General features: G+C 42.5%; 1 protein-coding gene and 2 long non-coding RNA genes across 7 annotated transcripts; 2 read left to right on the top strand and 1 right to left on the bottom strand.

Annotated features, from left to right (window-relative positions):
* Positions 1-16,071: 16,071 nt before the first annotated feature.
* Positions 16,072-33,303, top strand: MINAR1 (membrane integral NOTCH2 associated receptor 1). 4 transcript variants are annotated; one of them, XR_002523142.2, is made up of 4 exons: positions 16,072-19,149; positions 23,990-24,244; positions 24,617-24,682; positions 29,213-29,289. XR_002523142.2 is itself a non-coding variant. In XM_021940810.2 (3 exons), exons 1-3 carry the CDS (start codon positions 16,852-16,854, stop codon positions 29,408-29,410), a joined length of 2,751 nt encoding a protein of 916 aa, XP_021796502.1. In that variant the 5' UTR covers positions 16,072-16,851; the 3' UTR covers positions 29,411-33,303. The 4 variants fall into 4 exon arrangements, 2 of the variants coding, with proteins under 2 accessions (XP_021796502.1, XP_021796503.1); XR_002523141.2 differs by lacking the exon at positions 29,213-29,289 and adding an exon at positions 26,310-28,007; XM_021940810.2 differs by lacking the exon at positions 24,617-24,682 and having other exon boundaries at positions 29,213-33,303.
* LOC103885968 lies at positions 24,384-38,809 on the bottom strand. Of its 2 annotated transcripts, XR_004185084.1 has the most exons (4): positions 36,080-38,809; positions 35,423-35,543; positions 28,003-28,100; positions 24,384-25,162 (listed from the first exon to the last, which is right to left on the bottom strand). It is a non-coding gene; the product is annotated as an uncharacterized LOC103885968 (long non-coding RNA). The 2 variants fall into 2 exon arrangements; XR_002523143.2 differs by having other exon boundaries at positions 35,423-38,809.
* Positions 38,810-49,902: 11,093 nt separating this feature from the next.
* LOC103885969 lies at positions 49,903-81,311 on the top strand. The gene is made up of 3 exons (XR_001904497.3): positions 49,903-49,978; positions 80,572-80,645; positions 81,225-81,311. It is a non-coding gene; the product is annotated as an uncharacterized LOC103885969 (long non-coding RNA).
* The last annotated feature ends 24,574 nt before the right edge of the window (positions 81,312-105,885 follow it).

Below are 105,885 nucleotides of genomic sequence, written 5' to 3'. Positions count from 1 at the left end.
GTGAGTATGTGTGGATAGTGATTAGATGTGGGTGGAGTAGGCCATGACTATGTTGGATATGGTGGCAGTCAGTGAGGGAATGTTCTCTGTGTTGTGTGGGACTGAGACGTGGGTAGGTAGTGTTGGATGTGGATTAAGGTAGGTAGTCTGTGGGCTGGGTGGTTGGCTGTCGGCTCTCGCTGTTTGTGCCAATGCCCTGGGAACGCTGCCTGCCCTGTGCTATGACAGATGGTTTACTGGTGCTCCCCTTCCTCTAGCCTGTTGCCCTTGCAGGTATGGCCAGGGTCTCATTTATAGTTTTGTCCTGGTGAGGAGCACAGTGTCTGGCTCAGATTGGGTGTTCCCTAGAGCTACTGGGTGAAAGAAGGAAAGAACAAGGTGATTCCGAAGATGCTCAGCAGGGATGGGAGAGGCCTGACTCTGTAGTCACAGCAGGAAGGAGAAAGTATTCGATTATTTAGTCTTCCATAACCTCAGCCTGAGTCAACAGTATAGTATGGCCATCAAAAAGATCCTTAGCTGAAATAATGGTGTCTAGAATGAGGAATGGGACTCCTGTACTTTTCTGCACTTTAAGAGAAGGAGACACAATGTGAGAAGTGCATGAGCCAATTGGAAATTATTTAAAGAACCATGGATCATTAGCCCCAAGGTGTGTCTAGTCCAGAATTTCCCAGCAGCCATCAGTGCATCCACTATACCAGAACCTCTGGGCGGGGGGGACCTTATAAATGCGTATTTCCAGGCCTCATCTGCTGAGTCAGAATCTCTGGGGTGAGGCCAGAGACTTGGTTTATCCCCCACATTTTACAAGGCTGTTGGGAGTTTCCCGCATAAGGAGAAGATCTGGGGTTTGACTTGATTTTCTGAGTCAGAGACTGCACCTGGTAGCCTCCTCTCCATCAACCCAAAAGATGCAGGGAGCTGCAGCCAGGTCCTGAAGCAAATGGGAGAAATGGGATGTAAGACCCATCCTTAAATACTTGAAAAACTGCCCTTCGAAAGGAGATTTGGCTTCTGCATGTCCTTGGGGCAGGGTGAGGACCAGTGGGAGCAACTGTGGAAGAGGCTGCCTTGGGAAATTGTGTGTGTTCCCTGTCTTAGTAGCCATCATGCCCAGACAGGCAAGAGCAAAGGCCCTGGGCTGGAAGCAGGACTGGCATGTTTGGTTGGCCATAAAAGTACTTTATAAAATCTGCTCTTGCTGTTCCCTCAGCCTGGGCTTTGCCTCCCCCTTACCCCGCTCCTCCCCACCACCCAGGCAGGCACATGGTTTGCTCCATTGCCTCCTTCAGGACCTCATTCAAAGGCATCTTTCCCCCAAGCCTCCTCTGACCATCTTGTTTACATTTGTAATACCTCCCCTTGTTCTCCCCTTTTCTGCTTTTCTCCATAGCACTTCCTACCATCTAATACACTATACATTTTACTTTTCTGTTTTGCTTATTGTCTGTCTCCCCCACTAGATTATAAGCTCATGAGGGCAGGGTTTTTTTTTTTTATTGTCTGCTTATACCCTGCTGTATTGCCACCAGCTAAGACAGTGCCTGACACGTGCCAGTTACAAAAGAAACATTTCTGAATGAATAATATGGATGCCTCATTTGACCTTGTTAGTAATCCCAGGAGGAGGAATTGATATCTTCCTTTTATAGATAAGAAAACCAAAGATTAGAGATGATAATTTACTTCCTCAAATTCCCCTTGCCAGGATTTGCTTGCAAATCCTTTCTTCTTTATTTCTTATTATAAAATCACATATTTAGAACATTTAAGTAAAAGTAAAACAGCCCTGAAATGAAAGGAAGAGAAAACCACGCAGAGACAATTATGATTAACATTTTAGTATTAATATATACAAAGGGTGAGTGTATGTAGAAAATGTTGTCATAATACAAGCCACCATTTAGTGGTATACTCTTTCACTTAAGAATACATCATTAAAAATTAAACATGCCAATAAATGTATTTCTGCACCGTGACTTACTAATGGCTACATGGTATTCTATCATACAGATGCACTGCAATTTATAGAACCCATTGTTGGCTACAAAGATTATTGCTAATTTTTTCTTATTTTAAGCAACATTAAAGAGAATATATTCATCAACTTTGTTTACATATATCTGATTATTTTCTTTAGATAAATACTTAGAAGTGTGGAGTTGCTTCATTTAAAGGGTATGCGTATTTTTCAAGTTTTATTGTTGATTACTTCCTATAAGTCATATAGTTCTCCAGCAATACATGGGAGTGCCTATTTTCCCGCATTCTCCCCAACAGTGGTATACTGATTATAGATACCATAACAAATATATTATACACTGGTTATAAATAATATCAAAAACCCTTAATAATAGTCAAAACCCTTAGTCTTTAGTACTTTTCCACTTAGAAGGAAAACATTTTTATTTTCTTTAGATTTATAAATAATTAAGTGGTCAAATTGCTGTTTTACTTTGCTTTATTTATTATGATGTTGCACATTTTTTCTTTGCCTTCCTTTCTTTGTAAATTAACCGTTTTTTTCTTTGAGTTGTTCATTATTTCTTATTCATTTTTAAGAGCTTTCAATGAGATGCAAGAATTTTCTGCATTCTGTTTTTTCAAGTTTTTTTAACTTTTTTTTTTTACTGTTTATGTTTTTTATGTTTACTGACATGGTAAGCAATTTTTATCCATCCAAACCTATCACTCTTCATCTTAATTATTTCAACTTTTGGGATCTTGTGTGGAAAACCCTTTCACAAATTATCTAAATCTTGACTCAGATTTTCTACTTTATATTTAATCTGTAATTTACTTTTGTAAATGGCAAGAAGTGGGGCTAACTTTTTACCAGTTGATTAACCAATCATTCCAGTAGTATTTAACTAATAAAGTAACACATTTATGTTTATTGAATAAACCATTATTTTCTCATGGAGTTGAAAGGCCACCTCTATAATATATTGACTGTTTATCTATATTTGGGTCTGCTTCTTGTCTTTCTATTCCGTTCCATTGATTTATCTGTCAAACTATGATAATAGGAGCTTTGTAGTAAGTTTTCATATTTGGCTATCCAAATAGATTTTTATTTTGACCAGAATTCTTAGATAATTAACTTAAAGCAAATAATTACGTAGTGTTACCTTTAACATGCATGGCCTTGTCCCATAAAAATGAAAAAAAAAAATTCCAACAAAACATAAACAATAGCAAAAAACTGCCTTGTGAATTTTCTTTGTGGTTACTGCCCATTTAGAGCCTTACTTATATAAATTTTCTTTTAGCTCTCTTTTTGGCAGGTCTCGGTAAAAGCAGATAAGTTGGAACTTGTTTATCTGGTGTTTTTACTTTATTTTAAAATTAGTACTTATTTTAAAAAATTAAGAAAAGTACATAAAATAACGCAGTAGACATTCCATATACCAATGAAATTAAATGAATGTTAATGTTTTGTTATTTTTGCTTCAGTGTTTGTTTTTTGTCTTTAAAGAAAAGAATATGATATAGTCCAAGTCCCAGCTGCCACTCCCCGCAGCTTTTGTTTTAATCACCTGCTACTTCCCGCATTGGTGAGAGAGGATTTCTACTCTAAGGTTTCTACTCTAAGGAGATTTCTACCGAACACTTGACACTAACACTGAGCAGATGAGATGAACAGTGATTTATTAATTGCCTGTACTCACAGGAGGGCAGGGGGAGGACACCACAGGCCACACAGGGCCACACAGGGGGCTGCACTTAGGAACAGAGGGAACAAGCAGGAGCTGTGGGAGGCAGCCTTTGCTTTATCAAAATGGTGAGGTGACCCCTGATTCCCACAAGAGGATGTGATTGATTTGTTTGAATATTTCTGAGGGCTAGCGGGGAAGCAGAAGCTGCCACTTAGGGTAGGTAGAATCTGTGCCTGGTCCCTTGATAAGAAGAGTGGTTTGGCTAGGGTACCGTATCTGCAGGAGTAGAGAAACTTGCAGTTTGGCCATTCAAGGTCCTCCTGGTTTCACCAGGTGACAGGGCAGCACATCATATTGGGCCTTAAATATAGGCCCTACACCACATCTTTCCTGCCCCTCCCAGAAACCACTATCCCAAACCTGGTATATTTCATTTCCATATAGATTTTTGCATTCTCCTTTTTATGTATACATCCCTAAACAATCTATTTGAGGGTTTTTTTTCCAATTACATCAATGATATGATAGATCCATTCGTGACTTTTTCCATGCGTTCTTAAGTTTTTGAGGTTTATCTTCAAATTTATTGTAAGTAAATTCATTAATATTAGCTGTTGTATAATATAAACTATGTGGATAAACTAATTTATTCCCCCACATTATTTTACTATTCAAAAGTGTTTGATAACAGTTTTGCCTCCTTGTGAACCTATGTGCATGTTTATCTAGGGTAAATACCTCAAGGTGGATTTGGGGGCAATAGTTTTTGATTATCTTGAGCTTCATCTATATTGCCAAATTGCCCTCTAAAGTGGTTCTCCCATTATTCATCCCCACCAGTAGCATATGAAAACTGTTTGCCTGCATATTCAGCAATCCTTGGTGTTATATTAAATAAAACTTCCAAAAAATTGTCTATTGAATTTGTGGCTTTATCCCTGTTTTCACCCCTAATTTTGTGAAGTACTGTATAATGTGATGTGTAACGTGAGCTCTAGACTTAGGGTGTATAGTTCAGGCCCTGGTTCACACATGTCTTAGGCTGTGTGGCCTTTGACAAGCTACTGACCTGCTCTATGATGGAGAAAATTCAGCCATAAAATTAGGATCATATTAGTTCCGATTTTGTAAGGTGATTTTGAGGATTAAATAAGTTAATCATTATAAAGTGTTTAGAAACTTTCTGGCACATAGTAAAGTTCTCCATAAATGTTACCTATAATAATGTTGTTCCATTATTTATTCATGTCTCTTTTCTTTATTTCTTTATCATTCTTGCCAGGGATTTCCAATTTTATTTATTTATTTCCAATTTGTAAAGAGATTATAATTTTATTTATTTCCAGTAATTTCAAAGAAATCATTTAGGTTTTGTTGATGGTAACGTTTATTTGTTTTCTACTTCACTAATTTTTCTCATAACATTAGTTGCTTCTTCTGTTTTCCTTTGTATTTACTATACTGATTTTTTTTCCTGCTTCTAGAGCAGGATGCTTAGCTCATTGATTTTCAACCTTTTATTCCAATATTTGTATTTATGACTGTAAACTTTCCTCTAATGATAGCTTTAGCTATAGTTTACAGTTTTGATATGTCATATTTTCATTACATTTCATTACAACCATATTCTAATTTTTACTCTGATTAATTTTTTGACCTATGGATTATTGAGACCTGTATGTTTAAATTTCCATGTGTTTAGGTGATATCTTTGGGTATACATTGGTTAATTTTATTACTTTATAGTAAAAAAAATTCACTGCAGGATATAAATTCATTTTTTAAAAATTTGCATCATAATATGTGGCCAGCATTACTTGAAAAGAATGTGTATTCTTGGGTCCAGGTTCTCTATCTGTATAGATCAAGTTTGTTAATTGTGTTGTTTTAGTATTTTTCTATCAAACGTATTATTTTCTTTGATCACTCAGTTTCTTGAGAGATATGTTAAAATCTCTGTACATTATTGTGAGTTTCATATGTTTCCTAGAAATTTTGTTAATTTTTGCTTCATGTATTTTTAAGGATATGTTTATTGGGTGTCCATATGTTCAGGATTATTTTCCTGGTGAATTGTCTTTATTTATCATTTTTATAATAATTATTTGTTTCCCTTATAATGTTTTTTAACCTTAATATCTTTCTTATTTATGTTAATATAATAATAATAATGTTATAGCTTACACTTACAGAGTGCTTATTGTATGTAAGGGACTATTACATAAAACAAATCATGTAAAGCAGATACTATTATCATCCCCATTTTGCAGATAAGGAAACTAAAGTACAGAGAGACCTATAATGTGCCCCAGGGTAAAAAGTGCTCCAACTAATAACTAATAAATCACATAGCTTATAAATAGAAGAACTTGTATTTAAATTTGGGCAATTTGGCTCCAGAGTTTAGAATCTTTAACTGTGATGCCATTCTGCCTGTAACAAACACTACTAACAATATTCTGATTTAGTTTTGATTGATAAATCTTATTTCATCGTTATACTTTCAATCTTTCTGTGACAATAATTTTTTTTTTTTTTTTTTTTTTTTTAAGACAGAGTTTTGCTCTTGTTGCCCAGGCTGGAGTGCAATGGCATGATCTCGGCTCACTGCAACCTCTGCCTCCCAGGTTCAAGCAGTTCTCCTGCCTCAGCCTCCTAAGTAGCTGGGATTACAGGCATGCGCCACCATCCCTAGCTAATTTTGTATTTTTTGCTAGAGACGGGGTTTCTCCATGTTGGTCAGGCTGGTCTCGAAATCCCAACCTCAGGTGATCCACCCACCTCGGCCTCCCAAAGTGCTGGGATTACAGGCGTGAGCCACTGCACCTGGCCTGTGACAGTATTTTTAGGTATATCTCCTATAGGTAGTCTTTGACTGCATTTTACTTTAATGTTTAAAAATCCAGCTTGAGAGTCATAGTCTTTTAACTGGTAAGTTTAAGCTATTTACATTTATTATAATATGATGTATTTTGAAATATTTCTGTCATTTTATTTGTGATATTAATTAGTTATACTTTGCTTCTTTCTTTATCTTATTTCCTACCTTATCTTAATTGACTGGGTTTTATTTGTTCCCTTGTTTTTTCTACACTGGTTTAAAAGTCCTGCATTAATTTGTACAAATCCTTCCTGCTCTTTTAATAATTACTCATAATTTTTTTCTAACATGCATATTTGACTTAACATTTAAATTTATTTAATATCTCTTTCCTCTTCCAGATAATATAATACTTTAAAAGTTTTAATCCTGATCACTCCCTCTCCCATTAAATTATTAACATAGTTTTATAGAGTTGATACATGATTAGAATTAACTATATGTTTATCATCTTATTTCCTCTGGATTCACTTTCTTTCCCTCTGAAGGAGCTTCTTTATAGTTTTTACAATAAGGAATATGAGTTATAAACTCTGAAACTATTTCTTTACTTCTGAATAATAGTTTACATGGTGATAAAATTATGATCTGTATATTATTTTTCTTTGGTATTTTAATGATTTTATTTCTATTTTTTAGTCTACAATTGTATTCTTAAAAATCTGCTTTTAAGTTTATTCTTTTTTAGGTAATTCAATTCTTTAGGCAAGTGTTTCTTTTCATTTCTGGTATTCTTTAGTTTCAATATGATGTGTTTAGGTATCTAAGGGTGAATTCATTACTTATATGTCATATTTAGTATTTATATCACTCCTTGAATTAGAAGATTCATGCTTCTAATTCTGGATCATTCTTATATATTATCACTTTTATCATCTTTCTGCCATTCTCTTTTCTCTCTCCTAGAATTCCAAATGGATATTTGCTGAAACTTATCCTTCTATGCTCATTTCTCTTAAGCTTGATTTAATGGTTTTTGTTGTTGTTGTCATTGTTGCTATTTTGGTTTTTGAGACAGTCTCACTCTGTCACTCAGGCTAGAGTGTGGTGATGCAATCTCAGCTCACTACAACCTCTGTCTCCTGGGTTCAAGAGATTCTCATGCTTCAGCCTCCCGAGTAGCTGGGATTACAGGTGCATGCCACCATGCCCAGCTAACTTTTTGTATTTTTAGTAGAGACAGGGTTTCACCATGTTGGCCAGGCTGGTCTTGAACTACTGACCTCAAAGGATCCACCTACCTCTGCCTCCCAAAGCTCTGGGATTACAGGTGTGAGCCACCAGGCCCGGCTGGTTTCATGTCTTTTATCTTTGTGTCTCTTTGTGCTGCATTCAGCTAAATTCCCTTAGACCTATCTTCCAGTTCATAGACTTTCTCTTCATTTAGATCTAATATGCTATTTAATGGCTATTTAATGCCATTATGTTTTGTACTTTAATGATTCTTTTTCTAGAAGTACGACTTAGTTTTTTTCCAGATCTGTATGTTCTTTTTTCATAGTGTCTTCTTTTATTTGGATTTTCTATTAATTTTAAGCCTTTACTTATTTTAAGTGTATTTCTATCTTCTTTAAGATTGTGGATTCATTTTATTAAGTTCTTGAAGTTCTAATCCTGCTGGTGATTTTGTGTCTGCTGATTCTTACTCATTGAGTAGTATTTTCTCTTGTGTGTTGTAATTTTTAAAAATATAATTCAACCTTAGTGTAGATTCCTTTTTTTGTGGTGCCCCTATGTACCTTTGATTGTCTTGAGTACTTTCACTCTTGTTTCTGCTTGCACCCGTGGACATTAGCAGCATGTAACTGATTTTTTACATTAATTTCTTAGCTCAAGAGTTCTTGCACACTGTGATAACATACATTTGGGCCCCCAAATATTTAAGACATTGGCCTTGTTTTCCATTTCAAAGGGTTAATTTTTTTCTTTATTTAATCCAGACCCCAGGCAGAGGCTGACAAGTGTCCTTGTTTACTGTGCACCAGATTTTTTTTCATCCTTTGACATAAAGCTAGAGAATAGTCCTTCAAGGGTCCCAGCTTTATGCAGACATCTGTGTTTCTACTCTCCATCTCATGGAAGGCCTATCCTACTCTAGCTTAGAAGGACATCCCCTTTACTCTTACGGCAGCCACAGTGCCAGCTCTCCTGTCTACCTCTGTGATTTTCAATCTCTTCTCTATTTCTGGAATCTGGGCATTTAGCTTGCTCTCGCAAGTTTAGTTATGCACGTTAAGAAAAAAAATTGCATTTTATCCAGCATTTCGAGGTGTTCATAATGGGAGTTTTTCATATTCTCTAAGCTTACTTTCTTGCCAGATCTGGAAATTGCTTCATAATCACTTGACTTCTTAATCAAGGGCTTTGCACTAGGGTTGAGCTCTGCAGGTATACGTCTTGAGAAACAGAAGTATAACCCCTTCCCAACTCCTTGCTGCCCTCTTTAGCAATTTTTTTGTGGAAGACGGCTATCTCTGGGAGAGAAAGTGTTCCCCCTTAAGTTTGAAATTTTATTAGAGGCGACACAAACAATGTAGAAATTCTTAAACACAAATTTTAGATTCCTAAATTGATACCTTCTTTTGATAGCTTCACCAAATCACAGTAGCAACCACCATCCTAAAATAAAAACAAGACAAAATTCAAAACAAGCAGGCCAACACCACCAAGGCAGGAATTACATGAATACTGCAGATGAATTCTCTTGCAGTGGGCTTTTCGTGAGCGTGAAATGAGAACATTGTGGCTATTATATCTCTGTCATTTTTTTCAGTTTTTGAAAGATCAATGTATTTTGGTGTACTGGAAAGGTTTAATAAGAATACTTTATAACTAGGTTTTGCTAATCCAGTTCAAGGTATATGTCATTCATTTGGGGGTTGTTGGTAGCAGAAGGGAAGATTAAATTTCTAAGGGAGTTGGCGGAAATGAAATTCAGAGAGCTTGTCTTTTGTCCAAAGATTCAAGCAGCAATACTACAAACTATATCCCTAAATCATCTCTCTCTCTTTTTGCTCTGCTTTGATTAACATTAGATGCCAAGAGTGTGAGCAGTTGAATATGCGTAAGATTGTGAAAGGGTGGGTATTCATTTTAGCTCGGTAGACTGGACAGCAATAACATTTATCATGTCCGGAATGTGGCATGAGAAATGAACAAGGCGCCATAGGGTAATGGGAAGAAAAATCAGGCATCTGGTTCTGGCCTTTCCCAAAGCTACAGACTATTGTAGCTTTCTATTTCTAGTGGAAATACCCATGGGTTAGGAATTAGAGGAGCTTGGAGTTCTTCCCCTCGCTGTGTATGGGTAGGAGGTTTTGAAAGGGGCTAAGACAATGCGGATCCCCATCAGTGTATTCTGTAGGTTGCAGTGCTCATCTTAACCGCAGGCTTGCTCTGCTCTAACACCCACTTTGTCAGTTCCCAGCTCTTATTTACTACAGAATTGAGTTCAGACTCCCAGCCCAGAGTTTAGTGTACTGCCCTATCTTAGTATGTTTGTGCTGCTATAACAGAATACATGAGACTAGGTAATTTATAAGGAACATAAATTTAATTCTCATGGTTCTGGAGGCTGGGAAGTCCAAGATCTAGGTGCCAGTTTCTGATGTATCTGGTGAGGGCATTTTTGCTGCATCTTCACATAGCAAAAGGGCAAGTTAGCAGAGTGCTGCACAAAGCCTCATTTTATAAGGGCATGAATCCCATTCACGAGGGAGGAGTCCTTATGACCTAATCACAATCACCTGGGATGGTTTTAAAACATATTGAGACCTGGCCTCCCCCACCTTAGACCAATTAAATCAGAATTCCTGGGAGGGGGTCTTAAAGCTCCCACTTCTTGAAACTATCACATTGGCAACACCTGAATCTTAAAGGGACACAATCAAACCATAGCACTCCCTATCTAAACTCTGTTTGTCCAGCTCCACCTCCTTCTCTCCATCCCTACCAGACACACAGACTCTTCCCTGCTGCCCTGTACCTTCATGCCTTCTGCCCTCTGCCTGGAGTACCTAATCTGTCCCTTTCCTCCAGACCATCAAACACTCTCCTCCTCTTTAGTCTTTGTGGCCATTGCCGATGGCACCTTCCCTGTGAAGCCAGCTTTACCTTTTCCCCATGGCTGGGATTCATCTCCCCCTTAATCGGGTTCCCAGCTCCATGTTTATGCTCCTCTGGCACTTGACAGTCAGAACTGGCATTTTTGCAGACATTTATGAAAACAGTCTAGATGTCAGGAACCCTGGGTGCTGGGGACAGTTCTGCCACTAGCTCTACATGTGCCTTTGAAAAGTCATGTTACTCTCTGGACCCCAGTTTTCTTGACCATAAAATGAAGGGTTAGGCTGTAGTTCACTGTGGTCCCATCCAGCCCTCTCTAAAGAGTGTTTTCTTCCCAGGGACTGTGGGCTCTATTGGGGCAGCACCTTTACCTTTCCTGGCTGTGCCTAGCCCAGTCTCATGCACATACTAGGTGCTCAGAAACAAGTTTTAGCGGGGCTAGACACCTACAGAATCTTCAAGGACACATGAGGCAGATGCACAAAGTGACAGCCACATAGTGAGGAGGGTGTGCCATGGTTTGGATTGGCGGGTGACGAGAGCACCCCCATTTATTCTGAGTGAGCAATTTCAACCTCTGGCTTTCAGAACTTTTTCGTGGAATCAGTTTATGAACTGTCTTCCTATTTTTAAAAAAAAGCTGAATAATGAACCCCACAGCCAATTTGTTATTCCCCTCTGAGGTTGTGTGCAGCCTAGACAGAGGCAGTAAATCGTCGGTCTACTGAAGGTCCATGGGAACGTGTGGTTGAGGATGAAGCTTTCTATAACGAGAAACTAAAAGTCTTTAAGTAAGTTGAAAATGTAAAACTTGAGAGGCCAGAATCCTGCTTTAGGCAGGCGTCTCTTGCTCTTTGTACAGAATGGAGTCATTTTTCAAAAATACTCCTTTTTTATAACCTGCGGAGGGTGCTGTGAGGCATAAAGCCACTGAGACTGCTAGTATTCCCATCACTACACTGTTCCATGAGTGACAGCTGTTATTTGTTGAATGGCTATCACATGGGAGGCTCTTTATTATTAAGTGCTTTACATATGCTTGTTAATTAAAACCATTGTTACAGATGAAAAAAGTGAGGTAGCGTGTGGGAGCTGTAAGTAACCTATCCAACGTCACATAGTGGGCAGGACTGGAGTCTGAGCCCAGGTCTGTGGGCCCCTGTCACTCCTCTCTACCATTAGGCTTCAATGCCTTTCACAAAGCTCATCCCTCCGACTTACTAAATAAATGGGTCTTCTCGGTCCCAAAATCTGGAGGCCCATGGTTCAGAAATTTGGGGTGGCTTTTAAAACTCCTAAAGACCTGGACCCCTCCCAGGAATTCTGATTTAACTGGTCTAGGGTAGGGGAGTTCGGGTCTCAATATGTTTCAAAACCATCCCAGGTGAATCTTACCTGGTTGAAAACTCCTGGGTGATAAGCGCTTTAGCCAAGGCACAGGCGGAAGGCTGTGGAGCACCACGGAGGGAACAGCTAGAGGAGACTCTGGGACCTGGCGAGGGACTGGGGCAGAAGGGCTGTCACAGGAGCCGGCGTGGGTGAGCAGGACTGCGGGGAGATGTGGGCAGCCCAGGCAGCAGGCCTCCAAGTAGACGGGTCTGCGTGAGACACAGGGGAGGGGAGGCCTGGACTGCGGTGTTGGCTTGGGCAGTCAGTTGGACCCGATGGGGGCCTGATGTGCTGCAGGCAATCCCCAGTCTGGTCTCATGATTTTCGATCTCTGCTGCTCACCGGCTCCTCCTGCCAGCTTCCCTGCCGCGCTGGGCGTGGCTGTTCCTGGTCAAGGAGCTCTGAAGCCAGGTGGCGGAGCTCTTCCCCCGGGGATGGGGTGACAGGGTGCTGCAGTGGCTGTGTTTGCAGATCTTGTCGGCAGACAACGTGCGGCATCATGGGGGTCAGCTTCCCAAACGCCAGAGAGGGTGGATTTGTTCACTGCTTAACCCCCAAAATATGCATGTGGAGATGTGCTGGGATCTTAAGAAAGTTTAAACCCTGAGGACAGAGCTAAGAGACACCTAGGAGAGAAAAGGTGTGGGGATTGTGAGTGAGCCTGTGTGTGGGTGTATACGTGTTTGAGAATGTGTGTGTGCAGAGGTGTGAATGTGGATGTGGAGCTTGAGTACTTAGGAATTATGTATACACGGGGAGTAGTGGACACAGTGTGGTGGAATGGAAGGGAGTTATTCCCCGTGAGCGTGAAGCCAGTGATGGGAAGCCAGGCGTCCGACGTGAGTGTACGACCGGCCGTGATGAGCGTCTGGCATGTATTGTCCCGAGTCCGGTAATGACTTCAGCAAGCGTGAGCCATGTGGAGGTGAGCGTGGTGTCCAGGAGTGTGTGGCGTGAGTCCGGCGGAATTACATGCGTGGGCGAGTCCACGTGGCAGTGGCGGTCCGGCGGAGTCCATGAGCGTGGCGGAAACTGATGCATCCGGCGTGATGGAACCAGGATGCGTTACTTTGCGAGTCTCAACGTGGCGGAGTCCGGTGGAGGCATGTGGCGATCCAGATGCGGGCGTGATCCAGGCGGCATCCGCGTGATGGGGCGAGTCCAGGAGCGCGTAATGGCGATCCTCAGATGCGGCATGGCGCGCTGATCAGTCCGCGAGCGTGAACGCATGTGGCGTGGCGGAGTCCGATGGTATGCGGAGTGGCGTCCGATGCGTGAACCGCGATGCAGGCGGTCCGGGCGGAGTCCGGTGCGTGGGCGTGGTCCGGCGATCCGCGTGGCGTACGTGGCGGGCGAGTCTCAAGGAGCGTGGCGATGCGTGGGCGATCCGATGCGGAGCGCGTGGCGAGTCCGGTGCATCGCGCGGGCGATGCGGTCCAGGGCGATCCGGATAGTCCAGATGCGAATGAACGTGGTCCGCACGCGGAGCGGCATGGCGAAATCCAGATGCGAAATTACGCGGAGGCCGCGCAGAGAAGGTCCATGAACTGATGAAATTACGCGAACGCGGTCCCCACGGCGATGTATGATCCGTGTAAGTGTGAAGCTGTGTGTGTGTGGGGGTGCATGCACATATGTCCCAAGGCAGTTTTGCTCAGCCCCCAGAGATTCCGGGCGGCTATTTCTGCCTTGCTCTTTGACCAGATCCGGCTTCAGACTGTGATGCGTCATGCTCTCAGTGGAGTTTCTCTAGCCTCCTTTTCCTCATTTCTCTTGAATAACTGGGGAATGTCCGTGCCCCCCTCTCTGAGCTGTTGCTTAAAATCATGTAAGGCCTCAGCACATAGTAGGTGGTCAGTCCACGGTGGCTCCTCCACCCCTCATTCACCTCTGTCAGTAGGCGGTGGATGTTTGTCCTCCTGGCATGCGATTGAGCCTAGTGCCCCTTCAATAGCGTCAGAAGACCTGGGTTGGAGTCCACTTGGGCCCCTAACCCAATACTGAACCCCCAGCAACTCTCATCACCTCTCTGGATTATACAGTTACTTCCTCTCTGAGTTCTTCAGTTTCCTTATCTGTAACATGCGGGTGCTCTTCCTGCCCTACACAGTTGTTTGTGTGGTCAAATAAGGCAGATTGCTCAGGGCTTCATGCTGGAGGTTGGATCCTGTTCCACTGCTAAGAGCCTGGAAACCGATTTTTCAATCCATCTCTCCTCCTGCTCTTCTTCTTCTCTGGTTCTCCTTGGTGCATTGTAGGAAATCTGGGTGCAGTTTCTCTATGATAACTGATCATCACATGCACCTGTGCTGCACGCATGTCCATGCACCTGTTTCCATCCACAGACCTCCTAATTTCAGTTTTGATAAAATATAACTCAGGCTTACCATATTTGTACTTCTTTTATTCACTTCAGGAGACACTGGGCCTTGGTTTTCCAAATAGGGTTTTTGACCTGGGATTAAGACTTCCTTTGCCATGCAAAGTAGGATAGAAAGTTGAGAAATCTTCCCAGAGAAGCAAAGTGTTGGGTTTTCCTGGGAGGTGCATGGTAGGACACACATGGGATTAGCTTAGAAGTCCTGAAAGTGCTTCGTGTCACCCAAGCTATAAAATATATGCATGAGTTGTAGTTGCTGTTCCCAAAATTACATTCACTGATCCTGTGCTCTGATATCTATACCCATTCATTTACTTGAGACCCCATGTGACAGGTTGTCCACCGCTTTAACAAGCCAGAACATTTGGACACAGAATGCTTCCATCAGATGGATTGGAAGGCTGGGGCGGGATGGAAAAAAATGGTTTTCCCAGTGACTTGTTCTGGGCAGGAACAGAACCTGTCAAGGGTTTGTTTCCTTTTCCTTGCAAGAAAATGCGAACCACTGGTCTCTGCATATCCCTCCAGACATTCATGGGAGAAACCAGGTTAATGTTTATAGAAGCCCACTGGGAGTGGCTGCCTTCAGGATGGAGAGAAAGCTCATTACCTCGAGCTGCTAAAATGTAATCCAAAGAAAATATACCATTCCCCTAGAAAATGGGTTGGATACATGTGGACTGTGTTAGCTTTAAAATCAATAAATCAGTTATCAAAATACTAATTTTCTAAGCAGTATGCGACCAGGGAAATGAACACAATGTGTAATTTGATGTGTCTCTGCAAGTCTTAGAACCTGCATCTATGTTTATCAACCAAGGGTGAAGACCTTCTCTAATGAAATTTTGTTAAATGTTTGGTTTGGTATTTTTAATTTGCCCATCCAAGATCTGTTAATGTACTGTTTTCGTTCAATTTCAAAGTAAAGTTTATTATTGTTTGGTGCTTACAAAATAACAAATGCTCATTGTAAAGAATTTTAGAAAAGATGGGAAATGATTTTTTAAAAAACCTATAAAAATAACAGTGGTTGAACAGAAAAGGGTGTGAGGGAACTTTCTGGGGCAATGGGAACATTTTAGTTCTTTACAGGGGCTTCAGTTTCTACGCAGGCATACATAATTGTTGAAACTTCAGCCAATGCACCCTTAAGATTTGTACACTTCATTGTATGTACATTTTACATTAAAAGATAATCTGTGAACAATTATTGAACTTGGGTTAATGATATATATGATGAAGTATTTGGAAGAAGTGTACAGATGTCTGCAATTTACTCTGAAGTGAATTAAGAAAAAAGAAAGTTTGATGTTGAAAATATGGATAGATATGTAATAAAGCAAGTAAAGTAAAATATTAATGGAGAATCCAGATGTTGGGTATATTAGTGTTCACTATAAAATTCTTTCAACTTTGCTGTATATTTGATAACTTACATAATAAAGTATTAGGGAAGAGAGGTTACTAATTCAGAAAAAAAATCCATATTTACAATCCAAACTTAACTACTATTAGCATCTTAGTGCACATTATTTTTTCATTTTTGTTTTCAAGAATACATAATTTTATACAATTATGATCTTATACTGATTTATTTTCATATTTTTTCACTCCATATTATATCATAGTTATCGTGCCACTGCACTCCAGCCTGGGGCACAGAGCGAGACTCTGTCTCAAAAAAAAAAAAAAAAAAAAGTCTTCATTATGTAATTTCTAAGTTGAGTTATTATTTATGTACAGTAAAACTTACACGTTCTAGTTTAGAGTCCTGTGAGTTTTGACAAATGCCTACAGTCATGTAACCACCACCACAACCAGGATGTAGAACAATTATATCATTTAGGAAAACTTCTCTGTGCCCCTTTGAGGTCCACCCCCCTCCTCACATCCAGCTCTCGGCAACTACTGATCTGTCTTCCAGAATGTCATTAAGATGGAATCATGCAATGGAGGATGTACCTTCTGACTCTGGCTTCTTCTACCCACACACAATACATTCGAGATTCATCCATGTCCTTGCATATACTAGTGGTTTATTCTTTTTTGCTGATGAGTAGTATTCCATTGTAAGAATGTACATTAATGTAGTTTAATGTTTGTGGAAATTCATGGTATATCATAACATGTTTATGTATTCACCTATTTGGATATTTAAGATGTTTTGCTTTCTCATTATTATAAGTGCCATCATAGTGAACACCTTTAAGCATAATTGTTATCATTAATCATTAAGGTAGGTTCCCAGGAAGGAAATTACTAAATCGAATGTTATGAATATTTTTACTGTCCTTACTACATTTTTAATCATTAAAATGTTTTTCTTTGTATTTCTCTATACGGTTTATAAGAAGCTTGACTTCAAACTCCACTGGTGTTTATAATCCTCTTTTCCTCCTCTCTTTCTCAATATTGCCACCACAGAACTGACCTGAAGTTTCAGTGTAGTCAGCGAGCTTTTCAAGTAATAAATCATGGAGACCAGTCAGGAAACTTCCCTCTTCTTGGTGAAGATCTTGGAGGAACTGGACAGCAAGCAAAATACCGTTTCTTATCAGGACCTGTGCAAATCTCTCTGTGCCCGGTTCGATCTGTCGCAGCTTGCCAAACTGAGAAGCGTGCTCTTCTACACGGCTTGTCTCGATCCCAGTTTTCCAGCCACTCTATTCAAAGACAAGATGAAATGCACTGTGAATAACCAGCAATCAAAGAAAATTATGGTGGCAGCAGATATTGTGACGATATTTAATCTGATCCAAATGAATGGTGGGGCAGCCAAGGAGAAGCTGCCTACGGGTCGCCAGAAGGTGCGCAAGAAGGAGGCGTCCTTTGAATCATGCAGGTCGGATACAGAGATCTGCAATGCAGCCGAGTGTGAGCCCCTGAACTGTGAGCTGAGTGAGAGGTCTTTCAGCCGGGGCTACCCCACCAGGCAGTCGTCCAAGTGCCGGAAGATGGACTGCAAGGACTGCCCGCAGTTTGTCCCTGCCTCTGAGCCTAATTTCCTGTTGGGAGTTAGCAAAGAGGTGAAAAACCGTGCTGCTTCCCTGGACAGGCTGCAGGCCCTGGCCCCGTACTCTGTGACCAGCCCTCAGCCCTGTGAGATGCAGAGGACCTACTTCCCCATGAACATAGAAAATGAGTCCATTTCAGACCAGGACTCGCTGCCCATCAACCAGAGCATCAAGGAGACCTTCATTTCCAATGACGAGCCATTTGTGGTTCAGTCCTGTGTCCAGAAAAGGAATATCTTTAAAGAGGATTTTCACAATTTGATGGCGGTGTCCCCCAGTTTGGTTGGCCCCGTCAGCAAAGCAGAGAATGAGCACGGGGAGCCCCAGAGCCGAAAGGAGCCCCACAAGCCACCCTTCTTCAACCACAGCTTTGAAATGCCCTATAACAGCCAGTACCTGAATCCGGTGTATTCCCCGGTTCCTGACAAAAGGCGAGCAAAGCATGAAAGCTTAGATGACCTTCAAGCCTCTACGTATTTTGGGCCCACTCCAGTGATGGGAACCCAAGAAGCCAGGCGCTGTCCAGGGAGGCCCAACAAGCAGACTCCCTGGCCAGCCAAAAGCTGGAGCCTAAACACGGAGGAAGTTCCTGACTTTGAACGGTCCTTTTTCAATAGAAATCCCTCCGAGGAGAGGCTACGCTATCCAAATGCCAGTAGCCAGACTCCCAATTTCGCAGCCCCAGACAGGCGCCCGACTTACCTCCCACCAAAGGATCAACAGCCAATTCTCCCCATTGCTTATGCGGCAAAACCAAACGGGCTCAAATCTAAAGAGATCTCCTCCCCTGTTGACTTGGAGAAGCATGAACCAGTCAAAAAGTTTAAAGACAAGAGCATTAACTGCTCCAGTGGGCAGCTCAGCTCAGATACCAGTAGCGTGGGCACCCAGACTGAGCACGTGCTGGAGCCCAAGAAATGCAGAGACCTGTGCACCTCCAGTCAGGGCAAATACAGTGACAGGCACACCATGAAGCACTCAGACGATGACTCAGAAATTGTCAGCGACGACATCAGTGACATTTTCCGATTTCTTGATGACATGAGCATCAGTGGCTCCACAGGAGTGATACAGTCGTCCTGCTACAACAGCACAGGGTCCTTGTCTCAGCTCCATAAGTCAGACTGCGATAGTTCCCCCGAGCACAACTTAACCAAAATTGCCAATGGGGTCCCCAGCAGCAAGGGAGACAAGGGCAACCGGCCTGAAAACACCCACCATTCGGAAGAAGAACTGAAGACCAGTGTGTGCAAACTGGTGCTCAGGATCGGCGAAATTGAACGGAAGCTGGAATCCCTGTCGGGTGTCCGTGAGGAAATCTCCCAGGTCTTGGGCAAACTAAATAAATTGGACCAGAAAATGCAACAGCCTGAGAAGGTGAGTGTGCAGATAGATCTGAACTCCTTGACGAGCGAGGTTCCGTCTGATGACAGTGCCTCTCCCCGGATGTTCCGTGCACACAGTGGCTCCCATGGACCAAAACTGGAGAACAACCCCGACTGGTGCTGCTCTGATGCTAGTGGGAGCAACAGCGAGAGCCTGCGGGTCAAGGCCTTAAAAAAAAGCCTCTTCACCAGGCCATCCTCTAGATCCCTAACAGAGGAGAACAGTGCCACGGAGTCCAAAATCGCCAGCATCTCCAACTCGCCCAGAGACTGGCGCACCATCACTTACACCAACCGTGTGGGCCTCAATGAGGAGGAGATAAAAGACACAGGCCCAGGAGATAATAAAGACTGGCATCGGAAATCTAAAGAGGTAATTTAAATTTAAGTTCACAAAGTCAGGCACCAGCTTCATCATAGCCCTGGCACATTTCAAAGCCTTGAACATGGCATTAAACAGGCAAGAGGCCTGTCCTCTGTGTGCCAATTATCCTTCCAGGTTTGGCAGGCTTTTCACATTGGAATAGAGAGGACAACATAGGCAGGTTGTGTGTTCCGCCAAGTTGTCCGTCAGCTAGGAGGAGCACATGCTGTGATGGTGCCAACAGCAGAACGTAGGGTTGGGATTCATGGGACAGGTGGTGTGAGAACAGATTTTCATAGAATGGGGAATGTGTCAGCCCAGGCAAGCATCACCAAGGGTATCTTCCTGTCATTTCTGAAATAGCAGGATGCAGGTCAGGTACATGAGGGAAAATGCTGAAAAGGGTGCTAGCTGATACCTCCCTTTCATGGACTTCATTGCATGTGTGATGTTCCTTTTTAAGCATGAGGGTTTTTTTCATTATAAAATAAATTGATGGTTAGGAAGTAAAATGATAACTAGGATCATGAGGTCAGGAGTTCGAGACCACCCTGGCCAATATGTTGAAACCCCATCTCTACTAAAAATGTAAAAAGTTAGCTGGGTGTGGTGACACGAGCCTGTAGTCCCAGCTACTCAGGAGGCCAAGGCAGGAGAATTGCTTGAACCCAGGAGGCGGAGGTTGCAGTGAGCCGAGATCACGCACTGCACTCCAGCCTGGGCAACGGAGCGAGACTCTGTCTCAAAAAAAGACAGCAATGCTTAATCTGGTGTCTTCCTTTCCTTTTTAGTTTTTTTTCTCTACACTGTTGCTTGTTGGAGGCTGTTTCACATAAGTTCAGTTCTTTTGCATGTTTATAGCAGACTTCACTTCCTCAGTCCTAGAATCATTGTGTACACATATACTTGAATCCTTTCTTTCTCTCACCCCCTGCAGTAAGGATGATTTGTTTCTGTGGGACCTGTGGCCGATCCTGTTCATTCTAACTGGGTTATAGTGACCCCTTTCTGGCCAAGGTGGTACAACTTCAGTGTGTTGATTGTCTCCATTCTATGTCCTGCTTCTAGAAGGTCAGTGGACAGACAAGTCCCTGCTCCTGAGGTCTCCAAGGTCTGTGTTGTCAGAGAGTGACAGTGGTGTGGGCTACAGACATTCAAAGCCAGGGAGGAGGCTGAGCTCCTTAAATGGTGCTGAGAAGGAAAAGCTTGGAAAACTGGGTTTTAAGGAAATTTTCAGGGTCCAAAGAGGGGAGGGAGTAGAAGAAGTCTTTTTTTTTTTTCTGATTTTAAAGACACCTCTGGTGTCTGCTGATTACCACTCTGCCCTTATGGAGCGGCTTACCACGTTTGGTGCTGGAGAGGATCCAGAATTTGGTTTGTGCTGCCATGCTGGGCACAAGACACCCAGATCCAGTCCTCTGCTCGGGTTCTATTGTCACTGTCTCTTAGCTGCCAGGGTCTGGCCAGGTTTCTGGTGCTTTGGGTTTCAGATATCATTGAACGGTGGCCATTTAGAGAACTCAAATGGTTAGGTGCTTCTGTAGAAATATCAGGTTAAACTGAACTAGCCATGCCTCCCACCTATCAAATGTCAAAGCTTCACAAAGCCAGCAGGAATGAGCAGTCACAAGCTTGAGTCAGATCCGCTCGATAGGCCTAACACAAAGTTGCTAATGCTGGGGATGCATTCTCTTTATTTTGTCCCCTTCTGCAACCTCATTTCTCCTTCCTGTCTTGTGGCTCTCACCAACTTTGAGGTGGTGATTCCCATGGTAGTGACCAGACCCAGCCCGCCTTTGGAGCTTTGGTTGCATATGTCAAACTGCTAAAGGCCAGTTTCCCTAAATATCTTGTCTACATGTCAAAATCTACAGTTCCCAAAGCAGGCTTTTCTGTTCCTTTAAAACCAGTGTTCCCTCTCACTATTTCTATTCTGGGAGAGGTGAGGATGGGGTCAGCATTGTAGCAATCCTCCAAACTGAAGAAGCCCCTTTGGTCCCTCTTCTTGGGCTCACTGTGTCCAGCATAGCTACCAGACCCTATGGATTTGTGTTCTGTCATGTCTCCTGCAACTCTGCCTTCTTTTCCATTTACACTTCTACCTTGAGTCAAGGCTCTTCCCCTACTGGGGATGCTTGGGCACATTCTCCACCTTCCATCTCATCTCATGGGCCACTGCTGCATTCACTTTCCTAAAATGCCACTCTCTGTGGTTGCGCAGGGTCCCCTATTCCCCACTCTTCTCTGACTCTCCTTTGCCTCCGCAAAGAGTTGCAAACTTCTTAGTCAGGCCTTCACAACCCTGTGAATTTCATGTACCTTTCCTCAACCAGAAGGCTCTGTTATACCTTGACTGGACCCTGCTCTACCTTGATGAGTTTTCCTGTTTTTCCTCAAAATAACCATGCTCATTCATTTGGTCACCGATTCAGTAAACACTAATTGAGCACCTATGATGGCCAGGTCCTATTTCACTGTCAAATTTTTCTTCACATGAATCCTCCACCAAGACTCTCTGGTCCACCTCCCCCGTACTGATCTAAGTCCTATGTTCCCCTCAAGGCCCCTTACTTCATAAGTCTCTGTAAGCTTTCCTAGGGCTTATTGCTGGTCTCCAGCCCTTACTCCTGTTTGTTCAGACATAGTGGATGCAAACTTTTTTTTGAAAATATGTATTATGTGTATGTATTGACTGCCCAGTAAGAACACAAACTCAGTGATACAAACAGGCATGGGCAGCAATGAAACTTTCCATCTTAGAAGTGAAAACAGTTTCAAATCCTGGCTCTGCCTCTTACCAGCTGTCTGACGTTGGGTCAGTCTCTTAACCTTTCTGACCTGAGTTTCCACATCCATACTAGGGACAATAATATTTACAACCTCAGAATTTTAATGAGAAGATGAAATGAAGACAATGCATGTTTAGCCCTGAGCAGAGTGGTGGACACATAGCCCTTGGTTAGTGTCAATTATGCCTGCAGTGGCTGCCATTGTAGTTATATTATCACCATCTACCCTTCCTCCCAGCTTGGTGCAGACTCTGCATGTAATAGGAGCTCTCTGAGTGTTGGGTGGTGGTGATGAGCAAAAACTGGTGAAGTCTCTTAGAAGATACTTGGCTTTGATGAGTTAGAAAATAAGAAGGAACCTCATTTTCTTGTGTGGGTTTATCCTGTGTTCTCTGTGTCAGTGTCAGCAGTCTTGATGGTCTGGAATAGCCAAATGTTATGCTCTATTTGGGTAAAAGTCAATGGGTTGGGTTTGCTGGTAGGTGGAGATGTGTTTCCAGTCCCCATGCAGGTGTAGGATGCACACACTCACACACGTACACATATACACCACGTGTGCTTCCAACCCCTATGCAAATGTATGACCCACACACTCACACACATACACACATACACCACGTGTGCTTCCCGCCCCTATGCAAGCATATGATCCACACGCTCACACACATACACACATACACCACGTGTGCTTCCAGCCCCTATGCAAGCGTATGATCCACACGCTCACAAACATACACACATACACCATGTGTGCTTCCAGCCCCTATGCAAGCGTATGATCCACACGCTCACACACATACACACATACACACGTGTGCTTCTAGCCCCTATGTAATCATATGATCCACACACTCATACACATACACACATACACCACATGTGCTTCCAGCCCCTATGCAAGTGTATAAGCCACACATTCACACACATACACCACATGTGCCCACCACATTCTTGCACATCAACTCTCATCGCATGACACCTAAACATTCTCCTTCTCTTCCTTCTGTACACACACCTTGACTCACATTCTTCTTTTTTCCTTTTTCTCTTGCTATTACTGAGATACACAACTTCTTTGCTCTCTGTTCTGTATACATGACTACATATAATTGGCTTCTAACCCTTTGATGAATATTCATGGAGTGTCTTCTACTTGGTGGTATCATCTTGCTGGAGAAAGGGATTAAAAGGTGAACAAAATGATCCCTTGCCTTCAAGGAACTCATAGTTTAGCAGAGGAGCCAGATGGGCAAACAGGTGGTTATAGTTCAAAGGCACAAATGCTGGCCAAGGGTCTGGACATAGTCCTAAGAGGTCACAGAAATGAGCACTGACCCAGTCTTAGGACAGCTATACTGAGAGCAGAAACCTTTGGGTTGCATTCAATGACTCAGAATATAAACTATTGCCACCTGTTTTAGGCACCTTCCTACCTCCACACTGCTGCCCAGACTGCTCTCTTATTCTGAAGGGCCTATTCCTTCTGACAGGGGCCCATCTGCTGCCTGGGAAAATCAGTAGAAGCTCTCAACACGTGCTTTCTGACTCAGTTTCTTCCTTCCAAAGAAGCAGTGTAGCATCAGGGTTTTCAGCGAGTTCCTTGAGGAAAGGACTTTTACTCATCTGTACCCCATGCAAAACGGTAAAAGAAAGAGGGGGCATTAATATCAGTAGTTAAAGACTCTCTAAAGCCAGATGATCAGGTTTAAATCCTAGCTCCACCCCTTACTAGCTGTGTGCCTGGGGCAAGTTACTGAGTCTGGGCTCCGTTTTCCTACCTGTACAATGGGGATTCACAATGGTAGTGATGGCATAAAGATTCCATTAAATAACCTTTTTCTGGCACAGAAATGTTAGTTTATATTAGTAACATTATGATCATAAGCTTTTCCTAGAGAATTTCCCCCAACATGGCTATGTTTTCACACTTTCGATTTGCTTGGAAGTAACTGCACTTTGCTACCTGGATGTCTACAGGAAAGCTGCTGGCTGCTCAATTGCACTGTGAAATCCCAGGGCATCTTTGCCACTTGTCTGGACTTCTTTGTGCCCCTCTGCAGGCAGACAGGCAGTACGACATTCCCCCACAGCACCGACTGCCCAAGCAGCCCAAAGACGGCTTCCTGGTGGAGCAGGTGTTCAGCCCTCACCCCTACCCTGCCTCCCTCAAGGCCCACATGAAGAGCAACCCACTGTACACAGACATGCGGCTGACTGAGTTGGCCGAGGTGAAGAGGGGCCAACCTTCTTGGACCATTGAGGAGTATGCACGGAATGCGAGTGACAAGGGCAAGCTGACAGCCCTGGACCTGCAGGTGAGCCTCTCACTGTCCCTGGGTTGGGGGAAGCCCAGCTGTGCCCGGGCAAATGCAGGAATGGATCACGGACGGCTTAGACCAACCAGCCCACTTCCACACCCTCCAACTCCCTGGGACCCCAACATGGAATTCAGAACTTTAATAAATCATAGAGCAGAAGAGACTTTTAACAAGGGGATCATTGTTTTGCTTATTTGTAAACATTTAGCGGTAGGAATGCTTGATTTATTTATGTATTTTTTATCGGCCATCTGATTTGCTAACGATGCATTTACAACTCTGTACCAAGTGCAGATTCTAATATTTGCTCACAAGACCTGAGCCAAACTGTTTAATGAAATACAAGCTGATTTCTCCTTCCATATGTAGCACGTGGGATAAGCATATTTGTGGGAGCCAAGCTATGGATTATGTTTCCATACGGAGCAGCCCCAGGTAAGAGCCATCCCCGGAAGCTCTATGAATGCAGTTGTGGCTGGAGGGCATGTTTTTTGTTCACCCACAGGCAGGGCTGGGTTTTGGCCACACTTTTATTTTGGTGGGCAACTCTGCCTGGTTCCATTCACACTGGGTTGATCTGTGTCTCCAGATCACCACAGGAGCAAAGGAAGCACCCTGTCCCCACCTGTGCACTTAGCTTTGTAGGCAGCCAGGCCATAGCACCAGGGGTGCCCGTTCCGCCCAGGCCCCGGAATGACCATGCACGTGAAGCACAGTTGGTGAGAGCTGCCTGTGGAGATCAGTATGGCAAGGCTTCCCTGAAGTGGCCTTGCTCTAGAACAAAGAGGGCTGTGGGAGGTGCAGTGTGGTGGAGAGAAAAGACCACATTCTGGCAGCACTGGGTTTTCATCCCGGACTCCTTCGCTGTGTGGCCGGAAGCATTCACTCCATCTGACTGAGGTTCAGCCCCTCCACCTGTTAAATGGACATAATAATATCAAGCTTGTGAGTCACTGTAAGAATTTAAAATAATATATTTAAAGTACCTGGCATCAAGTAGGCACTGAAAAAGAAGGCCCTTGGGGGCTGGTCAATGACGCTGAAATCAATCAACTTTGCATAGTGCTTTCTACAGTCTCTCAGTCCCAGGCACAGTGGCCTGTGAGGCAGGAATTGTTATGACCATCTTCAGTTTACAGATGAGGAAATCGAGGACCCGGGAAGCTCAATAATTTGCCCCAGGTCAGACCAGTCTAAATTCATACTGGACCATCTGGCAATAAGTCTCATGTTCTTTCTCTTCTACAACTTCCTTGCCATTTCATTTTGCTATTGTTAAGAGTTTAGTGGAGTTTTATGTTGTTTAAAAAAAAAATGATTGCAATGACATTTGTTTGTCTTGGGCCCTAAATGACAGCAATTATGGGAAGGGGCAACTCTGGCCAGACCCTGACAGTGAGTGTTGTGGGGGCATCAGGAGCAACCCTGAGCCCGTCCTCACGCCTCTTACCTCATGCATTTTACATTCCCACTTGTACTGCACACCCCTTGACCCTTCAGGTCAATCCCTCTTCTGTCAACTTCCTGTGGGCAAGGAGGCTAGAGAGGGATTTGATTCTCCCTCCAGTGGGTCCCTGTGCAGCTCTGCTATGGGCGTCATACCTCGATCTGTGGGAATTAGAATACCAAGAGCAGCTGGGGGTCAGAAAGGACCTGGAGGTGTGAATGGCTCAAGCAACAGAATAATCAATATTTCACCAGTATCACTGGATGACCTTGAAAGAGTTCGATTAATTAGATGAGTCGTAGACTGAGAAACATCTTTGCAAAGCTTGCAGGGAGGGAGCTGGAAGATTTCCCCCCTACAGATATGTGAGCTTTTAGTGCACCAATGTTTATAAGCATGAAGATAAAATTATAAAAATTAAAAACAGATATTTGGGTTATAGAGCTTTAGGTGACATTACTTAAAAGTGCAAAGGAGAGAGTATCCAGTTGCATAAAATATAAGGAAGTAGGGAGTTCAATAGCTGTATGAGGGTATTTACAGCAAAAAAGAGCCAACCTTGAGAGCTTGGTGAAGGCAGCAAGTACCACCTTTTTTCTTTTCATCTCTTTGCAGAGACTCGGGTACAGTCTTAGGGCAGTGTTGGTGTCTGGACAATCTTCCCGGAGTTCCTTTGTGTTGAGATGTACATTCGCCATCAGTGGTTCCCACTTGAGGGCATAGGCAAAGGTGCAAACCTTTTTCTTCTTTCCAGTGTTTGCCAGGGTTAATTAATAACTGCCTGTGTCCCTTGAAACCTCAGTATTACCTCTCTTCTACTTGATGCGATTACAGCTTACAGTTATTGAAAAAACTAATTAAAAATAGTTTATTCCACACACTGAATCCCAGCCCATAATAGTGTATATAGCTATGAAAGGAAACCAATTTCCTTCTGTCTGAGCCGGAGGGACTAAAGCACAAAATCTGATGTGTTATTTACACACTGTTTGGCTCCTGGGCCAGCCCTAGGATGACTGAGAAGAAGAGCAGGTTGTTTTACCCATAGTGCGCTGAGCCTGACTTCCAGGTGCCAGGGTATAGAGGGCTGCTGGTCTGACCCTCCACCAGCTCCCAGCCTTTAGGGGCACATTACCCACTTCTGCAGACCAGTCTTCCAGCAAAATATGCCCATCTTGGGTCCATCTCTCCTTTCTTTGGTGTCTATTAAATTGCTGAAGGGCTTTCATGTTTTCATGCCAAGGAGAACAGACTGGTCCCAAGGGCCTGTGGCAGGCAGAGCTTTGGCGGCTCAAGCAGGAGGAGGAGGCGGTGCAACAGTCGGGGCTTGGCAGCAGTGGAACTGCTCCGGGAAGCTCAGGGAAGAGGCTCCTGGGGTTCTAGCAGAGGACGCTGTAGCAGGAGTTTCTTGCAAAGGCTGAAGAGTTGGACAGAGCACCCTGTACAATAAGGACTTTTCCCACATTGAGAGTGTCTTGGTTTCTATTTTGGGTGCCCTGAGTGTCCAGGACCACCTTCCAGCCTTCCACGTAACTTGAGAGATTAAATAGCAGTCTCTCAACATTATGCCTTGGTGAGGGAAGGGACCAGGAAGATTTTCTGTGATGCCTAGATCCCCTTCTCTTTCCATTGTACAGTGTCGTATAGCATGTCTTAGAAAGGAGCTGGCAAACTTTCTCTGTAAAGGACAGATAGTAAACCCTTTAGGCCTTGTGGGCCTTATAATCTCTCACAACTGCTCAACTCGGCCATTGTAGCACGAAAACAGCTATAGACAATTTGGAAACAAATAGGAGTGGTTGTGTTTCCATAAATCTTTATTTTTGGACACTGAGATTTGCATTTCATGTAATTTTCACATGTCATAAAATATTATTCTTTTGATTTTTTTTCAACCATTTAAAAATGGAAAAAAATCACTCTTAGTTCAAGGGTTGTAAAAAGACAGGTGGCAGGTGAGATATGGCCTGCAGGCCACAGTGTGCCTAGCTGTGTGCTAGATGACTGTGAGCAACAGGTAGATAATCAAGCCTGGGGGGCAGGGCCTGCGGGTTGTCAGTGTCCTGGCAGCAGGCAGGTGGCGTGCTCAAAGGGGTAGTTAAGGAGGGGACTCTTTACAATAGCTGGTGAAGCACCCAGAGACCAGCACCAGTAGGAAGCTGTTGCCATCCTTGGATCTGAAGGGCCAAGGGAAAGGGGCTGTTTCTGAAACTCACTGAGACCCACAGCTCTGATAGCAGGTGTCCAATAGGAGCTGGGCCACTGACAAACTGCAGCCCAGCCAGGAGGGAGCTGGGGGAATAAATACCTCAATCTTCTTTCTTCTTGTCTTCATTGGTTGGTTGAAACCCCATGGGAGCTTGAAGGCAGGGGAGTCCCCATGATGTGTCCATGTAGTTTATATTCCTAGGGGCACAGAGCAAGATGGAAAAAAAACAGAATGAATCTAGAAGGTCAGGCAGAGAATTACTAGCATGCATTAGAATCATCACTGTTCCATCAACAAATGGTACAACTGAGTTTTTTAAAACTTTGAAAGGTTTGGTTTTTGGGCCTGTGTTTGTATACGTGTATGAATAATTTTTAATGTGCCCATGTTTATGAGCATACAGCAATCTAAGAAAATCTTCAAAATAGATATTTTGTTTGCATTTCAAAGACTTAAATGGCCTCACTTGGAATTGCAATGTGTTGTTGCTTTTATGTGACACTCATATTATTAAATGCTTGCCATAAAATGAGAACACTGCCTTTCTTCATGGAAATAGATTTTAACTGTCAACGTGGAATAGGATTCACAGGCAATACAGGTTAAATATGGTATTTCTCCTGATGACAGTTGATTAATCTTGGGGAGATCAGCGGACAGATGTCAGTGGGGGCTCTCTCTTTGGGGAAGCTGCACCAAGTCTGGATCCATTGCCACGGCAGGTCTAGGGTGGGAACAGTCTGCTATGGGGTCAGTAGGCCTTGACTTTGAGCAGTGGCATGACCTGCTCAGATAAATGGTTGAAGTTGAAATATTTTATATTTTGTTTGAACTGCTCATCTTGGAGATTCCTTTGATTTTTCAGTAGAAGCTTTTCAGAATGCTATGATGGCCTTGTTTCAAGCAGATCTGTTCATAGAGCCTGTTGGAAGAAAGCATTTTTCAGTGACTTTCCTTGTTTCCCTTGCAGAGGGGCCCGCCTGTTCTTGGTTGCATGCCCTTGAAGTTTAGAGTCTTGCTCATCTCAGCCCCATTTTGCTTGCTTACAGATGAAAGACCCTTGGGTTTCTCTGTGTCAAAACCAACACGACATTTTTAGTGAGGGAGGGGCCCATGCAATCTGTGATATGTGGGATGAGCCTGTGGTAGCCTGCCTCAGGCAAGGGGCTGGTGGGGCAATGTTATGCAACACAGTCTCTAACTCCCGGCTGCAGACAACTTAAGTGCTTCAGGAGTGATGACTGTCAGGATGTCTTTGACCTGATTTCAAGTATTCACCGTATTTCTAACATCTTCTCTTCGCTTTTAGACACAAGAATCTTTAAACCCAAACAATTTAGAGTACTGGATGGAAGACATTTATACTCCAGGATACGATTCATTACTAAAACGTAAAGAAGCTGAATTCAGACGAGCCAAGGTCTGCAAGATAGCTGCTCTGATCGCTGCTGCGGCATGCACCGTCATCCTCGTGATTGTCGTGCCCATCTGCACAATGAAATCATGAGCTAAGAATGCAACCTTACGTACAGCTTATGACTATCGATGTTGTCGTCTGTATTTTAGAATCTTGCAGCAGTGAGACAACAATTTATTGAAACAGAGATGAAATCATGGAGGCATTTCTACAAATATTGAATGAAGGTGGTTTTCAGAAACTATACTAATTCTAGTGAGAAATCTACCTACCTGTTAGCTTTGACTCAATTACACTCTGATGCATTTTTAGAAGTGCGATATCTTTTCCTACCAAAAGAACATAATTGACTATCAATAAATACAAATTGAATATTCCAACCAAAAAAAAAAAGGAAGATTAATTGGGTTCTTTCCATTTTGATGATGTTTCATGGTAGGGAATAAGTTATACAGAAGATATTTAATACATGCCTCTTTAGAAGAAACTAAGGGAAGTAGCAACATAAGAAGAAAAGAGGGTGGGTTCTCTTTTCCATAAAGTTCTTAGACCATTGCTGGTGAAGTAATAGGGTGTGCATCCCTAAAGGGTATTACTTCTCTGTCGACTTTTATCAAGGGCTACTGACGTTTCATTCTTGCCCTTTTGTCATCAACAAGAGAGAATGTCTGCATCACTGCAGATCTTCATGGAAACATTCTGAACCTTCTTCCTTGCACTTGGAGTAAGAAGGAGCTGGACTACCAAGTCAGGCGTGGAATGAAGTATGCTCAGACTGCATGATGGGCCAAGGTATTCAGGCCAGGAGACCTTCCCATCCTCAATCCAAAGTGTAGGGGAGCTGCTTGCTAATGATGTAAGGTCAGTATTTGAAAATCATGGCCATTCCAAAGGATCCCCTGTTCTTGCTTTGGTGTGTGGCTGTATTCCTTGATTTTCTATCTCCTGGTGGTACCAGATGCTCTGCCTCTCATACATGAGTTGAAGAGTTTGGAACTTGTCCTTGTGCCTTGAAGAGTAGAGACAATGGCTAAACATTGACATTCTATCTGTAAACAATGGTTTTCATGCACTACTAATATCTGCCATTTTCAATGGCTTTAAAAAGATTTTGAAAGCTTGTTCAATAATAATAATAAAGGCACCGAGGTCTTCTCAGTTACCCCAACACCTACTCCAGAGTTTTGAATACTTGTCAGCAGTGCAAAAAATATTATCTATTTAACCACTTATCTATATGTCTATCTAAATACCTGATTTTCATTTATTGTCTTCTCTGTTAAATAACCTGAGAGCGAGGTTTCTTTAGTGTAAAAGAAGCTGTTGTAATTTCATCCAAATTTGATCTGTCTCCACCTGCTGAATGGTGCTTTGCCAATAATGGAACAGAAAGAATCCCTATCAGCATCTGATTCCAGTGTGTTGTTACAGGTTAAAGAAAAAAAGGATTGACAGAAACTAGCTACCTTATATATATTTTTTTGATAACAAGGTGGGATATAAATAGATTTTGGTAGCAAGTGTAATCACTCTGTACGATATAATAAATTTCTAAAAGAGAGATTTGAAGCATCTCAAGTTTTAAAGCAATAGGAGTCTAGCATCCATTCTGAAAAATCCCAAATAATGCTTAGCTTGCTGTGTCTAATTCTGTTGTTCACCATTAAGGGGTAGACAGTTAATTTTATTATGTTAACAACTGAGGGATGAATTTTTTCATCTGTAGTAAACCTTTATTTTTAGAAATCTTCATGTTATCTATTTGTATTATCATGTTTATGTATGGATTTTCAATTTCAGTGACTGAAAACTTAAGCCTTAGTATGAAAAACTGAGGATTTATAATTGAAAATAAAAAAATATGTATATGTTACTATCTGTCATCAGAATTATACTCTTTGGTGCTCTGTGTTCAATGGGGCATATTACATAAGGTTGTTTCTTTCACCCCAAAGAGACTACTAGGTTACCACTCTGGGCATTGCCTTTCCACCTAACCCCTCAACCAGTAAGACTCTGTACCACATTCTAGCCCCACTATTCTCCTCTTTATCGCAGATTAAGTGTCAGAGCATCAGAGATAGTAGCTCCCAACCTCTTGCTCTGGATTTGCAGAAGAATGGAGATGTACTTACCCAGAATAAGAAAAATCTAGTCAAATCCACCCCAAATCTTCCATTTGACAGGTAGGACCATAGAGGCTGGACCAAACCACTTTTTCCACTGCCCTTGGCTGAATCTATTCCTAGTGGACCCCATCTGGGCATATCCCTAGCTACCTTGGGAGGGCATGACTGTAAGTCACACTTCAGGCTTGAAAATGAAAGGATTCTGTAGAATATTCTTCTATACTTTCCATAGCTGGAGAGGTAGTCAGAGAAATTCAGTCTTGCTCTGAGTCCAGAGTAGCTTTAAGGAGCTTTAAAATTCAACTCAACATTGTTGTTGAATAATGGCAACATCTAGACCTGGTAATAATTCAGGAAATTGGACAATGGAGGCCAAAAGTAAGGTGGGTTTCTCTGGAAAGGGGTCATCCTCAGCCTGATAATACCGAATCTGATGTTGAGGTTATGAATCATTACCATGGCTTGGAGCTACTGGATGCTTGGGGTCTTGGGATAGATAGAAGGTAAAGTTCACAGTTGGAGCCTTTCTTGCCATTGACCCCAAGCTCACCCCAGCCTTCCTTCCCTGACCCTGAGACTCACCCTATCTCCTCTATTCCCTCAGTTTGCAGACTGAGCAAGACAGAGTTTGGCTAGGAGGGAAACATCTATCCATCCCTCTGATCTTTGCCCATCACCTCCTGTTGCAATGAGCTCCCCAGAGGTGACATACAGATGGGCCTCTCTACTGTACTGGGTGCCATCTCCCACCATACTCTGGCATTTTTATATAAAGGGCAATTTCTTGTACCTGAGTCTAAAATTACATTATCAAAATTCACTTCGTTTTTCCTGCATTTTAAAAGTAATCAAATGTTATTATTTAAGAGATTAGTTTGAAATTAAATATCCTTAACCAATGATTAAATTCATAATCATTTCATCTTCTAATCTGAATTTGTTTTGAACACAGCCTTGCAGAAAAGCAAAAAATATTTTCCCGCTCATATTTTTCAGAAATTTTATACCAGTATCCCCTTCATTAAACTGCAAATACAGTAAGGTAAATCATACTTACATCATCCATTACTAGCTGATCATAAATTGTTAGTATTTTAAGGCATGCAACTATGTGATTGATATCTGCAAGGCTAGTTTAATAGACGTGCTAAATATCACTGTTCTGAATATCTATGCCATAGTTCTGATACTCTTATTGGAATCAAGGCAGTGCTGTTTTTGTTTACAAGTTATCAAGATAAGAGCAGTGGCGTCACATTTGTTGGTTCTTTTTCTTAATAGAAAAAACAAAACAGAAGAAGCTCTGCCAACAGTAAAAGATTCTGTTAAGTGGTATAAAAGTTTGTGAATGTTGAAATTCAACATGCTTCATATTATAACCAACCTGCAAGAATATTGTGGTCAATTGTGTGAATACCAAATCAATATATACTGTATATTGTACTATGAAAATTTGTATTTAAAGGTAAAGATACGAATAATTGTTCGTATAATTGGGGAAAAGGGTATTCAATATTTATTAAGTAACAATGAGAAATGCAACGAACTTCCTTATTTATGCCTTATGAATAAAAGAGTGTGGAATGTAAGGTGAAATTTTATGTGCAAGATCCTGAAGGAATGGGTATTCTTGAAGGCAGGGACTGTGTCTTTTCTATGTTTGTTCTGTACAGCTCTCAGCACACTCTTGGTGCTTGAAAAATGTTATATAATACCAATAACTAAGCACATTTTTAGATCTTTTTTCAAATGGCTTGTGTAAAATTTGGTTAATGTACAATGGTTGGTTTGAAGCTATCATGTAAAATTGGCCTCTCCATATATAATCAAAAATAAACTGAAGAAAATATAAAATGTCTTGCTGTGAGATTTTATTTTATGCATAAATTATAAGTGTTCAGTTTTATGTAAGGATCATGTGTCCAGCTTGATGACTTCTCACAAATTGAACAGTTTCACAAATTGAACATGTAATCAGCAGAGCAAAAATGTCTCAGGACATTTAAACATCCCAGAAGCCTCCCTCATGCCCCTTCCAGTTAAAATCCTGAAAAGACAAACCACCATCCTGACTTCTGAGGCTCCAGATTAGTTGTGCCTGTTTTTGAGCTTTATGTAAAAGTAATTGTGCAGTATCTACTCTTTTGTGTCTGTCTGCACTGTTTCAGCAGGATGTTTGTGAGAGATGTTCATTTTGTTCTGTGTGGTTGCAGTTTTCTCATTCTTATTTCACTAACTCATTATGAATATACCACAGTTTATTTTTCCTTTCTACCATTGAATGGGCATTCAGGTAGCTTCCAATTTGGGCTATGACTATTCTTGTATATATCTTTTTTTTAAATTTGAGATGGAGTCTCACTCGGTCACCAGGCTAGAGTGCAGTGGCGTGATCTCAGATCACTGCAACCTCTGCCTCCTGGGTTCAAGTGATTCTCCTGCCTCGGCCTCCTGAGCAGCTGGGACTACAGATGCACGCCACCATGCCAAGCTAATTTTTGTATTTTTAGTAGAGACAGGGTTTCACCATGTTGGCCAGGATGATCTCGATCTCTTGACCTTGTGATCTGCCTGCCTCGGCCTCCCAAAGTGTTGGGATTACAGGCATGAGCCACCACACCCAGCCTCTTGTATATATCTTTTAGTGAACATATGCATGCATTTCCGTAATGCGGATCCCTAGGAGTAAAACTGCTGGGTCATGAGATATGCCTACACACTGCTTTAATAGATACTGCCAGCAACTTTTTAAACATGGTGCTACCAACATACATGTTCAATAGAAGCATTTATGGGGGTTCCAGCTTCTTTACATCCTACTCAACAATTGGCATCATCTGTCTTTCATTTTAGCCATTCCACTCACGGTGTGTATAGTGTTATCTCATTGTGTTTTTGATTTGTATTTCCCTGATGACTAATGAGATTTGCTATCTTTGAGTATGTTTATTGGCCATTTGGATATTCTATTTTGTGAAGTACTTGTTTATGTTTTTGCCCAGTTTCCGACTGGGTTTGTGTCTTTTTCTTACTGATTTGTGGACATCCTTTATTTATTATGGAAATGTGTTCTCTGTTAGATAAATGTTGGAAATATTACTTTCCATTCTGTGAACTGTAGTTTTTGCTTTCTTGATGTTGGTGTCTTTTTGATGAATGAAAGTTATTTATTTATTTATTTATTTATTTATTTATTTATTTAGTTTGTTTGTTTTTTGAGACAGGGTCTCACTTGGTCACTCAGGCTGGAGTGCGGTGGGTGTGATTCTTGGCCCACTGCAACTTCTGCCTCCCAGGCTCAACCCATACTCCCACCTCAGCCTCCTAAGTAGCTGGGATTACAGGTGTGTGTTACCATGTGTGGCTAATTTTTTTGTTCGTTTGTTTTGCATTTTTTGTAGAGACAAATTCTCACTATGTTGCCCAGACTGGTCTTGAATTCCTGAGCTCAAGGGATCCGCCCACCTTGACCTCTCAAAGTGCTGGGATTACAGCATTTTGGGAGGCTGCTGTGAGCCACTGCATTTGGCCAATGAATAAAGGTTCTTAATTTAATATAGAAATTTATTATTTTTCCCAATATGATTGGGAATTTGGGATCTATTTAAGAAATCTTTTCATACTACAAGGTCATGAAGATGGAAGATGCTCTATGTTTCTTCTAGAAACTTTAATAATTTTTCATAGTGAAACCTGTACTTCTAGAATTGATAGCTGTAACTTGTGTGAAGTAGGGGGTGAAGGTATGTTTATTTTCCCGTTTTGATATCCACTGATCAGCACCATTCATTACAAAGATCATTTTTTCCCCTTTGGCATAAAGCTGCTGAAAGTCTTTGTGGTTTCCTGGGCTTTTTATTCTTCTCCTTTGGTCTGTTCATTTTTTTTCTTGTATAACCATATCAACATAATTTTTCTATCCTAGTCATGTTAAGGCATTCTTCAACAATGAAATAAATGAATAATAGCTTACTTGGGCAGAAGCCTTGGCACATTTCTTGCTTATGAAATCATATCATGGCAGATGTTGAAGAAAGAATGTGTCCAGTTCCTTTTACCCCATCTACTATTCACAAATATCACTGGTTTCCCTGCTTGAGTCATTAAAGGAAAGTGATTAGGCATGAGTCACAGCACATTGTAAAAAGCAATTAGTATCTTGACACCTAAAAACAGCAAGAAGTCTCTGATAAAATTTTGAAGAATGTTAGAGTAACTCTACAATGGTGGATATAAGAATGCTTTTAAGTTTTGCAATAAAAAATCCAAAGTTTGCATTTAGCTGGACTAGGCCTAGATTGCATTTTGCCTGAAATTCAATTGAAAGTGCTCTGAAAAAGTGAATTAAGAAAATAATGTATAAGTAATTTCATAGGAAAAAATGTTTATCTTCTTTCTGAGGACAAATCAATATGTAATATGCGATTGTAAGGTATTTTCATATATCATTAATTTAGCTTCCTCCCCACCAAGTACTAGCAAAAGTCAATACTTGGTTGACTTACTTTATATTATTGAATGTACGTTTTTAAAAAACACATATACCATACCCTAGTGCTCTAGAATTCAGGCTTCGCAATGGCTCCCACTGGCTTTCTCCATAGCCTGAATTATTGAGATTTTTCTGTACCTGGATTTGGTTTATATCTTCAGTAGTTCTCGTGATAGAAAGGAGGGGGACAAGTTACATGTGACTTCACACAAAAGTGATACTGCATTACATGAAGAATATTCCAGTATCTGAAAACAAGAAGAGAACTTCAGAGTTTCTGGCCAGAACCAGGTATAGCATTTCAACCCTTGAAACACTGCTTCCTGCAAATACTGTCTCTTGACTTTGACTTGCAGCAGTTTATAAAAATTCCTGAAAGATTCATTAAATCCTAGATACAAAGTTATTGATAGAAATCAGCAGTACAGATTTGCAAATGAAAGCCCTTAATAAATTATACCTAATAAGTTACTGGGTAGTCATTCTGTGAATAGAAGAAATGCACTTGGTATTTTCACGCTGGTTACTCACAGTCATATTCTACATTTTAATGATTCTTGCATAATTTCAGAAATCCCAATGAGGCAGCCTTTCCTAGCCCATTTTCTCTGGACCAATATTGTTTGATCCAGATGTCCCAGCCAGTCTAATTTAGCAATTTTGTTGCTTTGTTATTAAAGTTAGTTTTACTGTTAGTAATGTATATGTGATCTACATCCTTCTGATTCAACCTTTTTCCTACCTTTTGGTTTACTCATTTATTTAGTCAACTAATATTTATTGAGCAACTGTAATGTTTAAGGCAGTGGTTTATTGTTGAAATAGTATTGCCTGCTATGTCCCCAGAACTGACAATGTCTTCTACATACTAGATGCTTAATAAATATTTGTTGAATGAAGGAGTGAATGCATGAATGAACGAAAATCTTTAATCTTCTATCTTGGAACTTCGATTCTAATGAGTGTGCAGATAACAATCAAATAGGCAAATAAATAATTGTTATCAGTAATGAGGGCAATGAAGGAAAGGAAAGGAAACATTGGGAGAGATCAACTTGGAGAGCAACAGAGGAACTTGTTAGTTAGGGTAGCCAAGGAGGGCTTTCAGGAGGAGGTGACATGTGAGCAACTGAGGAAAAACACTTCTGGCAGAGGGAACAGTGCAAAGGTCCTGAGATGGGAATGAAGATTAGGAAGAAGCCCAGTGTGTCTTGAACTTACTGAACTGGACTAGAGAACATGGTGTGAGGAGAGATTGGTGAAGTAGACAGGGGCTAGATTATGTCAGGCTTTGCAGGCCACAATAAGGAGGTGAGGTTTTATTTTAAATATAATTGGAAGCCTTTGGAGATTGCAAGCAGTGAAATAACCTAATCCATAATCTGATTTATATTTTTATCTTATTGCTCTGGCTGCAGTGTGGAGATGGAGTAAAGGGAAGCAAGGGTGGAAACAGGGAGACCAGTAAGCGGGTAGTTGCAAATAACACAGGGGAGAGATGGTGGCAGCTTAAACTAGGATGAGACCCTGGAGTTGACCTTGTATTTGTAGGTGCAGACAGCTGGACTTGCTGATGAGGGCAGTGGGGGAATTAGACAAGTTGATTAAGGAGGGCTTCCTGATTTTTTGCCTTTAGAAAGAGGGTAGGTGATGGTGCTATTTAATGTCTTGCAGAAGACTTTGGAAGGAACAATTTGGGGATGGCAAATGGCATCTAAGGCTTTGTTTTAGACATGTCACATTTGAGGTTTCCTTTATCAGGTCCCTATAGGATGAAGTTTCCTTATCAGGTCCCTATAGCCTTGCCTCTTCTCTGTCTAGATAATTCATCTTTAAGACTCTATTCAGCATCATTTTCTCTAGGAAGTCTTCTATATCAGTCACTTTAAGCCATGGTATGCTTCTCTAACAAGCAGTTCCCCAAATCTCAGTTACTTATGACAACAGTTTGCTTATTTCCCATGTCACATGTTCATCATGGGTCAGGTGCAGCTGGATCTCATGTCTTCTTCATTATAAGACCCAGACTGAATGAGCAGCCCTACAACTGGGACATTCGGGTCTCCTGACAGAGACGAAAAGAGACATGGCAGAAGTCCACAATAGTTCTTGGCATAATCCCTACATTCACATTTCATTGCCAAGCCATGTCATAAAACCAAGCCTGATGTCTTCGGGTATGAAAATAGACTCCTTGCTCAAGGAAGGTCCTAAGAGCATGGTGCCTGGTAGGGAAGGGAAGCAGTTATTTTTGAAAAATATTAACTAGCATAGTGCTGGCTAGTGTAGGAGCATGTTAGGTATGCAAATTCTCAGGCCCCACCCTAGACCTGAATCAGAAAATTGCAGGAGATTGGGGCTGGAGACCCAGTAATTTATGATTTATACGGCCCTGTAGGTGATTCTAAGGCATGCTCAAATTTGAGAATCACTGATCTCACATACCTGCTCTGACCCTCTTCCTGTACCAACTAGGTCAACAACATTTCCCTAACACATTCACATCCTATCACTGGTGCTACCACATTATGCTATTGTTTCATGCACAGGAACAATTATGTAGAGCCTTGCAGGTTACATTTGCCAACCTAGCTCAGCTCTAAGAGTGCAGTCCATGTGCACTTGGAAACCTCTGTTTTGGGGAGGATCAAGGAGTATCTGGGTTCCTAGAAGTCACTATCTTCTGTCTATATATCCTCAGCCCAGCCACTGCTCCACCTGCTAGACTGGTCCAGTTCCTGCAGCACACCCAGGTAAAGAATGGTCTTGTAAAACACTGTCTCTACTAAACATACAAAAACAATTTTAAAAAAATTAGCCAGGTTTGGTGACGGGCGCCTGTAGTCCCAGCTACTCGGGAGGCTGGGGTGGGAGAATGGCATGAACCTGGGAGGCGGAGCTTACAGTTAACTGAGATCATGCCACTGCACTCCAGCCTGGGTGACAGAGAGAGACTCCGTCGCAAAAAAAAAAAAAAAAAAAAAAAGGTCTTGGTAACATGGTCTCTGTATATAGGTTGATGCTCCTATAACGTAGCTTTGACCAATCACCTTCTCCTGACTCCTAGCCATCAACCTGGCTCACCGTGTTCTCACTTGACCTCTACTCTGACACCAAGTTAGCAGTGCCATCTGCTTGTCCATCCAACCTCCTGCCATCCACGTGGCAAGCAACACTCTGTGTCCAATGCAGGTCTGCTATTCGCCAGTCAGAATAACTGTTCCTTCAGGTCCTCAGACTGGCCAGGTTCCACTCCCGGCCTCTCCTGAACAGATGTATAATTCTTCAGAACTCTAGATGCTAGGGGCCCCAATTTGTATTTGGATGGTCAGGAAACACACAGAGAAGGGGTCTTAATAGCTTGTCCTCGTCCAAATCAGGACTGCACTGTGTCCCAGAATGTGCATTGCACCATGGTGGGTGCTTGGTGAGTACCAAATGCACAGCAGTGATCATCACACTAATGGCATTAACCCTGGTTGAGCACTTAGCATGTGTCAGGTGATCCCTTAGTTAATCCTCACAACCATCTTAAGAAATAGAAATGGTGGGCCAGGCGCGTTGGCTCATGCCTGTAATCCCAGCAGTTTGGGAGGCCAAGGTGGGCAGGTCACCTGAAGTCAGGAGTTTGAGACCAGCCTGGCCAACATGGTGAAACCCTGTCTCTACTAAAATAAAATTACAAAAATTGGCCGGGCATGGCGGTGCATGCCTGTATCCCAGCTACTTGGGAGACTGAGGCAGGAGAATCACTTGAACCCGGGAGGCAGAGGTTGCAGTAAGCTGAGATCGCGCCACTGCACTCCAGTAATGGTGATGGAGCAAGACTCTGTCTCAAAAACAAAAACAAAAACAAAAAAAAAGAAGAAGAAGAGGAGGAGGAGGAGAAGAAGGAGAAACGATGACTGTCCCCATTATATAGTTGAGAAAATGGAGGCTCAGAGAGGTATGCCTGAGATTATACAGCTGGTGCCTTGAATCTTGGATTCAAAGCCTTTTTTAAAGTATAGTGTATTAATAGAAAATGTAAGATATAAGGCCAATAGCTAGGAAGGTGATTGCCGTTAAACATATAGTTTCCGGCCAGGCGCGATGGCTCACGCCTGTAATCCCAGCACTTTGGGAGACCGAGGCAGGCAGATCATGAGGTCAGGAGATTGAGACCATCCTGGCTAACATGGTGAAAACCCGTCTCTACTAAAAATACAAAAGTTAGCTGGGCATGGTGGCGGGCACCTGTAGTCCCAGCTACTCAGGAGGCTGAGGCAGGAGAATGGCCTAAGTAAACCTGGGAGGCAGAGCTTTCAGTGAGCCTAGATCATGCCACTGCACTCCAGCCTGGGCGACAGAGCGAGACTCCGTCTCAAAAAAAAAAAAAAAAAAAAAATATATATATATATATATATATATATACACACACACACACACACACACACACACATATATATGTATATATATAGTTTCCAAGAGAAGGGGGCAGACCATGCCACGGGGGCCACAGGAAGTACTGGAGTGGATCAGGAGGCAGAGAGAGAGAGAGGGAGTTGTGGGCAGGAGCCTTTGTTGTGGTTTCTGAGGGTGGTAGGGGCAAGGTAGGGTAAGCAGACTTAAGACTGACCAGTTCAAACAATTTCATATGGGCTGTCACTAGTTGTGGCCAAGCCAACAGTGGCCCAGAGTGTAAGAGCCTGATACAAAGGGTGATTGGAGTGTGGCCTCTGGATTGATTGGTTTGCATTTAAAAAGTGCACTCACAGGTGAGTTGTTCACTATCACTAGGAACTAGCTAACTCTGGAAGAGGCAGTCTATCCAGGGTCAGAAGGCCCCAGATATCAAAGCATCAGAATACAGAAAGTAAAAGACATGGTTAATAGAAAGCCAGGCAATCGATTCCAGAGCTGATCTGCCCTTTGCAACTGTTTTTGCCCTGGGAGTGGGTATGCGGGTGTCTGGGAGGGGGTGCGATGTGTGAACCACATTCATCTGTGCTTGTTTCTGTTAGACATTTCCCTGTGGGTTATTCATTACCTCCCCACTTTAGCCTGGTAAGCGGGGATTATTATTTCAGGCCAAAGAAACCAAAGACATGAGTCTTGCACTAGCTCTTCTAACCTTTAAGCAACACAGCCAGGACTTGGACTCAGATTTCAGTGAGCCCAGGTGCTGTACCTCAAAATCCCAAGTGGTGTTTGGCTTGGAGTTTGCCCTGGAGGAAGACCTACTGCTCCGTGAGCCTAGACAGAACCATTCCCATGGATTTACACCAGAAGTCTAAATAAATTGGCCCACTCCAGCACATCTCAGCTCAGATGACCATGTGACAACCAATACCCAGGAAACAGACCAGACAGTTCACAGGAAGATGTGGAAAGGACACAGTCTTTAGAATCAGACAGACACGGGCTTGAGTACTGAATCGGCCACTTTCTAAGCTTGAGCAAGCTTCAACCTCTCTGGGTTTCTGTAAATGGAAACAGTAGCCTTAAGCTCACAAGTTTTTGAGAGGATGAAATGTAAATCCGTATACAAAGCACCCAGCTCATAATAATCACTCAGCAAATGTTAGTTGCCTTCCTCTAATTCAACGGGCTGTGACAGGTGGTTGGTCAGCCCAGGAAGACAGAGAGGTGGGAATTAAGAGCCAGGTCAAAAGCCAGTGGTCAGAACCACCAAGTAGCCACAGTAAACCTGAAGGTTTATGTGAATGTCCTGAGGTTACAAAAACCCTGAATTAGGAGCCCAGAGCCCACAGAGAAAGCAGGGAGCAAAGAGATTGCTGGGAAAGAGGTGAACATTGACTGGAAGAACTCTAAATAGGCTTTCAGGGATTTGGCCCAAGGGCTCAGGAGTCCCACAAGAGGGAGAAGGGCTCTGGCCTCCGGTTCTGTCATCTGGAAGAAGAAAAGACTATAGAAAATTGAGCCACAAAGGCAAACACCTTGTCCGGAGTGTGCTTACCAAGGGCAGAATGGGACAGCCAATCTGCTGAGCCATTCACTCGGCCCTGCAGCTGTGTATCCATTCATTCACCAGTTCATTCAACCATTGCCCACTGAGCACCTCCTGTTAATTCTGATGATTAGAGAATGATAAGAAAAATACAGCTTCTATTGCCAGGGAGTTTGAAATCAGCCACAAGAGACAGATGTGTAAATAAATAATTATAGCGCAATGAGATGTGGGTGCAGACTGTTGGGAGCAAAAGGGTTAAGTAGCTGGAGAATCTAGCACCAAAGAAGAGATGGCATATCTATTTATTGCAAGGTGAATAAGAGTTCACCACCAAGAGAAGAAAATAAGAAAGCTATTTCAACTAGAGATAACAGTGTGGGCCAGGATGTGGAGATGTTTAAAAGGAAAATATCTTATGAATACGGAGAAGTTCTGTCCTGCTGGAATACAGAGCTTTAAAAGTGAAGTGGAAATAATGGAATGTCATTGTTCCCATCTTACTACTGAAGAAACTGATGCTCATGGGTTTAGTGACTTGACCAATGTTATACAGAGAATATGCAGTAGAACAGAGAGTTGAGTCAATATTCTTTGCCTCTACATCCCATGTTATTTTCATTTCAGCACATTTTCTTTCTGTGGAGTGTGCTTTAACAATTAGTTTGTAAGTCAGTATTTCGGAACTCAGAGTAATTTTCCTATACTGCTTCAGCAATGGACAATTTATCTGAAAAAAAAATAAAGAGTCAAGATATAGATGCAATTACAGGTAAATTTAGTATATAAAGGAGGCATTTTATACCTCTAAGGAAAGGATAGATTATTTAGAAAATTGGGTTAGCACAATTGGCTAACCATTTGTGAAAAGCTAGACTAATGCCTTATATCTCTTACCAAAATAAAGTCTACATGGCCTAAAGAATATAATATTAATAACTATAAAGCCATTAAGGTACTGGCAGAAAATATAAGTTAATATAAAGGCTTTTTCTATGCATGACACCAAGAAAATTGTACAGCAAGCTTTGATAAATACACCTGCATACATAAATGAGTCAACTTCTGCTTCTGGCCATGACAGAGAAACTGACACTGGACTTGTTCTCCCACAGTAAACATTTAGAAAACTGAACAAAATATGTAAAATAAATGAAATAATTGTCTTCAGGCATTATACAATAGGCAGCACAGGACTGTGATATCTGAATAATGAACAAGGCCATCACTCAGGTCCCCTGACTATCTGTCTAGGGCACTTTCTGGACCATGATTTAGGGAGCAGACCAGCAGAGCACAGTGATCTTGCCGAGTTGAGAAACAGAGATCGTAGTTTGTGGAGACCTATACAGCTGGACATCAGACCCAGGTACTGGAGGGGAGGGAGCTATTCAATAAAAGAAGCTCCATAAATCTGCATATGCACCCTCTTGAGTCTTTAGTCGAATACTAAATAGCACATGCTTCAGTGATACTCCACGAGGCTGGACAAAGAACTACTACTGGGTAACTGTAAACTGAACAATTCTCAGAGCTCACAGAGACATGGGAGACATTTGAATTCTGACCAGCCATAATGCAATGAAATAACTGAACTCCCAGTACATTCAGAAGAGACAATGTAAAAGTCATGCTTTAGCAATAGGACTAAGGTAAACCTAGAGAAAGACTGCTCTAGAATTGTCCTAAACAAGTCTCCAGAAAGCCAAGCTGCTCCACAGTACCTTAGCTACCTGACAAGGCGTACTTCAGTACTTTTTTTTTTTTTTTTTTGAGATGGAGTCTTGTTCTGTTACCCAGGCTGGAGTGCAGTGGTGTGATCTCAGCTCACTGCAACCTCCACCCGGGTTCAAGCAATTCTCCTGTCTCAGCTTCCCAAGTACCTGGGATTACAGGTGCCTGCCATCATGCCCAGCTAATTTTTTGTATTTTTAGTAGAGATGAAGTTTCACCACTTTGGCCACGTTGGTCTTGAACTCCTGACTCAGGTGATCCACCCACCTCAGCCTCCCAGCGTGCTGGGATTACAGTCATGAGTCACCAGGTCACCCGGCCAGCACTCTTTAAAGTACATCAACACAGTCTAGATACTGAATAATACTGACATTTACAATGTCAAACACACATAAAAACTTGATAGATGTGTAAAGAAGCAGGAAAACGTCAGCAAGAAAATTAAACCCATAATTTAAAACATCCAATATATAAACCTGAAATGACTGAGATTATGGAAACAGCAGGTACAAATACTTTTAATCAGGTATTATAAATATGCTCAATGATTTAAAGAGGATTTAAAGTTGTTCATAATATTTTCTCATAATGCTTTTAATATCTATATTCTGTAGTGGCATTGCCACTCTCATTGCTAATATTAGTAATGTGTTCTCTCTTTTTCCTGATCAGCCTGGCTAGAGTTTTCCAATTTTATTTATCTTCTTTAACAAACCAGCTTTTGTTTTTTGTTTAATTTTCTCTATCGTTTTTCAGCTTTTAATTTTTTTTCCATTCTGATTTTCATCGTTTTCTTTCTTCTACTTTAAGTTTATTTACTCTTCATTTTTCTTGCTTCTTAAGGTGGAAGCTAAGGTCATTTATTTGAGACATATCTTCTTTTCTAATATAGGTGTTTAGTGCTATGAATTTCCCTCTAAGTGCTGCTTTTGTAGCACCCTGCAAATTTTGTTACACTGTTTTCACTTTTGTTCAGTTCCTAGTAAATTTACCTTTTGATTTTTTTTGACCCACAAGTTATTTAGAAAAGGCTTTTGTTTCCAAATAAATTCCACTTTTAGGGAACTAACACTATTCCCAGCCCCACTGAGAACTGAATACTGCTCCCTCTAATTATTTTGGACAGCTCTTTCCTAGTGTTGCTGCTCAAGGGAGGCTCTTAATATATCCGAGTTCTTTCTCTGTGCAACTCTCTTTTCTTCCTTACTCCACTGGTGCAATCACATGACTCACCTTGTTTGTTTCCTGTCTCTCATGATTACCGTCCTTTTTTGCCTGCTTCCTGTGTATTGAAAACTACAGTTTTATTTATTGGGTCTGCTTGTTTTTGAGTTGTTTCATGTGGGAGGACAATCTGTTTGTTTCTACTCCATTTTGGTCAGAAGCAGAAGTCCTTATACTATTCACTTTTTAAGCAAAAAATTAACAGCAATATATTTGAGATTTATAAAATGTACAAGTAAATTATTTGACAAAAGTAGCACAAAGTTCTGGTGGAGAGAAATGTAAGCGAGTATCTGCAAGGTTTTTACATTATATACAAAGTGGGATTAGACTATTGGAAGATGTATGACAATGTGTTAAAGATGTTTACTGTAATAGAAAAAATGAATATAAAGTACAACAAAGAAGTATAGCTAATAATCTAGTAAGGGAGATAATATAGAATATGAAAATGCTCAGTTAATTCAAAGAAGGTAAGAAAAGTGGGAAAACAAAACACAAAAAAAGATAGAACAAATAAATAACAAAATAACAAAAAGAAAAAATAACAAAAAGGATAGACTTAAGCCCAACATATTAATAATGACATAGTAAATAGTGTAAACACTCCAATTAAAAGATAGAGATGGCTGGGTGCGGTGGCTCATGCCTGTAATTCCAGCACTTTGGGAGGTCGAGATAGGCGGATCACCTGAGGTCAGGGGTTTAAGACCAGCCTGACCAATATGGAAAAACCCTGTCTCTACTAAAAATACAAAAATTAGCCAGGCACGGTGACACATGCCTATAGTCCCAGCTACTCAGGAGGCTGAGGCAGGAGAATAGCTTGAACCTAGAAGGCTGAGGTTGCAGTGAGTTGAGATCGTGCCATCGCACTCCAGCCTGGGGGACAAGAGTGAAACTTCATTTCAAAAAAAAAAAAAAGAAAGAAAAGAAAGGTAGAGATTGTCTAATGAATGAAAAAGTAAGACTAAGAGTAAGACTCATCTCTATCATGTCTACAAGAATCACATTTTAAATCTAAAGATACAGGTAAATAACAAGCAAAAAGATGAAAAAGCTATCCCTGGAAATGCTAGTCATAAGGGAGCTGAAATGTCTATGTTAATATCAAAGACTTCTGAGCAAAGAATATGACTCGAAATAAAAAGGGTAGTTCATAATACTAAGAGTAAATGCTTCAAAAATTCGCAGGAATTCTAAATGTGTGTCCATCTAACTATAGATCTTGAAAACTCTTGCAGCAAAAACTGACAGAACTAAAACAATTAGGCTATTCAAATCTTTTGCTTCCTTACTGAATTTTGTCCTTGTATGTTTATTTTAATAATTAATAAAGAGAGATGCTAAAATCTACTGTGATTATGTGTTTGTGTGTTTTCTCATTTCTTTTCTAAAATTTTATTTCTGTCCATTTTTTATTCTCTGCACCCATGTGATTAAGTGCATAAACATTGATATTTGTTATAACTTTTTGGTGTTTTAACCCTTTTTCATTAAGAAATATTTGCCTTAATTTCTACTCATTGTTTCCTTAAAATCCACTTGGTCTAATTTGTCTTCCATCATTTCTTTTTTATTTCTTTGCATGTCTCTTTCCACCCTTTTCTTTTTCTGTCCTCTTCTTTCTTTCTTTTCTTTCTTTCTTTTCTTTCTTTCTTTCTTTTTTCTTTCTTTCTTTCTTTCTTTCTTTCTTTTCTTTCTTTCCTTCCTTCCTTCTTCATTCCTTCCTTCCTTCTTTCTTTCTTTCTTTCTTTCTTTATTTTTGTTTGAGATGGAGTCTCGCTCTGTCACCCAGGGTGCCACTGCACCATCTCGGCTCACTGCTGCAACCTCCGCCTTCTGGGTTCAAGGGATTCTCCTGCCTCAGCCTCCCGAGTAGCTGGGATTACAGGGGCACACCACCATGCCCGGCTAATTTTTGTATTTTTAGTGGAGATGGGGTTTCACTATGTTGGCCAGGCTGGTCTTGAACTCCTGACCTCAAATGATCCACCCACCTGGGCCTCCCAAAGGATTATTTTTAATACAGTATGAAATTCTTTCTATTTTATTGATATATTCTATTTACTTTTAATATAATTACTTAAAGATTTTGGTTTATATCTATCATTGCTATCTATTTCTTTTTCTACTTAAATGCTATCCTTTTTCTATTCTTTCTTTTGTTTTTTTGGAATAAGTATTTTTTTTATTATGCTATGTGAACATCCCAGTTAGGTTGATAATTATCTCTTTTAAAAAAGCATTATTTTAGTGATAACCTTTATGTATAATTGGCCTGAAACATGCACTATTTTCTTACTACTGTTGAACATAGATTATCACATTTACCACTTCTCTGACAATGCAAAGATCTTAAAATGCTTGAACTCCATTAATCTACCTTTCTTACACTATTGTTGTTTCATATTTTTAACTGCAAAATATTATATTATTGTTTTATAGAGCAAGTAATTTAGTTTGCCTACAGATTTACCATTCTCATAGCTCTTCATTCTTTCTTGTATCTCCAGACTTCCATTTGGGATTAATTTCCTTCTGCCTCAAGAATGCTTTTAATATTTATTTTATGATAAATCTGTTGCTAGTGAATTCTCTTAATTTTTGCTTGTCTAAAATTTCTTTGTTTCAGTTTCATTATGAAAGATATTTTTGTCAGGTTAAGAATTCTAGCTTGTCATTTGAATTTAATCATTTTTAATTTGTAAGCATTTTGATATTATTCCATTGCCTCTGGCTTCCATTGATTCTGTCCTATTGTTGCACTTTCAAATGTATGATTCCTTCTTCTCTGGCTGCTTTTAAGATGGTCTATTTGTCTTTGTGTTTCAGCAGTTTTTCTATAATGACCCTTAACAATGTTGTGGTAATGAACACCTAAGATGATCCCCAGCTATCCCCACCTTCTGATGTTCATGCTTTGTGTAGTTCCCTCTACACTGTCCCAGTTTTGGTATGGATGACTACTACAATTTGGCATAAGTTATGGTATGTCACTTCCATGATTAGGTTATGAAAAACACAGTAGCATCCATCTTGGTTCCTTTCTTTCTCTCTTGGATCCCTTGATCTGGGAGAAGCTGGTTGCCATGTTGTGAGCATCCTCAGAGGAACTGAGGCCTCCTGTCAACAGCCGTATGAGAGTTTTGATGCAGATCCTCTAGCATCTATCAGTTCTTCAGATAACTGCAGCCCTGGCCAACAAGTTGAATTCAACATCATCACAGACCCTAAGCCAGAATCTTCCAGCAAGATCTCTTAAGTTTCTTTTCCTCAGAAACAGTGAGAGATAATATCTTTGTGAATTTAAACTACCTTTTTTGCTCATCTGTTATGAAGCAATTAAATAATCAATCCAAAGATTTTGTAAAGCTCCCGGGTCTCTGTGTGTGCCTGAGCAGCTGCTCTATTGAGACTCCACACAGCTCTGCGTGGAGAGCAGTTACTTTTGCACCAGCCAAATAATAACAGTGATTACTTTTGCAAAGGGATAGAAATTGGAGGATGGGAAATAGAGTGGGTAGCAAAGTTCTCAGTACATATCTTTTTACACTTTTTGATGTTTGTGCTATGTGTATATATTAACTATTCAAGAGATGAGACTTTAACCTTGGGCTTCTCAATTCTGCGACAGTGTTTTGTTGTTGTTGTTGTTTAAAAAACATTTTAAACAACATTTTCTTCTAATTTACCCAAATCTGAAATTTCTGAGTGTAGCATCATATAGTGAAAGCCACTCACGTGTCTCATAACTAAACTTAGGCTCACTCAACCAGCTATTGCATTCTTTATACTTGTTTTTATGGAAGTAAAAGCCTGTTTCCCCAGAGAAAGCCAAGTAATATCTGATTCATAAGCAAAGAACAATTTCCTTGAACTTACCTTTTGTGATCTGTGGAAAATTGCACTAACCCTTGAAATCTTAGTAGAGTATGAAATATGGAGCTGCCTTTTGATTTGAAGAGTTCTTGTAACAGGCCAAAATATAATGCAGTCAAAAAGTCTAGTTTTCACCTCAAGTTTTGGTGTTAAAAGGCAACTCTACCTAGACTTGCACTCTGGGATTGGACTCCATCAGCCCTTCTAGCAAGGTTACCTCTGGAAGATTCTCTCTTCAAAACTTAGTTATGTATGTGCATACATATTAAATGTGGCAGGTAGAGAGTCAAGGACAGAGATTAGGTATCAAATAGAATATGTTTTATCATTAGTTGAACTAACCTCAAAATTGGCCTCAGCCTGAGAAAGCCACTAAACCTCAGTTTATTCATCTGTAAAATGGGAATAACTCCTTTCTAGGGTCACTGAAAGCATTAAAATGATAGAGTAACTGGCACAGTGTCTGGGGAAAAGTGTATTTAAAATAGATACTGTTTCAGATAGAGTGTGACAGAGTGGGTGGAGCATGGGGTTTGGAGTTAGATTCATTTCCAGCCCTTCATCTTTGAAACAGGATCATTAGTGCTTACCTTGCAGGACTGACATTAGATCTAACGGGACAAGCGCTCAAAGTTAGTGTCCCTTTCCTTTGCCCTGCTGGCAGCTACCTTCTCATCAGGGTTGCTGTTTTCAGGCCCTATTTCTTCTGGAGTACTCTCACTAAAGAATAACCTGATCACTCCGCTCCCCTGCTGTGAGACCAAGGATGGTAGTCTAAACCCAGGCAGAGAGAGTCTCTTCCAGAACGAGATGTGCAAAAGTCCCACGACAGTCCAGATGTGGGACACAGGAGAGACATTGAGACCAGAGGTATGGAGGTGGGGCCATGGGAGAAGATGGGGCAGTGGTGGAAGAGCATAATATTTTATAGGATAGACCCTGAAGCTTGAAGACAGAGCCCTGGAGAGGTCCCATGTGTAAAGACTGGGAAGGATGTCAACAGGATGTGGGAGCCTCAGGTTTCTGAGGAGGAGAAGATTCTAAGGGTCATAATCAGCAATAATGATATTGAACACTTGTCACATGGGCAACACTCAACATGCATTATCTCATGCAGTCCTTACAACAACCAATAAGGCTGGTGCTTCTTGTAGTACCATTTTATAGGTGATGAAACTGAGGCTTACAGAGAGCATGTGGCTGGCCTGAGCCTGCACCGCTGGGGAGTGGCTGAGCCAGGATTTGAAGTAAGGCTGTGTGCCTCTGGCCACCTCACCCTCCTACCCCTTGCTGAAGGAAGTGAATGATGTCATCTGCACTGTGGAGGTGTTGAGGGGATGTGACTGAATTGGGCACTGAGTGCCACAAGGAAGCAAGGAGGCAGGGAGTGTAATTTAAAGGGACCGGGGGTGGGGTGAATAGAAACCTGATTGCAGTGAGCAGAGGTGGAGGAAGTGGGAGAAGGAAATGAAGATCGATATGGTAAATTCTGTAGTAATTTACTGCGTTGTCAAGCGAGGCTTTCTTTAGGAAGCGAAGATTGTGTCAGGGTGCAGGTCAAGGGGCAGAAGCCACATGGAGAAAAGGTCAGTGTTTGAAGGAGAAGTTGACTGATACAGTAAAGGGTGAGGGACTTCAGCCCGGATGAGGGGCTGCCCAGATGGAGGGATTAACCTTGGCAGGAAGAAAGAGAGAGAAGTGAATGCATACCGAGCGCGGACTGGTGCCCTCGGTACCAGTCTTGGCACTCCTCCATTCCTTATCTCATTTATTTGTTTATCTGAAATATAAATGATCTCATTTGACAGATAAGGAAATTTGGAACCTGAAAGGGTGCCTTACCTCCCAAATCCACACAGCCAGAAAGTGACCAGGCAGGAGGCAGACCCATGCCTATTGACTCCAAAGCCTGTGTGATTTTTTCCATGACGTGCTGCCATTTACTGCTGGGGAAGTGGGAAGCCAGGGGAGGGGGAATGACCCAAGGATGTGGGAGATGGAAGGGACAGGGAAGCTAGGGAGTTCATTATTTGCTGAGAGAGACAGGGAAGGGGGAAAGAGGAAGGGTCCTCAATAGCTGGGGTGGGGAACTCAGCAGGAAGCGGGGTAGGGCAGGCCAGGACAGAGGTGCCCAAGGCCCAGCTGACCAGGGGGCTTGTGGGGCCCCGTTTCTGCGGAACAAAATGGCTCAGAGCCCCAGCCAGGAACCGGGGGCCTCAGACTCAGAGGTACAGGGGAGGAGCCTGGACATTGCCTCCTTTAGGAATTAGGGAGTCTCACCTGTCCCTTCTATTTTGGCCAGGGTGTTTCTGTGTGTGTTTGTGAGTTTAAGTGTGTGACCATATGAGTATATGTAAAGTGTGAATATGTGTGAGTGTATATATGAATGTGTGTTACTTTATGTGTGAGAGAGAAAGTATGTATTATGTGTTGTGTGTGAGTATATGCAGTTGGTGTGTATGTGTATGATTGAAAGTACGTGTGTGTGACTTTGTGTGTATCTGTGTAAGTGTATGTGTGACTGTGTTATACATGTAAGATGTGTGTGAATATGTGTGTGAATATGTGTGAGAGTGTACATGTGTCTGTGAGTGTGAGTGTGCCTGGGTGGTTGTGTGTGGGCGGGGGGGTTGTGACAGTGTGAGTATATGTACGGGGGTGTGTGAGTGCATGTGCTTGGCAAATGGGAAAAGAGAAGCTTCCCTGGGCCAGCAGCTGGAATGCAAATGCATCCCTCTGAAATAAATCAACTGTTTGCACCATGGGCTGCAGCGTCAGGCTGGCCTTGAGCTATGTGACAGGCTTCCAGAGGCTCTCATTCTCTGCTCCCCATGGCCTGGTGCTCAGGGTCACCCCTTAGCATGGCCCCAGCCCCCTGGGCACAAAGACATCTCTGTGCAGGACTAAAGGGGCACCTTTAGGTGGGAGCTAACTCTCATAGAATACGTAGACGCCTGCCAATCACAGTCGGTACTCTTCAGTGGGGTCTCCTGGCCCAAAGTGTGCCTGTTTTCTGCATATCTGAATCTGCATAGGAAATCCTGGTGCTCAAAGAGTTATAACCTTTTTTTTTTTTTTGTTAATGAAGTACAAGTGGCAGTGGTTGAATTAGAGAGAGAGAAAGAGGCAGGGGGTGTAAACAAGAGTTTTCTTGTTTACCTATATAATGGATGTACTTCACTCATTCACTCTACAGACTTCATTGAACCCATATAATGGGCCAGGGACTATGCTAGATGCTGGGAATAAAGCAGGGAACATTCAGAAGCCATCCCTGCTTCATGATATGAGTCTCAGGAAAGGCACACACTGAGCAGGTTATTACCCACGTTCGTGTGTAGGAGAGGAGAGGTGCACTTGGACCTCTTAACAAAAGGCTCTAACTTAGCCCTGGGGGTTGGTTGGGGAGCAGTGATGTAGGTGACAAGGGCTTTCAAAGAAGAAGCACTTTTTGGGAGTGAGAACCACCTTTGTGCTCTCCAAGGTGCCCCTGCCCATGTAAGACACCTGCCTTTGGGAGGCCATGCCCACAGGGAAAAAGCACTCATGTCCCTGCCCCCTTACTTCCCAGGAGTGGAGCTGCAATAAGCCTCCATCTCAGGATGAGGCCACAGGCCAACACCAATCCAGGACCTCAGTCTCACCTCTTATAACTCCAGCCCACAGGCAGTGACCTTTGATTCATTCATGCCCCTGGGATTTGAGGATTCCAATTGTGTTATGCCACCTCCTTGCACCAATCTACCCACTCTGTGGCTGGATTCAAAGCTAAGTCTAACTTGCTTTCACAGATCCCAGGATGAAATTTCCATCACCTGTTCACTAAGGTTTTGAAAGCCACCAATGTTGAGTCTACGGCCACACCACCCTGAACACACCCGATCTCATCCGAAAGCCACCAATCTTGAGATCTTAGTATGTAATGACGCTGTGTTAAACCCCTCATATACATTATTCATTCATTAATTCAACTGATTTTTTATATAGCACCAACTATGTGCTAGGCAGGGTTCTAGATGCTGAGCACACAGTAGTGAACAAAGCACACAACATTGTTACCCTAATTTAGTGGGGAGACCCATGATACAAAAAGGAGACAATGAATATTTAACATAGTATCAGATAGTGATAAGTGACATTTGTCTCATTTAATACATACTCTGTCTTTTAAAAGTAGGTGATTTTATACCCATTTTATAGACATGGAAACTGAGACTTGAGGCTCTTCACTATCACATAGTCAAGCCATTGTCAAAGAATAAAATAATTGCTTTCATTTACCCTTCTCTCCTCTCTTTTCTTCCCACCATCCCTGCTTTAGAAAAGGTGGGAGGGGAATACTAAGAGTACAGAATCTGAGGGCTGGAGGGGCAATGCCCTGAGGCCACCCTGGCCATTCTCCTGTCCCCGGGTGGGGCTGCCATCACACTTAGACAGAAACCATGTCTTCTCATTCTTAATGAGATTGTCATGCAGAACCCAATCAATAAGAGGTTCTCTGACACTAGAACTTCTTTTGTTTATTTTTTCTCCCCTCCTCTTGTGCTGGCAAATGCATTAACGTAAAAACAGAAAACTAAGCAATTTGTCACAGTAATATCTTCCCTCCTGGCCTTCATAATGAATTGCAGTGGTTAATCAATCACTCCCATAACTCGTCTGTGGAGGCTTCCTTTTTAATGGACCTCCAAACTGAATCCTTGAATTTGCTGTTTGCACAGACTGTGCACACGTGTATGTGTGGACTCAAGTGCTCCTTAAGGGGAAGAAAAATTACATTTCTAAGTGTATGTTTTGGGCACTATGCTGATTCCTTTGGATGCATTATCTCATCTTCTCCCAACCATCCTTCATGGTTGATCTTACAAGGCAGAAAGATGAGGTTTGTAGGCTGAGGTGACACGGCTTGTCAGAAGCAGAGTTGCAATGTGAACCTAAGTTTGTATTTCCAAAGCTTCAGCGTGAAGCATCTGCATCCTAGTTAATATAACCCTGGTTCCTATCAATTCAATTCATGTCCTTACCAGATGTTTACAAGCTTGTTCTCAAGGGCATAAAAATGCTTTGATGTTCTCTAAATCCCCTAACCTTAATTTCTATCATTTGACTTTGTCCTTAGGATGGGAGTATAACAACTCATCTTATCTTGCAAGTCATTTAAAACACAGACTTCATTAGCTCACAGAGGTCCTCAAACTCCCCTGAGTCCTCATGCTGCAAAGCCTCACGCATTCTCCTGAACAGGAGGTGGCAAGAAGATGTTAAAGACTTTTAAAAATTCAACCATATCACATAAATTAGTTTATCAAGTTGCTGCTGCTATTGGCTCAAGATCAGTGCTATAGAAACTAGCAAGTGCTTTAAAAAAATTGATGAAAATTTGTGTTCAGCACTTTCATTACTCGTCCTCAATAACACAGTTGCCAAAGTGGTTTGAAGAGGACTCAGAAATTGAGCATATTCATGTTCAATTAGGTTAAATATTTCCCTTGTATTCACTACTCATTTGCACAGCAATCCAATCCAAAGGAACCAAAATGAATTGTCGCACATACCCAATTAATGTTTTAATTCCGAAACAAATAGGATCACAGTGAATTTCAACAAACTGTCCAAATTCTTTTATTTGAGTGTGCTGGGATGACTGGTGTGTGGAATTAGTAGGCTGTGATCATAGTGCTTGCTGTTACAGGATGGGACCTCTGTGTCACATTACCTGTACTTATGGAGAACCAGAGCAACACCAATAGGTACCAGCTATAGACAGAACACGGGCTAACTTGGAAAATGTGCTTTTAAAATTTCCATCTCTATTATGTCTAAAAATCAGCAAAAACAATATCATCTTATTTTGCATGACACATCCATGCCTAGGAGTTCATACTTCTTTCCACAAAATTGATTGTTGGGATATTGTGGAAGGAATTAAAATCATAGAGAAAGAACTGGACTCCTCGATCTTTGAGGTTCCTTGCAGCTCTAAAATTCTGGGATTGCTTAAGATCTCAATGGTTTGCCTGGATAGGAAGACATGACCAAGTTACCGACATAAGTACAGGATTACCTATACTTACGTATTCATTCAGCAATTACATACTATTTACTGGGTTAGGCATTGAAGAAACAGAGATGAAATAACTTAGCTAATCCATGCCTTCTGGAGCTCTCTATCCAGTGAAAGAGATTTATTGTGATACCTGCAGGACAGTGTCTTATCATTGCCTATTTGCCTGTCTTTATTGCCTACTAGAATATAAGCCTCCTGAGAGACAAGATTATGTTCTAGTCCCCAATCTATCCCCAAAACCCAGCATAGAGTTTGGCACCTAAAAGACATTTAAACAATGTCAATTGGATGAATACATTATTGGATGAATGACATTGTGGAGATATGATTAGAACACTGCAGGAATTTAGAAGGTGGCAGAAGGAAAGGAGTTCATAAAAGACACACTTCAAGTCAGTAAATGTTATGTGAGACAGTTACTACATGCCAGGCCTTGAAGTATTTAGACACAACAGCAAGCATGCCATAGCTTCTCCTCTTAAGGGGCTCTTGGTTCACTTGAGTGATAGACCCAAGTGACCAGGCAATTGCAATGCAGCGTAGCATATGCTGGCATGTGGGTCCGAGCATTAGGCCTAGGAAACTCATAGGAGGATTACTTAGCCCAGTGATATGGTTTAGCTCTGTGTTCCCACCCAAATCTCATGTTGAATTATAATTCCCAGTGTTGGAGGAGGGGACTGGTGGGAGGTGATTGAATCATGGGGATGGACTTCACTCTTGCTGTTCTTATGACAGAGTTTTCATGAGATCCGGTTGTTTGAAAGTGTGTAGCACTTGCCCCTTTTCTCTCTCTCCTTCTCTGGCCATGTGAATATATGTGCCTGCTTCCCTTTCCATCATGATTGTAAGTTTCCTGAGGCCTCCCTAGAAACAGAAGCCTGTACAGCCTGCAGGACCATGAGCTGATTAAACCTCTTTTCTTTATAAATTATCCAGTTGCAGGTATTTCTTTATAGTAGGGTGAGAATGGACTAATACACCCAGTACTGAGGGATTCAGAGTGATGTCCTTTCATGAGGGACAGAACATAGGGGCCTTGAAAATCCAAGGCACATGCTGGGTGGCAGCATGGTGTCCATATGGGAAAGTAGTAATCAGGCTGTGAAGACACGTTTGGGGGTTATTAGAAGAAGGGTTTGTATGTCAGGCCAATGAGTTGGAGTGTCATCACTAGGTGATGGGGAGCACCTGATGATTGTTGAGTGACAGTGTCATCACATGAGCACTGTAGTGAGAGAGAATGACTGGGATGCTATTGCCTGGAGAAAATATATTAAGTGCCTGGTCCTGTGTGATTTCAAATTATAACACCACCTTCATTTGTGGAGCACTTCCACAAAATCACAGAACCGTAGACTCACGTGCTTGGAAGAAACCTCTGGTCCAGTATACTGTTTAAGGCCTGCGGCTGATGCTTTATTCTCCTTGACAGACTCTTACGCAAGGGTTTGTTTAGCTTCTGTTTGTGCATTACCAATAAGAGAGAATGCATTCCCCAAGAAGTTCATTTCATTCTCAACGACGCTGAATGCCAGAAAGTTCTTTCTTACATTGAATCAGAATCTGTGTTCCATAACATGGACATAATTGTCTCCCAGAACAAGTCCCCTAGCTGATAAATGAGACAGATAACTATCCCTCGGGGAAAATGGATTTTGGGTCTTGTGATGGTTAATTTTATGTGTCAGCTTGACAGGGTCATGGGGTGCCCTGACATTTGAGCACACATTATTCTGGGTGTGTCTGTGAGGGTGTTTCTGGATGAGATTAACATTGGAATCTGCAGACTGAGCAAACCAGATGCCTCCCTCTAATGTGGGTGGCCCTCATCCAATCAATTCAGGGCCTGAATGGAACAAAAAGGCTGATCCTTCCATGAGGAGCAGGGAATCCTCCTGCCCAACTGCCTTGAACTGAGACATTGGCCTTCTCCTGCCTTCAGACTCAGACTGAAACACATTCTCTTCTCGGGTTTGGAGCCTGCCACCTTTTTTTTTTTTTAGACAGGGTCTCCCTCAGTCATGCAAGCTGGAGTGGCTCACTGCAACCTTGACCTCCTGGGCTCAAGTGATCCTCCCATCTCAGCATCCTGAGTAGCTGAGACCACGCTCAGCTAATTTTTTTGTATTTTTGTAGAGATGGGGTTTTGCCATGTTGTCCCAGCTGGTCTCAAATTCCTAGGGTTAAGTGATCCTCCTGCCTCGGCCTCCCAAAGTGCTGGGATTACAGGCACAAACCACCACACCTGGCTGCCTGCCACCTTTTGAACCAGAACTTGCACCACCAGATGTCCTGGTTCTCAGGCCTTGGACTCAGACTGGAACTACACCATCGAAGCTCTTGAGTCTCCATCTTACTTACTACAGATCTTGGGACTTCTCAGCTTCTGTAACTACATCAATGAATTCTTTATAATATATATACAGCTCTCCTATTCATTCTGTTTCTCTGGAGAACCCTGGCCAATACAGTTCTTTTCCCTCCTTCCTGGCCACTTTCCTTCAACCTTCCCAGATTTGGCAGTGACTGACCCTTGTAGAATGTGGTATCAAAAATGGAAGATGTTTCTCCAAGTTCTCTGATCCTTTCAGGGAGGGTAGATGACCTCCTTTCTTGTTTTGAACTATGTCTTGTTAAATGCAGCCACAGTAAGACCTCAAGCAACACTTCAAGATTGGTCTTTAATCCTCATTTTCCAATGTGGAAACTCAGAGAGGGGCAGGAATTTGCTCCAGGTGATACAACTAGGAAATGACATACATGGAAATCTAATCATGATTTTAAGCTGTGCTCTTCTACTGGGTTTTAGACTGCAATTTGTGCTAACTGCATAATGAACACTTTAAAATACTAGGTACTTTAAATAAGTCATCCTACTTGATTCCTAAAGGAATCTTGCAAGATAGGTTTTGGTTCTGTTCCTATTCCAGTCAAGGTTTTGGTTCCATTCCTATTCCAGTCACATTCCTTCAACCCATCAAGGATTGACAATGACTCTTATATTATCACTGTTCTATAGAACACAGAATCAAGGGTGAACAGTGGGTAAATGTCAGACTGTGTCAGTAAACATCAGAACACTGGGTTATCTGTTCATAGACCACACACACACTACACTGCATGTTCCCCCATGTGAATGTCTTCAGAAACCCAGTCACAATGTCCACCTGTTAAATGTGTGAACAGCACTACCTCTCAGCTGCATTCCCCTCACCTACACCTGTTCAGCTACGTTTTCAAACCTGGCTGTAGGACTTCACCTTTTTTTTTGTTTTTTATCGTGACATTGAACACATCCGACCTGGACCAGCTTTTACAATTTTGGCATTGACACACTTGTCATTCAGAATTAGGAGGACAGCAGCAAAACACTAGCATGTGAGAGCCAAGAAGTGTTAGTTTCATCCCTCTGTGTTTCCTCTGCCCGTTGTTGAGGGGAAGGAATGAGTTTCTTGATGATTGGGGAAAATTGTATCTATCACTGAGGGCCAGAAAAACACAACTTTTATTTTTATTCTTGACAATGAAGGTAATGCCTTATGTGGTCCATTCTCTTTAGGGTCTCTCACCATCACTTCATCCTCATGCAGATCACCAATGTTGGTGATCTCAACCCTCTCCTAGACCATAGGCTCCTAAGCAGGCAATGTCCATGGGGGAAATACACATTGTACTGGGCTGTATGATTGTGTTACGATTTGTGCAGGCAGGTGTAACAGAAGATGGGAAGTTTCCTCTTCTCCATTCACTCCAGCATCTAATTTACATTTGCACAAATGTAGTATCACATGAATACAATGGTTGTGTTTTCGGGGGTGATCAAGGCTTGGAATCTGCCCACAACCATGCCCAACAGTTCTGTGATGTTGAGAATTCACTTCCATTCTCTGGGCCTCAGTTTCTCCATTAAAAACAACATCAACAACAAACTCTTCAAAGTGACTGAACTTGAGAATGAGTATGCTCTCTGAATTTTCATACTCCCCAGTGCTGCAATAGAATTTTTAGGGATATTCTAAGTCCATTAAGAATTATACAGGGCATCACATACCTTCTTAAGGAGACTTGGTGGTTGTATGTGAGATTCAAATTTTCTAGTCATCAGGCTTGGGAAGAGAAATATCCTAATTTCACAATATCCCCCAAGAACAGAGCTGCCAACATGTGTAATTATGCAAACTCCATCAGTGATTCCCTGATGTTGTTTCTCACCAATTTTCTCACAGACATGAAGACAGAAGAGAGGTTCTTGTGCACACATTTGAACAGGGAAAAGGTAAATACCCAAGCTGCTTACATTTAGAGACACTCTTCTTTTGAACTTGCCCAAATTTAATTTCCAAATCTTGACATTACAGATTGAAATCAAATGCCCAGAGGTTCCAAGGAAGGGTAAAAATAGAAACCAGAGTGGCAGAGGGAACCATTATACAGTGCGTGGCCCTCATTCACGATGCTTACAGTAGCTGATTTATTAGGAGATAGAAAAGAAAGTTGATTTATAAATGGTCTTGGGAAGGTAAAGATTCCTGCCTACATTTTTAAATTAATGTTTAATTGTATATGAAATCATTAATTACACATGTAATCCTTAATTGTGTGAGCAATATAGGAATAAATTTCCCTTTACAAAAAAACAAAACAAAACAAAACAAAACACTAGAGATAAAGCTGAAGTCACCTCTGAGCAATCCTCATCCTCTCCTCACCCTGAGTTCTTATTTGATGCTTGTCCTTTAAGATCATCTTCCTTGCCCTTGTATAATTTTAGATACAGATAGATAGAGCCATAAAATCATACTGTGTTGTTTGTAGTATATTTATTGTTATTGACTTTTTTTTTCTTGAGACTAAGTCTCACTCTGTTGCCTAAGCTAGAGTGCAGTGGCATGATCTTGGCTCACTGCAACCTCCGCCTCCTAGGTTCAAGGGATTCTCCTCCCTCAGCCTCTCAAGTAGCTGGGACTACAGACACCCACCACCACGCCCAGCTATTTTTTGTATTTTTGGTAGAGATGGGTTTTCACTATGTTGGCCAGGCTGGTCTTGAACTCCTGACCTTCTGATCCACCTGCCTCGGCCTCCCAAAGTGCTCGGATTGCAGGCATGAGCCACTGCACCTGGCCTGTTACTGACTTTTTAATTTAATGTAATATCGTTTTACAAGTTTTTTTTTTTTTTTTTAACTCAGTGGAAGGACTTGAGTTTCTATCCATATTCCTACATACGTTCATGTTGCTTCTAGCTTCTAACCATAAACATGACAGCAATGAACATTTCTGTACTTGCTTCTTTGTGCATATGGCCATAGTGAGTTGTTCTCTAAAAGTAGCTACATGATCTTGTAGTCCCACCATTTTCCATTTCAGTGCCAACACTTTATATTTCCAGACTCTTTCAGCTTTGCCACTCTCTGGGTAACAAATGGCATCTCATTGTTTTGATTTGTATTTCTTTAATTACAACAGAGTTGAGTATATATCGTGTATATTTTTCTGTTATTTGTTGTATGTATTATATAATCATTTTTCTACAAGGTTGTTTTTCTGATTGATTTTTGAGAATACTAACATTTCCCCCAGTATTTGTTTAAAATGTTTTCTCATAGGTTGAAGGCATACTGCTTTTCCCCTTATAATTTTAGTATTTCCTAAGAATAAGTTTATTCTTTTATGTAACCACAACACTGATAATCAATTCAGGATACTTAACATTGATGCTATAATTTCACCTAATCTATCATCCATATTCTGATTATCCCTTTGTCCCAATCATATTCTTAATATTTTATATCCCTAATAATAGCACTCTCCTTCTCCAATACAAGATCCAGGACACAATTATATATTGCATTTACTTATCATTTCTTTTTAGTCTCCTGTAATCTCAGTTCCACAACCTTCTGTTGTATTGCATGCCATTGACATTTTTGAAAAGCTGAAGTCAGTTATTTTATAATACATTCCTTTAGCTGGTTTTGTCTGATGTTTTCTCATAATTAGATACAGGTTTTGCACCCCCAGATGGTACTACAAAAGTGATCATCTGTTTTACTCAGGATATCACATCTGGAGGTCCACAATGTCCATCTGCTCTTGTTGGTGATACTAATTTTGACCACTTGATAAAGGTGTAACTGAACAGCACAGTTATGATTTCTCTTGATCCTCACAATTTCCCCCTAAATTTAGCATTCATTGATGATTCTTGCCTAAGGATTGATTACAAAACGATGATTTTCCACCATTCCTTCCACATTTATTAGTCAACTTTTTACTGTAAGGAAGAGCCTTCCCTCTCCCCTACATGACATTCATGTATTCTTTCATTCTGTTATTATCTATCTATCATCTATCTACTTATCTACTATTAGAATGAACTTGTGGATTTCTGTTTTTTTAATAACTTATTATTAGTTGTAATATATTACTGTCTAAACTGTATTAGTTTGCTGTAACAAATTATCACAAACTTGATGGCTTAAAACAAAACACATTTATTCTCTTAGAGTTCTGGAGATCAGAAGTCCAAAACTAGTTACACTAAGCTGAAATCAAGATGCCCCTTCTGGAGGCTTTAGGGGAGAACCAGCTCCCTTCTCTCTTCCAGCTTCTAGGGCTGCATTCCTTGCATGCCTTCGCTACTGTCCACTTCCTACCTCTGCAAAGTCAGCAGCACAGGCTCTGGCTTCAGTGGTCACATCAGCTTCTTCTAGGTTGCCAAATCTCTCTCAGCCTCATTCTTGTAAGAACACTTGTGATGGGGGCGGAGCAAGATGGCCGAATAGGAACAGCTCCAGTCTCCAACTCCCAGCGCCAGCGACACAGAAGACCGGTGATTTCTGCATTTTCAACTGAGGTACTGGGTTCATCTCACTGGGGAGTGCCGGACGATCGGTGCTGGTCAGCTGCTGCAGCCCGACCAGCGAGAGCTGAAGCAGGGCGAGGCATCGCCTCACCTGGGAAGCGCAAGGGGGAAGGGAATCCCTTTTCCTAGCCAGGGGAACTGAGACACACAACACCTGGAAAATCGGGTAACTCCCACCCCAATATTGCGCTTTAAGCAAACAGGCACACCAGGAGATCATATCCCACACCTGGCCGGGAGGGTCCCACGCCCACGGAGCCTCCCTCATTGCTAGCACAGCAGTCTGTGATCTACCGGCAAGGCAGCAGCGAGGCTGGGGGAGGGGCGCCCGCCATTGCTGAGGCTTAAGTAGGTAAACAAAGCTGCTGGGAAGCTCCAACTGGGTGGAGCTCACAGCAGCTCAAGGAAACCTGCCTGTCTCTGTAGACTCCACCTCTGGGGACAGGGCACAGCTACACAACAACAACAACAACAACAACAAAGCAGCAGAAAACTCTGCAGACGCAAACGACTCTGTCTGACAGCTTTGAAGAGAGCAGTGGATCTCCCAACACGGAGGCTGAGATCTGAGAACGGACAGACTGCCTGCTCAAGTGGGTCCCTGACCCCTGAGTAGCCTAACTGGGAGACATCCCCCACTAGGGGCAGTCTGACACCCCACACCTCACAGGGTGGAGTAGACCCCTGAGAGGAAGCTTCCTAAGCAAGAATCAGACAGGTACACTCGCTGTTCAGAAATATTCTATCTTCTGCAGCCTCTGCTGCTGATACCCAGGCAAACAGGGTCTGGAGTGGACCTCAAGCAATCTCCAACAGACCTACAGCTGAGGGTCCTGACTGTTAGAAGGAAAACTATCAAACAGGAAGGACACCTACACCAAAACCCCATCAGTACATCACCATCATCAAAGACCAGAGGCAGATAAAACCACAAAGATGGGGAAAAAGCAGGGCAGAAAAGCTGGAAATTCAAAAAATAAGAGCACATCTCCCCCGGCAAAGGAGCGCAGCTCATCGCCAGCAACGGATCAAAGCTGGACGGAGAATGACTTTGACGAGATGAGAGAAGAAGGCTTCAGTCCATCAAATTTCTTAGAGCTAAAGGAGGAATTACGTACCCAGCGCAAAGAAACTAAAAATCTTGAAAAAAAAGTGGAAGAATTGACGGCTAGACTAATTAATGCAGAGAAGGTCATAAACGAAATGAAGGAGATGAAAAGCATGACACGAGAAATACGTGACAAATGCACAAGCTTCAGTAACCGACTCGATCAACTGGAAGAAAGAGTATCAGCGATTGAGGATCAAATGAATGAAATGAAGCGAGAAGAGAAACCAAAAGAAAAAAGAAGAAAAAGAAATGAACAAAGCCTGCAAGAAGTATGGGATTATGTAAAAAGACCAAATCTCCGTCTGATTGGGGTGCCTGAAAGTGAGGGGGAAAATGGAACCAAGTTGGAAAACACTCTTCAGGATATCATCCAGGAGAACTTCCCCAACCTAGTAGGGCAGGCCAACATTCAAATCCAGGAAATACAGAGAACGCCACAAAGATACTCCTCGAGAAGAGCAACTCCAAGACACATAATTGCCAGATTCACCAAAGTTGAAATGAAGGAAAAAATCTTAAGGGCAGCCAGAGAGAAAGGTCGGGTTACCCACAAAGGGAAGCCCATCAGACTCACAGCAGATCTCTCGGCAGAAACTCTCCAAGCCAGAAGAGAGTGGGGGCCAATATTCAACATTCTTAAAGAAAAGAATTTTAAACCCAGAATTTCATATCCAGCCAAACTAAGTTTCATAAGTGAAGGAGAAATAAAATCCTTTACAGATAAGCAAATGCTTAGAGATTTTGTCACCACTAGGCCTGCCTTACAAGAGACCCTGAAGGAAGCACTCAACATGGAAAGGAACAACCGGTACCAGCCATTGCAAAAACATGCCAAAATGTAAAGACCATCGAGGCTAGGAAGAAACTGCATCAACTAACGAGCAAAATAACCAGTTAATATCATAATGGCAGGATCAAGTTCACACATAACAATCTTAACCTTAAATGTAAATGGACTAAATGCTCCAATGAAAAGACACAGACTGGCAAACTGGATAAAGAGTCAAGACCCATCAGTCTGCTGTATTCAGGAGACCCATCTCACACGCAGAGACATACATAGGCTCAAAATAAAGGGATGGAGGAAGATTTACCAAGCAAATGGAGAACAAAAAAAAGCAGGGGTTGCAATCCTAGTCTCTGATAAAACAGACTTTAAACCATCAAAGATCAAAAGAGACAAAGAAGGCCATTACATAATGGTAAAGGGATCAATTCAACAGGAAGAGCTAACTATCCTAAATATATATGCACCCAATACAGGAGCACCCAGATTCATAAAGCAAGTCCTTAGAGACTTACAAAGAGACTTAGACTCCCATACAATAATAATGGGAGACTTCAACACTCCACTGTCAACATTAGACAGATCAACGAGACAGAAAGTTAACAAGGATGTCCAGGAATTGAACTCATCTCTGCAGCAAGCACACCTAATAGACATCTATAGAACTCTCCACCCCAAATCAACAGAATATACATTCTTCTCAGCACCACATCGTACTTACTCCAAAATTGACCATATAATTGGAAGTAAAGCACTCCTCAGCAAATGTACAAGAACAGAAATTATAACAAACTGTCTCTCAGACCACAGTGCAATCAAACTAGAACTCAGGACTAAGAAACTCAATCAAAACCGCTCAACTACATGGAAACTGAACAACCTGCTCCTGAATGACTACTGGGTACATAACGAAATGAAGGCAGAAATAAAGATGTTCTTTGAAACCAATGAGAACAAAGATACAACATACCAGAATCTCTGGGACACATTTAAAGCAGTGTGCAGAGGGAAATTTATAGCACTAAATGCCCACAAGAGAAAGCAGGAAAGATCAAAAATTGACACTCTAACATCGCAATTAAAAGAACTAGAGAAGCAAGAGCAAACACATTCCAAAGCTAGCAGAAGGCAAGAAATAACTAAGATCAGAGCAGAACTGAAGGAGATAGAGACACAAAAAACCCTCCAAAAAATCAATGAATCCAGGAGTTGGTTTTTTGAAAAGATCAACAAAATTGACAGACCACTAGCAAGACTAATAAAGAAGAAAAGAGAGAAGAATCAAATCGACGCAATTAAAAATGATAAAGGGGATATCACCACCGACCCCACAGAAATACAAACTACCATCAGAGAATACTATAAACACCTCTACGCAAATAAACTGGAAAACCTAGAAGAAATGGATAATTTCCTGGACACTTACACTCTTCCAAGACTAAACCAGGAAGAAGTTGAATCCCTGAATAGACCAATAGCAGGCTCTGAAATTGAGGCAACAATTAATAGCCTACCAACCAAAAAAAGTCCAGGACCAGATGGATTCACAGCTGAATTCTACCAGAGGTACAAGGAGGAGTTGGTACCATTCCTTCTGAAACTATTCCAATCAATAGAAAAAGAGGGAATCCTCCCTAACTCATTTTATGAGGCCAACATCATCCTGATACCAAAGCCTGGCAGAGATACAACAAAAAAAGAGAATTTTAGACCAATATCCCTGATGAACATCGATGCAAAAATCCTCAATAAAATACTGGCAAACCGGATTCAGCAGCACATCAAAAAGCTTATCCACCATGATCAAGTGGGCTTCATCCCTGGGATGCAAGGCTGGTTCAACATTCGCAAATCAATAAACATAATCCAGCATATAAACAGAACCAAAGACAAGAACCACATGATTATCTCAATAGATGCAGAAAAGGCTTTTGACAAAATTCAACAGCCCTTCATGCTAAAAACGCTCAATAAATTCGGTATTGATGGAACGTACCTCAAAATAATAAGAGCTATTTATGACAAACCCACAGCCAATATCATACTGAATGGGCAAAAACTGGAAAAATTCCCTTTGAACACTGGCACAAGACAGGGATGCCCTCTCTCACCACTCCTATTCAACATAGTGTTGGAAGTTCTGGCTAGGGCAATTAGGCAAGAGAAAGAAATCAGGGGTATTCAGTTAGGAAAAGAAGAAGTCAAATTGTCCCTGTTTGCAGATGACATGATTGTATATTTAGAAAACCCCATTGTCTCAGCCCAAAATCTCCTTAAGCTGATAAGCAACTTCAGCAAAGTCTCAGGATACAAAATTAATGTGCAAAAATCACAAGCATTCTTATACACCAATAACAGACAAACACAGAGCCAAATCATGAATGAACTTCCATTCACAATTGCTTCAAAGAGAATCAAATATCTAGGAATCCAACTTACAAGGGATGTAAAGGACCTCTTCAAGGAGAACTACAAACCACTGCTCAGTGAAATAAAAGAGGACACAAACAAATGGAAGAACATACCATGCTCATGGATAGGAAGAATCAATATCGTGAAAATGGCCATACTGCCCAAGGTAATTTACAGATTCAATGCCATCCCCATCAAGCTACCAATGAGTTTCTTCACAGAATTGGAAAAAACTGCTTTAAAGTTCATATGGAACCAAAAAAGAGCCCGCATCTCCAAGACAATCCTAAGTCAAAAGAACAAAGCTGGAGGCATCACGCTACCTGACTTCAAACTATACTACAAGGCTACAGTAACCAAAACAGCATGGTACTGGTACCAAAACAGAGATATAGACCAATGGAACAGAACAGAGTCCTCAGAAATAATACCACACATCTACAGCCATCTGATCTTTGACAAACCTGAGAAAAACAAGAAATGGGGAAAGGATTCCCTATTTAATAAATGGTGCTGGGAAAATTGGCTAGCCATCAGTAGAAAGCTGAAACTGGATCCTTTCCTTACTCCTTATACGAAAATTAATTCAAGATGGATTAGAGACTTAAATGTTAGACCTAATACCATAAAAATCCTAGAGGAAAACCTAGGTAGTACCATTCAGGACATAGGCATGGGCAAAGACTTCATGTCTAAAACACCAAAAGCAACGGCAGCAAAAGCTAAAATTGACAAATGGGATCTAATTAAACTAAAGAGCTTCTGCACAGCAAAAGAAACTACCATCAGAGTGAACAGGCAACCTACAGAATGGGAGAAAATTTTTGCAATCTACTCATCTGACAAAGGGCTAATATCCAGAACCTACAAAGAACTCCAACAAATTTACAAGAAAAAAACAAACAACCCCATCAAAAAGTGGGCAAAGGATATGAACAGACATTTCTCAAAAGAGGACATTCATACAGCCAACAGACATATGAAAAAATGCTCATCATCACTGGCCATCAGAGAAATGCAAATCAAAACCACAATGAGATACCATCTCACACCAGTTAGAATGGCGATCATTAAAAAGTCAGGAAACAATAGGTGCTGGAGAGGATGTGGAGAAATAGGAACACTTTTACACTGTTGGTGGGATTGTAAACTAGTTCAACCATTATGGAAAACGGTGTGGCAATTCCTCAAGGATCTAGAACTAGATGTACCATATGACCCAGCCATCCCATTACTGGGGATATACCCAAAGGATTATAAATTATGCTGCTATAAAGACACATGCACACGTATGTTTGTTGCAGCACTATTCACAATAGCAAAGACTTGGAATCAACCCAAATGTCCATCAGTGACGGATTGGATTGGGAAAATGTGGCACATATACACCATGGAATACTATGCAGCCATAAAAAGGGATGAGTTTGCGTCCTTTGTAGGGACATGGATGCAGCTGGAAACCATCATTCTTAGCAAACTATCACAAGAACAGAAAACTAAACACACGCATGTTCTCACTCATAGGTGGGAACTGAACAACTTGAGATCACTTGGACTCAGGAAGGGGAACATCACACACGGGGGCCTATCATGGGGAGGGAGGGAGGGATTGCATTGGGAGTTATACCTGATGTAAATGGCGAGTTGATGGGTGCAACAGACCTAACATGGCACAGGCATACATATGTGACCTGCATGTTATGCACATGTACCTACAACAAGTATAATAATAATAAATAAATTAAAAAATAAATAAAAAAAAAAAAAAAAAAAAAAAAAAAAAAAAAAAAAAAAGAACACTTGTGATTACATTTAGGGCCCACCAGCTAATCCAGGATAATCTCCACAGCTCACAATCCTTAATTTAATCACATCTTATGAATCCCTTAACATTCACAGGCTCAGAGATTAGGAAATGGATATTTTTGGAGGTCATTCTTCCACCAGGAAGGTGGTATCAGTAAGAGTTCAACCAGAGTAACAGAATCACTAGGATACAAGTATATCATTCAGGCCTGGCACAGTGGCTTAAGGTGGGTGGATCACAAGGTCAAGAGATTGAGACCATCCTGGCCAACATGGTGAAACTCCATCTCTACTAAAAATACAAAAAGTAGCTGGGCATGGTGGCATGCACCTGTAGTCCCAGCTATTCGGGAGGTTGAGGCAGGAGAAACACTTGAACCAGGGAGGCAGAGGTTGCAGTGAATGGATATTGCACCACTGCATTCCAGCTCAGCAACAGAGTGAGACTCCATCTCCAAAAAAAAAAAAAAAAAAAGGATATCATTGATAGATATATTAGATAGATTGATTGATTTGCTAAGGGGTATTGGCTTACATGATTGGGGAGTGTATTAATTAGCTTGGGCTGCCATCACAAAATACCACAGACTGGGTGGCTTAAATAACGTTTATTTCTTACAGTTCTGGAGGCTGGAAATCCTTGATCAAGGTGCTGGCAAATTTGGATTTTGGTGAGGGCCTTCATGTGGCTTGTAAATGGCTACCTTATTGCTGTGTCCTCACATGGCCTTTCCTCTGTGTGTGCATGGAGAGAGAGAGAAAGAGAGAGAGAGAGAAAATCAATCTCTGGTGTCTCTTCTTATAAGTACTAGAAATCGATCAGACTAGGGCTCCACACTTTAACCTTTTTTAACCTTACTTACTTTCTTAAAGGCCGTATCTCCAAATATAGCCACACTGGGGGTTAGGGCTTCAATATATGAAGTCCATAACAGGGAGCTAGTTAAGTAGTGTCTCTAAGGTTGTTTTTTCCATATCTGATGCCCACATGAGAAGCTCACAAGGTAAGCAGTCAGAAAGGGAAGGTATGAGGAGGCTGGAGTCCACGAACATTAGCTGGAACCCACCAGGACAAACTAGAATGGTCTCTCACCTTGAGGGTATGGGTTCCTGCAGAAGCTGGGGCCCATAGTCATGGAGATACACGCACCTGGCCCAGGAGTTGGAGAAGCTGAAATAGGGTCCAGGGGCAGGCAGAGCAATTGCACACCTAACTGCCACATCACACCTGTGCATGAATCTGCAGCTCACCAACAAGTGTGCAGATGACAAAGTGCTTGCTGCTTCCTTTATGCCCTCCACGTCTCTCAAGATTCTCCCTTGTGACCGCCATAGCTAGTAATATGTAAGAAAGCCAATTTTAGGAAATGTAGTGTAGCCTCGCCAAGTTGATAGATTACAAAGTCACCATAGAGGACCAGACTTCTGAGAGTATTTACATCCTAAGAGGTCTTTCTGGACTTTGCCATCAAGACGACCAACTCTCTGACAGCCTTCATTTGATTGGTCTACTAAGGTTGGTTACTAACATCATAACCCTAAATTTCACTGTTTGGAAAACTTCCTAAGGTAATGGAATCACCTAGAATGGTAATATAAAAAGAACATAGACTTAGGGAAAATAGGAAGTCTTTGAGACTTTTCTCCAGGCTGTGTCTGACAACTACTCACAAGCCCTCTCTCCTAACCCCATTTTTCTTCATTCTGAACTACTTCCCTTCTCCTTACCATCAATCTTCTTTCTTCATTTTCTTATTCTGCCTAGGCGCCATGATCTGTCACTCTGACATCCCTCTTCCTGATACCCACACTTCCTTGTCTTTTTGTGTTTTTCCCTTTAGTATTTTCCAGTAATACATGCACTTAGATTGAAAGAACCAGATTGTTATTTGACTAGTAATGAAAATAGCAGTCTCCTGCCCACTTACCACACAATCCTCCACTCCTTAGATAAGCAATCAGTTTTAATTCTGTTAGCTCATTCTTTTGGTATTTATCCCTGTGTCTTTATAGAATACACTTATTTGCTCTGAATTTTTTCATCTTAGGCTTGTTTATGGACATCCCACTTTGGAAAATGAGAATTTAACTCTCTTTCATTTTCATTCTCCCTCCTAATCTCCCACCCTATGCAAGTGTTCCTTCTGGCTCTCCCCTCTCTAATTTAGTTTTATGGTAATTTAGCTTAGTTCAACATTTAGTGTTTACATAATTATGAGAATGTAAGTGCTATTCAGACTGTGTCTTTCCTGCAAAATATGCTTGAAATTTATCTTTAACTTTTCTCCCTAACTTTGTTTTATCTGTATTCCTCACTAAAGCAATTCTAAATGTTTCAAAATTTCTATACATTTAGATACTTCAGGTCTATCCATTGCAACTCCTCTGAAAAGAAAAATCTCTGTGATAATCTGGACTCTGGGCTGATTGTCCTCCTCACCTGGGACACAGCTATTGCCCTGGGATCACAGCTCACCAGCATCCTAGGAATCCCTTCATTTCTTTCCCGTGGTACAGGCCCCTGAATACCAGGCCTTCCTACCTCTTGGCATTCTCCTCTCTCCTATTCTCACTTCATGGCTGCAATATCTTCCCTTCTTCTCTGAAAATCTTAATGCTAGATAATGTTAGATTTTTTTTTTTCTCTTGCAGATCTTGTCTCCTTCAATTTCCTTGCATTCTTCCTCTGCTGTGTTTCTTTTAGTCCCTATATTTTATGTTGGCATGTTTCCTCGGATATCTGGTATCTCATGGTTGCCTGTTCATATTTAAAAGTGGGGACAATAAGCTGACTGACGCTCTAAGCACTTTGCTGGGATGAATTTCACCTTGTAATAGTCCAGCTGGTTTACTCCACTGGACAGCCCCATTGCCAGCACCTTTATACCGTTCCTCCTGGCTGGCCTTCTAACTCCCAGCTAGAGGCCGAGGGCCAGGCTGCCAGCATTTGTGAGCCCAGGAATTGAAGTCTGAGGGTTCTGCCTTACTGGTCTCGCTACTTCCAGTCTGGTCCTCTCACTCTCAGCTCTGCTTGTTTCACTACAGTCCAAACACCTTCCTTTCACTCTCTTCAGAAAATGAACCTCCAGTCTTCTGCTGGAGCAATCAAAGTCTAAGTCAGTTAGCCCCTTTACATCGGCTTTTCAGCTTTCAGGATTTTGTCACTGATGTTTTTTTGTGCTTGTGGGTTTGTGCTTTTTAAAAAGTCCTTTTAAACTTCCCCCCACCATCCCTCCCTACACACACAGATGAGCAACATAAATGTGTGTGTTCAAGATGTCTTCTTTTCCTGACATTCCCTGGCTTTCTGTCACATGTGCCCATCAAAACACCAAACCTGAATCTGTTCCCCGAATCCCTGTTGTCATTTACTAGAGAACATCGCATAATCACATGGAATTGTGCCCCTGCAAGTATACAGTCATAAGCCACAACTGAGACTCAAAATTGCCCAGGAATCCTTATTTATCTTCCTTAAGAGTTCTGATTCCAATTCCATACCCACTCCTGAGTTTCTCTCGGACCCTCCTGTCTTCCTCCAACTTCACTTTCAGCAAGGTGCATCACCCCCAACTTCAGAGGGAAAGGAGTCACGAGCCAGGTGTGCCATCTGCCTTTGTGGCACTACCACTTTCCAGGTTAACTGCCTACATGCCCATCCTTGTCACAATGAGGAACTTTCTCTCCTCTGAGTGGGTCCCACCCTGCATGTCTGCTCCAGGTCCTATCCTCTGGATCTGCCCCTCCTGAATACCACTCTCTTTCACAGTCCTAGCCTCTCCCTCTCCACCAATTCCTGCCATCAATTATGTAGACGGGATCCCCTCAGTGTCTGGCCCTTGCCCGCTTATCCCAGGTCATCTCACCCCTCTTCTTGTCCATCATGCTCTATCCACTTGACCCATCCAATCACCTAAACACACATCTCTTCTCTTCACGTGGGACCTTGGCATATGTGGATCCTTTTCCATGGACTATACTCTTCTCCTCTACCCACCAGATCACACTTGTCCTTCGGGGCCTAGCTAAAATGACCCCTAGCTAAAATTAAGAAGCTTTCCTCACCACCTGAAAGCTCAATACGGGCCACTCATGTGAGGTCCCTCATTACCCCCCTTCCACTCCCATGAACCGCTTCTCACACTGTTGAAATGGACTATTTTCTCATCTGTCTCTCCTGCTTGACTATAAGCTCCCTGGAGGTAGGGACTGCATTCACCAACAAATCCCCAGCACTCATCGCAGTCCCTAGGAATATGGTAACTGCTGACTTCCTGTTGAACTCCCTTTCTCATTCTCTGGGAAGAATCAAACCTTCTGAGGAATGGCAAGGGAAGGAGACAGCAATCCAAACAGCAGGCTACTAAGTTTATCCACTAGAATGACTCCACTGTTCCTGCATTCAACTTTCTCTCCACACAGTGATGACAACAACTAGAACAGGAAAGGCAACGTGGAGGTGAAGCTCTTGATTTATTCGGGTATCCCAAATCCCCAATCTGTATATCCCCGCTGAGGTGAAATTCAATAGGCCACCTACTCTCTCACCATTTATTATGCCTTACTTAATTTCCATGTGTTCTTCCTATAAGCATAAGAAGAGAGCTCCATTGCCAGGTAATAACCAGGAGTAACATAACGCCTATTTCAGCCTTTACCTAAATCTAAACTTGACTTGATCGAACATCCAGTGTTGACTCCTACTCTTATGGTCTAGAGAGTGAAACCTTCTTTCAGTTCTGTTGGTGTCCTCTCCAGGGTCCCATACATTTCTACATTATTTCCTTACACTAGTACCTTAACCAATGTCAGTGCTATCGACTGACCTCGATTCTTTCCTTTTCTCTAGTACGATATATTCTCATTCTGATCAATAGTGTTTACTCAAGAATAAACATTCAATAATTATTTACTGAGTGAAGGGACTTCAGACCATTAACAACTCATCATTTCTAACCACCTTGGCTTTATCCATCTGGAAGGCAAGATCCGTTTCCTATTTCACATTACTATACAGGTAAATAAATTAGTCCAGAGCAGTGGCAGGTTGTGAAATTATGAGAATAAATAAATGATCTGGGTAACAATACATCACATTAAGTTATAGAATCACAATACTTTATTTCAATCATCCCTAAGAATAACATCCACTCTCCCTGTATCACCCTGGTCTAACAATTACCACTGCTTGTAAAAAAACAAGAGTAGACATGTTGCTACTTAAGCTGCATTCGTATGCTGATGTATGATTGTATATGCTGGCTATCCCAGCTGAAAGTGGGAATATCTCCTCCCAAACATCTATTTTAAAATTAATTTTCATCCAATTTTTCTGACTTTTGTTTGTTTTTTATTTGTTTGCTTTTAAACTGGAAGTGTCTGTAATTACTGCAGGGGACATATTGTCAACTGGTGCTCAGGGAAGGCTCTCTGAGCAGGTGTCTTTTGAGGAGGAGAGAAGCCAGTCATCACTGGGGACAGAACATTTGGGAAAGCAAGAACTAGTGCAAAGCCCCTTGTCGAGGTTGGCAAACAGAAAGAGGGATGTTTTGGAAAGCAGAACAAAACAAACAGAAATGAATAAACTAGAGTCTTCCTACTCAAAGTTAACCATTTATTATCATTCCTTTCTATATCATCCCAATCAAATTACAGCATGCCTTTCTTCTTAGCACTGTCCAGCATTTTCCTTATTGCCATAGGTTGATAAGGTGTCGGTTACTTAACCATTCCCCTATTGTTGGATCCTCCCTTGGGTTGAAGTGTGGTCTCCCTGAAACTCTTCTCCATCATCCTCCAAAACAAGTCTCTAGGCCACGCTCATTTCAAACATTTCATTGAGGAACAACAAGGCGCAGTGAATGAGTACCTTGTGGAGAAAAACAAAGGTCCTAGCATTTTCACAAAGTCGTCTGAGTTGGCCTGAGTTATCTGGGTTCCTGAGCCTGGAGCCCAAACACTCCCTATTTTATTCTGATGCCAGTGAATAGGCCAGTGAATAGGCCTGGAAATAAATCAGGACTGAGACATATGATCCAATTGGCATAATGTTGAAGCACCCCCTGGCCAGTCATCCTCTGCCCCAGTGTCCCAAGACCCTTTTGGAAGAGCCTGACTTCTCACAAATCAGAGAGGGAGCCCAACCCTAGAGAAGGGAATGATTACTGGGTTTAAGGGGCTTTGCTTTCCAAGAATATTCTTCCTTTCTTCCTCCTTTGCTATATGCAAACCTTAGCCCTGGTGCGGTGGCTTATACACCTCATACACACGGCCTCTCCAGCATAAAAAGGACCAGCTTGTCCAGGGGGAGGCAGCCCTGTGCTCTGGCTGTAACTGTGAAGGGGCGCTGGAGAGTGAGTGGGCAAAGCCCCCACCTCACACTGCCTTGGAGGAAGAAAGAAGCTATTCCACCCTGGCAGCTGTTATTTACACTTCTGAATAATGTGTGAAGACGGGAGTGCAGAAACAGTAGCAGATGACTCCAGAGAATAGGAAAACGAGGCCTTTGACAAAGACATGTACTATTTATGTGAAACCCAATGCCTCTGCTAAAAATATATCCCCAGCGCCAAATGCTTGTTCCTGATACAAGAACTACACAGATAATAAAGTTATTTCCCATCTATCTTTCTCCCAGGCTGCTGGCCCAGGTGTTTACATCTAACAGTTAGCATCTCCATTTCCCAGGGCCTGATTTCAGCGTAATGCTACAGAAGGGGCCTGCTATTCTAGTCCCAGATCCTCACTAACTGATTATGCTAGATTCACTTTATTACTAAAATGAAAGGCTAAGGGGATGAAATGAAATTATTCACGTCCACTTTGACATTTTATAAATCGAAAAAGTCATTTGGCTGTCCGATGGCCTGGATGGGGGTTTCTATCTCCAGGATTTGTGCTTAGAATTGTTTATAACAAGCACATATTATGTGTTGAATGAATAACTTTACACACCAAACCGTTCAATTTGAATTTTCATAATTATGGAAATTTATTCACACTGTCTGAGAGCAACTAACACTACACGATGCAGTGGAAGTCCGCGCAACTCAGAATAAATGGCAACTCTTACCTGCAAGTGAAGAAAACTAACTAGAATGAGCAAAGGAAACAAACACGCAATTCTTTTATTTTTTTTAAAAAATGCATGTGGTTATAATGTAGGAAGGGTGTGGGAAGGGTGTATGGGAGCTACCCTTGGAAATCACTGCACCTGGCAGTGGAGGGCTGCCAGGACCCATTGGCGCCACCCTTTGCACTCCACTCCAAGTCTGGCGTTCTCTCCTGCCCACTGGTGGGCTGGGGAGCAGCAAAAGGGGCTATAGCCTGCCAGCTGAAGTTCCACATTCACAGCTTAACAGTGCTACAGAAGAAAAACAGCTTCTCTTCTGCCAGATAAAGTGTGAACAATCTCAGGGAAAGACTGCAATTGGCCCACCTTGAACCCCACGCCACCCATTGGCCCATCTGTTCAAGGAGTGAGGATATGATTGGCTCAGCTGTGTCACGTGCCTGACTGAGTAGTGGGCGGGGCTCCCTCCCACGGAAAGCGGAGTAGCACCATGTGTCCGTTGGGGGAATTTGTAATCCAACAGGAAGAAATTGAACAGAGTGTTGCTTGCATTTGGCCTCAGTTACAAATATGCAGTGGGGACTTGTTGCAAAGTGCACATTGCAATAACTTGAATATTTGAAGATGCTTGTAAAAGCAGATTCTGTTCAGAATGATCCTGCCCACTTCAGAACAGGATAAGAAGAAACTAATGCCTTAGACAGAATGTTTAGGGAAGCAAAAGGATTCCCCTTTAAGGGAATAGTTTTACGTGTTGTAAGAAGTTTACTAGGCCACACTATATTTTCTATGAAATAAAATAAATATACGTCTCCTGATTCCATTATGGGAAGAAAAAAAAAGGGCGTTGGGGTTGTCAGAGCTCCATATAGATAAAGTGAAGTGTCAGGGGTAAAAATAAGCAATTACTTAGATTTGGGGATGAGGCTTCAAAAGAACTGCATGCTAATTAAAACAATTCCGTATCATTTTATGCCTGTTAAATTAGTGGGAGGTTTTAAAATGATAAATGTTGGCAAAGTTTCAGTGAAGCAGGTACATTTGTGCATTGCTAGAGGGACTAAGAATTGGAAAGCAATTTGACAATATACCTTAAAAGTGCTTGCCTTTCTTTTTTTTTTTTTTTTTCTTTCTTTCTTTATTCAGCAATCTCTCTTCAAGGAATTTCTCCTTAGGAGTTAAACTGAATGTAGAAATCAAGGTGCTCACTGAGCTCTAATTTCTCCTAAAGAATTGTGAGAGTCAGGGTCACCTTTTATCTTTGTGTCCCTAACACGGTCTCCATAAGGCATGGCATAGAGTCAGTGCTCTACAGTTTGTGAAAGTAATAAATGAAAATATATGTTCACAGGAGGGTAATTTTAAAATTAATTATGTAAGATCATCTCAGTGGGAGACGATGGTGTCATTAAAATTAAAAACGAAGCAAGCAATATTGCACTGTGGGAGAAGGCCTGTCTGAGGGATCCAGGGGAAGAAAAAACTAAATAAAACTAGAAGGGTATATAACGTTGTTCCTATGTTCTGATTAGAAGTATGAAACATTTGTTTGTGTATCTGGACATGGAGTGGAAAGGAAACAGAAGAAAGAAAGCAATGATTAATTGAGGTGAATTCTTTATTGTACAGTTCCTCAAGATTTATGCAAAAACACATTTTAAGTTAGTCTACTTGCTTGTTCAATATAAATATTGTGTTGGAATAACCCATAAGATTCATCTGGATGGCAATAGAGCCTTTGTGAGCCTGCCAGAAGGAATTTCTCTGCTCACTCTGGGTCTCGGGAGACCTCAGAAACGAAATCTCCCAAAGTAATCACATCTACACTATTGTGAATGCGTCTACATAAGAGTGTACATACAGACATGTAGAAGTGATCAATAAAATATTAATCAAAGTTAAACATTTTCTTGTACACAGCTAGTATATATAGGACTGGCTACATAATTTGCAGGGCCTCAGGCAAAATGAAAATTTGGGACCTCTGGCCAAAAAATTATTATGAATTTCAAGATGGCAGCAGATGATCATTAAACCAAACGTTGGGCCTTTTTGGGCACAGGAAACTGTGTTGCTACACAGGCCAATGCCCATGAAGCTGGCCTGGTTATATAGACACAGGATGTGAGCAAATTATTAACAGCAAACTTCAGTTCTAGTATCAATTCTCTCTCTTGCTAGTGGTGCAACCTTGAAAAAATAAATCATTTGCCCTTTCTGTGCCACCATCTGGTCAGACTTTGATTCCCACTGTCAGTGTTTTCCTCCCCCCAACTCAGTTTCCAATTCTATAAACCAGGAGCAATGCCTCCTGATTCACTGGGCTGCTGTGAGATATTGAAAGCTCTTGTTTTTTCCAACACAACTCCCACTTCAAGGGAATATTCCTTAAAATTACACATATTCAAATTCAGCCTGATGCACCCCCCAACAACTTCCCATTAAAATACTCATAAAAAAGATGAAAAGGAGAAAATTCACAACAGCAGGGACATTATGGATAATAACCAACCATATGCCAGAATCCAGGGGAATGATCATGGCTGCACCATCAACAGGGCTGTAGTAAGCAAGGCAGTCGTGGCTGCAGCTGACTCCTTCCAGCGAGGCCTGGGGCCATGCCCACCTGGAGCTGCAGCTATTTTAGGCATTTGATTTCTTCAGAAAAAGGCTGAATTTCAGCCATGGCTTCTATCTCCTGAAGAGCTGTGAGTGCCCCACCTTCTACCCCGTTTGTGGCCACTACTCCTCCATCCCACACACCAGGGCATTACTGGGACTGACTCTTGGAAAATTCTGTAGCCCAGTTTAGCTTTCCAGCCTCCCCACTATATCTTTCATCTTTAATCACTTCCTTAATGTATTTTCCCCACTGGTCTGTCGCCCCATAATCTCATCCTGTTACTGCTCTGGGCTGCCTCTTCCTTTTCTGGTTTCTCACTGCTTTCCTTGTGCCCTTTAGAATTCTATGCCCTTTTAAAATGATTCCAGGGTGAGCCTCCTTCTCCTATCTGAGAAACCTGACTCTTTCCAAGGGAAACCTTCTCAAGTGGATGGTACCTCCCCGACTTCCTTGTTCCCCACCCTCCAGGGCAGAAAGGGAAGGTCAGGCTGTACTAATCAGAATCCACTCCTCCCTGTAATAAGGTCCTGGAGTGAGGTAAGTTAAGAGAGAGCCCACCAGCCAGCAAAATATTCAGACATTTTATTGCCACACAGCATCCTTCAAGTCATGGGAGCAGGTGACATCCCACGTCAGACCTCACCTTCTGGTTTCCTCAAATCTATCCCATTTCTTGCCCATGTAATGCAATGACCATCTACATCCAGACTGCAGAGATAGAAAATCTTTATTATGAGAGTTTGTAATCTGTTTCTAGTCCACTGAGGTCTTCATATTCCCTTAGTGATCTCTTTATGATCAAGATTCACTCATCAGTTCACTGAAGAATCTGGCCTATTTCTAATGGTCTGGTTGTCCAGGTCAAGCCTTCAAATTCCAAAATTTCTATTTGTATAAGTAAATACAGTTCTTGCTTATTCCCTCCACCTGTTCTCTTGGGGAGAAGTTCATTTGACGAAAGCATCTAACTCAGGTAGAATGTTTCAAGGCCATCAATGCAGCGAGGCTGCCTGGCTAGCCAAAGTATCTGGTCTTACAAGCACCCATATATTGAATGGGAGTGGGAGCAAAGTTTGAGAACAACCTGACTGCAACCACAAAATTAATAGGACCCAAAACTGAGATTATTTACATTAACATGACTTTATCATTTCAGAAATTTCTTACCTAAGAAGATAAAGTTACAAACACTTTTATTGTGTCTAAGAAATTGCTAACAAATTTATTTATTTAAACAATAGATTACTCCTCAACTACATCTATTCTCAAGATGACAGGTAAATAAGATAATATGTCACAACAATAGGTAGATTCAAGTAATGGGCAAATCTGCTATCTTTCCATGCAGCTTTTTATTCATTAGGACTTTCTTGACCTCATAATCTCCCTCTACAAAGCCATTCATTCATTCAACAAATATTTATTGAATGCTTTCTTTGGGTTGGATGTTACCTTAGACCCTCTTCTTGTCAACCACCAGTCTCCTATTAAAATGTCCACCTTTATGGAAAAAAATTGGCAAAATTTGGCATCCTGGTGGGTTTTTTTTTTTTTTTTTTTTGGCGGGGGGCAGGGGTCTCAGTTCTTATCACCCTCGCTGTCTTCAACTCCAAAGACTTTCACCTTCACTTTACCTACCCACTCCAATGGAAATGCCCTTGATTCTGCCATCCCTGGGGGCACTCCATCTCTGAGTATTCATGTTTCAAGGTATTTTCATGTGTGAGTTTCTTCAGAGAAAGCACTGAGTGGGTTCTTTCTCTCTTCAGGCCTCATGGTAGCCCTTCTCCCACCTGAGAGCTGGACTGAAAATACTTTGATTGCTGAGAACACACTCGCCATTGAGAGCAAAGACTCAGACTCTAAATTACTGCCATAGGTTGGCTTCTTTAGAAGCATACACTGAGACAAAGATTTGTGCACAAGTTGTTTATTAAGAAAGTGCTCCTAGGCAGGGTAACTAACAATTCCAATATACCTGGGACAGAGGATAGAGCAAGGTAGTTACAATAATTTAGAACTTTCAGTTTTAAAACTGGGACCATCATAGTCAAACTGGGATGAGTTGGTTGCCCTACTCCCAGAAGAAACTGATAAGGGGATAGAGAAAGCAGAACAGGGAATGTACTCCTAGCCAAGCAACATTGCAATTGCATGTAACAGAAGGGTAGCCTCAACCTGATCCCAAAGGTAAATTCTGAAGAGTAAGTTGTGGCTCAGAGTTTGTTTCTAACTAAAGTAAAAGAGCTGAGCTTCCAAACTCCTGTACCCATTACACATCAGCTAGAGTCTTAGGGTTGAGGATGCTCAGAAGCAGGGAGCAGTTCCACAGCCTGAGAACAATCCTCTGAACAATTGTTGCAGGGTATTCACAAAGGGGTAGATTGTGCACTGAGGTCGTCCACTGCAATACTAACTTTAAAGGGTATGGAACTGAAAGATTCAAACACACAAATGAGTGGACAGAACTTTTTTCCTCCTTTTCTCACTCCCCACCCAATCAACTTGGGGTGGGAGAAAGGAAGGTTGAAGATCGGCATAGGGAGCACCAGGGGAAACATGCTTTTCCAGGTGCTTCCTAGAGGAAAGGTGGGGGGCACCCGGGAGAATTTCCCTCAAAGTCTGTGGGTCTTTAGGAAGGCAGCATACTTGTATCCTTTCTCTCATGTTTTCTGAAGACAGAAGATTGCAGGAGTGTCCCACATGGTCAGGGCATTAAGAAACAAGAGTACAGTGTGCTTAAGTAGAAAGGGTGACCCAGCACCACCACCTCTCATTTCCCCATGATGTTGAAGACATTGGAAAATGATGCCAAAGTTCCCCAGGGCCCTGAGTGAAGAGCCATGGAGGTAGAAAATAAGAAAGAATGCATGTGCTGCCCTGGAGCCTCTTGGCTAAGTAATGGGAGCTCCCCAGGAGAGGGCTGCAATGCTACTTTGAGAGGTTATGATTTCCTTTGTGGGCCAAATTCTCACTGACATTCATAAAGACAACTGTACCTCATCACCCCAGCAGTACATGCTTGCTTGCTTTGGAACTTGCTGAAAATGAAGATGACTTAAGTCTTTTGCATGCATTTATTTTCTCTCCAGGGGAAACGGATGGAATAAATGAGCTGAGACTATGATATGAGCTACACTAAGGTCTCAATGTGCCTTCTCAAAAGGTAAATTATAGACATTATATTTTACCTCTTATAAGAGATGAGTATATAAAATATTTTGCCAAAATAATATGAGAAGTCTCTCTTTGTCTTCAACTTATGCTTTCTTGCTTTTAATGTGTTTGTTAATGATAGAGATTAATCTATCCTTCATATTTTGAGTGACATAATAAAGTTGGGATTGTACCTAATCCTTAAACCTACCTCTAGTGACATAAATGAATTGAGACTGAATACCAGCAAGAGGTACTGTTTCTGCCCTATGGGAACAGTAGAAGAGGCCAGAACACAGCCCTGTGCTGCAGCTTTAAGTAGTCCTTCAGTTGCGTCACAATGAAGAATCTGGCTGCAAACTGGGGATCTACACAATTGTTTCTGTCCCTCTGTACATGAGACTGATGCTAAGTCCTGGGGTCCAGGACTTTTCAGATACATGGAAAGATCCCACCTTTAATAGAGAGCTGAAAATGGGGCCAGTGGCTGCTGAATGCTGCTTTGCCATTGTCTTGAGTGGGGCATAAAGGGATAGAAACAGCACTTGAAAACTCTGTCTTTGGTGTCTTAAAATTGCGCCCTCTTTAGAATAAAAGAATCAAGATACAGTCTCACTATTTGGAAGGTGTTGAAGGAGATGCATACAGCTGGCAAGGCCAAGGGAAGATGCTGCTGTATCTCCTACCAGTCCACTCCAACCAGGAGCCAGGCTGGAGCTGAAAACCACAAAGGGCAAGGTCACCGTAGCTGCAAAGTTCACAGATGTCAGCCCAAGCTGATCCAGAAGGCAGGCATCAAAGCTTCCACCACTGCAACCAGCTCTGACCAAACAAGACTCCCAGGGTGCTGGGATCTACCAGAGGAAAGGAGAGGAGAGCCTGAGATGGAATTTTGAACCGGACTCTAGTGAGTTAATTATCCTGAACCCACTGATCAGTCTCAAGAGTGGGCTGAATATTCTGAGAATGTCTGCCTGAAGATGTCTGCCAGAGGGTTGCTAGAGGGTAAGAAACAGAAATTCAGGGCTGTTTTAGAAATAAATACAAGTCTACTTATTTTTATCCATGTCTAGGACTATTGAAATACTTTTCCTCTTACATAAGATTCTCTTACCGCTACTAAACCTCGCCCTTAGTCTAACCAGGACCTCTGGCATTTGCCCCTTGAATGCTTCAACTTTCAGCCTCCTCTTCTCATTTCCCACCCTGACCTCTAGACATTATGGTATGCCATGAGATCTGTTTCGCTGACAATGCATTCAATTCTCATCCTTTTTCCTCCCTGTCATACCCGCTGAGAAAAACACAAACTTGTATCCACCCAACTTCCTGCCTCCTCCAATCCGATACCTTCGCTTCTGAGCAATGCTAGAGAAAATTGCATAACCATGCAGATTAGTACCATTACAGATGTGTGGCCTCCAAGCTCAACAAAGCCTTTCAGCATTTCCCAGAGATACTTTCTAATTTCCAAAGTCAGCTTTCATTTCCATTTTTTCTCAATAAACGCTCCTGACACCTCCTAGCTACCCCTCCATGCCAATTTTCCACCCATTCTCTTTCTCCTTACATGCATGCACACATTTATACACACAGCCAGTGGGAAAGGCAAAGTCTTCAGACTAGACTCCTTGGCATGCAGTATTTTGGAAAGCTGTTTTGTTTTTGGAGTTTTAGTTTTTGATAGTGTCTTTTTAGTACTTATGTAGGTTTCTGGAAGGGAAGCCTAATGCTTGTTTCACTAGATAATCTCTGCCAAGCATTTGAATCCTGAATTGACAGACATGATACAAGAATGCCATTTCCTGAGCCATTTTAGAGCCCATCAGGGTGAAGACTCATGAATGCCTTCAGCCAAGAGCCCTGGGTCTTCCAGGTCCCTGCCTTTCTCAGGGCATGGCTGCTGAGTTCTTCCTTGGACTCCCTGTCATTATCCAGTTGCTTATATTAATAAATGTCATTTGTAAGTTATCCATGGCCATTTCTGTTATTGCTGACCAAATGAAACTTACCAAATAAAGAAGTTGCTGCTAAGAGTGGAGATTTTCAATTACAAGAATGTCAGAGAAAATGAGTTGTGGCGAGGAGAGGAGAGAAGTAAGGATTTGCTCATCTTTCTGTCCTTGTCTGAAGAGTTGGCAATCCTTGCCATGCCACAGTGACATAATTAGTAAAACTGTTGCTTCTCTTGAGAGTTGACTCAATAATAATATTCCATGATTTTAGCATGTTTCAGTTACTTCTAACAGCCCTTATGGTACATGATGAGAGAAACAAGCTCCAGTCCAAGATAGCTATAATAAAAATTGAGAGAGAATAGCATAGGATGCATGTAGTTTTGTTGAGCAAGGCGTTTTATGGATGTCAACAGAAATCTGAGTCAGCTGAGGGTTAAATAATTGTATTCCTTACCAAGTTGCAAGAGTCAAATTTGCCACTGAATCCTCTTTATAAAGCCGAAGTGAAAGTTAAGGCTAAGTGTCATGTCCTGACCAGAAAACTGGAGGTTTATGGTGATCACAAGTCAAAAGAAGTCTGAGAACTCTGGGGATCTCCCTCTGATCTCTTTATTCTTCCAATGCATCTTTAAAAGAAAGAGAGTAGAGGAATGGGTAATCTCCAAAGACTAGGAACTTAGAAAAGAGAGACTCCTTGACGTAACATTGGAATTCATTGCCAGATGTGACCTTAGGTTTTCTCCCACTGGGGAAAAGGATCTTGGTGAATAGAATTGAACAGAGACCTCTTTGGGTGTGTGGGAGGAAAGGATCTGTGTGTATTTGCACACACGTGAACATGCACGTGCTTGCATAAGTGTTGGTCAGTCAAGGGGTGGAATGTAGTGAACATCTATTACTTGATTCACCCATCTTCTATTGTCTTTCCAGAAGCAGGCCTCCAATTGAGGGTGGCATGATTTTATTCTCCTCCATCTTTTAATTTTTTAACTTTTTTGTTGTTTTTAGAGACAGGGTCTTGCTGTCACCCAGGCTAGAGTACAGGAGCATGATCACAGCTCACTGCAACCTTGAACTCCTGGGCTCAAGCAATCCTCCTGACTTAGCCTCCAAAGCAGCTAGGACTATAGGCTCATATCACCACACCCAGCTAGTTTTTAAAAAAAATGTTTCGGAGAGACAGCTCTCACTTTGTTGCCCAGGCTGTTTTCAAATTCCTAGTTTCAAGCCATCCTCCCGCCTCAGCTTCCCAAAGCACTGGTTCTACAGGAGTGAGCCACTGCACCTAGCACTCCATCTTTAATGTTTCCGAAAAAGGAGTCATGTATATACAATAGGACCCGTGATTATGCAATATGGCTACACATCTCAGGCTGTTTCTGATTTACACTGAGTCAAAGTCCTTTCTAATTAATTTCCAGTTTGAATTAAGACATTTAAATATCAGCCTGGCTGCTCTCCGTGTCTAGGTGATACTTTCTCTGGAACTATCACCAGTGGTCAGTTCCCTTCATGTGAATTGGAACACAAAGAAAGCCGGATTACAGTGAGAGAAAAGCATGAAGCAGCTCTGTTGAGAAGGAGGCGTAATAAAGAGCAGCCAGGATCTTCCTACCGTTCCGGTCTGTCCATTAAGGCTGACTGCATCCTCGCCTGGGATGTATGATTCCCTTGATTTGCATGATTCTGCTCAATTCTTAGTGTAATAAGGTCACCCTTTGGCTTAAGCTGGCTCAAGGTTTCTATTTCTAGAAACCAAGAGAATATTAAATAATATTTATTATTACATGTAAAATTTACATTTTTAAACTTTATCCTGAGTATGTCACCCCTTCCCCAAGTTTTCTCTGCATTTTGAACAAATCTTTATCACAGTACTTATTACAGTGGACAGTAATTATTTTACACATATGCCACCCACTAGACTATGAATTCATTAAGGCCCAGGATGTTGTCTTATTCATCTCTTGATCCCCAGATCTGATTGCAGAGTGAGCTGCCAAACCAAGCACCTAAAAGCAGATGTGGGAGGCAGAGCCTGTTGCAGGAACAACACTTCCTGCCTCGGCAACTGCTTCATAGGGAAGCTCCTGATTCCCCTGCTCTATTCACTCGAGGGAGTCATGATGTTTCCTTGTCACCTCTGCACAAGAAGTCCAGGAGATTGAGATGTGGTGAGAGGGAGCGTGTTGGTGCTGTTTAGCTAAGTGATAGCCACGAATTAACCTACTGACCTGCCCGATCATCTCAAACAGGGATACAAATGCCCTGCCTTCTAGGAGCCCTAACTAAGTTTGGAACCTGAGCAGGAGCTGGGCCATGGAGTGGACAGGTCAGCACAAACTCCAATGTCCCCTCGGCCAGGCCAAGCACTGTCATGGAGCACCGTGGCTCAGTCCGATTATGGCAGACGACAGTGGGTTCCCATCACATGGATGTGGGTGTATGAGGAGCAGGGGTCATGACACGAGGCAGTTTGTCCTTAAGAGCCAGGAGCAGCCCAGCCCCCTAACCTGGATGAATCCCGGAGCAAGAACACAAATGGAGGCCACACTCTCTATGCCTAAATGTTTAAAAGTTATAAACTCAGATGACAAAGTGCTAAGCAGAGCATGTTTAGCCTCCACCTTGACAATTACACCTTCCAGTATACCCGGAAACCAGGCTCAGATTTGGAGTTGCTGTATTTCTTGGAGTCCTGTCCAGAAACATGGATATAACAAGAAGAGCAGGCCCACCCGTCACTCTTCCCTTCCCACTCCTGGCTCTCAGATCTCAGGGTGGTCCTGGTCAAGAAGAAAGGTGGCTGTCACCTGAAGGGGTTCTCATGTGGGGCAGAAGGCCAGCCACTGATGGTAGCCACTAAATGGTAGCCATGAATTAACCTACTGACTTGCCTGATCATCTCAAAGACAGATGCAAATGGCCTGCCTTCTAGAAGCCCTAACTAAGTTTGGAACCTGAGCAGAAGCCAGGCCATGGTGTGGGCAGGCCAGCATAATCTCCAATGTCCACTCGGGAAGGCCAAGAGCCTCTGTGGGACACAGAGCATAATCCATGGAAGTCAACGCAGGCTGTCTGTGAGCAACCTTCAAAGCTATGTAAAATAACTTCAGGGGCCTGCCCACCAACCTTGTGTTCCCCCAGATAGCTCCTTCTGGGTCTGGGTCAAGGCAGGAAGGCAAGACAAAGTTCTCCCCAGAGGGATAGTGGAGGGGCCTCTGAGCAAGATTTCTGGGGCACACAGGTGCTCTGATCAAGTCTGTCTGCGGGGCAAAAGGTAAATATCAGACTCAGGGGCCATCTGAGAACTGTACTCACAGGGAGGCCACCAGGCCTGGGCTTGGTTAGCCACTTAGGAATTTGGAAGATGGTGCAGTGGGGAAGGCAGCAGCCATTGCCGGAGCCCAGTGATCACAGCCTTGTCACTCAATTCTGGATCTAGAGAGTTTGGCTTCATTCCAAGCGCCCACTCTCTCCTCCCTTCCCCTAGTGAGACTGTTAATGTCCTTCTGACCTCCGGCTGGCTTGGATGTTCCTGAGCCTGCAGGTGGGGACCTCCTGGGCTACAGATATGAGGGACAGGGTAGGAGGCTGGGGAACAATGTGCGGCAAGTGAAAAATTTCTAGGGAAAATCACAAGCTCCAGGAGGTCTAGAGTGGTGCTAACCAGCATCCTAGCAACGGCCTCATGTGGCTAATTGGGCACTTCAGATGTGGCCAGGCTGAAATGAGGTGTGCTGTAAGTGTAACACACACACCAGAGTTTGAAGAATGAGTAGGAAAAATAGAAGGTAACTATTCCATTAATGTTTATGTCAGTGACATGTTGAAACAATCATATGGTTCTATATATTACTTTACATAAAGCATATTACCAAAATTAACTTTACCTGCTTCTTTTCACTTTTTAAAATATAGCTTGTAGAAAAATTAGAATTCCATATGTGACTGATATTGTATTTATATTAGACAGTATCCATAGACTTTCTCTGACAGAGGACAGAGAACATAGAAGATGAAGTAAGGACATGAAGAAGGAAGGTGAAAGAGGAAAAGGATTTTTTTTTTTTTTTGGCATGAGGATTTTGCCACAAAGCTCACATTCATTTCATGCTTACTACACTCCAGACACTGATCAAATAACTTTCTTTTTTTTTTTTTTTTTTGAGATGGAGTCTCACTGTGTCACCCAGGCTGGAGTGCAGTGGCACAATCTCAGCTCACTGCAACCTCTGCCTCCTGGGTTCAAGCGATCCTCCTGCCTCAGCCTCCTGAGTAGCCAGGATTACAGGCGCCCACCACCACGCCCGGCTAATTTTTGTATATTTAGTAGAGATGGGGTTTTGCCATGTTGGTCAGTCTGGTCTCAAACTCCTGACCTCGTGATCTGCACGCCTCGGCCTCCCAAAGTGCTGGGATTACAGGTGTAAGCCACCGCACCCAGCCGATCAAATAACTTCTCTATGTCTATGCAATATTTGATTTCATCTTCACAGCAGCTCTATCAGGTTTCTATTACTATTATTTCCATGTTAGTGATGTGGAAATTTAGGAAGTATAAGTAACTGGCCCAAGGTCTTATAGATAGGGAACTGTAGGGCTGGGAACTATATGGAACCAGTGAGACCATCCTAAGTTCTTTTATCCTTTATCCTTTACCTACATGCAGCCAAGCTAGAAGCTGTATATATGTTCTCACTGACTTTTCAAACAATCTCTGAGCAAAGGCTGCATTTTTAGAGATTTCTCATTATGGTTAATATTGACGTGTATTTTTTTGTTTTTTTTTTTTTAGTAGAGAGCTTATTGTTTGTTCCTTGAGCAAAAATAAGAGGACTCACAGCAGGTTCAATGGTTCTGGATGTCAGACCTCAACCCTAGTCTTGCAGGGACCATTCCCATCTTCCACCCCTCCATGGCACAGATGTATGATGTCAGATCCTCTGAAATTTTAGCTCAAGAAAATTGGATGGGACCTAATCAGCTGAACAAACAAGGCTGCAAATTGATCCTGACATGGGAAGTCATCAGGAATCTGCAACAAAATTTCCAAGCTGTCAAAACAGTTCAATATGCATTCACTTAGAGCATGGGGGATTAAAAATTCCAATTCTCCACCAGACACCAGTGATGAGTGGAGAAAATGAATGGGCCGTTATAAACCTAATCTTCTGACGCTAATTGTCACTGGAGCAGCACAGGACACAAACATCATTCTCTCCTGCAGCAGACTTGGGAGTGCAATTGGATTTTGATCTGGCTCTTTGTCGCCAGTGGGGGCATTTCAGGACAGGACCCCTCTGGAAGATGAGTCACTGTGCCTTCTTAACAGAGCAAGGACCCAGTCCTGGGGCATGGTCATGTCTTTCTGGCCTCCCTTGGCACCACACAGCAATGCTGGGTCCCTTCAAGTCAGGCAGTGGCACCAGGGCTACTGGGGTCTCTCAGTCAGATCCAGCTGAAGGGCTGAGAGGAAGGCACACATCCCAGGACTCTGTTAGTTTCCTGGGGCTACCATAAAAAAGTGCTCCAATCTGGGTGGTCTAAACCCAGATATTTATTGCCTCACCATTCGAGAGGCTAGAAATCTGAAACCAAGGTGTTGACAGATTGGTTTCCTCTGAGACTGAGATCAAGGCTCTGTTCCACCCCTCGCTCCTAACTTCTAGTAGCTTACCAGCAATCTTCAGCATTCCCTGGCTTATGGTTGCATCAGCATGATCTCAGCCTCCATCTTCCCATGGTGCTCTCCCTGTGTGTGGGTGTCTCCCTATATGTATCTAACCCTGTGTCTAAATTTCTCCTTTTTATAAAAGGACACGGCCATATTGGATTTGGGCCCACTCTAATGACCTCATCTTAACTTGATCATCTTCAAAGACGCTACTTCCAAGAAGGTGACCTTCACAGGTAGGGGAGTTGAGGGTCACAGTATCTTTTGGGAGGGGGACACAGTTCAGTCTGTAACACCTGGGATGGCTGGTGTTCCCTCGAAGAACAATTATATCCCTAAACAAGGGTCTGCCAATGGGCAAGAGTCATTCATTGGCCTAATGCTTCCCTGCCATAGACCTGGCTTTCTCCTGGGCCCCCAGGGACTTGTTGTGGGGTAGTAGACAGCGGACTTGGGAAGGCAGTGCCCTTTTCTCTCCTAAGACCCTCACCCTGGATCCTGTGGGGGAAGTTCTAAGGCCATGGATGCTGTCTTGCTCTGTCAGGGCTCAGGCACCAGGGTGAGGTAGAGCATGTGCTGATCTCTGTCCATCTTCTTCATCTGTACCTGTAACAGGTGGTGCCTCACCCAGACCTGCATTGAAGTCTAGACTTTGTCACTAATCAGCCATGTGACCTTAGACATGCTCCTTGACCTCTTCCAGCCTCACTTTTCTCATCTACAAATGGGGGCTAGGATGCTCACTTCTTTTCACATGTTGTGGTGAGAATGCAGGAGGTGAGCCTGTGTCTGGTACAGTATTGGTACATAATAAGTGGCGGCCTTTGTCACTGAGGCCTCGCTTAGTCAGAGCCTGACTTGGAGAAACCAGTCCCCCCTCTGAGAAGTCACACAGCAGGTGGCATTCTGAGACCAGCATTGCCAGGGACCACTTCTTCTGGCCAATGACATTCACACCTGGCTTCAAACCCTCTGGAGGAGCTCTCCTTGCATATCCCTGTGTGCATTTGCCTTTCAGAGGCAACTGTGGATGTGGCAGCCCTAGAGTTGGGACCAGATAAGCAGGGAGGGAGAGGAAATGCATATTAATGCAGATATTTGAACCCTCATAAAGAACCCACTTCGTAAGAATCTACCAGAAAAACAAACGGCTATTTGCCCAACTTCCCAGGATCCCTTGTAGGGGGAAGCCAGCTGCCCTGTTGTGAAGACACTCAAGCAATCCTATAGAGAGGTTCACCTGGTAAAGAAAAAAGATCTCTAGCAATTGGCAACAAACTTCAGTAACTTGCCAGGTATGTGAGTGAGCTACTTGGGAAGTAGATCCTTTAGCCTGAGTTAAGACTTCACTTGAATGTAGCCTCAGATGACATCTTGACTGCAACCTTATGAGACCCTGAGCCAGAACCACCTAGCTAATCCATTTCTAGAATCTATTCCCTCACACAGAAGCCGTACAAGTTATTGTTTTAAGCCACTGAGTTTTAGGGTAGTTTTTTTATGCTGCAAGAGATTACTAATATACTCTCCACCCACAAAGAAAAGCTGATTAAGGAAAAAAAAGAGAAGGCACAAGACCAGAATCAGGAATTAAAAGGGAGCCATCACAGAAGATCCCACAAACATTAACAAAATTATAAAAGGTTAGTTGAAGAATTTATGGCAATAGATTTAAAAATTAGAAATGGACAAATTTCTAGAAAAACACAACTCACCAAACCTGACCCAAAGAAAATGAAAGACTTGCAGAAAGAAAATTCCAAGCCCAGGTGTAAAGAATTCCAACTTATTTTATAAGGCCGGGAAAAATATAAGAAACCAAGAAGGACATTGCAAGAGAGACCAAATATCAGCCAATATCTTTATGAATATAAATGCAAAAATCTTAAATGAAAATATGGTAGTTCAAATCCAGTGACGTATAAAAATAATACTTTTTATTTCAGCAATGCATGGTTAATTTGACATTCAAAAATCAATTATTATAATTGACGAATTTAATAGATTAAAGATAATATTTCAGTATATGCAGAAAAGGCATTTGATGAAATTTATTATGTTTATGTTTTAAAATAGCTAGAAAACTGAGAATAGAAGAGAACTTTCTTAATCTGATAAAAGGAATCTACAAAAAGCCTACAGGAGGCTTAATGGATCTCTCCCCTGAGACTGGGAATGCATTAGAGTTGCCTGCTACCATCATTGTTATTCGACACTGCCCTGGAGCTTCTAAATCACTTCTAAATAGTCACTAAAGCAAGAAGATAAAGGAATTAGAATGGAAGGAAAAAAATCACATAAGAAAATCCAAAAGAACACCAGACATCCTACTAGAATTAATCAGTGCACTCAGCACATAAGCTCCCCGCTATCTGCACTCTGGACCTAGATTCCCAGAGCTGCTTCTCTCTGGAACCCTGACAGTCACCAGGGTGGGGAGGAAGAGTTGATGACCCGTGCCTTGGCTGTGCAATCTTTTGCCCAGATGTGACCCACATCACCTGCAGCCACGTGTCATGGGCCAAACCATGTCACACAGCTACTCCTGCGTTCAACAGAATGGGGATATTCCAACCTCCTGTAGGAAGAGGCACCTCCCTACAGAGAGGGAAACAGATTACTTGACAAACAATAATCTAACCTATTCCAAGAGTAAGGAGACAAACATCCAGTGAACTAAGAAAGAGCAGAACATCATGGCAGGAGACGGGAAACTGGGATTGTGGGAGAAAAGTGGCCAATGAAAACTCCCCAGTGTGGAGTCACCCGAAGAAAAGGCATCCTCATTTTTTCTTCCTGCAAACACTCTAGTGACTTATCCTCATTTTTAACTTGTTTACTTTGCTGTAACATGAACCCCTTCTGTTTCCCAACATCTGATAAAGTCCACCACATACAAAAATGGCCTTATGTTTATTTTTGTAACCCCAGCTACTCAGGAGGCTGAGGGAGGAGAATCGCTTGAACCTGGGAGTCGGAGGTTGCAGTGAGCCAAGATCATGCCATTGCACTCCAGCCTGGGTGACAGAGTGAGACTGCATCTCAAAAAAAAAAAAAAAAAAAATCAAATGAGATATTATCATCTCACACTTGTTAGGATGACTCTTATCAGAGACAAGAGATAACATGTGTTGGGAAAGGTGTGGAGAAAAGGAAACAATTGTCCACTGCTGGTGCCAATGTAAATTGGTACAGCCATTATGGAAAGCAGTATGGAGGTTCCTCAAAAAATTAAAAATAGAACAATCACATGATTCAGCAATCTCTCTATCTTGGTATATACCCAAAGGAAAGGAAATTAGAAATACCACATGGAGATCTCTGCACTTCTATATCCATTGCAGGATTATTCACAATAGCCAAGATAGGCAAATAATCTGTGTCCATCGAGGGATAAATGAACAAAGAAACTGTGGAACACACAATGGAATATTGTGGAGCCTTAAAAAAGGTGATTCTGCCATTTGTGACAACATGGATGAAGGTGAAAGATGTTATGCTAAGTGAAATAAGCCAGATACAGAAAGAAAAAATACTGCATATCTCACTTATATGTGGAATCTAAAAAAGTCAAATACATGGAAACAAAGAACAGAAAGGTGGTTACCGGGGGTGAGGAGAAGTAAGGAATTGGGGAGATGTTGGTCAAAAGGTACAAAGCTACAGTTATGTACTATGAATAAATAGAGATCTAGTGTACAGTGTGGTGACTAGAGCTAATAACATGGTACTGTATACTGGAAAATTTCCAAAAGAGTAGATTTCAGGTATTCTTAACCACACACATACACAAAGTAACTAGGTAAAGGCATAAATATGTTAATTTTATTGACTACAGTAATTATTTCATTACGTACATTAAAACATCATGTTATGTAGCTTAAATATATATAACAAATAAAATAAAAAATGTTTAAAAATTGAATCATTAAAAAACCTTAACCCTTGAGCATTGCAGCGGATGCATTATAGGAGTTTTTTGACTAATAAAGAGAAATAGAATTAGTAAATGTTACTCAAAGCTTTTAATAATCTCAGTTTTCTAAGATATAAATATAAGGGTTATGATGATGGTAAATCCAAACACTTATCAAAAAAGCAGGGATTTAGATAAAGATTTAGCCCACAGTCAACCCTTCTGTTTGTGTCACCCCTAAAACAAGAGATTGTATTAGCTCCATTATGTCAATCTTCACTGCAGCAGCAATAATTGTATGCCAGTATAAATTGAAATGAACACATTTAAAATTTGTTTTAAAATATAAGGCCAATCCAAATGAGAATGCACAGATCTACAGAAATTCCTTACAATCTAGAGCCTATATTTACATTAGCTGTAAGAAATCAGGCCAACCAATCTCAAAATCAAACTCAAGGAAATCAAATTTTGCATGAGACCAGTAAGATGTCCATCCAATGACTGTGATAGTTCAACATGTGTTGTGTGCCAGTGATGTACTTGACATTGCATTGTGCACCCCTCTATGTGCATGACACATCCATGGAATAAGTAAGCACCAGGGTGTCATGTAATAGCATTCTGTCCATGTGTTTGTTTGGTTTTCCTCAAAAGCATATCTTAAATTGAGGGTTTGAGTACAGACAGTTAATTCAGGAGGTGATTCCAGGAAATGCCACTAAGAGAGCAAGGAACTGAAACAAGGGGAAGAAAAGGCAGCCAATAAAGAGTGTGTTCTCAAGCAAAACACTACTGTGGGTAATTGGAGCGTAATGCTAATGAAGAACCATAGAAGTCAGTGTAGACTACTCCTGTTAGAGTTATGCCACCAAAGGAGAAAGAGAGCTGAGGTATTTATACCCCAACTGACTTCAGTCATTAGGTAAGGGCTCCTGGAGGCAAATGCTAATTCCGCAGGACTTTTGGCTTGCCATGGGCCCTGCCACCCTCAGGCAGAGCAATGCAGATGCTGCCAGTGGGAAGCCAGCTGTGGTGAACCACAGTGGCAAAAGCTGAGGAGGCACGGGTGGGGCTCTACGAGCCTCTGCTCCCATCTTATTCCCTATCTTCCCAACAGGGCACATGCTTGATCCTTTATGCTGTAGTGTATCTTGCGGACTTTAGCATAGATTTTCATGAGGGGTAAGAAATCCTCTCTATGGGGGTCTTTGGCTCCCCTTGTTTCTCCCTTCTGTCCTCTGTTCTGCATTATCTAGCATTTGCCCACCAAGATAATCTGAAGAAGATGCAACAAAACAATCAGGACAAAGGCCCACAATGATCAAAGTGTTCTCCATCTTGAGCCATAAGGAATAAGAGGCTTGCATTCATTAACCCTGTGGTAGAATGCAACTGCGAGCCAGCCAGCTGCTCTATTCCACCTGTGTGGTCTCCACTCTTATTCTGAGACACTCGCTACCTCCAGGAGAACAGCCCGCTAGCAAAGCCCGCTAGCAAATCTGCTCTCTAGCAAAGCCTCACCAGGGACCTGAAGATGTAAATAGAGCCTTGGCTGAACCAAGCCCTTCTCAGAATAGCAAGCATCTAAGCAGATCTGCATGGCACCATCTTCCCAACAGGGAAACGCTGCAGCTTTGCTCACCAGGCCATTCCCTAATTACCTCAGTGCAGCATAGAAGCCAGAAAGCCCCAGTCATTAACTTTTATGAAAGACATTTTCCAAGAGGCTGCCCATGTCCCGCCCTGCTCCTCAGAGCTGGAAAGTGATATACTCAGAGCTCACAAAGAGTTTGAGAAGGTAAGGGTGGCCACGATCAATGAAAGACACTGATCCTCAGCTGGGGGTGATTTTGCTCCCAGGGAGAGAGTTGCTATGTCTGGGGAAGTTTTCAATCATCACAACTGGTATGAGGATGTTCCATTGGCACCCAGTGGGAAGATGCCATGGATGCTGCTAATACACAGGACAGCTCCCCCAAACAGAGAATTATCTGACCCCAAATGCCAGTAGTGCTGAGGTTGAGCGATCCTGGTCTAAGGAGATATTTCTGCTGGCAATAGAGTGAGCTAGACCCTCAGACAGCTTCCCTTGGAATTCTGACTTCGCTTTTTCAACCCTGACTGTTCTTCACAGACTACCAGTTTTTCTAGTTAAGCTCTAGACAATACCTCTTTCCACTCTCCAACCCTGTTACAGTCTCAGAATTCTCTCCTCCACTCCCCAGTTCCTTTGACTGCTCTTTTCTCAGAATTTACCTCTCGACATCCCTTCCCCAAATCCAAGTTACATTTCAAAATCCCTCTTCCAACTTCTGCCTACCTTTCTTCCTTTTGCACCCAGAATTTTCCCACTCTTTGAGATTTCCAAGCCTCTGCTGTGAGCTCATCAACCCCAGAACAGGTCTTTTCTTGTTGTCAAATCCCAGAGCAAAGTGGCGTCTCAGAAACCTTCCCAGCCTTGAACCAACAGCTCTGGAGCTGATCATCCCCATAGAGCTGATGTTCCAGCGAGCTGCCTTGAGCTGCACTCCAAGTACGACCAATGGAGTTCCAGGCTGCAGTCTTTCTGTCCCCAGCTCTGACAGCTGCAGCCCCTGTTTCTGATGCCCATGTCATCCTGTAGTGGTGAGACTGAGGCTTTCTGTGTCCTGGTTTGGCAGACAGACTGACTGCAAGAACAGTTTGACTCCCAGCCAGGTTGTCTTTGGACCTGGGGTTTGGGTGCACAACTTGTCCCAGTTGACACTGAAAGTTTTGGTACTGAATGTTCAGGGATGGTAAGCTTGGAACTGTCCAAGTTTTAAAATGGAAAGTGCTGTATCACAGAAATGCCCCCGGGATGGGGGCCCACCCTACCTGAAATGATCTAAGTGGGAGTACCTCACTGAATGGAGCAGAGCTGAGCTGCTGCTTTCACTGGCCTTATTTCAGTTCAACGTGGTTTTCCCTGAGGCGGCATAATTGTTTCTTGGGTTTAGGTTTAAAGTTTGTCTCAGGAACTCAGACTTGAGGGTTTCACACATGTAGATCAGTTTCATAGACATCCTTGAAGCATTGCAATATATGTCTTATTCCTTGTCAGGACAGAGGAGACTAGGCCATGCCCCCTGCCCTGGGAGAGCTCTAGGTCTAGTTAATGTGTGAAAAGGCAGACAAAACACAGTGTAGCAAGTGCTATGACTGTGGCCAGGGGTGGGGAGGCACATGGTAGAGGCAGTCAGAGAAGGCTTCCTGAAGGAGACAGTGCCTGAGAATGGAGGCTTAAAAAACTGAGAAGATTTGCCAGATAGAAAGGTAGATTTCGAGGAAATTTTTCCAAGTCAATGAAATAGCAAGAATATAGATACATTGAAAAGCCTTGGCAATACTTAAAAATGTAGATGGAGTGGAGAGAAATGTAATTCCCTTTGATTGTTAAATGAAAGTACATCTTTATGCTTATAATGTAGGCTTATAATTTTTCAAAATGCATCTATATCTATCTCCCCATTTTTTAATTTTCAGAACTTGCATGTAAGGGAGAGACCAGGATTCCAATTTACTTTTTGGGGAAGCTGGCCCCAACAAGTTAAGCAATTTATGCCAATCACATGATCAGTTAAGGTCTCTAGACTTTGAATTTGAGGCAAGCTGTTGAATACAGCGAGGATTGGGATCGTCTGGGCTTTGGAACTAGACAGACTGTAGTAGGATCCTAGATTTTTTTACATACCAATTCCATGTCTTTAAGCAAATTCCTGAGTCACAGTTTTATCTTGTGTGAAACGGGGAAAATAATGCCTCCCTGCAAGGGCTGTTGTGAGGATGAAATGAGACAGCTAATTTAAAGGATGTGGAAAGAGCTAGCACTCCGTGGGCCATTCAGAAACGGTCTTCACAAATTGGGGCTCCTCATTTAGAATACCAAAGAGTAAGTTTTATCCAAGAGTAAGTTTTATCAAAGAGTAAGTTTTATCCAAGAGTAAGTTTGCTGTTGCACTGAAGGAGTTCCTACCAGGTAGATCTCCCATTTGTGGCGTTGCTTTCCTGTACTTCTAACAACTTGATTTTCAGTGTGTTCAAATTAATTAAACAACCTTTCTTCAAGGATGAGAAAGCTGATGTGCTTTTGAGGGGATGCTAATTACACTCGATATCTCCTTTAATAATACGAAATTAAACAGACTTGGAAGTTTTTTTTTTTTTTTTTTTTTTGAGATAGTCTCGCTGTCACCCAGGCTGGAGTGCAGCGGCGCGATCTCAGCTCACTGCAACCTCCGCCCCGCAAGGTTCAAGCGGTTCTCCTGCCTCAGCCTCCCGAGTAGCTGGGATTACAGGAGCGCTGTAATTTTTGTACTTTCAGTAGAAATAGGATTTCACCATGTTGGCCAGGCTGATCTTGAACTCCTCGCTTCATGATCAAAGTATTGGGATTACAGGCGTGAGCCACCGCATCCAGCCGGAGTAAGGTTTTTGAACGCACAAGAAGTCCACGGGAAGACAAGCTGACCTAGGTTGGTGCCGTACCCTTGTTTACTTGCATTCTTTTCCTGGCATTGTTTTTATGTATATTTAAACCAAGGAACAGCTAAGCCACTTTAAACGACGAAGAATTCCAGCTCTCTATCTTTTATTACAAGTAGCCGAGGAGAGTGGATCTATGCAGCTTGATTGTACCTGCTTTCCTCCAGCTCACTCATAGGGTTCACCTTCTTCCACATCTTGCTGGCGTGGGCCTTGCCCACCAGTATGGCATCAATTTCAGTTTTGTTTGTTTTGTAGCATTCTCTCCTTCTTCATTACCTACATAGAGGGAACAGCTACAGTTTACTTGCATATGGTGGACCATAGGCAGCAGACACCTCCTCCTCACTGGATGTGAGAGGGGAACATTCTGATCATGGGCCCCATGTCTGCCCCCAGTGGTTCCCTCTGCTGAGTCATGGAATCAGCAGTATAGATGGAAAAGCACACAGGCTGCTCAGATGGTGCTGGGTTCCAATCTCAACTCTGCCTCTTAGACTGTTACAATGACTGTGTTTCTGACTTGCTGAGTCTCCTTTGTCTCATCTCTAAGATGCAGGTGAGAATACTTGCTTGTAGGATTGCTATGAGGATTGAACCCAGCAGAGTATGAAAAGCACCTCAGATACAGCCTACATACAGTAAGTGTTCAATAAATGATATTTTCCCTACTACGTCATCACTGTCTCAAAATTCAGCCACATTGGTTTGAATCTTGCAGATTCTATTATAAGAGCCTAGAAGCAGGGCCTAAAACCCAAAGTGATTCTATCCAGTATTATTCATTAAGGCATTATTCTAGATAAGACCTCCAAGGATTCACCATATTAGTAAATTTACTCATCAGAGTCTACCTGCTGTGTGCCAGGCACCAAAGTCGTGTCTACAGCAGGACATACATAGTCTCTGCTTTCCTGGAACTTATAAAGAATGAATAGGTGTCCACTTTTCAAGTCGCACAGATAGTTCCTGGGTGGCTGGGAGTGGGTGGGGCCTGAGACTGTTACCACTGAAGAAGACAGACATTGTTTCCCCGAGATGATGCCACCCAAAACTCAGAAGAGCAGGCCCAAGGGATCATGAGCAAGAGGAAGCTCCACCAGGGAGATGTGTGTGATTCCATTCAGGACAGTAGTAATCCCAGGGTGGGGACAACAAGCCACGACAAGGAGATTCTTGTAAGTGGCTTCTTTCTGGGAGGACCAGAAGGAAGAAGGACCACTTTCTGGTCCTCCTGGAAAAGCACCATTTACAAGTATTTCCTAAAGATAAAAAAGCAATAAAGGGGCAGTCCCCATTTGGGGAAGTGTAACCCCTTTGATCCAGCTCCATCATTGCTATGAGAATGCTCACAGGAAAGACCATAAAATATCTTAAATAAAAAGGCATGTGGTGCAGGGAAAGAGCTTTTCTGTTAGGCCTTTCACCAGGAACCCAAAAGCTCCTAAGATAAAACAGCCTAGTAAATAGCTCAGTTCAGGCAATCCTGGGTTCAGCAATCTGATCTGGGAGGGGCTTTGGCACCCCATGGTTTTGTGCAATTCTTAGAGAAAGAGAAGCAAGGTCACTCTGGTCTATGATTGAGAAGAGAAAAATCATTGAGGTTCAAGTCAAGTTAGGATAGAAATGCAGCAGGAGACTGAAGGGTCCTATATGTTGTGGCGGGTACAACAGGATCAGAGTGGAACCCGAGAAGGAGCAACCAGGCACAACACAACGCAGTGGTTCACAGGGGTCCAAACAGACAGATGATGTCCTGAATCAAGGCCAGATGGAATAATTGGTCACTGCTCCTAGTACCCACAGCACTGACAGCAATTCCTAACCAATGCACATGATTGCCACTACTATATCTTGCTTACATATGCTAAAGGAAATATTTAATAAGTTGTGTACACATTAAAAATTTTTTTTGATTCTTTTGTTTTTTTAATCCACTTGTTTTTTCAAGTCCTAAAGGTCTTTTGAACTAGAAATTTTAGGTCAAACCGGCTATACCCAACTAATCATTCTAGGGCAGTGGTTCTCAACTGGTAGTTATTTTGCCTCCTCTGGCTCCCCAGTCCAGAGGACATTTGAAAATATCTGGAAACATTTTAAATTGTTGTGATTGGGGTGGGCAACGTTACTGGCATCTGGTGGGTAGAGGCCAGGGATGATGCTAATCATTCTACAATGCCAGGACAGGCTCTTACAATAAGGGATTATTCAGCCCCAAATGTCAATATTGCCAAAGAGGAGAAGCCCTGCCCTAGGGCATGCCTATCCTTAACATTTGCAAGGTCCAGAACAAGCACACTAATGGAGGTCCTGGGCTCATGCTCACCCTCCTCGACCCCTGTCCTGGGCTTCTTTCCACACTGAGATAAGCCTTGCACACACATGTGTGCACGCCCCTGTCTGCACATGTAACCTGTTCATGCCCCCCAAAACTTAGGGGTACACAGATCAGGAGGACAGAACCAGGGAAGAACTGCATGGTCCCCAGATGCAGACTCTGAGGCTCTGAATATTTAGACCATGATCTAGGAAGGGGACTCAGTTTCATTGCCCTTTGGAAAGAGGTACAGCCGGATGAGAGCCAGAGTGGGGTCCTCTAAAGCTTGGGGCCCAAACCAAGGGGCTTTTGTTCAGAATCCTAAACCCTGGAGCAACATCTAAGTAGGTATGAACCATGGGTCTATGTCATGTCATATTGCTAGAGTAGGGTGGTGTGGGACAGCTGAGAATAAGTCACCTGGAGTTAGGACTGAACATGACCATCAGAAGACCTGGGGTTTGTATTTGACCCCTGCCCCCTCTGTCAGCTGTGTGGACCCCAGAATGTAGGAGAAACCCAAGCTTCAGAGAGGGGGCACATAAGAGAGCAGGGGCCTAGTGGACAGGAAATCCCAGGATGAGAAGAGCAGATGGGAAGAAGAATTGTTAGTCACAGTTGACATGAAAACAGCCTAGGAAAATTCCAACAGTTTGCCAATCGTCCTTGCTTTGATTCCTATTACTTTGAAATAGAAACATTTCAAATCCACTCTCTAATTTGACTGCACTGTTATGCTTTGGGAAATGACCCTGTTAAAATAATGTGCCCAGATGCAGAAACTGGAGAATTCATGACTCACCCCTCCCTGTCATGTGACATTCCATGTAGGCATGTCTTGGCATTCTATCACCTGGATGTTTTTCAAATCATTCCCTCTTTTCCACCCGCCCCATCACTGTCTTAGTCCATGTGCTCATCTCTCACATGAACCATGGCAACAGCGTCCTAATTGGTCCCCTGATACCTATCTCCTCGATTCCATCCTCCACACAAGCTGCCAAAAAACCCTTCTCATAACACATCTCCAGACATGTTGCTCCAGATTTCCAAACCCTTCAGTGACTCCATTGTGCCCACAGATCACTGCCCGAACTCCTGACCCTTACTATGTCCTTATGCTATGGTTTCTGCTCCAATCCTAAGGCTTGAGTTTTCATGCCAGACCAGAGAAAGGGAGAGTTTTCCAGGTTTATCTCCAAGAATACAAAGTCCTGTTATGTCTGCAATTTCTCCAACCGTGACTCTGAAACCCAAAGCCTTTGAGGCCCTGTACATTCTGTACATTTCTAGCACAATGATGACTCTAGGGGAATGGCTAGCATAGGCATTATTAGCACATCCCAGGGGGCTTGTGAAACATCATCAAGGACAAAGACTAGGAGACACAGAGATGCACTGCTCAGCTCCCCCTTCCAAGGATCCACTCACCTGCAGGGAGAGTGGTCAGCACACAGCCTGCATGATCAGCACCTTCAGGGTCTGCCTCTGCTGCAGAGTTCCCCCCGACCCAAGACATGCTTTCCTGTGAAGATTTCACCTGGTAACTAAGTGAGTGGGGGTACAAAGGCCTGGCCTTTCTGGTCCGAAAGGATGCAACTCTAATAGCCACTACTTGCTCCAGAGCACCCCATAAGATTGGCAACATTTTTTTGAGGCTGCATTACAATTTTATCTCTCCTTCTGCCCCCATTTGACTGGAACACCAAGCAGAGGATTAGATTGCATAGGAAGACCCACTGAACACAGCATTTACCAAATCCAGAAGGATTATGCCCCACTTTACCGAGTCCATTTGCAGGCCGGAGGTGATAGCAGAAGAGGCTGCTACAGAACTTGGCTTGCTGACTGCAATGGGGATGATTAGATCTTGAAACAATAGAGGAAGTGGGGCAAGACTGCCCAAAGCCAAGGAATTGCAATTATTGTAATGACCAGCAGGGACAGAGTGGCAGCTAAGGGACTATGAGCCATAATAGACTGTGGAGTTCTGCATCCCAGGGATGAAGCCCACTTGATCATGGTGGATAAGCTTTTTGACACGCTGCTGGATTCGGTTTGCCAGTATTTTATTGAGGATTTCTGCATCGATGTTCATCAGGGATATTGGTCTAAAATTCTCTTTTTTGTTTGTTGTTGTGTCTCTGCCAGGCTTCGGTATTAGGATGATGTTGGCCTCAGAGGGCAAAGGATATGAACAGACATTTCTTAAAAGAAGACATTTATGCAGCCAACAGACACATGAAAAAATGCTCATCATCACTGGCCATCAGAGAAATGCAAATCAAAACCACAATGAGATACCATCTCACACCAGTTAGAATGTCAATCATTAAAAAGTCAGGAAACAACAGGTGCTGGAGAGGATGTGGACAAATAAGAACACTTTTACACCGTTGGTGGGACTGTAAACTAGTTCAACCATTGTGGAAGACAGTGTGGCAATTCCTCAAGGATATAGAACTAGAAATACCATTTGACCCAGCCATCCCATTACTGGGTATATACCCAAAGGATTATAAATCATGCTGCTATAAAGACACATGCACATGTATATTTATTACGGCACTATTCACAATAGCAAAGACTTGGAACCAACCCAAATGTCCATCAATGTCAGATTGGATTAAGAAAATGTGGCACATATACACCATGGAATACTAAGCAGCTAAAAAAGGATGAGTTCATGTCCTTTGTAGGGACATGGTTGCAGCTGGAAACCATCATTCTCAGTGAACTATCTCAAGAACAGAAAACCAAACACTGCATGTTCTCACTCATAGATGGGAATTGAACAATGAGAATACTTGGACACAGGAAGGGGAACATCACACACCGGGGCCTGTCATGGGGTGGCGGGAGGGGGGAGGGATAGCATTAGGAGATACACCTAATATAAATGATGAGTTAATAGGTGCAGCACACCAACATGGCAGATGTATACATATGTAACAAACCTGCATGTTGTGCACATGTACCCTAGAACTTAAAGTATAATAATTAAAAAAAATAGACTGTGGAGTTCTAAGGGATCTAATAGATGGGCAGTTGATAAGGGCACTGCTCAGCTTATAGCAGATGAAGAAATTGAGACTAGGTGATCAGTAGGCTGACAGAAGTTACCCCAATAAAATGTCATAGCCCTTTGCTTAGTTTCTGGACTTGAGTCAAATTTCAGACTGAAAATTCATTGACTGAACAGGTAGCTAGGTCCCCAAAAGGAAGGACCTTACAACATTCTGGCAAGTGTACACACCCAAGAATCATCTAGTTCTTTCACAAAAGGATTTATAGACATTTACTCTGGTAGCTGTATAAAGGAAGGGGAAGGACGAGAGAGTTCAAGGATTGTTAGTCACAGTTGACATTGATACCCAGAGACCCAAAACATTATCAAGGCCCTGCTGTTAGAATGGGGAGAAAGGGGGTTATGAAATAAGAGGTTCCCTGCCCCAGGTCCAGCTTACAGCAGGTCCACAGGATCCATGGACCCACACTGTGATCATTTCCCCAGTGCCCAAGTGTATGATTGGGATCGACATGCTTGGCAGTACATGTAACAGCCCCATTGGGTCCGTGGCTTGTGGAGTGACAGCCAAATGGAAAGGTCATTTGTGGAAAGGCCAAATGGAATCCTCTGCAATTACCTTACTCCAGCTTAGATAGTAAATCGAAAATAGTAATGCATCCCTGGAAAGATAGCAAAGATAACTGCTGCCCTTAGGGTTGTGAAGGAGGCAGAGGTGGCCCCTTTCATGTCTCCATGTAACTCAAGGGGATAGCCCCGCAGAAAGCACTTGGCTCCTAGAGCAGACTAGAGACTACTGCAGGCTCCGCCCAGTTATAACCCTGACTATAGCTGTCGTTTCTTTGTTAGAACATATGAAGGCAGCTTCACGTATATGGTATGTGGTCATTTATTTGGCAAATGAGTTCTTTCTATCCCTCTTAGAAAAGAGGATCATAAATAGTTTGCATTCACATGGAATAGACAACAATATCCATTTACAATTTTGTCCCAGAAATATGTTAACTCTCCCAACCTGTCATGACATAACTGGAAGAGACCTGGACCATCTGGACATCCTATGTAATATCACCCTGGTTCTCATTACGGCAGTGGTGTTATATTGATTGGGACAGATAAGAAGAGGAGGCCAACCACATATATACACTCCAGAGGACTAGAGATGAACAATACAAGGACTCAGGGGCTGCCATGCTCTTACTATTTTTAAGGCCCAGTAGACAAGAGGTATGCTGGGACATTTCCTCCAAAGTGAATGAATTATTGTAACTTGCACCTCCCATTGTGGAAACAGAAGCATGACACATGATGAGTTTCTTTAGGTTCTGTTCTGCAAGTAAGTCAGGGGAGTAGGCCCATGACTATGAGACACCCTGGATGTATGTACCTTGCGACCACAAAGCTGCCAGCTGATAGAGAACTGGAATGGCCTGCTGAGCCCCGCTGAGTGTAATACTCTGCAAGGATAGCGTACCGTCCTCCAGGGTGTAACATATGCACAAATCAAATGTTGTTATATCGAGCTGTGTCCCCAGGAGGAAGAATACAGGGGTCCAGGGACCAAGGTGTGAAATCAGGGGTGGCCCCACTTACCACTGACTCTTAATGACATACTAGTGGACTCTGTACATCCCACCCCTACAACTCTGGACTCTGAAGGGTTAGAGGTCCTGGTCCCCAGAGGGTGCACGCTTTCTCAGGGATACACCATAGGAGTCCCATTGAATTATATGATGTGGTTCCTACCTGGGCACTTTCACTTCTTTGTGTTGAGAGACCAGTAGGCAAGAAGAAAAGTCACCTTGTTGGTGGGTTAGATGACCCTGATCATCAGGAAGAGGTGACTGGTATTAAAAATGAGGGCATGAGGAGTGAGTGCGGAATCCAGGTGATCCACTGGGTCCCTCTGATCATTATGTTTGTACACACACAAGTGCAACAACCGCAGCTGGAGAGCATGTGACTAGGGATGCAGACTCTTTGCGGATGAGGGTCCAGTTCCACCACCAGGAAAGCCACCAAGACCAGTAGCGAGGGTAAGTGAAGGAGAGGGCATTCTAGATTGTACAGTGGAGAAGGGAAGCTGCGTATCACTTGTGGCCTGGAGCCCAAATGCAGAAGCTGGGGCTGTATCTTATCTTGCTAACCTGCCTCTTCTAGGTTTCTGAGCAAGAGAGGCCACCAGAATCCTGGACAAGCCACTTCCTGAGTGAGTATGGAGCAGGGGTCCTGAGAAGCACAAGGAGTAGGCTGGTGGACATGGGGGTGCACTGCCCAGACCCCCTTCAGAAAAGGGCTGCCTGCCAATCATCGGGAGAATGGCGGGCAGACAGCCTCCTGCCCCCAGCATCTTCAGGGTTTTCCCCACCTGTGGAAAGTGTCTTGTCTTTCCCAGAACAGTCCACATCTGGGGACCAGGTGTGGTGAGAGTCAACAGGCCTGGTCATTTCTGCCCAGTGGGGCACAACTCTGATGGACCCCCCTTCACCCACAGCTCCCCGCTGGGTTGGCCAGGCATTGCTGAGCCTGCAGTGGGATTCAGTTTCTCCCCCTTCCCATCCAGGCTTCGTCTCCTTCCTTCCATAGGTGTTCTCCCTAATATGAGTTTGTACTTCAAATTCTGTTTCAGAGTTTGCCCCTACAGAACCCAACTCATAACCAGATTTATACTGAAAATCGAGTGGGAGGTTTAGCCTTGGGCCCTGCCTTAGTCTGCTTGGGCTGCTATAACAAATATACCGTGGACTGGATGGCTTAAACAGCACATGCTGATGTCTCACAGTTGCGGGGTGGGAAGTCTAAGACTAAGGCACCAACAGATTAGGTGTCTGATGAGAGTGCGCCTTCCTGGTCCATGGATGGTGCCTTCTAGCCGTGTCCTCACATGGCGAAAGGGGTGAGCTCTCTGAGGCCTCTTTTATAGGGGCACTAATCCCACTTGTGAGGGTTCCCCCTCATAATGTAATCACTTACGGAAGACCCCGCCTTCCAATACCATCACCTTGTAGGTTAGGATTTCAACAAATGAATTTTGCGGGGACACCAAGAGTCAGTCCATAACAGGCACTGTGTGGCTGTACTGATAAGGGAAGCAGGCCTGAGGAAAGCCAATAAGAGACTTTTCCCCCATCCTCTCACACCAAAACCAATCCATGGTGAGACCGAGAAATGTCAAAAGAGGAAATTAAAGTTTGGGAGTAGAGGGTATTCACATTGGAGTATTAAGGAGGAGGCCACACCCTCAGGAGGGCATGATGTCACTTCTTTTGCTTCCCATCAAAGTTCTGGAAATAATGTGTGGTAGTGGGGAATGGCTAAGGACGAGGTGCCTGTGAACTTTCTGGAGCTGGGCAGAGGAGCGATCACAAATGTAAGATTGCCTCTGCCTCCTACATCACCCTGGAGCTGGCTTTTCCATTGACCCTATGTGGGCTCTGCACAGGTCACAGGAAAAAGCAGCAGCAGCCCCAATCTCTGCTCACTTTGGCCACCACCCACTTTTTGAAGCAAATATTTGTGAAAAAAAATTGTTGTCTATTCTGGCCTTGAAGGGTGACTCAATCAATTCAATGGATCAAGAAATCAACTAATTTCACTCTTTTTAGTTAGTTTTTTAAAACCCATTTAATAGCTATTTCTTGACTCTGATGGAGAAGCAGTCTAAGAGCTTCCTGTGTCTCTAGTGAAAATTGCCATAACTTTCTGAAAATAATTTATGAAAAATTGACTATATCAGCTATGCATAAGCTTTCATATGATTCTACATTTACCCAACCTTTCACAAACATTCTTTCTTTATCTTCACAACTCTCTTACAGAAGGGGAGAAAATTATCCTTTAAAGATCTA

This window comes from Papio anubis, chromosome 7, assembly GCF_008728515.1.
Source record: "Papio anubis isolate 15944 chromosome 7, Panubis1.0, whole genome shotgun sequence".
Classification (NCBI taxonomy): Eukaryota; Metazoa; Chordata; class Mammalia; order Primates; family Cercopithecidae; genus Papio; species Papio anubis.
This window is presented reverse-complemented; position numbering and strand designations above follow the sequence as displayed.

Excerpts from the sequence above, each read along its gene's own strand:
- MINAR1 (XM_021940810.2), top strand. The coding sequence starts at position 16,852 with ATGGAGACCAGTCAGGAAACTTCCCTCTTCTTGGTGAAGATCTTGGAG. Across the intron at positions 19,150-23,989 it reads GGCATCGGAAATCTAAAGAG|GCAGACAGGCAGTACGACAT; the intron begins GTAATTTAAATT and ends GCCCCTCTGCAG. Across the intron at positions 24,245-29,212 it reads TGACAGCCCTGGACCTGCAG|ACACAAGAATCTTTAAACCC; the intron begins GTGAGCCTCTCA and ends CTTCGCTTTTAG.